Source organism: Salmo trutta, chromosome 21 (assembly GCF_901001165.1).
Source record: "Salmo trutta chromosome 21, fSalTru1.1, whole genome shotgun sequence".
In the NCBI taxonomy this organism is placed as follows: domain Eukaryota; kingdom Metazoa; phylum Chordata; class Actinopteri; order Salmoniformes; family Salmonidae; genus Salmo; species Salmo trutta.
The window spans coordinates 8,280,834-8,397,764 of NC_042977.1; the positions used below are offsets into that span (position 1 = coordinate 8,280,834).

At 42.2% G+C, this 116,931-nt stretch overlaps 1 protein-coding gene across 2 annotated transcripts; it reads left to right on the forward strand.

Annotated features, from left to right (window-relative positions):
- Nucleotides 1-24,336: 24,336 nt before the first annotated feature.
- On the forward strand, nucleotides 24,337-107,882 carry LOC115156600 (probable G-protein coupled receptor 158). 2 transcript variants are annotated; one of them, XM_029704093.1, is made up of 11 exons: nucleotides 24,337-25,797; nucleotides 30,390-30,495; nucleotides 65,547-65,649; nucleotides 68,512-68,729; nucleotides 74,557-74,625; nucleotides 82,540-82,649; nucleotides 83,945-84,183; nucleotides 88,117-88,255; nucleotides 98,564-98,669; nucleotides 98,989-99,135; nucleotides 104,209-107,882. In XM_029704093.1, exons 1-11 carry the CDS (start codon nucleotides 24,926-24,928, stop codon nucleotides 106,036-106,038), a joined length of 3,939 nt encoding a protein of 1,312 aa, XP_029559953.1. In that variant the 5' UTR covers nucleotides 24,337-24,925; the 3' UTR covers nucleotides 106,039-107,882. The 2 variants fall into 2 exon arrangements, with proteins under 2 accessions (XP_029559953.1, XP_029559954.1); XM_029704094.1 differs by lacking the exon at nucleotides 74,557-74,625.
- The last annotated feature ends 9,049 nt before the right edge of the window (nucleotides 107,883-116,931 follow it).

A 116,931-nucleotide genomic window follows, 5' to 3' on the forward strand; every position in this document is an offset into this window, starting at 1 on the left:
GGAAGTCCTATTAGTTGGGTGTGTTTGTCTGTGTGTTTGTGGGGAATTGTTGTGAGCACTGCTTGTTTGGTTTAGCCTGCCACACGTCACATTGTGAGTATTGTTTGTTGTTTTGTTTTTTCTCAAGTGGATACTTTACATGTTTTATCAGTAATAAACATGAGTGTCCACAATCCCGCTGCGCCTTGGTCCTCCTTCAACGACAATCGTGACAGCTACGAATAATGTAGATGAGAACTCTCTTGGTAGATAGTGTGGGCTACAGCTTATCATAAAGTTCTCTACCTCAGGCAGGCGAGCAATACCTCAAAACTTCTTTCATATTAGACATCGCCCCTCGTTCACCAGATGTAGTTCTCTGTTCTGCCAGTGAGTGCATGGAAAATCCCACCAGCTCTATATCCTTGTCGTCGCGTTCGCCACAAACTCTGTGAAACATAAGATATTACAGTTTTTAATGTCCCATTGGTAGGATAATCTTAATCGTAGGTCATCAATTTTATTTTCCAATGATTGCACGTTAGCCAATAGAACGGATGGCAGTGAGAGTTTACTCGCTCGCCTACAGATTCTCAGAAGGTAGCCTGACTGCATCCCTTTTTCTCTGTCTTTCTTCACGCAAATGATGGGATTGGGCCTGTTCCTGGGAAAGCAGTATATCCTTCTTGTCAGACTCGTTAAAGGAAAAAGCTTCTTCCAATTCGAAGTCAGTAATCGCTGTTCTGATGTCCAAGAAGTAATTTTCGGTCATAAGAGACAGTAGCAGCAACATTATGTACATAATAAGTAAAAAAAATTTGTTACAAACAATGCAAATAAACTAACAAAATAGCACAGTTGGTCAGGAGAAGGCGTCAGCCATCCTCTTCGTCAGTAAATTAATTCAGTGGTTTGTTCAAGCTATGCTAGGCGCTCAGTATCGCATCGCCCTGTCTGGTCAATCCATGTTCATATGTGTGGGATTTATTTATTTATATGAATTGCAAATCTAAAAAACATGTATTATTTGGAAAATGTTTTGCGTCCTGGGGAGTTATATAGAACCTGGTGTCTGATAGGCTGACCACACCGCTCGCGTCGTGTGCGCTCGCGATGCAAAATAAATTATTGAAATCTATGTTATTCAATTATTGCCCCCCACACTGCTCGCAATCATCAACGAGCGTCTGCATTACCAAGGGCTAAAATAGAACTCCTTTTCTATTTCTGACGCAGATCGCACTGCACGTCCTGCCCTCTCCCATCTCCCTCATTGGTTTATAGAAGCAGGTACCATGTGCCATCTCCTCATTGATTATACCCACGTGGGTGATTGAAAGACGAACTGTGTTGCCGGTCGCTGTAGTAATACTATGAAAGTTTAGATGCCAATCACCATATAAGTTCAAAGATGAAAAAGCCTGGAAGGAGAGAGATGACTAGAAACGATTCGGTTGACCGTTTTATGTGTGGATTAATTGTCAGAGTAGAGGAGCTTGTGCATTTCAGGTAAAATAACAACTCAATGTTTATATCCCAGGACAAATTAGCTAGCAACAGCAAGCTAGCTAAATAGGACAAATTAGCTAGCAAGTGCAAACTAACTAGCTAACTTGCCATAAATGTTTAATGCTTTTCGACCTGTTCCCAAATTAATGTAATTGGTTCAGAGTTTGTTTTGATATTTTACGCGTTTGGTGTAGGTGAACAAAGTACATTTATACACGATGGCACACGATTGCTCAGGCGCGCAGCCGGTTTGGGTTCCCGTGTTAGGCAGAGAGGAAGTTTGATACCATACTTACCATAACTTACCTGCGTTAGTCAGTCATTTCCTCTCTGGTAACATGAGCAGAAACCCCCTCCATTGAGCATAGGATTCCTCACATTGCTAAGTACACTGATGTAACCATGCATAGCTATTGCAATTATTATTCTAAAAAACCAGTTGTCAGTTTTTTTTGGGGGGAAGGAAATCTAAAGAATCCTGTGGGAACATAGATTCTACGTCCCAAATGGCACCCTATTCCCTATATAATGAACCACTTTTAACTAGAGCCCTATGGGGCCTGGTCAAAGTAGTGCACTATATAGGGGAATAGGGTGCCATTTGGAAGCCATCCAGAGAGTGAGGGTGAATGCTTTACTAGGTAGTGCTGCTACTTCTACTGTCAGAAAGGCCCCAGTTGTAAGGCATGTAGATGAAGCACCCGATGGCCATGAAATATTCATAAGGCCATAAGAGGTTGTGGTGATTACAAGAGAGGAAGATGACCATGGAGGGAGCCATGAGGAGTCTGCTGTCCCAAGGCCTGTATGCACTGGACATACTGTGAGTATAGAAATGAAATAGGTAGATCTGATACCACTAGGGTACAGTATTATTACAGTAATCGTGATTATAGGGGGGGTCGGATAATGATGTAAGACTAGGTGGTGAGAAAAGACTGGGAAGGAGAAAAAGAGGATGCCCGACTTGTAGTCTGTACTGCAGTCAGCATAAGAAATGGAATGAATAGAACATAGAAACAAAACATACCTGCCAATTTGGTTGGCTATTTTTAACACTAATCTGAAATGATTTAATTGATTCCTTGCAGTGTGCTTATCACAACCAATACAGGGAGAGCCTTTATCAATTCTCAGTGCCAGATGCAACACCAATGCATCCTTAATGGTAAATATGAAGTGTTCCATGCATACATTACATTCTCCCGTTTTACACCTACCTACCTACCTACCTACCTACCTACCTACCTACCTACCTACCTACCTACCTACCTACCTACCTCTTCCGGTGTCGGTGGAGCTGACCTGGAACTAGTGGACTGTGCCCAGATGCACTGAACCTGTGAGGCGTGTTCTGCTCCCAATGACTTGAAAGAGCTTGCAGGGGGCCTCGGTCACCATGGTATGGCCCATCCGTCACCCCAGGCGGCATGCCGCTCTCCTGGAACTGGCTTTAGATGAGCCCTAAAGACTACAAACGCAACAGGACATGTCTGTGTTTAGAAAACATACACAGATACGCAGCGCAAACACGCATACACACAACACATGTACCCAAATGCGCACACACAGACCACACATCAGGTTTCACCTATATTAATTTAGCAGTGGCGGGTTCATAATATTGTATTTCTTAATTTGTTGTGTCCATCATCCATTTCGTATGATATGTTATGAATTACAATTCGTATGATGTTACGAATTACAATTTGTACAATATGTTACGAATTGCAATTCGTACAATAAGTTACAAATTTGCTAAATGTATACGTTACAAATTCCAATTTGTAGCTAATGTTAGCTAGGTGGCTAATGCTAACATAAACTAGGTGCTAACATTAGCTAGGCAAGGGGTTAAGGTTAGGGGAAGGGTTAGCTAGCATGCTAAGTAGTTGAAAAGTAGCTAAAAAGTAGTAAGAGTTGTAAAGTGCTAAAATGCTAATGTTGTCTGTGATGAGATTCGAACACAAAACCTTTGTGGGTTGCTAGATATTCACATTATATGCCTACCCATCCACCCTGACCAACCACCCTACTTTTTTTGCCTTAAAGCGCCTTCTGTCTTATGTAATCATATCAAACGTAAAATCTTATACAAGTGAGTGTCCCGGATTTACATTTTATTTATTATGTCTAGTCTATGAGACCTGGCTGAATCCAGAGAGGTATCCTACTAATCAGGTTTGAGAGTTAGTGAGGTAACTTCGGTCAACTCTGAGTTCAACTCAGGATAATCAGTTATAAGAATATGGCATCAACGAATCCTTCAGAACTAACCTGCTCCGGGACAGGCTAACTCAGGGCTAACTCCACTTATCCTGAAAAAGTATCTGAGCCGTGAATTGAGGACCAATGAAATCAGATTCCCTCCCTCTCTCAAAGATAGTCATCATCATTTGAGGAAGAAGACTGATAAAATATTTTGTTAATTCCATTTTTTGTATGTAAAGAAATAGTAAAATGTTTAAAATTCCTTTCACATTATTTAGTAAGGACAGAATGCATTTGAAACTTCACGCGCTGTAAAACTTTTGTATGACAAATAAAATTGGAATTATTATGATAAATTGATTTTATTGAAGGAGTGGGGGAAAAAGGCAGCATTAACGACTGTCATGATGTGGCCCTCTTTGGGTATAGCGAGTGCCTTCCCCCTCTCTCCCTCTTACACCCAGGTTCTGTTATCTCAGGTCGTAAATTCCTGGAAGAGACTCTCTCCCTCATGCAGTATAGAGAGAGAAAGCTTCACAGTAGAACAAAGGAATTTCTTCTACATCACAGTACTTGAGAACTGAATAATATCCATGTTTTGGAGAATGTGTAAACGGTCGGTGGAGAAACCAGCTACGACTGGTCTGTTTTGTTTTATGATTGTGACCTCACGAAAGACAATACAGCCACATTACCATAACTCTGTTTATACAGGAGCCTCCGTTATGCGGCTTGCATCTAATTATTGTATAAAATGAATGAGTAAAGATGAAACTATTTGTGAAATTGTGTAATGTGATTTTAAACCGTTAATGTGAGAGAATTGTATTCCCTTTAAAGTATAACTAAGTCATTGGCCCGCCCCATGAGCACAGACATTGATCTGGCGTCATGGGACAGCCCTTTTCTACTGTTACGAATATAACCCCCACCTGAAGGAATTAACTTCAGATCATACCTCGATCACAGAGGGGGCGAAGGTTTGAGTATAGACCACAAAAACCTATAAGCTAAGGTTGTAATGGTTGTTGAAACTCTGAGACTATCGATTCCGACAGAATAAGAGCAAATCTTCGATACTAATTACTAGTCTGCAGCTAAAAGTTATGTCGACCTGAAATGCGAAGACTGACAACCGCCGAACATCTATTCTATAAGAACATTTCTGAATGGGACTCTTAAGTATCCATTCTAACCACAAAAGACTTCATGGGAGAGAGAGAGGCTTTGAACTTTCCAACAGAAAGACGGACGATTCCAACAGAGATCACGACGACACACTGAGCGTAAATATATATATTGATTGCAATTATTCCCGAATGAGTGAGCGTTCATGTGCAAAGGATTGGCATTTCAACTATAATACACTGCTCCAAAAAATAAAGGGAACACTAAATAACACATCCTAGATCTGAATGAATGAAATAATCTTATTAAATACTTTTTTTCTTTACATAGTTGAATGTGCTGACAACAAAATAACAAAAAAGAATCAATGGAAATCCAATTTATCAACCCATGGAGGTCTGGGATTTGGAGTCACACTCAAAATTAAAGTGAAAACCACACTACAGGCTGATCCAACTTTGATGTGTAATGTCCTTAAAACAAGTCAAAATGAGGGCTCAGTAGGTTGTTGGCCTCCACGTGCCTGTATGACCTCCCTACAACACCTGGGCATGCTCCTGATGAGTGGCGGATGGTCTCCTGAGGGATCTCTCCCAGACAGGACTAAAGCATTCGCCAACTCCTGGACAGTCCGTGGTGCAACGTGGCGTTGGTGGATGGAGCGAGACATGATGTCCCAGATGTGCTCAATTGGATTCAGTCTGGGAGAACGGGCGGGCCAGTCCATAGCATCAATGCCTTCCTCTTGCAGGAACTGCTGACACACTCCAGCCACATGAGGTTAGCATTGTCTTGCATTAGGAGGAACCAGGGCCAACCGCACCAGCATATGGTGCTCACAAGGGGTCGAGGATCTCATCTCGGTACCTAATGGCAGTCAGGCTACATCTGGCGAGCACCATGGAGGGCTGTGTGGCCCCCCCAAAGAAATGCCACCCCACAACATGACTGACCCACCACCAAACTGGTCATTAGGAGATGTGTGCAGGCAGCAGAACGTTCTCCACGGCGTCTCCAGACTCTGTCACGTCTGTCACATTGGCTCAGTGTGAACCTTGCTTCATCTGTGAAAGAGCACAGGGCGCCAGTGGCGAATTGTGCCAATCTTGGTGTTCTCTGGCAAATGCCAAAACGCCTGCACGGTGTTGGGCTGTAAGCACAACCCCCACCTGTGGACGTCCGGGCCCTCATACCACCCTCATGGAGTCTGTTTCTGACCGTGAGGCAGACACAGCACATTTGTGGCCTGCTGGAGGTCATTTTGCAGGGCTGGCTCGTGGCAGTGCTCCTCCTGCTCCTCCTTCACAAAGCGGATGGTAACGGGCCTGCTGCTGGGTTTGGTGCCCTCCTACGGACCTCCTCCACGTCTCCTGAGTACTGGCCTGTCCACTGGGTAGGCCTCCATGCTCTGGACACTACGCTGACAGACACAGCAAACCTTCTTGCCCACAGCTCGCATTGATGTGCCATCCTTGGATGAGCTGCACTACCTGAGGCCACTGTTGGGTCGTGAGACTCCATCCTCATGGCTACCACTAGTGTGAAAGCACCGCCAGCATTCAAAAGTGACCAAAACATCAGCCAGGAAGCATAGGAACTGAGAAGTGGTTCTGTGGTCACCACCTGCAGAACCAGTCCTTTATTGGGGGTGTCTTGCTAATTGCCTATAATTTCCACCTGTTGTTATTCCATTTGCAACAACAGCATGTGAAATTTATTGTCAATCAGTGTTGCTTCCTAAGTGGACAGTTTGATTTCACAGAAGTGTGATTGACTTGGAGTTACATTGTGTTGTTTAAGTGTTCCCTTTATTTTTTGAGCAATGTATTTATCAACTGTGTAGTGACTTTTGTCTTTCTCGCCCTTCTCAGTACACAACCACTTCCTTTTGTCCACCAAGCCGCCATATCGGCTTAACCCACTAGGGCACATCCCCTATCATTTCCTTGTAACCATATCTAGTGTTTGTTTGTTTGTTTATGCATTTCTGTGATTATTTAGTTAGTTAGTAAATAAATGATTAAGACAATTGATGTATGGATGATTCATAGTGAAGGCTGGTTCGTGCAGATAACCAACCATTTACAACGCTTGGAATGAGACTAAAGAGGTAAGAGTAATTCATTAATTAGAAGACTAATTGATCAGATATTAAAATATCTGAAAAGTATATTAGGAAAATTATAACTTCGTAATCTGAAGATTTTCCTTGGTGCCCCGACTTCCTAGTTAATTACATTTGCATGATTAGTTTAATCATGTAATAATAATTACAGAGAATTGATTGATAAAATAAGTCTTCACTTAATGATGCTAAAGACCACGACAACGATAAGTAATAAAATAAAGATGGCACTTCTAAAACCCTTTTCACACCATAGCCTGCTGAATTTGCCAAATAACTTTTCCTTCATTTATATTTTGCCGCAAATTAAAATGTGGCACTGACTTGCCCACGGATTGAAGTTTCAGCATTGTCTCAATGAAGAGTTTGGCATTTTACTACCGTAAATTCTCGGACTATAAGCCGCAACTTTTTTCCCAGGCTTTGAACCTCGCAGCTTAAACAATGACATGGCTAATATATGGATTTTTCCCGCTTTCAATTTTTTTTCTCCAAAAAAACACATTCTGTGACGTGCTCAGTTTTTTGCCGGCATGAAGCTTTCATTAGACCAATGAAATTGCCGAACGGGTTAAGGTCAAACAACTTTTTTGTTTACTGTTTAGATTAAATCGAGCGCTCTCAAACTTCCCATCATTCTGATTACGGTAGTCATTTTGTCACCCTTATCATGGCAAAGACACGGAGAAATGCATATGATGCAGCTTTCAAGTTGAAGGCGATTGATCTGGCTTTTGGAAAAGGATGAGTCGATGATAAGACGTTGGAAACAGCAGCGTGAGGAATTGACTAAAGCTTACTGCTAATTTTTAATTTTTTGTTACAAGCCATGTTTCGTTAAAGCCTATTTATTTTTGTTACAAGCCGTGTTTCGTTAAAGCCTGTGTAAAGTTAATTTGTTTCAATGTACCGGTAGGCACCTGCGGCTTATAGACATGTGCGGCTTATTTATGTTCAAAATACAAATTTTTTAAAATTCAGTGGGTGCGGCTTATATTCAGGTGCGCTCAATAGTCCGGAAATGACGGTAGTCCAGTTACAAGCCTGCTAGAGTTAACGGCAGGCGGAGAAGTATTATCCACCGTCGTAGTACGGCTGAAGCCTGAGCTGGAATGTGAAGCCAACTGAAGCTAGTTAGCTTTAGAAAACTCTGAGTAGGCCTCCCAAGTGGTGCAACGGTCTAAGGCACTGCATCGCAGTGCTAGAGGCTTCACTACATACCCGGGTTCTATTCTGGGCTGTATCACAACCGGCTGTGATCGGGAGTCCCATAGGAGGGCGCACAATTGGCCCAGCGCTGTCCGGGTTAGGGGAGGGTTTGGCCGGGGTGGAAACACATTAATGCACAAATATTGATATAATAACCATCTCCATCTTATCGAAGTAAACTTGAGTCATGCGATGATAAGTGTGGTCCTACCACTACGACTTAGGAAGAATGCAGTTTATCAGACTACAGTATTCAGACCACTTTGACTTTTTCCACATTGTGTTATGTTACAGCCTTATTCTAAATTGATAAAACTAGGGGCGTTTTCCTGATCAATTTATACACAATACCCCCACAATGACAAAGCAAAAACGTTTTTTTTGCGCACATTTATTAAAAAAACTAAAATGTCACAATTACATAAGTATTCAGACCCTTTACTCAGCACTTTGTTGAAAAGCCTTGGCAGCGATTACAGCCTCGAGTCTTCTTGGGGTATGATGCTACAAGCTGGGCACACCTGTATTTGGGGAGTTTCTCCCATTCTTCTCTGCAGATCCTCTCAAGTTCTGTCAGATTGGATGGGAAGTGTCGCTGCACAGCTATTTCATGTCTCTCCAGAGATGTTCGATCGGGTTCAAGTCCGGACATTCAGAGACTTGTCCCGAAGCACTCCTGCGGTCTTGGCTCTGTGCTTAGGGTCGTTGTCCTGTTGGAAGGTGAAACTTCACCCCAGTCTGAGGTACTGAACGCTCAGTAGCAGGTTTTCATCAAGGATCTCTTTGTACTTTGCTTAGTTCATTTTTCCCTCGACCCTGACTAGTCTCCCAGTCCCTGCCTCCAAAAAACATCCCCACAGCATGATGCTGCCAACATCATGCCTCACCGTAGGGATGGTGCCATTCGTGACGCTTGGCATTCAGGCCAAAGAGTTCAATCTTGGTTTCATCAGACCAGAGCATCTTGTTTTTCATTGTCTGAGAGTCCTTTAGGTGCCTTTTGGCAAACACCAAGCGGGTTGTCAATTCCTGAGGAGTGGCTTCAGTCTGGCCACTGAAAGGCCTGATTGGTATAGTGCTGCAGAGATAGTTGTCCTTCTGGAAGGTTCTCCCATCTCCACAGAGGAACTCTAGAGCTCTGTCAGAGTGACCATCGAGGTCTCCAGATCTCTGCCTATAATTGTTTTTATTTTTAATACATTTGCAAACATTTCTAAAAAACTGTTTTTAGATTGTGTGTAGATTGATGAGGGAAATGATTTATTTAATCCATTTTAGAATAAGGCTGTAATGTAACAAAATGCGGAAAAGGGGAAGGGGTCTGAATAGTTTCCGAATTCACTCTAAATTATGATGAACTTTACAGGGTGGTGAAAGTGCATGGTGATGAGCTTGATGCTCCTTTCTAATAAATATTTAGGGTCTTATTCTGGTGACATGATGATCGAAGCTTGGCTGCCATTTGACAAATAAAATCATCTTGCTCTTTTGTCCATTCAAATCTCATCATGTAGGTAGGCTATACCCTAACCTAACGATGCAGGCTTGGCTATACCCGATCTGAGCTGTTGGCTAGCGCTATATAATGCAACATTTTATCGACAAAATCCATCTTTAGAGTTGAAAATGTGATGTAAACCAATTTAACTGGGGATAGGCCCCTTTTATCTCAATTTCCGCCTGAATGACGTACCCAAAGTAAACTGCCTGTTGCTCAGGCCCTGAAGCCAAGATATGCATATAATTGGTACCATTGGAAAGAAAAAACGTTCAAGTTTGTAGAAATGTTAAATAATGTAGGAAAATATACACATAGATATGGTACGAGAAAATCCAAAGAAAAACCAACAGGATTTTTGGGGGGAAAGAGACCATCCTCTTAGAATGGCAAGTATAAGGTCATATTGAAAATTAGCTCCCTGGATGCAATTCCTATGGCTTACACAGGGTGTCAGCAGTCTATGTTCAAGGTTTCAGGCTTGTAACTTCAAAAACAAATACGAAATATCAGTTTCAGTACAGGGACACAGTCTTGGAAATTAGTGTTTGCGCGTGCCATGAAGACAGGACGCACCTGCTAAAATCGGTTTCCAATTGAACATACTTTTCCATAAGAAACTATTATAGTTGATTCCATTTTAGGGTATCTGAGGAGTGAATAGAAATGTATTTTGACTTGTTGAAGACAAATTTTATGGGTAGATTTCGGATTCCTTTCTCTGCATGTGAACGAGTGGATTACTCAAATCGATGGCGCCAACTAAACTGACTTTTTGGATATAAAGAAGGATTATTTTAACAAAACGACACTACATGTTATAGCTGGGACACTTGGATGACAAATCAGAGAAAATTTTCAAAAGTGAACATTTAATCGCTATTTGTGAATTTATGAAACCTGTGCCGGTGGAAAAATATTTTGATGTGGAGCGCCGACCTCAAAACAATCGCATGGCATGGTTTCCACCTAATAGCTACTGTAAATCAGACAATGCAGTAGATTAACAAGATTAAGCTTTCAACCGATGTAAGCCACTTATAGTACCTATAATATCCATAATTTGTATGATTATTATTTGAATTGCGCACCCTCCAGTTTCACCGGAAGTTGTCCCGCTAGCGGACGCCTACGAAGCTTGGCTGCCATTTGACAAATAAAATAATCTTGCTCTTTTGTCTATAAAAATCACATCGCGTAGGTAGGCTATACCCTAGCCTAACGATGCAGGCTTGGCTATACCCGCTCTGTATCTGCGAGCTGTTGGCTAGCGCTATATAATATATAATAACATTTTTATATCAACAAATCCATCTGTAGAGATGAAAATGTGATGAAAACAAAGGTAACTTTTATTTTTATTCGGTGCTTAGGAATTTAACTTCAAAAAGTATTTTTTTATGTACACTACTTCATTAAGCACAGCCTTTTATCTGCAACTAGACAGTTTGGTGGAAACACTAATCTGGTGGGAAAATGTGCATATTGTTTTTATGCAGATTTTAGAATATTCGCAAGAGAAATCTGTTGCCAGCAGGTCGTTTTCAATAAAACGTCACCATAAGGTGTAGAGCGTTCGATTTGCATGTTGGGGGGCAAGGAGACTCGGAGACCTTTTGATCGTTGTAGAAATCCTTCCCGCATCTTCATTCGCTTGAGGACTTCACGCACAACACATCAGCAGTCTGTGACCAGGCAAAAAACCTTTCCAAGCCAAACCTTCATAACATAACTGCTAACCGCTACACACAGCCAACATCATTGTCACCATATTAACGTCATAGTCAACATAGCTACTAGAACTATGCTACAATCATGCCAGTACAGTGTACAGTCCAGCAGCAAACAGTTTAGCAGTTACACAATACATAGCAATAAATGAATAACCAAAAGCTTACCTGACTTGGAAGAGCTCAGTTTTGGATAACCATCGCCAGCTAGCTAAATTAGCATCCCTCTCTGTTTGAGACTGTGTTTGATAGGCTAAACTAGCTAGCTCCATTCGCTTGCTAAGTAAGTTGAAAGTGAAAAATTATCTGATCCTTTGATGGGTGGACAACATGTCAGTCATGCTGCAAGAGCTCTGGTTATCCGACTCAGGGATATGAACCAGATGCAGGACACAGGCGGTAGATGGGTCGGTATCAGAATATTTATTATAACCAAGGGGCAGGCAAAAGGGTAGGTCAAGGCAGGCAGAGGTTCGTAGTCCAAGGTAAAGTCCCAAGGGACAGAACGGCAGGCAGGCCTCAGGGTAAGGGCATGCAGAAAGGTGGATTTAATCTGGTTACTACTCCTGCCCAGTAACTAGAATATGGATATAATTTGATTTGATTTGATTTGGATAGAAAACACCCTAAAGTTTCTAAAACTGTTTGAATGGTGTCTGTGAGTATAACAGAACTCATTTGGCAGGCCAAAACCTGAGAGATTCCAAACAGGAAGCGCTCTCTCGGACCTTTCATGGCCTTATTGATCATCTCTAACAAAAACAGGGATCTCTGGCATGACGTGACATTTTCTAACGCTCCCATAGGCTCTCAGAAGGCGCCAGAAAGCTGAATCGTGGCTTTGCAGCCCATGGCTGAAAAACAGTAGAGCATTTTGATAGTGGTCGATCTGAGGACAATGGGAGTCGACTCCATGTTTACTTTCTCTCTCTTTGAACGAAAACCACCACTCCCGGTCGGAATATTATCGCTTTTTTACGAAAATAATGGCATAAAAATTGATTTTAAACAGCGGTTGACATGCTTCGAAGTACGGTAATGGAATATTTAGAATTTTTTTGTCACGAAACGCGTCGGGCGCATGACCCTTATTTACCCTTCGGATAGTGTCTTGAACGCACGAACAAATGCCGCTATTTGGATATAACTATGGATTATTTGGGACCAAACCAACATTTTATTGAAGTAGAAGTCCTGGGAGTGCATTCTGACGAAGAACAGCAAAGGTAATAACATTTTTCTTATAGTAAATCTGACTTTGGTGAGGGCTAAACTTGGTGGGTGTCTAAATGGCTAGCCCTGTGATGCCGGGCTATCTACTTAGATATTGCAAAATGTGCTTTCACCGAAAGCTATTTTAAAATCGGACATAGCGAGTGCATATAGGAGTTCTGATCTATAATTCTTAAAATAATTTTATGTTTTTTGTGAACGTTATCGTGAGTAATTTAGTAAATTCACCGGAAGTGTTCGGTGGGGAATGCTAGTCACATGCTAGTCACATGCTAATGTAAAAAGCTGGTTTTGTATAAATATGAACTGGATTGACAAAACATGCATGTATTGTATACATAATGTCCTAGGTGTGTCATCTGATGAAGATCATCAAAGGTTAGTGCTGCATTTAGCTGTGGTTTGGGTTTATGTGACATTATATTCTAGCTTGAAAAATGGGTGTCTGATTATTTCTGGCTGGGTACTCTGCTGACATAATCTAATGTTTTGCTTTCGTTGTAAAGCCTTTTTGAAATCGGACAGTGTGGTTAGATTAACGAGAGTCTTGTCTTTAAAATGGTGTAAAATAGTCATATGTTTGAGAAATTGAAGTAATAGCATTTCTAAGGTATTTGAATATCGCGCCACAGGATTACACCGGCTGTTGAGTAGGTGGGACGCAAGCGTCCCACCTAGCCCATAGATGTTAACAAACAACTGGTTTTCCAGGAGGCGCTGGAAGACTTGTCGGACAAGGATGTCGTCGAGATAGACAAACACAAACCTGTTCAACATGTCACGGAGCACATTGTTGACCAGGGCCTGGAACACTGTGTTGGTCAGACCAAACGGCATAACCAGGTACTCGTATTGTCCACTAGCCGCGTTGAAGGCTGTCTTCCACTCATCTCCTTCCCGTATCTGAACCAGGTGGTAGGCGTTCCGAAGGTCCAACTTTGAAAAGATAGTCGCCCCCTAGAGAAGCTCGAAAGCCGAGGAGTGGTAGCGGGTACTGATTTTTTACAGTGATGTCATTGAGGCCCTGGTAGTCGATACATGGGCGCAGGATTTTGTCCTTCTTCTCCACAAAGAAAAACCCTACGCTGGCAGGGGAGGCAGAAGGACGCATGATCCCGGCATCTAGAGAGTCCTCAATGTATACCATGGTCTTGGTCTCCGGGCCAGTGAGGGAATTTTTTTACATTTTTTATTTCACCTTTATTTAACCAGGTAGGCAAGTTGAGAACAAGTTCTCATTTACAATTGCGACCTGGCCAAGATAAAGCAAAGTAGTTCGACAACATACAACAACACAGAGTTACACATGGAGTAAAACAACATACAATCAATGATGCAGTAGAAAAAAATAAGACTATATACAATGTGAGCAAATGATGTGAGATAAGGGAGGTAAAGGCAAAAAAATGCCATGGTGGCAAAGTAAATAAAGTATAGCAAGAAAAACACTGGAATGGTAGATTTGTAGTATGAAGAAAGTTCAAAGTTAAAATATAAATAATATGGTGCAAAGGAGCAAAATAAATAAAATAAATAAATACAGCAGGGGAAGAGGTAGTAGTTTGGGCTAAATTATAGATGGGCTATGTACAGGTGCAGTGATCTGTGAGCTGCTCTGACAGCTGGTGCTTAAAGCTAGTGAGGGAGATAAGTGTTTCCAGTTTCAGAGATTTTTGTAGTTCGTTCCAGTCATTGGCAGCAGAGAACTGGAAGGAGAGACGACCAAAGGAGGAGTTGGCTTTAGGGGTGACCAGAGAGATATACCTGCTGGAGCGCGTGCTACAGGTGGGTGCTGCTATGGTGACCAGTGAGCGGAGATAAGGGGGGACTTTACCTAGCAGGGTCTTGTAGATGACCTGGAGCCAATGTGTTTGGCGACGATTATGAAGCGAAGGCCAGCCAACGAGAGCGTACAGGTCGCAGTGGTGGGTAGTATATGGGGCTTTGGTGACAAAACGGATGGCACTGTGATAGACTGCATCCAGCTTGTTGAGTAGGGTATTGGAGGCTATTTTGTAAATGACATCGCCGAAGTCGAGGATTGGTAGGATGGTCAGTTTTACGAGGGTATGTTTGGCAGCATGAGTGAAGGATGCTTTGTTGCGAAATAGGAAGCCAATTCTTGATTTCACTTTGGATGGAGATGATTGATGTGAGTTTGGAAGGAGAGTTTACAGTCTAACCAGACACCTAGGTATTTGTAGTTGTCCACAAATTCTAAGTTAGAACCGTCCAGAGAAGTTATGCTGGACGGGCGGGCAGGTGCAGGCAGCGATCGGTTGAAGAGCATGCATTTAGTTTTACTTGTGTTTAGGAGCAGTTGGAGACCACGGAAGGAGAGTTGAATGGCATTGAAGCTAGTCTGGAGGGTTGTTAACACAGTGTCCAAAGAAGGGCCAGAAGTATACAGAATGGTGTCGTCTGCGTAGAGGTATAAAGCCGCCCCTGAAGTGGTGTGGTCCTGCATTCCCACAGGCGTCCATTGATCCTTATAGTCGATGCTATGAGGGAGTTGGGGTCCCTGGGTAACTCCCGGGCTGCGAGCTCGTCTTTGATTTCCTCCAATAATCCATGAAGGAAGGTGTCGAACAGGGACTCCGGGTTCCAGGCACTCTCGGCAGCCAGCGTGTGAAAGTCTACCACGTAGTCTGCCATACTGTGGGAGTCTTGATGCAGAAGAAGTAGCTTCCGAGGCGCCTCTCTCCCGGACACCAGGGAATTGAACATCTTCCTTACCTCCGCCACAAAATCCTCCAGACTAAGGCAAAGAGCGGATTTCTGATCCTACACCGCAGTATCCCAAGTGAGCGCCCTTCCAGACATCAGCGTTATAAGATACGCTATCTTTGATCGATCTGAAGGAAACAAAGAGGGCTGTAACTCAACGATGAGGGAGCACTGGGAGAGAAACAGCCGGCAGGTTCCAGAATCTCCAGCATAGCGCTCCAGAGGAGGAAAGCAAGGTTCTCGGGAAGCCGGGGTTGGCTGGGGAGAAGCATCGCTAGTAGTGAGGTTACTGAGCACCCGGGAGGCTTCCGTTGTGGCTTGCTCCAGTAATGAGTTGAACATATGGTCATGGCGTTCCTCCAAGGTATGGAGTCCCTCCATAAGGTTCTGAAGTAGCTCATCGTGTCTTCCAATGGTGGCTCCTTGTAGGGAGACAGCGTTGTGGAGCTGGTCTGAGTCTGCTGGGTCAGTCATGGCCTGTTTGTACTATCACGACTCAGGATATGACCCAGATGCAGACACAGTAGGCGGATGGTTCGGTTCTCAGAATATTTATTAAAACCAGGGGGCAAGCAAAAGGGTAGGTCGAGGGCAGGCAGAGGTTCGTAGTCCAAGGCAGAGTCAAAAAGGGACAGAACGGCAGACAGGCTCAGGGTTAGGGCAGGCAGAAAGGTCGGAACCAGGAAGACTAAAGACTAGAAAACAAGATCTAGAGAACTGGAGAACATGGGAAACACGATGGTAAGACGTGACAAAACTAAAGAAAACTGGCAACAGACAAACAGAAAACGCATGTATAAATACACAGGGGATAATGGAGAAAAATAGGTGACACCTTGGGGGGGTGGAGACAAGCACAAGACAGGTGAAACAGATCAGGGTGTGACACTAGTAGGTTGGAGGAAGTCCTCTGGAAGTTGTCATAATTACTGTGTAATTATATGGAAGGGGGTGAGAACCATGAGCCTCCTAGGTTTAGTATTGAAGACAATGTACTCAGAGGAGGACTGAAACTAGCTGTCCTCCGGCTACACCATGGTGCTGCTCTACAGAATGCTGTTGAGGCTACTGTAGACTTTCATTGCAAAACAGTGTGTTTTAATAAATGATTTGGTGACATGAATATATTTAGCATAGATTTATAAAATGTTAACTATTTTTATTTTTATGAGGATGAGGATGGTCCTCCCCTTCTTCTGAGGAGGAGCCTCCACTACACAATACAACTCCTCATCCACTACAATAGGAAAGGAAAACCTTGTCTAAGCAACCCAGTCACTCACAATGCTTGAAAAGTATTTCTGCGTGGTATACAATACACCGTTATGGCCGACTGGGTTGTAGTCAGGCCTACAAATTTCTGATTATTCCATGCAAAACAATTGCCCACATTTAGCTCTATCGTCAAAGTTATACCGCAAGTAACTGTATGCTTTTCATGATCAGTAAACATCAATTGATCATGTAATTTCAGATATGTAGGGTAGCATCATGATACCTCTCAATATTGGCCACCATTAATTGAATATTTCAGTGATATAAAATAAAAGTAAACTATACCTGACATGTATGAGTGGTTTAGGTTAACTTCTTATCTTTTTTGGGCTCTGCCTGTCAAACAGCAGAAGGGCGCATTTGCTGTGGTACTGTTAGCTGATAATGTTTACTTTGTAAGCTACCGGTAGAAACTTTGTACAGATGGCTAAACATATGGTGAGTGGTAAGTAGACCTAATGTACTTTTTCTAAAACCCACGGAGGCCTACCTAGCGAAGTTAGGTAACATGATCCCCTTTTCAACATTGTTTTTAATTATGATTGCTGCTGACAGACATGATTTAGGCTATATTGATTGATGGGCCATGTCAAATTGGCTAGCTAGCTACAGTAATAACAGTTATCAATATGGCTAGTTAACAAGCAAACTTTCAGGGGATAAACTAGATGACAATATCTAAATATTGTTTAATTTGCGTGCCATCTACAGTGGTGATGACAGTAGTACGACTGACAACTTCACCAGGAAGAGGACTAGCCGATGTCAAGCTCTTTCCAAAAGACTAACCTCTGATGAAGCAAGCTAAATTATGTTGCTTGCTGAGCTAAATGTGCGCAACTGTTTTGCATGGAATAATTGAACATCTGTAGTTCTGACTATGCTCAGTAGGTGAGGATATGAAAACCAAATAGTTATAACATTTATTTAGGGCTGACCCCAATTTGTCGACTGGTCGATTGTTTGGACGTTAGGCTGTTGGTCGACCGAGATCTCAGTGAACTAATCCCTTGCGGAGACCTACACTAAAAGCCAATTTATGCTTGAGTCACAAAATGTGGTCGGAGGGTGTAATGCAATTGCGGAGCCTCCAGAGGCATGCAGAGGCCAAATCGAGCTCTGTACCGCATCGCCATTCGCCTCCCAAATTTTGTAACAATGCAGAGGGCTCTGTATAGCTCCGCATTGACATGTTTGGTTGACGATAGGTGGGGGCGGTACATCCTTTATAAACACAAACTCACTTCCTTGACAACAGCTCTGCACTGCTCCTCAAAGCGCAAAAAGTATGAATGTCCTTATTTCTGCTGAGGCCATTCTTTCCCTGACTTCTGCTGAGGCCATATTACCTTAAATGCTGCACGGTCAATGAAGACGTTGGATTGACCATGCGCCCAGATGCACAATGCACTTCTCTCTAGAATGCACTCTCTACCACCAATTTGTGCACATTCATTGTGTGAATTGTTTGCATTTTATATTTAGTGTATATCAATTCCCCATTACATATATCACCAGTAGCACATGTACTGTTAATTCCTATAATTTCTAATCTACAATGTTTGTTACTTTGGTTACAGTAATTTATTTTAATGCATTCACTGTTATTATTCCTGCTTCCTTGTTCTCATTGTCGGAGTGGACACATTGTTTGCAGAGTGCACAACCTATTCTACACTTGTGAGAAACAAGTTTAGGTTTATTTAATTCCATTTACGAGTTCTGTCAATTTAGTCATTGTCTTGTTTGGAGCGCTCCTGTAAATGTTGAGTAAGGATGCGCACGCAATGAAGTAAGCCTATAGGCTACCTGGCCTGTGCCCAAATGTACGCATATAAATGTACCCATTTCGGGATCTGATAGTATTTCTGATTGGCTTAACGCACGACCACTAATGACATGGAGCTTCTCAAAGTAATGGTTTCTTCATCTCAAACAGCAAGCAAACAAAGTCTGTTTTACATTCATTGAGAATTACAATAATTCCTCAGTGTATTTGAAAAATCTTTCCAGCTCTCTCCCTTTCAATAACCTCTCAGAGTGAAAGGGAAAAATGTCATGCTCTGATCCAGTGGAAATGCCATAAAATAAGCTTCTTATCAGTGCTTGACTTGGAATGAAATAGGTTATGGTACTTATTTTGGGTGCTGGTACTGTTTATATTTAGGTGCACGAGTTCCACAATACTTTTGAGCTAATATTCTATAAGAGGAACATGAGCTCAAGCAGTAGAAAATCTGAGGTGCCGGCTGCCCAAGTCAAGCACTGCTTCTTATCCCTTGTGCAAATAGATGTTTCAAGTTCGTTGCAGACAGGCAGGGGCGCAACTTTGGTTTTAGAAGTGGGGGGGACATAATTATTATTATTTTGTATTTTTTATCCAGTCTGATAAACACTCCAAACAGCCTACCTGACCGCTCAGTGGTCGTCCACATGGTCCTAAACCACACCGTTCCCTCCTGTTGTATCCAATTCCAATGATAAACTGGGAGGAGGCCAAAATGCAATTTCATAATGTCCTCCCCATCCCCAGTGAAAGTTGCACCCCTGCAGACAGGCCATGTGTAGCCAATGTGATTTATAGAATAATTATTTTTATCAGGATATTTTCTACCTGCAGGTTGCAATAGTAGCCTAGTGGTTAGAGCATTGGGCCAGTAACCGAAAGGTTGATGAATCAAATCCCCAAGCTGACAAAGTAAAAATCTGTGGTTCTGCCCCTGAGAAACACAGTTAACCCACTGTTCCCAGTGCGCCGAAGACGTGGATGTCGATTATGGCAGCCCCACGCACCTCTCTGATTCAGAGGGGTTGGGTTAAATGCGGAAATACATTTCAGTTGAATGCATTCAGTTGTACAACTGACTAGGTATCCCCCTTTCCCAATGTTTTTATTTGTTGGCTTTATGTAGGCTATTTTTACAAAGTTGGCAATGGAAGTTACTTTTTAGGTTTTCATTTAGATTTGGATCGAATTTTGATTTACCACATGACAGTGATTTTGAGATGTTATTAAAAATAAAATTAAACTGTTTCACGAAAATGTGCAAATGAAAACCATAACTGGCACGCAGATTGGTAAAAATGGTAAGATAAAATGGCATTTCACATGAGAAAGGTTGCTGACTCCTAGTGTAGCCTATTACCAGCAACTTCAGGAGAGTAATGGCAGAATCTGCAAAAGCCAGCAGGAGCAAGAGGAGAATAGTTGGGTCAGGTTAAGGTTTTTTTCTTCTGGCTATCTAGATCTCTGGCACCCTCTTGAGGCATCAAACTGTAAGCTTAAAGCATCAGACAAGATGCGGCCAGCTCTAGGAAGTGCCTTGGGAAAGTATTCAGACCCCTTGACTTTTTCTGCATATTGTTAGGTTACAACCTCCTTCTAAAATTGATTAAATTGTTTTTTCCCTCATCAATCTACACACAATATCCCATAATGACAAAGCAAAAACAGTTTTTTTGAAATGTTTGCTAATTTATTAAAAATAAAAACAGAAATAATACATATGCATAAGTATTCAGACCCTTTACTTAGTACTTTGTTGAAGCACCTTTGGCAGCGATTACAGCCTTGAGTCTTCTTGGGTATGATTCTACAAGCTTGACACACCTGTATTTGAGGGGTTTCTCCCATTTTTCTCTGCAGATCCTCTCAAGCTCTGTCAAGTTAGATGGAGAGCGTTGCTATTTTCAGCTATTTTCAGGTCTCTCCAGAGATTTTCGATCAGGTTTAAGTCCGGGCTCAAGCTGGGCCACTCAAGGACATGCAGAGACTTGTCCAGAAGCCAGTCCTGCGTTGTCTTGGCTGTGTGCTTAGGGTTGTTGTCCTGTTGGAAGGTGAACCTTCGCCCCAGTCTGAGGTCCTGAGAGCTCTGGAGCAGGTTTTCATCAAGGATCTCTCTGTACTTTGATCCGTTCATCTTTGCCTCAATCCTGAGTAGTCTCCCAGTCCCTGCCGCTGAAAACATCCCCAAAGCATGATGCTGCCACGACCATGCTTCACTGTAGGGATGGTGCCAGGTTTCTTCCAGACGTGAAGCTTGGCATTCAAGCCAAAGAGTTCAATCTTGGTTTTATGAGACCAGAGAATCTTGTTTCTCATGGTCTGAGAGTCTTTCGGTGCATCTACCATAAAGTCCTGATTGGTGGAGTGCTGCAGAGATGGCTGTCCTTCTGGAAGGTTCTCCCTTCTCCACAGAGGAACTCTAGAGCTCTGTCATATTGACCATCGGGTTCTTGATCACCTCCCTGACCAAGGCCCTCCTCCCCTGATTGCTCAGTTTGGCCGGGGGGTCAACTCTATGAAAAGTCTTGGTGGTTACAAACTTCTTCCATTTAAGACACAATCCTGTCTGAACACTCTACGGACAATTATTTCGACCTCCTGGTTTTGCTCTTACATGCACTGTCAACTGCGGGACCTTATATAGACAGGCGTGTGCCTTTCCATATCATGTTAAATCAATTGAATTTACCACAGATGGACACCAATCAAGTTGTAGAAACATCTGAAGGATGATCAATGGAAACAGGATGCACCTGAGCTCAATTTCAAGTCTCAGCAAAGGTTCTGAATAATTATGCAAATAAGGTATTTCTGTTTTTAATATTTTATACATTTGCAAAAAAAAAAAAAAAAGGGTTGTCAGTATGGGGTATCGTGTGTAGATTGCTGAGGATTCTTTAAAAAAAAAAACAATTTTAGAATAAGGCTGTTATGTAACAAAATGTGGAAAAAGTCAAAGGGTCTGAATACTTTCCGAAGGCACTGTAGTTTATTTTATTAAAACACATAGGGTGTGTCTATATATGGAAAAGTACACGTTTAAAAATGTTGAGCAATCGATTGGTCGAAAGAACAGACGACTTTCAGTCAGCCAAGATCATTTTTGGGGGGGGACAGCCCTACATGAACAATCCCTTGAAAATAGCACGTAGTTGTCTTTGGTTTTAGCAGACCTGGGGGTCTTCTTGCCTCCCAGCAGCTAAATCTAACGTATTATGACATTTTATTGAAACATTCAATAAAATCTACTTCATGAAAAGGGGCATATTATTTACAATTAAAATGTTGAAAGTAGTTGATTTAATGATTGAAGACATGGATTTTGTGAGCGCCAGGGAACTAACCTCTGGTGGGCCAGATGGAGACCAGGACAACAACACAAGGTTAGTGGTTTTATGATGACTTACACATGAAAAAAAACATTGTAACAAAGTCTACTGTGTATAGTGTTAAATTTAACCCTGCCTCGTTTCAAATTCTACTGCCTTAAATAAAACTTACAATATGAATAATTGCAGAAGAGCACTGTAATCAGATTATTAAATAATAGGTTTAATGACAGCAAATTAAAATACTTTTCTACATTGAAACCTATCTGTCTGTGTTTTTATTTTATTTTCTATCCACTGCTTAAAATTGTGTGTGTGTGTGTGTACAGTGGGGGAAAAAAGTATTTGATCCCCTGCTGATTTTGTATGTTTGCCCACTTACAAAGAAAAGATCAGTCTATAATTTTAATGGTAGGTTTATATGAACAGTGAGAAACAGAATAACAACAAAAAAATCCAGAAAAACGCATGTCAAAAACGTTATAAAATGATTTCCATTTTAATGAGGGAAATAAGTATTTGACCCCTCTGCAAAACATGACTTAGTACTTGGTGGCAAAATCCTTGTTGGCAATCACAGAGGTCAGACGTTTCTTATAGTTGGCCACCAGGTTTGCACACATCTCAGGAGGGATTTTGTCCCACTCCTCTTTGCAGATCTTCTCCAAGTCATTAAGGTTTCGAGGCTGACGTTTGGCAACTCGAACCTTCAGCTCCCTCCACATATTTTCTATGGGATTAAGGTCTGGAAACTGGCTAGGCCACTCCAGGACCTTAATGTGCTTCTTCTTGAGCTACTCCTTTGTTGCCTTGGCCGTGTGTTTTGGGTCATTGTCATGCTGGAATACCCATCCATGACCCTTTTTCAATGCCCTGGCTGAGGGAAGGAGGTTCTCACCCAAGATTTGACAGTACATGGCCTGTCAAATGATGCAGTGAAGTTGTCCTGTCCCCTTAGCAGAAAAACACCCCCAAAGCATAATGTTTCCACCTCCATGGTTGACGGTGGAGATGGTGTTCTTGGGGTCATAGGCAGCATTCCTCCTCCTCCAAACACGGCGAGTTGAGTTGATGCCAAAGAGTTCCATTTTGGTCTCATCTGACCACAACACTTTCATCCAGTTGTCCTCTGAATCATTCAGATGTTCATTGGCAAACTTCAGACGGGCATGTATATGTATTCTTGAGCAGGGGGACATTGCGGGCGCTGCAGGATTTCAGTCCTTCACGGCGTAGTGTTACCAATTGTTTTCTTGGTGACAATGGTCCCAGCTGCATTGAGATCATTGACAAGATCCTCCCGTGTCGTTCTGGGCTGATTCCTCACCATTCTCATGATCATTGCAACCCTACGAGGTGAGATCTTGCATGGAGCCCCAGGCCAAGGGATATTGACAGTTCTTTTGTGTTTCTTCCATTTGCGAATAATCGCACCAAATGTTGTCACCTTCTCACCAAGCTGCTTGGCGATGGTCTTGTAGCCCATTCCAGGCTTGTGTAGGTCTATAATCTTGTCCCTGACATCCTTGGAGAGCTCTTTGGTCTTGGCCATGGTGGAGAGTTTGGAATCTGATTGATTGATTGCTTCTGTGGACAGGTGTCTTTTTTTACAGGTAACAAGCAGCGGTTAGGAGCACTCCCTTTAAGAGTGTGCTCCTAATCTCAGCTCGTTACCTGTATAAAAGACACCTGGGAGCCAGAAATCTTTCTGATTGAGAGGGGGTCAAATACTTATTTCCCTCATTAAAATGCAAATCAATTTATAAAATTTTTGACATGCGTTTTTCTGGATATTTTTGTTGTTATTCTGTCTCTCACTGTTCAAATAAACCTACCATTAAAATTATAGACTGATCCTTTCTTTATCAGTGGGCAAACATACAAAATCAGCAGGGGATCAAAAAAAAAATTCCCCTACTGTATAGAGTGAAATAGATATTTAAAGACATTGGTAACTAGTCTTTATATAATGCTCAATCCTGCTATATAGTAGTTCACTAAACTACACAGTACAGTATGTTGTCCATTGAAGTTGTTGTCTCTGGCTCTTTTGATATCAAATCCAGAATGAATAATAACAAGGTTTGTGGTAGTTTGAAAGGGTTTTATCCACCTTAGGCCAGGAGTGTTTCCAATTCACATGACCGGAGAAGAAAAACACAGATGAAAATTGAAGCTATCTATAATGATAATATTTTGTAATTGCCTACAAATAAGAGCCAGAGTTTTACCTGACTAGGTCATAAGATCAGGAAAATCCAGGCCCCAGAAAAGACACGTACAAATTTTGCCACACCACTTTTGAACCTGTGGTGCCACTTTTGTCATTCACCTGACATGCATTTTAGTAATGATAATATAAAGATATCACTGTGGGAGATGACTGGACAGTTATCGAGGAAAATACAAAAATAATAGTCACTATTCAATCACCTACAAAATCCCAATTAAAACCCTGCACGTCTCACTTTACTTGTCATGCATAAATCGGTCAACGTCCTTTCCCATACTGACAGGCTACATTCAGCACCGAACAGCTCCTGCAGCTCCACCCATATTATAACACTTCACAAAGAGGATTGGCAGCAATAGCAGCCACACGCGTGTGTCTACGACACTTCAGGTGCCCTATGCGATATTGGAAGGGATGGGACTATGAAAGCAATTTGCTCGAGCGTCCAGTAATTTCCTCTGTTTTCACTCTAATTCTCCTGCCTGCTCTAGGAGGATTGAAATAGGCGGCTTGTGTTTTACCTCGCCCATGGCTCTGTGTAAAAGCGACTACCGGAGCTCACCGCTGCAATAACATAGCTGTTTATAATTTATAATTAACTGCTTGGAATTGGGAAGGCGTAACTTCCAACGAAAAGTGTCTGGGCAGTAAGAGGATTGATTGACTGTGAAAACATCTGCCTGACACTCGATTGCAAAGCGTGAACGGCGGTTGGTGGAAGCAAGTAAAGTCGAGCATCTCTTTATCATGGACAAGTAGCAAGTAGCCTAGAGGTTTTGGTAGAAGGCTATCTTTAAATGGCACCTTATGTTATAAAATAGGGATGATACGAAGTAATCGCATAGTAGTTTAACATTAGCGTTCACATTTAGTCGTTGCTCGACAGGGGTTAGATTCGGTTTTCAACAGAGAGCAAACGGATTCTTCACTGTGTCGGTAAAAGAAGTCAAAGTATGTGTTTTTTACTTATTCAAATGCTTTTGCAAATGGGATTTGTTTTCGGATCCAATTATGGGTATGTAGAATGGTCGGATAACGACAAAGACGCAGAAATACGAGGAAAGAACCCTTCTATTTACAGCACTCAAAATATCAACAAGGAATCGCTGCACCATCCAACGTATTACCCAGGATCCGCAACGGAGCGCACGGTGGTGGCGCACAAAATCGAAGAGGACCTGCCTAGAGTGGTGACAGCATTCCTGCACACTGGAGACTCTTCGGCTCTTGAACAAGTCAACTGTTCTCGGAGGTATGAGTTGAGTAGCCTCCGCGGTGGAACCAATGTGGCCTCTCATTATTCTCTCCATAGCGTGCTGGACACTATAGCGCACGCGACCAACTTCCTGAACATGATTTTACAAGCCAACAGGTCACGAGAGTACAGCCTTCGGAGGGATATTCACTGGTACCACGCGCTGGTTCGGAGTATTCTTGAAGGGGACCCCAAAATTCACAAGGCAGTGGTTACATTCCATAATGACGCTCCAACACCGGGTCCTCACGTTTTCCTTCAAGCGACAAGAACAGACAGGGAAGTGGTCCTCCAGGACCTTTCCAACTCTGCTCACCACCGTCTCAAGAGCAGGAGCCCGGATTCTGAGTGGTTTAACGAGTTCAGGGACCGAAAGAAAATGCCCAGTCAGAGAAGGGCGTCAGGCAGAGACGCCACAGCCACTCGAAACAGCTACATTCTGGACAAAGGTCAAATCAAGTGGTCTGCGCCTTACCTGGAATGCGAGCATGGGAATTTCGTACCACACTGGTTACTCACCTTGTCTGCGGGGTTCTATGGGTTGAAGACAAATTCCGCACCCGAGTTCAGGTGAGGCTAAGGCTGTCACCCATGACTGTTTATTTAAAAGTAACACATTCGGTTAAAATGTGCTGCGTCTATTGTTTATTGATTGAAAAAAATGTTAGGTAGGCCTAAATATAGTTTTCTGGTCCTGAGTAGACAGCGTTGCTGAACTGACCGGGCTTTGAAGCAGGTGCATGGAAAAGGGCCCAAATAAATCCTTTCAACACAAACAGTAGGATAAAGCTGCTTCCCCACAACAACGTTTTAAAGTTTACCTAGAGCATCTTCTTATGATAGTAACTTTAGACCTATCCTCTATTCTGATGCTTGTGGATAGTTTGCACAGAGCTAGCCATTATTGAAAACAGCATTTGGTCCTGCTGTGGTAGTCGAATCTTCAGTAGCTTATAATTGAGAAAGCCAACCCAAACATAACCCATCTATATTCCCTCCACTTTATAAAGAATAGGTCCAGTGAATATGAAATAAATCTTACTCAGTGAATAACTATGAACAAATTATTTGTCCCATCCAGTGATATGCACAGCAAGAGGGCAATACGTTAAATTGAGGATATGATAGATATTGTGGGACGTTTGAGTAGCCTATAGTTGTTTTCCTGCTTGGCGGATACTTGTGCAATCCAGAAATCAGCCCTAGTGGAAGGAACAGATGGCTTGATAGAATCTCAAAGACATGTAACGCTATACTGTCTATGAACACGGCTGTCTGTCAAAAACAGCTCATGTTTTTTTTGTAATCACACTGGAAGACCACTTCCTTTTTGTGTTTGCTGTAAAAACGTAAAACTAAAACAGTAGGCCTAATTAGTTTTACTTTGCTATCATAGCTTGCATGGTTCGAAAGACCTGGCTTTGTTGTATGTTTTTGTGCGATAGGTGTTTGAAATTGTAGGTTAGTTAATTAGGAAACACAAAGTATGTCATATTTCAAGGCTCCAGTCCAAGTGTGTCCAAAAAATAAATGTTGTCATGAATAAATTATAAAAGACATGCAGTACAATGGCAATCTGAAACCACTTTGAATTTCAAGTCCACTTTACTCCCACTTAAATTTCAGTGCTGCTGTGTCCACATAATAATTCCTGCATGTCAGTTTATCACTGAGCTTGATTTGTTTAGGCAGGACTACAGATCTTAATTTGAACCATTTCTCACAGCAGGAAAACAATCTTTCAGCAACAGGAAATGTGAATTATTATGTGTATTATAACTAATGAACATTTTTGTAGGGGTGATATATTTTTAGTTAGTCTGATATTTTCAAGTGGAAATTACACACTTTAGAAGTCTTTTTAAACCTTGAATACACTACAAGTTTGCATATCCAGTCGTGAAGGAAAATTATCTGGGACAACAGAGTGATCAAATTAAGATAGAACATGTGTATGTAAGTTAGTCAGTTTTGTGCATTTCTTTAGCATAAATGCAAGATGATCTCAAAGCGGTTGCCTGAGCCGATCCCAAACAATTACCAAAGCCCATATCATTAAGCAAGGGGCTCTGGTATGGAGTGCTGCAGGTACAGCAAAAGTTTAGCCTAGTTCTAACCAAGCACCACAACTGACTCTACTCATTTACAACACCAACTAAGCTGATTTATTAATATCAGTGATTGGCAAAATTTCACCTACCTGGCCTCCCAGGGATTCCATGACCACGGTTGCCCACCCTTGCTCTAGTCCCTTGTTGAGACCTCTTCACAGATTTAAAAAGGTTTTGATAGGTCTCTGCAATAGGGTAAGACCTGTCATGATGCTTGCTCACACCGATCCAGACAATTCAGATCTGGAAGGGGATAAACAAATGCCTATGTGTAGAAAGGTATTATTTGGCATTGGACCATTGTTGACGTGTCTCCACTACAAATTTGATACATTAGCAGCCAGAAAAAGAACCCTGCTGTTGCTGCTTAGCAAAAAAATCATTGCTATCAACCTTATCGACCTTGGAGCTGCTTTTAAGACTTTTCGGATTTCAAGTCCAATGTACTTGAATTCTAAAGTTCAGTCCTCTCTTTTTATGGCCACGAACACAACATGACAGGCATTTTATGAGGACATTGGTATTAAGCCATCGGCGAGATGACCTTTAATTAGCTGCGAAAGTAACTGCTTCTACTGGTTTTTAAAGAGCTGGTTACTGTTCAAAATTTCAGAATGTCCTGAGGGCACATTAAAACTCAATTGACATTCCCACAAATGGATGTGGCATAGTCGTCTAGTGATTAGCAGCAGCAGCATGACTTTAAGAACAGGCCTGTGGATTCGGTTTTACAACCCCAACACGTGGAGATCAAAGAGAATCCCACTGCACTGTCTCGTCTCTCTTTCTTTTTCTGAGAGTTTGTGGGCCAACTCTTTAGATGTACATCCAAAGCAATCTATTCACCGGAAGGATAAAAGAAGCCAAGACAGATCGTGTTTTTTTGTTGTTGTAAACCTAATCAAAATGTAAATAATTCCAGTGTGCTTTTTTGGAGGATATGCAGAACGAGAACATTGGCTTTGAGCTTGAGGTATTGGTCCATGTCCTCTGAGGCGTCTCCTCTCTTTCCTCAAAGCTGGATACAGGTTCATTTAGATCTCATTTATTTTATCCATTTAGTAAGCCTATAACATATTGGTAGAGAGATTATTTCATATAACGCTGTTTGGTAATTGTTTGTTTGGATTAGACTGGCTATACGGTCATTGTTAGGCTTGCTAAGTGTTACCAAATATGGTTAAGTACTACTTAATTCATTTTTGGGGGTATCTTTACTATTTATATTTTGACAGCTTTGACTTTTACTCCACTACATTCCTATAGAAAATAATATACTTTCTACTCCATCCAATTTCCTTGACACCCAAAAATACTTACATTTTGAATGCTTAGCAGGACAGGAACATTTTCCAGTTCATGTACTTATCAAGAGAAAATCCCTGGTCATCCCTACTGCAACTGATCTGGCAGACTCATTAAACACAAATGCTATGTTTGTAAATGTCTGAATGTGCCCCTCCCTGGCTATCCATACATTTCAAAAACAAGAAAATCATGCCGCCTGGTTTGCTTAATATAAGGAATTTGAAATGATTAACACTTTAACTTTTACGTTGGACACTTAAGTACATTTTAGCAATTACATTTACTTTTGATACTTAAGTATATTTAAAACCAAATACTTTAAGACTTTTACTCAAGTGGTCTTTACTGGGTGACTTTCACTTTTATCTGGTCATTTTCTATTATGGTACAGTATCTGTGATTTTACTCAAGTATGACAATTGGGTACTTTTTCCACCACTGGTTATGTATGGCTGTATGGTTTTGTTTCTAGCAGTGTGACTTAAAAATAAAATCCCTCCTGCTTGGTGATTACCCCATGAATCCTCACATTCTCGCACATCTTTTCTCTCACCTTCCTTCTCTCCCTCCCACACGCACACAGATTATTCCACTCATCAACACTTCCTCTATCACAGTTACATGTTCTTTCTTTCCCGTCTTATTCTTGCGCCTGGGGAAAGATGGCATGAGCCTCAGCCTTTTTTTCTTCATGGGTGTTTGTTCCAATTCCCACCAGACAGATGGAGCTAATGGTTGTCAGGCTCCTCTTGAGAACAACCCCTGAGGCCTGGGCATTATAAGAGAGGGAGAAAGAGAGATGGAGATAGAGGGGCAGACAGACAGACTGGGTGAATTGGGAGATAATGTTTGATTTTGTAATAAAGAGTGGCAAGATTGCCAGACACAGAAATACAGAGATCAGGGGGATTAGTGGCAGACTGAAAAAAAACTAAAGTTAAGAAAGAGAGGGAAAAGGAAAGCAAAATAAACTAACAGACAGAGACTGAATAAAGAGAGCGACCCACCAGGGGCCCATTTGATCATCTTAAACTACATGAAAGAGAACACCTGATGGCAGGCTGGGAGCTAGCCCCGCCCCTCCCCGTCCATATAATCATATTTATTGTAGTCTAGAAGTCTAAACTGATCCTAGATCAGCACTCCTACTCTCAGACTTTTTATGTATACGGGCCCTGAACAATAGCTAGCCTGATTTAACTATAGCTGACTCAATATGCATCCAGCAGTCCATCTATCCAGTTGTCCAAATGCAAACTGTGGATATGTGAAGGTGCTTTGGATGCAAGCCAATGCAGTAGCCTAATTAATCATGTGCCAGTAGATAGAGTGTGTGTGCAATATTGTCTCCCAGAGGTAAACAACATCAAGCGCACCATCAGTCTATTGATTTACTGTAAGCCTAAAATACATTTATGTTTTGGTTACAGTAAACATGATGCTCAGAGCTGGAGTCGACATAATTCAACTGGGCTATTTAAGCTTGGCTACTTCTCTCATTAGGGAACATTTAAATAAAGATTTTTATTTGACATAACATATAAACCAGATACACAGGATATAGTTTTTGTTGTTGCAGTTGATGTTAAATTGGACAAAATACTCTGGCATTCAGTGCTCATACCAGTTTTTGCCTTGAATAGTTTATTTCCCTCAATAGTTCACCTGTAGACATTGGACCAAAGTAGAGACCCTGTTATAGATGATGTCACAATGGATTGCAACATTCGCCTTTTCTTACAGGGGTGTGGTTCGAGTGGATGTCAACCTACAGGATGTGGACATTGACCAGTGCTCCAGCAGTGGCTGGTTTGCTGGAACTCACCGATGTAACGTGACCAGCATGGAAGTGAGTCTACTTCCATTCATCCGTTCAACTTTCCATCCGTTCATCCATCCATCCATCCATCCATCCATCCATCCATCCATCCATCCATCCATCCATCCATCCATCCATCCATCCATCCATCCATCCATCCATCCATAGTTCATACATTGGTGGTGTGTGCTTCCTACACTTTACATGCAAACACAAACACCCCCTCTTGGTAAAAACATGGTTGTAATTGTTAATCCCAGTACTACATCTAGTGGCGCTTCCACAAATGTTTTGCTAACAAAAAAAATCATACAGTACATAAAGACCTTAGTAAGAATGCAGTACATTGCTTCTTTGCAAACAATGTACTGTATGTCCCTCTGAATATAATTGGTAATGCATATACAAATTCTGGGTACTTGTCAAGATAACAAATACACATCCTATATCTCTACTGCTACTGGGGAAATCAATGAAGGCAATGAGAACAAAAACAATCGTGCCCTCGGTATTGTTTCTCTTGGTGTGAAGTTTATTGTTGAAATGTTCTTTGTCTCCATGTAGACAGCACATTCACTCTTGTGAGCAGCAGTGCAGATTTATTTTTGTGTAGGTTTATCTTTGTTGTTATGTAAAGAAGAGCAAGATTAACAGACCTCTGTAGCAATATTTGCATTGAATATGCAGGAAGGATGCTGCATATAAGCCTTTGCTTGTGGGCGTCTATTGTTCACGGCTTAATACAGTGTAAAACACTCTGGAAGTGAAATGAGGTTTTTACTAGTGTTTTCATGACTGGCGCTGGAGAGACATCATGTTTTATCACACTCAGAGTGCAGGCTATATCGACAGAACCATCCGTCTTCCAAGTTGTTGATGTTGTGTGTGTGAAGAAGGGGTGTGTGTGTGGGGTTTGGTTTGGTTTTACTATCCTTGTGGCGACCAGAAGTCCTCACAAGGATAGTAAAACAAGGAATATTTGGACGTGTGGACATTTCGGCGGTCCCCACAAGGAAAATTGCTTTTTCAGGCTTAGGGGTTAGGTTTAGGTTTAGGGTTACAATTAGCGCTAGGGTAAGAATTACGGTTACAGGGGGAAAATGGCGGCACACTGAGAGGACGCATTGTGCATAGCACTCAGAGAAATTCATATATAATTTAGTTTTGACAACATTTATGCTGTTAACCTACTAAAAAAGCAAGTAGACATAACGCTATCGCTTACCAGCTCCAAAACAAGATGCCTCCTAAAAAGACAGACCTTCCTAAACCCTCAATTACCTCCCCATCAAAGACGGACAATGAGGCAGCACCTGCCTGGTTCAAGATGGAGATGGATAATGCCATCGTTCGAATACAATATCTGCCCGACTCAACAAAATTGATTAAATCATGCATCAACTACACCAAGACCAACTGGCCACAAGTGAGCGGTTAACCCAGTTGGAAATCAGGCACTCTAACCATGAGATCGCAATTGTTGATGTACGCAAAGATGTGGAGGAAACGGACAAGAAGCTAGCTGACTCCATCTTGAAGCTAGAGGAAAAGGTTGATGTCCTCAAATGTTCAGTGGCGCAGCAACCTAAGGATCAAAGACTTCCCTGAGGGAGTTGAAGGACACATTGTCATTGCATTCTTACAGGAATGGCTACCCAAGCTACTGGACCTACCCTAGGCTCACCCACTTGAAATGGAAAGGGCTCAACGTACACAACAGAGAAGATCACCTGGTCAGGTAGGGCCTCCCAGAGATTTCGTTATCAAGCTGCTCCGCTACCAGGACACCATCAGCATACTCAAGGCCTTCAGAGCAAAGGGGGACATACAGTTTGGGGAATCCCACATCATGATCTTTCCTGATCTCTCACCAGCACTTCACAAGAGGGGGATGGCATTCACTCCAATCAAGAGGCTGCTGAGATCGTTGGGACTGACATACAGCCTGTGCCACTTGGCTATCCTGTGGACTCAACTTGCAAGCCTCCCCCTTTTTCCTCCAAACATAACGAGGGTCATTATGGCCAAACAGTTCTATTTTTGCTTCATCAGACCAGAGGACATTTCTCCAAAAAGTACGATCGTTGTCCCCGTGTGCAGTTGCAAACCGTAGTCTGGCTTTTTTATGGCGGTTTTGGATCAGTGGCTTCTTCCTTGCTGAGTGGCCTTTCAGGTTATGCCGATATAGGACTCGTTTTACTGTGAATATAGATACTTTTGTACCGGTTTACTCCAGCGTCTTCACAAGGTCCTTTGCTGTTGTTCTTGGATTGATTTGCACTTTTCGCACCAAAGTATGTTCATCTCTAGGAGACAGAACGCGTCTCCTTCCTGAGTGGTGTGACGGCTGAGTGGTCCCATGGTGTTTATACTTGCGTACTATTGTTGTACAGATGAACGTGGTACCTTCAGGCGTATGGAAATTGCTCCCAAGGATGAACCAGACTTGTGGAGGTCTCCAATTTATTTTCTGAGGTCTTGGCTTATTTCTTTTGATTTCCCCATGATGTCAAGCAAAGAGGCACTGAGTTTGAAGGTAGGCCTTGAAATGCATCCACAGGGACACCTCCAATTGACTCAAATTATATCAATTAGCCTATCACGCTTCTAAAGCTTCTAAACGCTTCTAAAGCCACGACATCATTTTATGGAATTGTTCAAGCTGTTTAAAGGCACAGTCAACTTAGTGTATGTAAACGTCTGACCCTCTGGAATTGTGATACAGTGAATTATAAGTGAAATAATCTGTCTGTAAACAATTGTTGGAAAAATTACTTGTGTCATGCACACAGTAGATGTCCTAACTGACTTGCCAAAACTATAGTTTGTTAACAAGAAATTTGTGGAGTCGTTGAAAAACGAGTTTTAATGACTCCAACCTAAGTTTGTGTTATCTTCTGACTTCAACTATATATATATATATATATATATTAGTCGACAGAGGTGATGGCAATACACAATGAATTTTTTAAAATAATTTAATTTATCTTGGGGACACCATGCATAGCAGGGTTAGGTAAGTGGGAATGTGTTAACATTTAACTGTAATAGCCTCAATAGGGTTGGGTTGTTTCACTATCTCTGTTGGGGAGAGAGTAGACGGGGGTTGGGGAGGGGAATTTATTCTAGCTCACACAGGTTGGAGAGATTTAGGCTTATATACCAGTTATTGTACCTTTTCATTTGTTTTACATTTTTCTCCTAACCCTAACCCTAACCCTCAATATATTTACATCTCTCATTCTAATTTGCTTCAATCTAACATCTAAACGTCTGCCCCTAATACTCATAATCTCATAATTTGGAATGTGAAGGGTATAAACAGACCTGTGAAATGTATCTTAAGCTACCTGAAGCAGCATAAGGTGGATATAGCTCTTCTACAGGAGACTCATTTAACAGACGCTGAGCACAGCAAGCTTAGAATAGAATGGGTTGGCCAGGTGTATTTCCTTTTACTTCTCACTCTAGCCATACTAAGCCACAGTGCTTGTTGGCTTCAATTACAATCACAGATTGAGGATTGGGGGGTAGGTTTGTGATCATACAAGGCTGTATTGATTCTGTGCCCTTGTGCATTGTGAATGTTTATGGGACAAACTCTGATGACCCTACATTTTATCAAGATCTATTTCTTAAATTAAGTTGCCCTTCGTCACAGATTATCATTGGAGGAGACTTCATTTGGTTTTGGACTCAGCCAATGATAGATCCTCCTCTAAGGTGACTAACCTCGCACAGGCAGCTAGAATGTTGAAAAGGGAAATGAAAACATTTGGACTCATAGATATATGTAGACTTCTCAATCAGTCGGCCAAGGAATACTCATTTTCCTCTCCTGGCCATAATTGCTATTCGAGAATTGACCTATTACCTATTATTTTGACCTATTATTTCCTATTACCAGTGGGTAAGGCCTCTTGATTCCCATTTGTGAATATCTAGCCAGAATCCCTATCGGACCATTCACCGCTGGAGGTTAGGGTCATATCTCCTCTATGACACTAACTTTGTAACATTTATAAATGCACAAATGTATATATTTTTAAGTATTAATACTAATTCTGCATCCCCTGCAATTGTATGGGGGACCCTAAAAGCATATTTAAGGGGACAGATAATCTCGTATAGAGCCAGTGAGGGGAAGACATATACAGCCAAAGTAGAATTCTTGAAAAGAGAAATTAAAGACCTTGAGAACAAACATAGCACAACATTTGACGATGCAACGAAACAAAAACTGACCTCAAAACAGCTAGAATAGAACACCTTAATGACGTGTAAAGCAGAACATGCGCTCACTAGACTTAAACAGAACTATTACGAACATGGAGATAAAGCAGGAAGGTTACTTGCCTGGCAAATAACAAGGGAAGAAGCTAAGAGAGCCATAGGTTCAATTACATTGCCTAGTAACGTTGTAGTCCAGAGTACTGATTATATTAACTTGGCATTCAAGAGCTTTTATGAGAACCTATACATGTCAGAGTTAGAGAGAGAGAGAGAGAGAGTGAATAGACACAGAGAGCATGGGCTCCTGAGTTCTTCTGCAAAAATATAGAATTAGAGTTGGATAAATGTAGATAAACTATCATTTTTTTGCAAGGACTTCTATAGGATACCAACCTCAGCATCAAAACCTTCATTCCAATTAACAATTACATACAAAATAATATATAAGCTTAATATATAAGGGTACCAAGCTGCTAGGAAAGAATCTGACTGAAATTAGCACTGAAGTGTGAAGTGAAAGGTGTAAAAACTCTTGAGCCTAACAATGGAAGGAGAGTTTCACAGCCTCCTCCCCACCCAAATGCTGAGGCCTTTGAAGCCCCCTTCATCTGTGCAGAGAAGATATCATCCTCAGAATCCCCAAAATACAACAGCCACAGGACAACTTTGTTTGGATGTCATAAAGGACCATTTGCTGATACTGATATAGCTAGCTAACGACCTCCTTTTCCACGTGGAAAAGACCGATAGAGACTTGCTAGCTACATTAGCTAGCTAGCTGGGATTTTCTACAAGGAATCTGCCTTCCGAAAAAGCTTCTCCCAAGTGGGTGGGACACCTACTCCCGTTGCCTGCTGCGCTGCTGCTTGGATTCCACCTGGCAATCTGTTCACTGTCTGCCCTGGCCTGTCTCCCCTGTCAGGTATTTGTACCCCCGGCACACTCCCCCCTCTCTCCCAAGCTTTCACTTGCCTCCAGCACACATGCACTGTTGAGGCGAGTGATTCTGAACTTCCAATGTCTAGCCCCAAGTTGCTATATTTTTTGCTTGTGCTTTATGCTATTTGCCTCATGACTCCTGCATGCTTTGTTGAATATGAAATTGCTTGTTTACCCAACCGTGGGACAGTCTATGTTTTTTCCCACACACCCACACACGGGACTCTGACTCTCTATTGGTTACACAGACTCTTGGCCTCCCATCCTATTCTAACCATTTCTCACCAGCTTTGTATTCATGTTACCTGATGAAATTGCTGAACAATATGATCTTGTTGCCATCTAATGCACATTCAAATGTTATAAATAAACACTGCAGAGCTCTCCCTGCCCTCTGCCGTGCCTTGATTGTATTACTGCTGATTATATCTGGAAATGTGCATGTACACCCTGGCCCATCTACTGTTGCTAGCCCCAATTCTGACTTGTGCTCTGATACCTGCTTCACTGATTTCTGCTCTTGTAAAAGCCTGGGTTTTCTGCATGTTAACACTAGAAGCTTATTACCTAAAATTGATCCATTGAAAGTGTGGGTTTACTGCTCCAATACAGATGTGTTGGTCATTACTGAGATGTGGTTAAGAAAGAGTGTTTTGAACACTGATGTTAACCTTTCTGGTTATAACCTTTTTCGGCTGGACAGATCTTCCAAAGACGGTGGAGTGGCAGTCTTTACCAAGGAACACTTTCAGTGCTCGTTTGTCTCCACCAAGTCTGTACCCTAACCATTTGATTTGTTGGTTTTACGCATTAAACTTTAAAATAACTCTTTGTTGACTGTTGCTGGCCGTTATCGGCCACCATTAGCTCCGGCCTTTACCCTAAATGCCCTAAGCTCTCTCCTGACCCCTTACATTAAGTCTGAATTTGTCCTGCTAGGTGACATAAACTGGGACATGCTTAAACCACCTGACCAGGTCCTAAAACAATGGGACTCCCTAAATCTTTCTCAGATTATTACCAATCCCACAAGGTATGACTCAAAACACCCAGAAAAGGTTACTCTCCTTTGATGTTATCCTTACAAATAATCCTGATAGGTATCAGTCTGGTGTTTTCTGTAATGACCTTAGTGATCACTGTTTTACAGCCTGTGTTCGCAATGGCTGCTCAATGAAATGACTTGTCCTGACTTGTCATAGACGCTTGCTAAAAACTTTTATGAGCAACCCTTCCTTCATGATCTGGCCTCTGTAAATTGGTATAGAATCAGCTTGATCCCCTCTGTCGAAGATGCTTGGACCTTCTTTTTTATATTTTCAGTGGTATCGTTTACAAATACGTGCCCATAAAGAAAATGAGAATTCTATGGTTGATCGTGATCTGGCTGCAATTTTTATTGACTTAGCCAAAGCTTTTGATACGGTAGACCATTCCATTCTTGTGGGCCGGCTAAGGAGTATTGGTTTCTCTGATGGGTCTTTGGCCTGGTTTGCTAATTACCTCTCTCAAAGAGTGCAGTGTATAAAGTCAGAACATCTGCTGTCTCAGCCACTGCCTGGCACCAAGGGTGTACCCCAAGGCTCAATGCTAGGCCCCATGTTTTTCTCAATTTACATCAACAACATAGTTCAAGCAGCTGGAAGCTCTCTCATCCATGTATATGCAGATGATACAGTCTTATACTCAGCTGGCCCATCCCTGAATTTTGTGTTAAACACTCTACAACAAAGCTTTCTTAGTGTCCAACAAACTTCCTCTGCCCTTAACCTTGTTCTGAACACCTCCAAAACAAAGGTGATGTGGTTTGGTAAGAAGAATGCCCCTCTCCCCACCGGTGTGATTACTACCTCTGAGGGTTTAGAGCTTGAGGTAGTCACCTCATACAAGTACTTGGGGGTATGGCTAGATGACCTATCCTCTATTGTAATCTCTCCTCTTTCACCACAGCTGCCAAACTAACCCTGATTCAGATGACCATCCTACCCATGCTAGATTACGGAGAAGTAATTTATAGATCGGCGGGTAAGGGTGCTGTCAAGCGGCTAAATGTACTTTACCATTCGGCCATCAGATTTGCCACCAATGCTCCTTATAGGACACATCACTGCACTCTCTACACATCACTGCACTCTACTCTGTAAACTGGTAATCTCTGTATACACGTCGCAAGACCCACTGGTTCATGCTTATTTATAAAACCCTCTTAGGCCTCACTCCCCCCTAATCTGAGATACCTGCTGCAGCCCTCATCCTCCACATACAACACCCGTTCTGCCAGTCACATTTTGTTAAAGGTCCCCAAAGCACACACATCCCTGGGTCGCTCCTCTTTTCACTTCGCTGCAGCTAGTGACTGGAACGAGCTGCAAAAAACATTCAAACTGGATCGTTTTATCTCCATCTCTTCATTCAAAGACTTAATCATGGACACTTACTGACACTTGTGGCTGCTTCGCGTGAGGAATATATATATATGTGTATGTGTATATATAGTTTTTAATCCCAGCCCTCGTCCCCGCATGAGGCCTTTTGCCTTCTTAACTGACTTGTCTAGTTAAATAAATACATGTCTAAAGGAGGTTCATCAGAAATGATGCAGGGGTCTCTGCATAGAGTAAAATTAAAGTCCTTGCCTAATGAGGATAGAGATAATCTTGAAGAGGTAATTATATCTGATGAAATTCAGGAGGCCATTTTTTGCATTACAGGCGAGAAGCAACCTGGGCTGGATGGATGTTCCGTTTAATTTTACAAGTCTTTCCTTCCCAAGTTAATTGACCCACTGTGTAATATGATCAAGCCCTCATAACTATATTCCCCGCCCAGTGCAACTCCTATAGGCCCATATCCCTACTTAATACACGCTATAAAATTCTTGCTAAACTCATAACCCATAGACTCGATGGGGTCTTACCAGGCCTGGTTAATGTAGATCAGACAGGCTTTGTACGAAACTGATCATCGTCAGATAATATTAGGAGATTATTCAATATTATGTATTGTGTGGAGGGTATACAGGAGCCTGATGGCTGCCTTGGATGTGGAAAAATCATTTGATCTGGAGATTTCTTCTAGACGTTTTAAAGTGTATGAATATAGGTCCGAAATATGTATCAGACTACAATATAACCGTCCTGTTGCCCAGATTCTGACTAACAACAATATTTCCTCTCAGTTTAAGCTTTCTTGTGGGATCAGGCAGAAATGCCCCCTTTCACCACTCCTTTTTGCCCTGGCTATTGAACCCTTAGTGGAAGCTATTAGGTCTCAGGCAGCTATCCATGTTATCCATGGTAGGTGAACGGGAACACACTATTTCTCTCTACGCGGGCAACATCTACTTATCCAAACCAGAGCAATCATTCCAAGCACTAGTAGAAACTTTGAATTAATTCAGTTCCTTTTCAGGCTACAAGATCAATCTGACGAAAAGCATAACCCTTTTCCTGGAGGTCTCAGATAATTACTTATTTAGGACAGCAAATTCCCACAGAAATGACTAACACCTGTAAAGTAAATTATGTGCCATTACTTAAAAAGGCTGGGGAAGAACTAGACAGGTGGCATGATGTCACAAATGTTACTAATTGGACGTGTTAATTGTATCAACATTAATATTAACAATATCAGTCATGCATGTTGTTTTTGTCCGGCCACAGATCTTTATCAACATCACAGGCGATATTCTCCTTGGCCAGACAGCAGGAGAAATATCTTCTGGCATGACGCATCCACCCCTGACAGGACTCTGCTGAAATGTCACCACAGGCCTTCTCCATTTCCTGGAGAAGGGCATTACGTTCATGGGGTTTGCGATCATACACCTTTCACCACCATGCTGAAAACAACTTTTCAATGGGGTTGAGAAATGAAGAATTGTAAACCTGGGATGGTGATGGAACCAGTTGCGGACCTGAGCAAGCCCGATGGAAACTCACGTTGTCCCAAATTAGAACATACAGTACATTTGCTGCTCAGGATCACCTGGACCTCTCTGCGCTGGCTTAAAAAGACTGTCATGTAAGGTGTTCAGGACATTAAGGAGATGGGCAGTGTTGTATGGTCCAAGGGTGGCATGGAGGTGGAGGACCCAATTGTGGCTCATAGCTGCGGATATGGTGACATTTCCCCTGCATTGGCCAGGTACCTCAATGATGGCGCGTTGACAAATGATGTTCCTTCCTCTCCTCCTCGTCTTCGCTAAATTGAATCCAGCCTCATCTATGAATATGAGGTACCTGGCCAGCGCAGAGGGAACTCCATGATTATCTGAAATTACAGTAAATGCTGTATAGTAAAGTTCACTGGCAACATCAATGAGTCTGTAATGTTTAAAGAGTGTAGTACTACTTACTTGCACATATTCGTACCGTTTGTGCTTCACTCTTTGGGAATTCCTTTCAAATGGGACTGTAGATTTGGGTCCGGAGATGGTGTTTCTTAAGGATGCGGGCTATGGTTGATAAACTCACTCTGATGTTATGGAAGATGGCATGGTTTTCAATAATCTGTTGTTGGATTTCCCACAGTCTTAATGGCATTATTTTCAACTAACATGTTTTAATACCACGTGGTGGTCATCTTTCAGTTGTACAAAAACAAAATAGCATACAGTACAGTAAACACTATGGTAATATAGTATATAAGATAAACATGTTACAAAGTAGTACAACTCCCAATTTCGTACAGTAATGCATGAAACATTTACTTTGTTTCCCCTTTACTGTGCTTTATGTTGTACTACGTTGTACTACTTAATAGTAGTAGATAGGTCCAATGTATGCAGTACATACCTATTCTCATTTTGGAATGGATGCTATGGTGAAGCGGCTCAGATTGGCCTGCACTCTCTGCCCACCCTCTCTCAAGGTCAAACCATGGTTGGCCACATGGTCCACCACAGTTGCCCGAATTTCATCAGAGATTACTCTCCTTGTTCATGGTCTTCCTCCACCTCCACCTCTACCCCCACCTCCACTTCTACCTCTCAGCCAAGTTTGCTTCCGTTGTTCTCCAAACACAGGAGTACTCACCTGTGGCGTTTTTATCCATACCAAAGGTCTGATTGCAAAGTAAACATTTATGCAATTAGTGTTTGTACATGTGAAGAGTGAAAGTGATCAATTGGTAATTGAGCTTAGCTTGTTGAACAGTGTTGCTTTTCATATGTGTCACGTCCTGACCAGTAAAAGGGGTTATTTGTCATTGTAGTTTGGTCAGGGCGTGGCAGGGGGTGTTTTGTTTTGTGTGATTCGGTGTTTTTGGTTTATGTTCTATATTTTCTATGTGTATATATAATTTTCTATTTCTATGTTGGGTTTTTGGCAATGACCTCCAATTAGAGGAAGCTGGTTGTCGTTGTCTCTAATTGGAGGCCATATTTAGTTGGGTTTGTTTTCACTTGTGTTTTGTGGGTGGTTATTTTCTGTATAGCCTGGGAGCCTTATGGAACTGTTATCGTCATTTGTTTATTTTGTTTTGAGTGTTCTTTAATAAATTAAGAAGATGAGCACTTTACCGCTGCACCTTGGTCCAATCCTTACGACGCCCATGACAATATGCACACAATAGATTTGTGGTTGTGCCAAAGGTAGAGAATTGTGTGTTGTGTTTTGCCAAATGTTTGTTATAGAATTGCAATCTGAGTGTAAAGCAAAACGTGTGCCAGTATTATTGCAGATTTGGTGTATGGTTCTGCTAAATGAGTTACAGGTTTGGGTTAATGTGCCTCATGGACCTGTTTTAGTGTGTAAACAATTGGGAAAAACTGTAACACTCTGATTTTTTAATTCTTATGGAAAAAGCAAGCCCCACAGAGTTAAACACAATACTTTGTGCAGACCATATTAAAAGGGTGGTCTTTCTTTGCCCGATTTGAGGATTTATTACTGGGCGTCGCAACTGAAGGCAATATATGGGTATGGTAGGACATCAGTTCTGATCCACTAGCTTGGAGGCAAATAGAAGAAAACTCTCTTCATTCCATGTCACCTGGCAACCGTGCCTTACATATCACCACCCAAAGCATTTAGTAGCTCCATAAATAATCCCTTTATAAAAGATTACCTTAACATATTGACAGAAGTTTGCAAGCTGACTGGAGGAAATAAATCAGTATATTACCGAACTCCATTTCATGAAAATCCTATTTTACCAAAAGCCTTAAGAGATGGTATCAATCTTTTCTGGTTCAAGAAAGGTATAAGGTAATTTGGTCAATTATGTGAGGTTGGGGTGATGCTCTCTTTTCAAATATTGGCCTCAAGGTTCCAACTTCTCACTCTCACTTTTCAAGTATTTACAGGTCAGACACTACATAGCTTCTCAACTGGGAAGTAGATCACAACCTTTGGCCTCAACTGCAGCTGACAAGCTGTGGCAGGATAGAATGGAGGTGAAAGGCTTTATATCATGCATTTACTCTGGTCTACAGACCTTGATAGAAAATGAAGCCCTGAATGTATGTTCTAAATGGCAAGACGACCTTGGCCTCATTATTGAAGAAGAGACGTGGGAGACACTTTTCTTAGATGCCCAACAGTTGTCTTTTAGCACTAGGCATAGAATTATGCAGTTTAATTTGCTGCGTAGGGTATACACCCTAGAGAGGCTTCATAAAATTAACGCAAAATACTGAAAATACTGCCCTCTGTGAGACAGAGGTGGGAACCCTCGTAAATATGTTTTTGGCATGTCCAAAACTTGATGTATATTGGGAGGTCATATCTCAAGTGACCTCTTTTGAATATTTCAATAATTCCCTCCCTAGTACTTTTAGGCGATGAGTCTCTATTGCCAACTAGAAGTCAATATCAAGATAAATTAGTTAAATTAGCAATTATAGCAGCTAATAAATGTATTGCTCTTAACCTCTCTGGTATCATTGGGACGCTAGCGTCCCACCTCGACAACAGCCAGTGAAATTGCAGGGCGCCAAATTCAAACAGAAATCCCATAATTACAATTCCTCAAACATACAAGTATTATACACCATTTTAAAGATAAACTTCTCGTTAATTCAACCACACTGTTCGATTTTCAAAAAGGCTTTACGGCGAAAGCACTCCATGCGATTATGTTAGGACAGCGCCTAGCCACAAGAAACCATACAGACATTTTCCAGCTAACGAGAGGACTCACAAAAGTCAGAAATAGCAATTAAATGAATCACTAACCTTTGATCTTCATCTGGTGGCACTCCCAGGACTCCATGTTATACAATAAATGTTCGTTATGTTCAATTAAGTCCCTCTTTATGTCCAAAAACCTCAGTTTAAATTGGTGCGTTATGTTCAGTAATGCATTGTCTCAAATAACACCCGGTGAAATTGCAGAGAGCCAAATCAAATTACAGAAATACTCATAAACATTGATGGAAGATACAAGTGTTATACATAGGATTAAAGATAAACTTCTTGTTAATCCAGCCGCTGTGTCAGATTTCGAAAAGACTTTACGGCGAAAGCACACCATGCGATTTTGTTAGGACAGCGCCTAGCCACAAAACACCATACAGACTTTTTCCAGCCAAGGAGAGGACTCACAAAAGTCAGAAATAGCAATTAAATGAATCACTTACCTTTGATGATCTTCATCTGATGGCACTCCCAGGACTCCATGTTACACAATAAATGTTTGTTTTGTTCGATAATGTCCCTCTTTATGTCCAAAAACCTCAGTTTTGTTGGTGTGTTTAGTTCAGTAATCCAAAGGCACAAAGTGCGCTCTCAACATCCAGACGAAAAGTAAAAAAAGTCCAATAAAAGTTCGTAGAAACATGTCAAACGATGTTTAAAATCAATCCTTAGGTTCTTTTTGTCATAAATAATCAATAATATTTCAACCGGACAAAAACTTTGTCAATAGAAAAGGAGAAACAAGAAAGGCGCGCTCCCGATCACACGCTGGACTCATGTCTGGAAATTTCCACTGTCCACTCATTGAAAGTGCTGTATCTCCCTCATTTTTCAGAGTAAAAACCTGAAACAATGCCTAAAGACGGGCCACATGTAGAAGAAGCCATAGAGATCGTTAACTGGGTCCTAAGTCTTTGTATGGTGGATAGGCTTTCAATGGAAAAACAGCCTTTCAAAATAATAGTACTTCCTGGATGGATTTTCCTCAGGTTTTCGCCTGCCATATCAGTTCTGTTATACTCACAGACATTATTCTAACAGTTTTGGAAACGTTAGAGTGTTTTCTATCCAAATCTACTAATTATATGCATATCCTAGCTTCTGGGCCTGAGTAGCAGGCAGTTTAATTTGGGCACGCATTTCATCCAATATTTCGATTGCTGCCCCCTACCCTAGTGAAGTTAATTAGAACACTAATTCCCATGTCAAAGGATAACATACAATACACTGAAGAAACCTTCTGTATTTATGGTGGTTTGGGGAGACTTCATAGACTTACTAGATTATGCTGCATAGGGTGTGTGGAATGTGTGAAATTAGGGTTGACTTTGGATGTGGGGCTTTAAAACTGATCCTTTTTTATTGAAAAATATCAATTTTTTAATCTTTAAGTTAGCTAGGTTGATATGTGTTAAGTAATAAGTGATGTATCTAAAACCTTATTCATGTGTAAATACGATCTGATCACTGTGTTTATATAAATCTATTTTGTTTGTTTCTACATTTTTTCTCACTGCAAGTTTTGTATGTTTGACTATCTGTCGAGCAAGTACTGGGGGAATAGGGAATAGGGAAGGGAGGGAACTAGGGAAGGGATGGGAGGGAGGGAGGGAGGGAGCCCTACGTGCAGTTAGGATACTAGGGACTTGGGGAGGGGTATATAGTAACTAGTTGTTCTTGTTGTATGTCTATGGATGTTTATATTGGAACATTTTCAATAAACAGAATGTAAAGAAACAAGACAAAAATATAAGAATTAGGGTTACAAGTTCGGATTAGTTTTAGGGGTTAGGGTGTTCCGGGGTTAAGGTTAGTGTTAGTGTTAAGGTTAGGTTAAGCGTCAGGTTTAGGATTAGGGTTTAGGGAAAATAGGATTTTGAATCGGAATTAATTGTTTGGTCCCCAACGTGTGTGTGTGTGTGTGTGTGTGTGTGTGTGTGTGTGTGTGTGTGTGTGTGTGTGTGTGTGTGTGTGTGTGTGTGTGTGTGTGTGTGTGTGTGTGTGTGATGTGTTGCAGCTCAATTCAGTAGTGGGGTCAGACTTGCTGTTCAGGCTTGCGTGTCATTGCCCTGGCTATATGATGTATTATAAATGCAGTGTAATGGATTGCAGCAAGAACACTGAATTATTGACCATGCTCTTTGTCTGTGTGCTCCCCCTTCTAGGCTTCTCCCCTCTTATGGGAGTTCCACTGAAGGAACATTCCAAGATTCCATGTATACCACTAACCTGTCAGGATGTGTTCTATTGTTCCACTTTTAACTTTCTAGAGTTTAACGGGGGGAGGGGTGTCTGTCTCATATCTAAGAGGTATAAGAAAGATCAGGAATTGCTGTTGTTTTATACACATATTTTTACACCTATTTATTTTAGGCACTAAAATATAGTACTTCCATATATACTTCCATGTATTTTTAAAACTTGTACCGGGGTACCTTCAGACGAGTCCTGTGAGGCTTGTGTTCATCCTAGACAACAATCAAAACAACCTTTCCATAGAGGGGTCATATTAGTGTGTAGCCCAAACCGTTTGGACGCTACAGACAGAAGTTGGCAAATCTGCAGTATCGACTTCAGACGAGTCCTGTGACGCTTGTTGGGGCCGTAGAGGTTAAACCATTCGGACGCTACAGACGTGTTTGTGAGAAGATAGATTTTCGGGATGTCTCATGGTATGAACAACACCGCTGTATCTCTGCCACCTTTCACTGCAGATGCAGAAGTGTGACATCGGTGGATGCGATGGATGCGTGCTCAGCCCCCTCACCCATGACTTTGCAGACTACACAATAGTAGTAGGCTTGATTACTAACAATGACGAGACAGCCTCCAGGGAGGAGGTGAGGGCTCTGGGAGTGTGGTACCTGGAAAGCAACCTCTCACACAGCGTCAACAAAACAAAGGAGATGATCGTGGGCTTCAGGAAACAACTGAGGGTGCACCCCCTATCTACATCGACGGGACGGCAGTGGAGAAGGTGGAAAGCTTCAAGTTCCTTGGCGTACACATCACTGACAAGCTGAAATGGACCACCCACACAGACAGTGTGGTGAAGAAGGCGCAACAGAACCTCTTAAACCTCAGTAGGCTGAAGAACTTTGGCTTGTCACCTAAAACACTCACAAACTTTTACAGGTGCACAATTGAAAGCATGTTGTCGGGCTGTATCACTGCCTGGTACGGCAATTGCACCGCCCGCAACCACAAGGCTCCAGAGGGTGGTGCGGTCTGCCCAACTCATTACCGGGAGCAAACTACACGCCCTCCAAGACACCTACAGCACCCAATGTTACTGGAAGGCCAAAAAGATCATCAAGGACATCAACCAACCGAGCCACTGTCTGTTCACCCCGCTATCATCCTTAAGGCGAGGTCAGTACTGGTGCATCAAAGCTGGGACCAAGACTGAAAAATAGATTCTATCTCTAGGCCATCAGACCTACACATCACTGACAAGCTGAAATGGACCACCCACCCACACAGACAGTGTGGTGAAGAAGGCGCAACAGAACCTCTTAAACCTCAGTAGGCTGAAGAACTTTGGCTTGTCACCTAAAACACTCAAACATTTACAGATGAACAATTGAAAGCATCCTGTCGGGCTGTATCACCGCCTGGTACGGCAATTGCACCGCCCGCTATTGCACCGCCCGATGTCTAGCAATCACTAGCACATTAGAGGCTGATGCCTGTAGGCATAGACTATAAATCACTGGCCACTTTAAGGAATGGAACACTATTAATAATGTTTGCATATCTGGCATTACTCATCTCATATATACTGTATTCTATACTATTCTACGGTATCTTGGTCACTTAATGTTTACATTTCTTGCATTACTCATCTCCTATGTGTATATACTGTATTCTATACTATTCTACTGTATCTGATTCCGCTCTGACATCGCTCGTCCATATATGTATATACAGTGAGGGGGAAAAGTATTTGATCCCCTGCTGATTTTGTACGTTTGCCCACTGACAAAGAAATGATCAGTCTATAATTTTAATGGTAGGTTTATTTGAACAGTGAGAGACAGAATAACAACAAAAAAATCCAGAAAAACGCATGTCAAAAATGTTATAAATTGATTTGCATTTTAATGAGGGAAATAAGTATTTGACCCCTCTGCAAAACATGACTTAGTACTTGGTGGCAAAACCCTTGTTGGCAATCACAGAGGTCAGACGTTTCTTGTAGCTGGCCACCAGGTTTGCACATATCTCAGGAGGGATTTTGTCCCACTCCTCTTTGCAGATCTTCTCCAAGTCATTAAGGTTTCGAGGCTGACGTTTGGCAACTCGAACCTTCAGCTCCCTCCACAGATTTTTTGGGGGGTCATTGTCATGCTGGAATACCCATCCACGACCCATTTTCAATGCCCTGGCTGAGGGAAGGAGGTTCTCACCCAAGATTTGACGGTACATGGCCCCGTCCATCGTCCCTTTGATGCGGTGAAGTTGTCCTGTCCCCTTAGCAGAAAAACACCCCCAAAGCATAATGTTTCCACCTCCATGTTTGACGGTGGGGAGGGTGTTCTTGGGGTTATAGGCTGCATTCTTCCTCCTCCAAACATGGCGAGTTGAGTTGATGCCAAATAGCTCCATTTTGGTCTCATCTGACCACAACACTTTCACCCAGTTGTCCTCTGAATCATTCAGATGTTCATTGGCAAACTTCAGACGGGCATATTTCTTGAGCAGGGGGACCTTGCGGGCGCTGCAGGATTTCAGTCCATCACGGCGTAGTGTGTTACCAATTGTTTTCTTAGTGACTATGGTCCCAGCTGCCTTGAGATCATTGACAAGATCCTCCAGTGTAGTTCTGGGCTGATTCCTCACCGTTCTCATGATCATTGCAACTCCACGAGGTGAGATCTTGCATGGCAGAGGGAGATTGACAGTTCTTTTGTGTTTCTTCCATTTGCGAATAATCGCACCAACTGTTGTCACCTTCTCACCAAGCTGCTTGGCGATGGTCTTGTAGCCCATTCCAGCCTTGTGTAGGTAGGTCTACAATCTTGTCCCTGACATCCTTGGAGAGCTCTTTGGTCTTGGCCATGGTGGAGAGTTTGGAATCTGATTGATTGATTGCTTCTGTGGACAGGTGTCGTTTATACAGGTAACAAGCTGAGATTAGGCGCACTCCCTTTAAGAGTGTGCTCCTAATCTCAGCTCGTTACCTGTACAAAAGACACCTGGGAGCCAGAAATCTTTCTGATTGAGAGGGGGTCAAATACTTATTTCCCTCATTGAAATGCAAATCAATTTATAACATTTTTGACATGTGTTTTTCTTGATTATTTTGTTGTTATTCTGTCTCTCACTGTTCAAATAAACCTACCATTAAAATTATAGACGATAATTTCTTTGTCAGTGGGCGAATGTACAAAATCAGCAGGGGATCAAATACTTTTTTCCCTCACTCTAGTTTTAATTCATTCCTACCATAAGTAGAGATGATGAAGTCCTCCATCGGGGTCCTGAGAGGCAGTAGGGCAGATTTGAATAGGTTTATTTTATAACTTGAGATGTAGCTGAATTTATCTATGATCTTCAAAGCTTTTGGGAGGGATTGAGATACATCGTCAAGATAAAGAAAGACATTGTCAGCTTATAATGAGCTGACGTGATCCGTAGAATTGAGAGATATTGTCGAATTGCCCCGGCCAGGGGCTCTTTTGACAAAAAATAGCAGAGGTGAGATGGGATCACCTTGCCTGCTACTTCTAATTATCCTGAACGGAACAGAATAACTAGAAGTTATTACTATGGCTGAGGGATTGGCATGTAGTATCTTAATCATATTAATGAAATTGGAGCCAAGTCCCATATGTTCCAAAACCAATATAACCATTCTAGTCTATCAAAAGCTCTTTCTGCGTCGAGAGATAGAACTGGTATTTTATAAGGATCCCCATTAGCTGTTGCAAATGCAGAAGCTACTCTTCCTGGGATCCACACAAAACGTGAAACATGACATAATACAGTATGTTAATAGACAAGAACAGCTCAAGGACAGAACTGCATACATTTCTGATGAAGCATATAAGATATGTAAAAGACGGCATAGGATATCTGAGGATAAGCATTTTTTAACAAACACGCTTTGGTCTAGATGTACCAATTTGGGTAAGTAAGTTTCGAGACGGGATGACAGAATTTAAGAAATAGTTTAATATCTGTGTTTATCAAGATAGAGGGCGATAGTGAGTGTACTGAGTGGCGGCCTTCCCTTTTTTAATAAAAGCGAAATTAGTACTGTATTTACATACCTTCCAAATGTACCTTTGTGAATGTCTGTGTTAATTATTTCAAGTAAAAGTACACCTAATTGGTTCCAAAATCATAAATAGACCTCAGGCGGAATACCGTCACATGGAGAGAGATTTGGGCGTCCTCAGTTGAGAGAAGAGGACTTCTTATATCTTTTAAAAAGGGCTTAATCTGTCTTGGTGTGAATTTACAATCTGAGGTGTACAATTCTTTATAGAAACAGGAGAATCTTTGGTTGATGTGCTTCAACAAAGTACTGAGTAAAGGGTCTGAATACTTATTTAAATGTGATATTTCAGTCTTTATTTATTTTTTGCAAAAATGTCTAAAAACATGTTTTTGCTTTGTCATTATGGGGTATTGTGTGTAGATAGATTAGGGGGAAAAAGCAATTTAATCAATTTTAGAATATGACTGTAACGTAACAAAATGTGGAAAAAGTCAAGGGGTCTGAATACTTTCCGAATGCACTGTAAATGTATTACAAAGCATCAATAACTTTGTTTCAGGCTTTATAAATCACCAATGTCAATTGTGTCAAATATGATATAACATGTGCTTAATGAAGGGTGACGTGCTGAAGGATGGCACATGCTCTAAAGTGAAGTGAAGTTATTCTCTTTACACCTAATCTCATTCGGATAGTGCTATCCCATATTCCTTGGGATGTCCCTCCAATGTCCCTCAAACTTGAGTAAAAGTAAAGGTAACTTAATAGAAAATGACTCAAGTAACAGTGAAAGTCACCCGGTAAAATACTACTTGAGTAAAAGTCTAAAACTATTTGGTTTTGCATATACTTAAGTATGAAAAGTAAATGTAATTGCTAAAATATACTTAAATATCAAAAGTAAAAGTTTAAATCATTTCAAATTCCTTATTAAGCAAACCAGATGGCCTGATTTTTTTCTATTTTTAAATTATTTACTGATAGCCAGGGAGACAGTCCAACACAGACATAATTTACAAACTTAGCATTTGTGTTTAGTGAGTCCACCAGATCAGAGGCAGTAGGATGACCAGGTATGTTCCCTTGATAAGTGTGTGAATTGGACCATTTTCCTCTCCTGCTTTCAAAATGTAACGAGTACTTTTGGGTGTCTGGGAAAATGTATGGAGTAAAAAGTACGTAATTTTCTTTCGGAATGTAGTGAAGTAAAACTAGTCAAAAATTTAAATATTGAAGTAAAGTACAGATATCCAAAAAAACTACTTAGGTAGTACTTTAAAGTATTTTTGCTTGAGTACTTTACACCATTGCGTCCCACCACTAAATCCTAACCTTAACTCCTACCCTAACCTTAACCATAACTCTTACCTAATCCTAACCTTAACCGTAACCATTTATAATGTCCACTTCAATGGGGCAGGGACCTCCCAAATACGCGGAAGATCTGGTGCACCAACACAACAAACATGGCCTTCGTTAGCCAATACAGAGTGCCGGGAGAATCTCCTGGCGCCTTACTCATTGGTTTAATCTACCAACCAATCATCTCCCACAAGGACCTTCCCCATAGGTCCGACGTCTTGGTAATAAAGAGATTGTGTTTGTAACTCTTATTGGGATAGTTTTCCCCACAAGCGCGACACATATCAACCACAGATTTTAAGGGTGTAGTCTTTCTTCTTCTTCTCTGTGAGGCCATTAGCTAGCTAGCTATGTCTTTGCTAATTAGCTAGTTTTCTTCTCCCTTGAGGCCAGGGGGGATGTTTTCCAATAGATAGCACAGCCATAAAGTCAAGTGGCTACATCATAAATATTAATTTGATTTTTTACATAAAGGCTAAGGGAATTATTACTAACAGCAAAAAAAGTTAAATATTAAAGACACGTTTAAACCATACATTTTCTTTTAGGTTTACATTTTTAAAACAATTTAAATATATAAAGTTTCAAAAAGTCCTGCAATGCAATAACATTGAACATTACACAGGGCTGTGAATAGTGTAGCTTGTTCCTGAGGTGGTGGACAAATGGTTCTTGCCTCTCTGCCTGATGGAGGTATTGAATGTTGATTTCAACCTTTAAAAGTAACAACAAAGAAAGCTAGCAGGTCTGTTAGGAAATGCATTTGTCACACCATCTGGATAAGGGCATTTCTGTTCTGCACCAGAAATACTCTAATAAATGGGGAGATGGGGAAACTCCATTTTATTCATACTATTATATTCCTCTTTAGTTTACCAATCTCATGACTTGACCTATGACACGTGGCTGTATCTAGCTAGCTAGCTAACAATTGCTGTGAAGTCACCAAAATGATTTGCAACAACGATTGAGGTAGCTATGTAATCTAACTCAACACTTCACTGCTACAGACTAATTTAAATGTACAATAAATAAAGGTTAACTTACTCAGTTTTCTCTGTCCAGTGGCACCACAAGTCAGCATTTGATTTGCAAACTCCATCACCCGTGCGCTTACTGCACTACAGAAACACATGCATGTGCACTGAATTAAAGGGTAACTACACTTAGATTTTTCCCAGACCTCAAAAGTCCATTGGTGTGGTTTAAGCATTGCTGTGAACACACCCCAAAAAATATTTTTGTTGTTGTTCTGTTAAAGTGTGGGGGAAATGGGGGGGGGGTAAATAAGGAAAATCTGAAACCTGGAAAAACAAAACCGAGAAAGCTGAGAAAAAAATGGAATTAGGCCAATTTTTTTTAAACTGATTTTAAAAGGCCCTAACAACGTTTTTTTTGCTGTACATGAGCGGGTGTCATCCTGCAGCACAGCATTTTGGGGAAAGTTGAGGTCAGGTCCAATATGCACCCAAGAGGGAAAGAGGTTGGGTCATCCTAGAAATGTTAAAGAGTAGTAAAATATAAAATAAAAATAATATATGCCATTTAGCAGACGATTTTATCCAAAGCGACTTACAGTTACGCGTGCATACATCAGAGTAAATTGGCACCCGCAAACCATTTCTCAAGCACAGACTTTCACTTTGTGGAGCACTGAAAAATACCCATAGCTATTCTGAATGCTCTGTGTCCTTCTCTTTGAAGTAAATTGATTAGTCGCCACAGCGCTTGGCTCCAGTAGACTGGAATCCATGGTTACGGAGCTCCAGATGATTGTAATCTCACAGCGAGTCAAGTCTTAATCATGCCTGGCGATCTCTTATGAGCTCATTTGAAAGAGGGAAACAGTTATTACAGTAGGGATCAATATGGAACCGTATACATCTGTCAGTCAGGTACTTGTAAGTGATTTTAAATCACATTAGTGTTTCACTTAGCATTGTTTAGGCGGTGCACCCTACGAAAGGGTTAGCTGTTGATTTTGGTGTTTTGTGCTCTAGCTGGATAATAATTAAGGAGAAACACGATCACGTAGGTGATATTAGTAAGCCTATGTCAAGGCCAAAACCTGAGCTGGTTTAATTGTATCTGTCAAGCAGTTTTGTCCCTGTCCTCTTCTCTTCTCTTGTTGTATCATCTTCTCTACTTACCCCCATTCAGTATCTCAAAGTGCTTCTACCTATTCATGACTCATTGGCCCAATTCCCCCCTATTATCTCTATTATCCAACATTTGCAACATGGTTATCTGGTTGCAAACTGCCTTTTTGGTTGAGAAGACATAATAGAACCAGATTACAGCCAATTGGTCTCTGTATCAACCAGGTAAAGACATATTTGTCATGGCAAGATCAAGACATCATGGGAAAGATGTCATAAAAAATGTTAACAAAACTTCCCTTTACAGCCTGACAATGTTGCAACCAGTTTTGCCCAATGGGGTATTATTATCAGATCAACATGTTCGTTGAATAGCTATAGAAATCGTATGCAGGGCTCATCAAGTCCCCAAAGACTACAAAGCCCTTCTCAGGCGCTACCCAAGATACCTCCCTTAAAAGAGCGATTTTCTGCTCTATCCTGACGCAGGGGAGCTGTCATGGACCGACAAATAACCAAAATAATCCCTGCACACAACGTACAACTTTGTGGCAACTATTTTACGGGGTTATCTGGTTGTAACAGAGAGCAGTTGGTTATTCTGGTTGTATGACGCCTTCTCAACCAGACAACCAGTTTACAACCAGAAAACGATGTCATTACATTACATGGTATGCCAAAGGTTCCACATGGGGTCAGTATCTATGTGTGCCACAACCTGACTCGCTATCATCTGGACATGTTGTGTATGAACTTTTACTTGTGGTTCCATCCACACATCTACTACTTCATGCAAAGGAGCTGCTGTTGCCCTTTTCTCATTTGCCCCGAATCAGGGAGCATGCATAGGAAGTGCCTGTGTTAAAAAAAAAAACACAAGCCCTCATGCATTATGGATCCTCTGTTGTAGGGAAGTATGTTACAAAAGGACTGTAGCATATGTAATTAGTGGGAGTTAAGAATGTTTTGAGTCTGTATTAGGTGTGTGTGCGTTTTCCCTGCAAATCCTCTGAAACCTGGCGATAGAGATAAACAGCTTCAAAGGGGTCGCTTTGCTTATGAGCATGAGCTGCTGTGACAGCTAAGGAGGGTAGTCCGCCTTCGACTCTCCTCCGTTCCTCCCTTCCTCTATTCATCTGCAGTTCCGTCTCTCTCTCTCTCTCTCTCTCTCTCTCTCTCTCTCTCTCTCTCTCTCTCTCTCTCTCGCTCCATCTTCATGGAGGAACTTAACACTTCAGAGAAGCCCAGAGATGGAATCTTCAAGTCATTTCCTTACCCGTTAATACCTCATTCTCTTTGTTTCTCTCTCCCTTCATTTTGCATCATCATGGTGATGTGGCAAATGACACTTTTTGTCTTGAAAGTCCAATATCTTGAAAACTTGACTGCTGGCATGAAAAATGTTTTCGGACTGTATCAACAGTGGACTAATGATTAAAAAAAACAAAAGATAGTTTTTGAGTGGATTTTTCTTTGGGCATCTTCCAGTTAACACTCCAAACACACACTATCTCTGTAAGTACATGTATATGCATACAGTACTTTATAATCAGCAATATACAGAGCAAATGGAATGGGCAAAACGTACAGAACAATACTCGCACAATGTAGAGGGCTATGCCTATATACTGAAATGTGTTATGTGGGCTGGCATCAGTTAATTTAGGCTTAAACCCAATAGTGTGGCAGTGACACATACACTTTAATGTTCAGGCTTTTGCCTCACATCTGAAAAATGTATCACTAAGACACGTTTGCATCTGCCCTGCAAAAAAAAAATGGTTTGCTTTGCAGCCTCAACCTTGTCTCAGCGCAACAACAGGAGAAGGCGCGACGTAAATATTTATGTTTCTACCTCACTGCCTCTTTCACTTCCCTTATTATTCCTCGCTCAGGATGAGAGGAGAGTAGTGGATATTGACAAAAAATATTGTGGCAAAGAAATAAACAAAACCTTTCTCGCTGTGATGTGCGTGCCTGCAATGTACCATCACTAAAATACTCATGTTTTGTCATGTCATTGACATGAGAACAGCTTTGGTTCCCCCACAATCAAAAGAAGTGCATCACTGACCCTGTCTGTGTTTTTTTTTTTTTTTGTACTTTTCACTTTGGTGACTCATCATCTTGACTTCTTTCAAATTGAAATGTCAGATTCTACGAGTCATCCTATTATGTGCTGGAGAATAAAATAAGAATCGGCTGCCTTGCTGTGAATATTCACAAACCATAGGCTCAATGTTGCATTATTCTATCAAAGTTGTCATAAGGATTACTTCAAATCTTTCTGTCAAAATCATCTTAATGCACAATGTCGTCACTCAGAATTCAAGTTGAGGTCATTTTCGATTACATAAAGCACAAAGGTTGTACTCTATACCGTTGGGGCCTTTGAGTCTGAGGACCACATGGGTTGTGTTTTATTTATCACCACAGCAGAACGGTCCAGTGAATGCAGTTCTAAAGCTGAACAGTCTTTGGATGTGTGTGCTGGCTCCAACAGAGTAGCATAGTTCCAGGCAGGCACGCACATCCATCCCCATTTTATCTCCAACAGATAAAAAAAAAAAACTGGCAAGTGGAGGAAAAAGCAAAGGGACAAAAATAGAGTTCTGTCAGAGTCCCCTCGTATCTCATCTTTCCAGAGGGAGTTTCAAACCATTATTTGGGAATGAGGGAATTTGTATTTTTCCCTGTTAAAGTAAACCAACAAAAAGACCTCCATAGCCTATTCTGGCTGAAGCCACTGAAGTCTCAAGCTGCCTGTTCATCAACCGTAATGAAGATGGTACATTCACAGATGCTCATTATGAAATGCCAAATTGCATTTCCGGTTGACTGTGACAGAATTGAACAGCTCGATGATAGGAAGCCCCAGCTATAGCCGTGGCTATAAGAACCCTTATGAACACATGGAGCTACCCTAACAGACTGGGAGAGTGAATTGAGTGAATTAACAGACCTGCTTCATCAAAGCTTCATAGCTTTGTTGTTTATTAGTTCCACTCATCCTCACACTACACATTCTCAGACGTCTTGAACACACCTTAAGGGACCCGAGCAGGATGTGACAAGATGGCTGCTGACAGGATGGAATGTCTCAATTAGCGAATAAGGCAAGACTGCTCAAGGAGATGGCGGGAATTAATAGGCTCAAGACTTGAGTTTCAAATGACTTTCGGCTATTGGACCTAGGCTACTTGCTTACATGCTGACTAGACCGGGCACGCGCATGCATCTGCAAGCGCCGTCACTCGCATGTTGATTTTGTCCATCCACACCAGATGTGATCAGGACACGCAGGTTGAAATATCAAAACGAACTCTGAACCACTTCTATTAATTTAGGGACAGGTCGAAACGCATGAAACATTCATGGCCATTTAGCTAGCTAGCTTGCTGTTGCTAGCTAATTTGTCCTGGGATATAAACATTGGGTTGTTATTTTACCTAAAATGCACAAGCTCCACTACTCCGACAATTAATCCACAGATAAAAGAGTAAACCTAGTTAGTTTCTAGTCATCTCTCCTCCTTCAACCAACTGGACTGGAGTGTGGACCTCAGCTCATCTTTCAATCACCCACGCGGGTATATGCTCCTAAAAACCAATGAGGAGATGGGAGAGGCGGGACTTGCAGCACATCAAGTGTCAAAAATAGAACCATGTGTTATTTTAGCGTTTGGCTACGTAGATGCTAGTTGCATCTGCCCAAGCAGTTTGGATGAAATTATGGAATAACATGTATGTGTACATTTATTTTGCAACACGCAGTGCAGTGTGGTCAGCATGTTAGAAGCTACAAACGAGTAAAAACTAAAGGGAGCGTAAACGACTTTGAGTGACTTTGTGTTACTGATGTTTTACGGTGTTAAACAGAATGAAACTGGTGGATTAAGAACTGCTTTCTGGCAGGACTGGGATAATGGTGTTATAATTGGTCCTTTGACATTTAGCCGGTGTGCTCCTCTGACAATGGGCTTTTGGGTGATGATAAATTGGCAGAGAAATTCGTGCAACTTCCAGTTACTTACCCTGAGATGAGAAGCCACTATTGATCTGTATGAGTGTTACCACTGTGCAGGCTGAAGAACGATCTGTTGCCAGCAGGAACAACTGAACACATTTTAGAGTGTATAAAAGACTTGACATTACCTACAAAGGTCCACGCTTATTACAGTTTAATTAATGGCAAAACATTTTTTACAACAGCAGTCTTCACTCACATTTCATTATAGCCTATTTTGTCAATTCACTTTGCAATTGGAAATTTCAACTTCCGGCAAATTGCATTCAATTCTTCTACAATCCTATTATGCCATATTGTAAAAGCAAATGTGTTCTCAATTACCTACTTGGATGAATACTTAGTAAGAATAAAAAATACCTGATGCCTGAATTTTAGGGGAAGGTCTGTAATTGTTGAGCCTTAGATACACATTGCCTCTCTCCACTTTCCTATTCTTTGGCTGGTACTCCCCTGACAACAGACATGCTGGCAGGATAAGAGGGATTCAGCCTCAAGGAAACATAATTTACTCCTAATCTAGTGTCTGCAGCTCTGCGGCTGCCACAGCAATATTAAAGAGGCTGTCAACAGAACACCAGCTTATCCTAATTGTCTTGGGCCTCCTGGACCTGACTGTGTGGGGCTCAGTGACCACCCACCGGTGCCAATGGTGGATAACAGAGGCTCGTCTTCCTTATAAAACACAAATGTCAACTTCTGTTTTCCTCTCTGTGTCCGCTTTATAACCTCTTCCATTGCCATTCTATTATGTCCTCTTCCGTTTGAAGTGATTTGCATGTGATGGGAAAGGACTCTTTTCCAGATGTACAGTTCTCTCAGTGGTTGGAGGAGTTTATCATTGCGTGTATAATCAAACCAAATCAAATGTATTTGTCGCATACACATGGTTAGCAGATGTTAATGCGAGTGTAGCGAAATGCTTGTGCATTATATAAGAATATAAGAATGAGCGATGGCCGAACGGCATAGGCAAGATGCAGTAGATGGTATAGAGTACAGTATATACATATGAGATGAGTAATGTAGGTTATGTAAACATTATATAAAGTGGCATTGTTTAAAGTGGCTAGTGATACATTACATCAAGATGGCAAGATGCAGTAGATGGTATAGAGTACAGGACATACATATGAGATGACTAATGTAGGGTATGTAAGCATTATATAAAGTGGCTAGTGATAAATTGATTACATACATTTTTCCATTGTTTAGTGGCTAGAGTTGTGTCAGTATGTTGGCAGCAGCCACTCAATGTTAGTGATGGCTGTTTAACAGTCTGATGGCCTTGAGATAGAAGCTGTTTTTCAGGGTTAGGCTTAGGTTTATGATGCAGTGAAGTGAAGTGATGTGCTGCTTTGATGCACCTGTACTGGCCTTCTGGATGATAGCGGGGTGAACAGGAAGTGGCTCGGTTGGTTGTTGTCCTTGATGATCTTTTTGGCCTTCCTGTGACATCGTGTGGTGTAGGTGTCCTGGAGGGCAGGTAGTTTGCACCCGGTGATGCATTGTGCAGACCGCACTACCCTCTGGAGAGCCTTACGGTTATGGGCGGAGCAGCTGCCGTACCAGGCGGTGATACAGCCCGACAGGATGCTCTCGATTGTGCATCTGTAAAAGTTTGGGAGTGATATATATAGCTAAAACACCACCAAATGAGACCCTTAATCAGCCATTTAATTAAGCACAGGTTATGAGGAAGAATGGCTATGTACTCCCTTCAGGAAGTTTTCAGTTCACCACCTTCTTATCTGCTCCCAGAAAATCCAACATCGAGTCCTATTTACCGCACACTGTGTGGTTTGCAGTAGGCGACCATCTAATAGTGGCTAAATTCTCTCTGTCTCATACATTGATAGAGAGTTTCCAGACAGTCTAGAGACCAAAGCCTTTCTTCTCAGACATTTCAGTGTGAGGCTGCAGTCTGCAGACCCCTGGGGAAAGAGTGATTGTAATGCTTTCACGGTTTAATGATCAGATTTTGGAGGAACAGCGTGTTCTCTCTCCCCTAACGTCCTGTTTTCCGCTTTCTTGCCCAAAGTTGCATTCAGAGAAGACTAACATTGGACAGAGAGACTAGCGATTCTTTCCCAGGAAGCCCACAAACCACACTGAACAACCTATTAAATTTGATCTCAAGAAACACAAAACCTTTCAGAGAAACTCCATCTGCGAGGTGGGGATTTTATTTTCATTATCTTGGAGCTTGACCTCCAAAAAATGTCTTACTTGGTCCTCCTCATCTCGCATTGGGGTAACTAAAGACACCACGAGGTTGTCCATTTCAAACTGTCATTTTAGTCTTGTACTGAACCTCAGGTTATGTACATCACTACCACATCATTACCACACTTTTGTTTGTCCAATTAGGATTCAATACAAAGATAATGTGGAGGTATGGTTCCGATGCATTCTGAGGGCATGTCCCAGCCAACATGATCTCTTGACGAAAGATATGAATATTGAATCCTCCACTCTAAAATGTTCTAAACCTATAGCTCAGCGCTTCCCAAACTCGGTCCTTGAGACCCCAAGCGGTACATGTTTTGGTTTTCACCCTAACACTACAGTACACAGCTGATTCAAATGATCATAGCTTGATGATTATTTGAATCAGCTGTGTAATGCTAGGGAAAAAAACGAAATGTGGGTGTCTGAGTTTGGAAACCCTGCTATAGCTGAAGCTGAAATGATTGCAACATGCGACTTTCACCCTATTAATGTCTATGTTACATGCTGCAACTCTGACTCACTTCTCACCCTGCCTTCCCTTTCCCCCAGGGAGTGTTAGCACAATCTATTTCAGTGCAATGATACTCATTTTTGAAGACACAAGCTCAAGTACATAGTACAAATATTATGAAAATACGAAGTAGTGGGGCAATAGGTCTTGAAATTACTGAAATGCTTTCTAAATATATTAACAATCAAATTATAAATGACTTACTATAAGATTTCATATTTCTTATAACTGTAAAATAACTATGAGCATACTTAGTGACAGTACAATATTGGCACTATTTTAAAACTGTCAACAGAGGTACCATTCAAATGTGTGCAGACTCATTACACTGTACTTCAGCTTTAAGCACACAGTGATTTCATCCATCTGTGTCCAAGATAAAGTGGTCTTCTTTCAATTCTAGGAAATGTAGTATTTTTTTCATGTTGAGACCTCTAAATCGGGATGAGAATATCACAGTGAGATGAATGGCTGGACTCACTAGACTGCCATCGTTCATTTGCTGTCTCGCAAGCTGGGCTCACTCACTTAGAGGAAGAGAATCTATTTTTGCTAGGATAGGCTAGAAAATGTGACACATCACTTCCTATGCAAATATGGGGTCTGAAACCTGACACTTCAAGTCAGCTCCTTAGAGAGTGGAAACGGAGAGCAGACAGATGGGTCTTTTTGGCATTATAAGGCATGAGAATGTACACCAAAATGTTAGACGGAACCGGTCCAGAACCGCTCAAAGTCCCCGATATGGAGGACTTTAATGTGCATGTCTGAAATGTAGACTTTCTTGCTGCACTTTGCAAGACCTTGCCCATTAACGAGCCACCACCAGTCTATTAAAGACCAGGGTTAAATATAAGAAAGTGCCTAAGAAGATGAGGGGCATAATGCAGATTCCGAAATCTATTTTGAGCCAAGGTTAGACAGTTTTGGAGTAAAGGTCAGAGTAAATACCTGGCTACACATTATTCAAAGGGAAATTCCAATCTGCCTAACACAAAAGGGAATCCCCCTCTAATTTGCATATTGCCTGATTAGAGCATTTGGTAGACAGCACGCCGCAGGAACATAGACTCAAGTTCTTTAAAGTCATTTTAAGATCCTAGTCTGATTCCAACCATTTTGACCACGAGGTGCATACACCAAGATGAATGTTAACCTTTCTGTTCTCCCTTGAAGTATTCTCCATGGTTGAATTAAGATTTAATGACTCACGCTTTTCTTGACTGTTTCACAATAGCGTCTGCTAGCCCTGTCACATGTACGTGGTAATATGTGAAGTAACATGTTACCAAAATAGCATGGGCACAATCACATATTATTACACTCTCCCTTTACAAGATGAAGGTGATATAATAAACTGTGACATATCGAAAGACTAATTCGCACATTTTCGTAACTCCAGAAGAACAAGGAGAGACCCTGGCACCATTTAATTCCAGCCTGGGGCCAAGTCAGTATAAAAGACTGATTAGTGATGTATGAAGAGGTACTGTTACTCACTGTTAAAGGAAAACTCTACTCAAAAACTATACGTTGGTCTTTTTTTAATTAGTCCACTGTCAGCAGTCAAGTTTTCAAGAAAGCAAAGTGTCACTTGGCACATTATCATGATGACGCAAAAAACTTGACAGCTGACAGACAAAACATTTTGGGGCTGTATCAACAGTGGACTAATGAAAAAAATACCAAATTCTAGTTTTTGAGTCGTTTTTTTTCTTTATGAGCCTCGAGGCGCACTTTCAAACTCCCATGTCAGTCTACTGTATGACACACATGGCACAACCAAGAACCACACCAACCCGTTGTCACGTCTGTATCGTTTAAATACACTGCAGGTGGCTAAAGAGATGAATTTGTGCTCTAGATGCACCCTGAACTTGAGATACAGCGACAGATGTCATGTCACTGAGCACTTATCAACACAAGCTGTTATTTCAAGTTGATATAAATGCAAGTTGATATAAATTCTTCCATTGACTTCGATAATCCCACACAATAAGCATACTTCCATGCGCTCCATGGCCCTTGGTGGGTGTTATCTTAATGAGTTTCTCCTTCAGAGCTAACGTAAGCACAAAATAAATCCATAATAAAGCTGGAGGGTTTATTTACCCACACTCCCCTGCTGGGTGGTAGATGATATTAACATGCTTGTGCGCTCTCTGCAGATGTTGGAAGTTTGTGCAGTCTGACTCTCGGAACCTCTTGGGAGACCAGTTCTTTGCCGCCTGCTCCAATTGTAGTAGCAGCTTGCCCATTAACTAGTTTCGCTTAGTTTTCAATACACCTGGAAGATGATCAATAAATTCAGGCCCAGTTGTTCAAATCAGTGCCCTTTTCAAATCAACCGTTCCTCATTTTCTGGATCCCATTATCTGACACGAATATGCAACGAATACAGTTGTAAACTATTATCCCAGTAAATGTACAGTATTTTTCAGAGAATGTAACAATGGCGTGTTCAGGGGGTGGCCCAGGCCTTGCAAAATAAATATCAGCCCCTGCAGAGAAGCATAAGATTGAACTTCACTCAACTTTCTGGAGTTTTCCCCGTCAGTTGACAGTCTCAACGTTTCCCTTTACTGTGGCAATTGTGATCGAATCAATACAATATTAGACACTTTCAATGCAACATACCGAACAAATCAAACTATGCAAGACTTGGTATGCAAAACTAACTATGCAAGAGATTTTATTGTAGGCAGAACGCATCGGAGTAGGATTCTAGGCACGACTCGGGCCTGTACTCGACACAGACCGGTGCGCAATAACCAATCAGAGCTGCAGTAGGCCTATATGCAAATAGACCATTGCCATATATGGATCTGTGCCATTCACTTTGAACTGGAATGTTTTTACAGTCTGAGCGGTAGTGAGTAGATGCGCTTGTTTTGAGATCAAAGTGAGAGCTACATGTAGCGACGTGTGCACATTTGTATATTTGTTCATATTCTTTGCTAGTTAGTGAGTTATTAGCCTAGTTATAGATAATTTGTAGTCAGCAATGGGGGAGTGATTGCTTCTTATAAGAGCACAAAACATTTGCATTTCACAGGTAAAGAGCTTTTTTTTGTTTTTTCTTAAAGCGGCAGTGTTGCATTTTGAGACAGTCTTGAATAAGCTAAGTAGCCAATAGGCAGAGGGTAGCATAATTTGTCTAATTCCATGTAATAATGGTGTGGGAATAAGGATGCATTTTATTTTGTAAAGTGGTTTCTTGCATCAAACAACACAACATTTTCAGTCACCTCCTTGTCTGAAGGACAAGCGGATAAACAGGTTAATGTCAAACCCTGCATGTTTTTTTCAAGTCTCATGCAATGTAGGCCTAGAGTACATTGAACACCACACATTGGCTGTTACTGTAGGCTGAACGATAGAACAGCTATTTCCCTGTTAAAATGTTATGGGACGCATTTTCCATTGTTTTGATGTTAGGTCCTACATTGTGATCAAATAGCCACAGTAGCCTACTTGACCACTGTTAAAACGAATTTAAAGATGTTACAGCGTCAGTGTTCACAGTAAACGCGTGCCAGAAGTTTCAAAAAGCTTAAACAAATTTGACGGAACATTGGCAATGACCCCCCCCTGAAATCTGATTGGCCACCACAGTTGCCCCCCCCCAGAAAGAACATGTCATATTATTTCGGACAGGCAGGATCAGATACATGGGCTACATATACTAAGACAGAGGGGAGCTGTTTTGCATGCTCGGATGCTTTCTCCGGTGAGATTTATGAGTCTTGCTATCAGTATGCATCTTGGTCAAAATTATCAATATATTCAGCAACGACCTATCAGATCTCAGACTTTCTGGGAGGGCCTCGCTCGGACTCTTTCTTTGGTTAAATAGATTTAGCCTCTTCCGAATTCAAGTAAAATGATGAAACATGGATAGACACGAATGAGAAATAATTGTATACGTTGGTTTATTTTTGTATTGTTCAAATTTTGGGGGAAGCCTCGTTTTCCTTGGCATCAATCAATACACACCACTTTGTAGGCTGAATGACATTACACATGGTGTTTGTAATGTCCCTTTCCATTCAAATGGCCGGTACACATTGCGCTGTTCGGATGTAGATGAATGTTGGAGTAGACGAACGTGCGCAGGTAACCTATTTAACCTTGTTTTTTAAGTGATTTTGTTTGACAATCAGATGAAAACGTCATGACTGGTTGTGTTCATGACACATTAAAAGGTAATAAATTTTTACAGTTAAATTATGTCTTTACTATAAAGCCCATTGTCACGTCCTGACCATTGTGTGCTCTTATTTTCTATGGTAGAGTAGGTCAGGGCGTGACTGGGGGGTTTATTCTAGTTACATTTTTCTATGTTGTTTGGGTCTAGTTTCTGTTTTTCGATGTTGGGTTTTTTAGATGATCCCCAATTAGAGGCAGCTGGTCATCGTTGTCTCTAATTGGGGATCATATTTAAGTAGTTGTTTTTCCCACCTTTGTTTTGTGGGAGATTATTTTGAGTTAGTGCCTGTAGCACCTCTTCATCACGGTTTGTTGCTTTGTTTATGGTTTATTGTATGTTTTGCATAGTTTCACATTATAATAAAATATGTGGAACTATATTCACGCTGCGCCTTGGTCCATTCCTACACACAAACGTGACACCCATAAATTAGGAGGTCCCCTTAAAACATTTTAGACCCCCCACATTTCACAGGATCATTCTCACTCTGGGTGGCACTTTCAAATGTTATGTGCCCCAACATGGCCACCCCATTCATAATGTTCTGGATACGCCACTGGAATGTAAGAAACAAAGTGTTGATCAACTTGCCAAGGGATATCTCACACTGCTTCCTCAAAATATTGGTGATAAAACATTCATTATATTTTCCCCTAAACACAGAGCTTAACAGCAAGGTTTTATCTGTTTGTTTTTGCCAGGCTTTCACACTTCAAATCAGACATTACAAAACCTTCTCCTCCCAGTAGAATATGATTAGTGGTGAAGGGGAGCTAGTTTTCTAGGCTCAAAGACAATTGATCTAAACCACTACAGTTTATGCTTCAAAGCAACAAGTAGGTTTGACTGCCCTTCCTTCAAGGCATACCCCAGTTTCTCTACATCACCACTGAAATACAATGTCTCAACCCCTACATAATGCCATCACACACACACAGTATAAACCACTATTCATGAGCATTCATGTCATTGCAAATCTATTTCGGACGGAGCTCAAAACTGCACATTTTTAAGGAAATTGTTTCCTCCCAGTCGATCCAGATGGTCCAGGAGCTCATAGCCAGCCATCACTCAAGCTGGAATTATGCAGCGAATTTAAATTCTGCAAACAGGTTTTAATTCTTAATTTAGGTATTAATTATATTCCTGCAACTTGGCATGGGTGTGTTATTTCCCCTGACGCTGTTCTCAGGATCATTATTGGGGCGTTTGCTCGGGATCTGCTCATCAGAAGAAAATATGCTTAATTTAATAACAGGGTTGAGACGAGTTCATTTAGACAAATCGCTCCCAGTGTCTGATTAATGATGTTATGTGCAATGCAGAAATCAAGTGCTAAAATTTGCATGGGAAAATGGCACCCTGTAATATGGTTTACATTGTTTTTGGTAGTGGGCCCCTCTGATGATAAATACATCTGACAGAATGTGGCTTTAACAATTTTCTAATAAAAACATTAACGTTTGCCAGTTGTCTTTATGGAAAGTTGATCGAACTGTATGGAATTCTACATCAGTGTTATGTGACAGTGTTGTAGAGGCATTTTGTCAGGAAGCTTTAAGTTTGACCTAATTCCCGGTCTGTGTTGTCATGATTAATGTCTACATCCGCTGTAGTATTTGTCTGTGATTATATGACTAAACAATGTAAACGTTAACATATAGCTGAGAAAGGTAAACTAGGTTCTGTTTAAATAACTGAATTCCAAGGCTGTTAGTAAAGGCCTGTCAGTGAGTTTAATTTGAATTGAGTTGAGAATTGAATAGGAAATGAGAGTGCCTTTTCAAAGAGCACAGACCAGAATAGGAAAAAAAAGGAAGAGCTAGGGACTGTTCTGTCATAGAGACATTTTCCAACCTTATATAACCAACCCAAATATTTCAGTTTTTGACAGAATTTCCCGTAACAGCGCCACAGGGTATTTCATATCATTTTAGAAATACACAAAACATGTTTTTTTGTGAGTTTCAAGAAACACAAACAGAAGGCTGAGTCACATTCCCTTCATTCTTCCCTCCATCCTGTTTACCTGGCTTTCATGTAAACACTCTTTCTTTCTTTCTCTCTCTCTCGCTCTCTTTTTCTCTCTTTTATCTCTCCCTAGTGCACTCCCATTGTCGGCCATGGATTCGTGCTGGACAAGTACAAGTGCCAATGCCGGAGAGGCTTCTACCACCCTAGCAGAGTGGCACTCAACGGTTTCACAAGTAGGTTTGCGGTTTCCCTACCCAGCAACATGTGGCATCTGTTCCCTTTCAATCACTTTATTTTAGCATTAGCAGCAGATGTGAGTGACGGACCAACATGGAAATCAAGGGGCACCTGGATATTGGCTTTCATTGATATTGGTTTGGCATCATGATCATTTTTTTTCATGTAGGTTTAATAATAATTTAATAAGTGATTATAATATCCATGTATTTTTTGTTGTTGATATTGTTCATTTGTAGTTTTTAGGATACTAGTCTGCTAGGTTGGTTGCAGGGATGAAAGAATGGATGGAATGGTGATGGATGGAACGACGGAAGAAATATTTTATTTTTGATTCCTCTGTACAAATACCTTGGATGACTTTGCAAGCACAGACTTAGGTTAGCACCAGGGCATATGGAGTAAAGTATTAGTATGTATACAGTCCTTTTCATAAAATCTCCTAGACAGCACCCCTGAGGATGTGACAGCCTTATTGGAATGCAATGGGAGACTTGAAAGTAGCATCGAGGGGTAAAAGTCATCTTCAAAAGCCCACAAACACGTCATTAAAAGAATATTTCAAATGCGCCTCTCCGGCTTAGATTGGATTGTAGGAGAGATACTCATTTCCACTTCTGAATTGACCTGCCACTGTTATTCTTCACAACCCGATTTCATGTATTGTTGTTTCCCAGCAACTATCAAGACAATAAAGAAATAAAGCTTTAATTAAAAACTGGCGGGGAGAGGGTCTCATCTTCCAAGGCATGGCAAACCCCATGAATTTAGATGCTGACAAAAAGTGAAAAGATTTCCTTAATATTTCTTTGATTAGTCAATGTTTTTTCTTAATTTTACACAATTAAGAGAGTTCATATAAGAGGTTGTCTATGCATAAATATGTTCAGCAACTCTCCGACAGAACTCTAAGATTCCAAAAGGGTTCTTTGGCTGTCCCTCTAGGGTTCTACCTGGAACCAAAAGTGTTCTACCTTCTACCTGTGGAAGGCGACCCGAAACGTTTGACCCAAGTTAAACAATTTAAAGGCAATGCTACCAAATACTAATTGAGTGTATTGTGTGTAGAGTGTATTGACTTCTGACCCACTGGGGATGTGATGAAAGAAATAAAAGCTGAAATAAATCATTCTCTCTGCTATTATTCTGACATTTCACATTCTTAAAATAAAGTGGTGATCCTAACTGTCCTAAGAGGGAATTTTTACTCTGATTAAATATCAGGAATTGTGAAAAACTGAGTGTAATCATAGCTAACCAGCTTGCCCATGTGTAATCATAGCTAACCAGCTGGCTCATGTAGCCATCAGCTCACGAGTGTAGCTGCGTCTAGCTAGAAAGCTAGCTATCGTCATCTCGAACTAGCACTTCACATAGGCTAACTGAGCTGTTTTATTAGAAAACAGTTGAGATTATTCAAATCCTGTAGCTAGCTAGCAAGTCCACCTCGGCGACAATGTTGTTGGGTGCGGGAATGTTAGATTAGTCTTCATTTTAATATAACCTTCATTGAAATTTGTGATTACTACTGGTGATGGATATGAGGCAAGAGAAATTGTCCCCCATGTTTTTTGTTTTGGACAGGGCTCGGAGTTTGGCGTATTGATATTTTGAAAACTAGCACTCATTCAGTGAGTCATTAGTCTACTTCAAACAGTTTGGATAACAGGGCATTGTCAATGGCTTGGAACCCCATTTCACCCAATCAGATTGCAGGTTTTTTCCGAACCTGTTTTATAGCGAGCTTTAAAGATGATATACAGTATGACTGATGGGGCTCTTTTGTTGTCTCTGTTAGCAATTAGGCTCTTTTTAGTGAGGGATTATTTCAGCTGAATTCTCTATCAGTTCTTTTTCTCGTTTTAGTTTTTTATTGTCGATCCAAAGTGTGCATATCTTTAATTGGGGACTACATTGTCATCTCAGCCTGCGCTTGTTAACTGTGTTCTTAAGTGTCTTAACAGACAGTATGCCTTGGGGGATGTATTATGTGTCTATGTCTGTGTCTGTGTCTGTGTGTGTGTGTGTGTGTGTGTGTGTGTGTGTGTGTGTGTGTGTGTGTGTGTGTGTGTGTGTGTGTGTGTGTGTGTGTGTGTGTGTTGGCTATAATGCATTATTATGCCGTTATAATGCATTGTAAGACTTATCATGTATGACCCCCTTATAATGTCTTGTAATCATTACTAAAGACATATCATACAGTATTTTAAGCTTTATTATAAGAATTTACATACATGCTTATAACATGTTATAACTAATAATACCTGCAGGGTAGGCTTTAAGTAAAGTGTTACCCAACAGGTTTTTCTTCAGTGTCCCCCACTCAACACAACCCTGGTCTTTCTTCACACATGAATCACAACAACAAATTGTGAGAAGATACACAACCCACTGCCCCTGTTCTCTTTAGTGATATAACCATAACCAGAGAACACACACACACACACACACACACACACACACACACACACACACACACACACACACACACACACACACACACACACACACACACACACACACACACACACACACACACACACACACACACACACACACACACTGTTGTTCTAAATGACTTGAATGTTTCACTGTAGATCAAATGGAAGGCTTGTTATTGCCAGCTATTTTCCATCTGTAGTACTTTTGTACTCATTGGCAGTTTGTTTATTTCGATCCCAAACAGCTACTCTTACTGGGGTCAGTATAAAATAATACACAGAAAGAACGACATTGAGAACGCACGTTCTTTTTTTTTACGTAACTCAAATACACAATGTTATTGCCTCCACAATGCTTCCACAACACATCATCCTCTACTGTATCTCTTCGATGTTCTGTCTATCTGCCCTTTCCAGGGAAAGAGAGCAGTGGTGACGCTCACAGCGAGGACCTCTCGGAGGTGTCCAGTAAGTGCCTGCCGTGCCGTGAGGGCTGCCCCTACTGCCGGGACGACACGCCCTGCCTGGCTCAGGAAGACGGGGCCCTCCGGCTTTCTGTAGCCTCCTTCCAGGGCCTTTGCATGCTGCTGGACTTAGTGGCCATGGTGCTGGTCTACCACTTCCGCAGGAACAAGGTAAGGGCTCATTGGGAGGAAGCATGGGTTAGGGGTCAAGCAGGTAATTATAGGGGAACTCCATCCAGAAAACATAAGACTGGTATTATGTTTTTCACCAAAGGCATTACTGGTATAGGTTGGTGTTTCTATTTCATACACTTGTAATTTCTATAATAACTTTATTTAAATGTTTTATTATTTGTTATAAGAATGTATGAGCCCTTATAATGTTTTTCTATGCTACAACGTACTGAAAATGGCTTTTATTGAATTAGTCAAGATCATTATGAGATGATTTCAAGACACTTTAAGTGAAAGGATACATACAATTTGTAGTAGCATCCACCTGGGAAATGCATGGTAGCCATTTTGTGCCAGAATGTTCATCACACGGAATCCTGTTGGATTTCAGTAAACTGTTACTGGATTGACATTTTTGAATGGTAAGAAAGAGAGACCAAAATATTTACTGATTCATACCCTCCAGGACCTGCATTGAGGAACACAGCTGCGGGGAGGTTGTTACCCAAATGGCACCCTTTTCCATATATAGTGTACTACTTTCGACCAAGGCCCATATGGCTGTGGTCAAAAGTAGTGCACTATGTAGGGAATTAGGAAGCAACTCAAGTGTCGTGCCAGAACTCCTTTGTTTGTTTGACTACCAAATGACTACCACAGTCGTGTCGTCAGCAAACTTGATGATGGAGTTGGAGTCGTGCGTGGCCACACAGTCGTTGGTAAACAGGGAGTACAGGAGGGGGCTAAGCACACACCCCTGGGGGCCCCTGTGTTGAGGGTCAGCGTGGGCGGAGGTCAAATCAAATTTTATTTGTCACATGCGCCAAATACAACAAGTGAAATGTGTACTTACAAGCCCTGAACAAATAATGCAGTTTTAAGAAAAATATGTACAAAAAATACAAATAAAAGTAACAAATAATTAAAGAGCAGCAATAAAATAACAATAGCGAGGCTATATACAGAGGGTACCGGTACAGAGCCAACGTGCGGCGGCACCAATTAGTCAAGGTAATTTAGGTAATATGTACATGTAGGTAGAGTTATTAAAGTGACTATGCATAGATAATAACAGAGAGTAGCAGCAGCGTAAAGGGAGGGGGGGGGGCAATGCAAATAGTCTGGGTAGCCATTTAATTACCTGTTCAGGAGTCTTATGGCTTGGGGGTAGAAGCTGTTTAGAAGCCTCTTGGACCTAGACTTGGCGATCCGGTACAGCTTGCCGTGCGGTAGCAGAGAGAACATGCTATGACTAGAGTGGCTGGAGTCTTTGACACTGCCTGGTATAGAGGTCCAGGATGGCAGGAGGCTTGGCCCCAGTGATGTACTGCTAGTATGTTAGTATGTTGGTGATGTGGACACCAAGGAACTTGAAGCTCTCAACCTGCTCCACTACAGCCCCGTTGATGAGAATAGGGGCGTGCTTGGTCCTCCTTTTACTGTAGTCCACAATCATCTCGTTTGTATTGATCATATTGAGGGAGAGGTTGTTATTCTGGCACCACACGGCCAGGTCTCTGACCTCCTCCCTATAGGCTGTCTCGTCGTTGTCGGTGATCAAGCCTACCACTGTTGTTTTCGGCAAACTTAATGATGGTGTTGGAGTCCTGCCTGGCCGTGCAGTCAGGAGTGAACAGGGAGTACAGGACGGCACTGAGCACGCACCTCTGAGGGGCCCTCGTGTTGAGGATCAGCGTGGCTTATGTGTTATTACTTACCCTTACCATCTGGGAGCTGCCCGTTAGGAAGTCCAGGATCCAGTTGCAGAGGGAGGTGTTTAGTCCCAGGGTCTATGGTGTTGAACGCTGAGCTGTAGTCAATTAATAGCATTCTCACATACGTGTTCCTTTTGTCCAGGTGTGAAAGGGCAGTGTGGAGTGCAATAGAGATTGCATCATCTGTGGATTTGTTGGGGCGGTATGCACATTGGAGTGGGTCTAGGGTGTCTGGGATAATGGTGTTGATGTGAGCCATGACCAGCCTTTCAAAGCACTTCTTGGCTACAGACGTGAGTGCTATGGGTCGGTAGTCATGTAGGCAGTTTACCTTAGTGTTCTTGGGAACAGGGACTATGGTGGTCTGCTTGAAACATGTTGGTATTGAAAATGTCAGTGAAGATACTTGCCAGTTGGTCAGCGCATGCTCGGAGTACACATCCTGGTAATCCGTCTGCGGCCTTGTGAATGTTAACCTGTTTAAAGGTCTTACTCACATCGGCTGCGGAGAGTGTGATCACACAGTCGTCCAGAACAGCTGATGCTCTCATGCATGTTTCAGTGTCACTTGCCTCGAAGCGAGCATAGAAGTAATTTAGCTCATGTCACTGGGAAGCTCTCGGCTTTGTTTCCCTTTGTGGTCTGTAATTGTTTCCAAGACCTGCCACATTAGACGAGCGTTGGAGCCGGTGTAGTATGATTCGATCTTAGTCCTGTATTGGTGCTTTGCCTGTTTGATGGTTCTTCGGAGGGCATAGCAGGATTTCTTATAAGCTTCCGGGTTAGAGTCCTGCTCCTTGAAAGTGGCAACTCTACCCTTAGCTCAGTGCGGAAGTTACATGTAATCCATGGCTTCTGATTGGGGTATGTACGTACAGTCACTGTGGGGACGACGTCATCGATGCACTTATTGATGAGGCCAGTGACTGATGTGGTGTACTCCTCAATGCCATCGGAAGAATCTCAGAACATATTCCAGTCTGTGTTAGCAAAACAGTCCTGTAGCTTAGCATCTGTGTCATCTGACCACTTTTTTATTGACCGAGTAGTGGTACGTCCTGCTTTAATTTTTGCTTGTAAGCAGGAATCAGGAGGATAGAATTATGGTCAGATTTACCAAATGGTGGGCGAGGGAGAGCTTTGTGTGCGTCTCTGTGTGTGGAGTAAAGGTGGTCTAGAGTTTTTTTCCCTCCGGTTGCACATTTAACATGCTGGTAGAAATGAGGTAAAACGGATTCAAGTTTCCCTGCATTAAAGTCCCCGGCCACTAGGAGCGCCGCCTCTGATTGAGCGTTTTCCTGTTTGCTTATGACTGTATGCAGCTCATTGAGTGCGGTCTCAATGCCAGCATCGGTTTGTGGTGATAAATAGACAGCTACAAAGAATAAAGATGAAAACTCTCTAGGTAGATAGTGTGGTCTACAGCTTATCTTGAGATACTCTACTTCAGGCGAGCCAAACCTCCAGACTTCCTTAGATATCGTGCACCTGCTGTTGTTTACAAATATACATAGACTGCCACCCCTTGTCTTATCAGAGGCTGCTGTTCTATCCTGCCGATACAGTGTATAACCCGCCAGCGGTATGTTATTCATGTCGTCGTTCAGCCACGACTCAGTGAAACATAAGATATTACAGTTTTTAATGTCCCGTTGGTCAGTTATACGTGCTTGTAGTTTGTCCACTTTATTATCCAGTGATTGTATGTTGGCCAATAGTACTGATTGCAAAGGCAGATTAACCACTCGTCTCACCGGATCCTCACAAGGCACCCTGATCTCCTTCCGCGATACCTCTGTCACTTTCTCCTGCGAATGACGCGGATGAGGGCCTGTTCGGGTGTCTGGAGTAAACCCCTCTCGTCTGACTCATTTAAAGAAAAATTCTTTGTCCAGTTCAAGGTGAGTAATCGCTGTTCTAATGTCCAGAAGTCGTTTTTGGTCATAAGAGACTGTAGCAGCAACATTATGTACAACATAAGTTACAAACAATGCGAAAAAATAAATAAATAGCACGTTTGGTTAAGAACCAATAAAACGGCAGCCTTCCCTTTCTGCGCCATTCCGGCGTCATCTTCAAACTAGTGTTGTTACCTACTCTCACCACCTGGGGTCAGCCCGTCACTAAATCCAGGATCCAGTTACAGAGGGAGGTGTTCAGTCACTAAGCTTGGTGACGAGCTTGGAGGGCACTATGGTGTTGAACGCTGAGCTGTAGTTGATGAACAGCATTCTTACATAGGTATTCCTCTCATCCAGGTGGGAGAGGGCAATGTGGAGTGCAGTTGAGATTGCATCATCTGTAAATCTGTTGGGGCGGTATTCAAATTGGATTGTGTCTAGGGTGTCTGGGATGATGGAGTTGTGTGCCATGACCAGCCTTTCAAAGCCCTTCATGATTCCAGATGTGAGTGCTACAGGGTGGTAGTCATTGTGACAGCCTTAGAGTTCTTGGGAACATTTGACGGTCTTCTGTTGTAGTAATGGATTCCATTGACATAGTGCTTTTCATCTGCTCTCAAAGCACTTTACCTTGATCTGGAGTAACTCATTATTCCATCCAACACCAATTTGTAGTAGCATCCACCCGGGTGATGCATGGTAGCCATTTTGTGCCAGAATGTTCATCACACAGAATCCATTTTCCCTATGGAGAGGTGATGAGTGATTGGGCCAATTTGAAACTGGGGAGGGCCCAGGGTGAGTATAGCCAGAACTCTGGGGTTAACAGCCATAATCAAGCATTAAGTGTCATCGGATTTTTAGCGACCACAGAGTCAAGAACTCTATTTCATGTCTCATCCTAAGAAGGGCGCCTTTTGCAGTACGTATTCCACAGCAGTGATGGTTATTGACACACTATAGGACAGGGTTAAACAAACCTGTATATGATATTCCAATATGGTTGTCTCTTAGAGAGACATTACACAGATGTTTTCCGATCTCATAAGCAGTCTAATGTCAAGATGAGTCCACACATCCCAGGCCGTTTGTTTTGTATATCCAGCAATATGCCACGATCCGAAGCTTCCATATAAGAATCTTTCAGAAATGCAGTTCAGATGAGATGTCCCTTGAGGTGTGTGAATTTACATATTTACATAGAATACATTGCCTTCTAGGATATAATGAGTAATTAAATTAAGCCCATAGTTGTCCCATGGCCCTCGCTCATTTTCACTAACATGATTGGTAGCAGAGCAGTTCAACAAAGGGACTATCTTGATAATTCATATCCATTGTGTTGTGCCATTGAGTCAAATTCTTTATTTATTTTCAGCCGAGTAGAATCAGAATGAGTGAATGGATGACAATTTCTCTCATAATATGATTGTGTAGATCATCCTAGCAACTCTATGGTTGATGGATGTTACACTACATGGCCAAATGTATGTTGGCACCTGCTCATCAAACATCTCATTCGAAAAATAATGGGCATTAATATGGAGTTGGTCACCCCCTGCTGCTATAACAGCCTCCACTCTTCTGGGAAGGCTTTCCTCTAGATGTTGGAACATTGCTACGGGGACTTGCTTCCATTGAGCCACACAAGCATTAGATAGGTTGGGCAGTGATGTTGGGCGATTAGGCCTGGCTCACTCTCGTCCGTTCCAATTCATCCCAAAGGTGTTAGATGGGGTTGAGCTCAAGGCTCTGTGTAGGCCAGTAAAGTACTTCCACACCGATCTTGACAAACCATTTCTGTATGGACCTCGCTTTGTGCATGGGGGCATTGTCATGCTGAAACATTAAAGGGCCTTCTCCAAACTGTTGCCACAAAGTTGGAAGTACAGAATCGTCTAGAATGTCTATGCGCTCCAGCGGTCCCGTTCTCTGAGCTTGTGTGGCCTACCACTTCGTGGTTGAGCAGTTGATGTTCCTAGATGTTTCCAATTCACAGTAACAGCACTTATAGTTGACCGGGGCAGCTTTAGCAAGGCAGAAATTTGGCAGAAAGGTGGCATCCTATGACGGTTCCACATTGAAAGTCACTGAGCTCTTCAGTACGGGCCATTCTATTGCCAATGTTTCACTATGGAGATTGCATGGCTGAGTGCTCTCTATTGTTCTCTACTGTTGAGTCTCTCTCTCTCTCTCTCTTTTTTGTAGAGGATCCGAGCATCTGGTCTTATTCTCCTGGAAGCCATCTTGTTTGGAGCCTTGCTTCTCTACTCTACCGTAAGTCTCCAGTTTAGACGTGTGTTTGTGTTTGTGTTCGTGACTTTGTGTTTGTGTGTTTGTGTGTGCATTTGTGTGTCTTTGTCCGTCTGCATGCCTGTCCATTGTCCACAGTCCCTCTAAATTGATATATCACAGCTATATTTTGAAATGGCACAAAAAAACAAGCCACAGACATCCTGGACGACAACACAGCCGGTGTGTGTGAGTAATGCTTTAAAGTGTGTCGTACAGTCCAACCTGGAGCGCCACACAGAGTTTTAACAGACGGGGGAGCTTACAGCCAACGTTGCATGGCGTTTTTATGGAGCTACAGGGACTTCAAATTCTCTCACTTCAAATACCTTCAATGGCTGCCAACAGCAAAACACAGCTGTCTAGAGAACACATTTGGAAAATTATAAAAGAAAAAGGGAAAACCAAAGCCAGAGAAGTAAACCACACAGGAGGGACTATTAAAAGTCTGTTGACAAGAATGAGGTTCGGTGTTGTTGGCTAAAGTCAGCGTTAGAGACTGGGCTTTTCCTCTCAGGCTAGAGTTGGAGCAATGTCACTGTGGCAATGTAGTATTTACATAACTTAGTAATAACGTAACTTAGTAATAACGTAACCTAGTAATAATGCAACTTAGTAATAACGCAACTTTATAATAACGTGATGTAGTAACAACGTAACGTAGGAACAATGTAACATAGTGACAACATGGTAACAACGTTATATTGTAACAATGTTACGTAGTAACCACGTTAAGCACTGGGAGACCTCACCTCACCATATTTTTTTCCCCCTGAACATTATTTTGGTGCATTCCACACAAATGGGGAGATAAATCTAAGCTTATCAACATTACTACTATGGTTTGGTTGTCATCATTATCGTTGTGATATACTTTTAAACCAGGGGTGCACCATTCCAGTCCTCAAATTGTCTGCACCTCAGGCTATTCCTGAACCAAAGTGGAGTGATTCCATCCCCCCCAAAATATACTTTCCCCTTTTCATCCCTTCTGTCACAGGACCCAGGAACTCCTCACTCCAATGTGCTCATGCAACCCTGGTTATCGCTCTCTATTCTTTCTCTCGCTCTCTCTCGCCCCGTCTCTCTCTTCCACAGTGATGTGATCTCCTCCTGCTGCTGCTGTTGCCACAGCCGCAGCTTTAGTGCAGCTGCTCTGCCGTGGCGCTCAATTTTTAAAGAGTCCGTCAAGTTCTAGCGCAACTTATATTAAAAATACATCTGCTGGTTAATTTATTGGGAGGAGTTGGGGGTATGGAGAGGGGAAAGAGGAGGAAGCCACCTTAGCAGCTTGATGCTGGGAAACAAACATGTAGCTCCCTTCTCTTTCGCTCGTTTGAGGGTCCCATGCGAGTTATACTCTGCTGGGTATTGCGTGTGTGTGCTATTGCACGTGTGTGCTTGCGTATATTTGGCCTAGTTGTACGTCTTGTTTGGGACGTGATGTATTTTGACTTGTCATGGAGGAATGTGGGACTTGCTGTTCTACATGGACAGGGCTTGGTTACTACAGAAGCCTGGATACAACTAATACTAGCCGGAGGTTATCAGTACAGTGAGTTTATGAAGAACATGATCAAATGCAGTTAATGAGTATGTAACTGGTGACTATGTTTGGGAGGGGTATACAATATGAATCCCATTGTTGTCATTGGAGTGTTGTTATGATGTTGCTGTTGGGTGTGCTGTGTGTGTGTGTGTGTGTGTGTGTGTGTGTGTGTGTGTGTGTGTGTGTGTGTGTGTGTGTGTGTGTGTGTGCGTGCGTGCGTGCGTGCGTGCGTGTGTGTGTGTGTGTGTTTGTGTCCGTGTGTGTATGTGTCCGTGTGTGTGTGTGTGCATGCTCTGTACACTGTTACATTTCGCTCCTCAATCAAACTCATAACATTCCCGTTTCTAGCCTCAGATACTACTGTACATTAAGAAAATATAAGTAACTTTGAAGGAAACCAACTTGGCAATACATGTATGAAATACAGCAGTCTGTCTCCTGCCTATGTACCAACCAGTTAATGTGTCTCATAAGTGACTGCAGTCATTTACTTTACCAATAGCGTCACCACTATAAGCCCTCCACCGGGTAATATGGACGTGGCTTTATATACATTTTTCATGACTCACATGCAAATGGAAAGCTTTGGAACTTTAAAAGCCAGCTTACAGCCAGGGATGCATGTCAGCTGACTGCAGCAATTCCTTGATGCCCTCGAATCACATTTACAGTCATGATGCATGAAAAAATATTGATAGTATTTCTTCTTAATGTATAGGATATAAATGCATCTTGGACAATTAGGGTATACTCACTTACTTGCTTTTTTTATTCCTGGAGGAACATAAACTTACGAAAGATCTCCAGTGCTGCCAGTCTTGTGTTGCTTTCATTGCTTCTGGCCATGACAAGTGGATGCAATTAGGGTATACTAGTAGTAATTATGGACCTTTCCTACATTACGCACATGTATTTAAATCCATAGACTGTAGGTGTACCTGTTCCGCTAACACCGAGATGAGAGATGCGTGCGTAAATCAAAGCTGTACAAATGTTCTGTTGACAGTGCTTGATATAGGCATAACTTTGGGTAAAGGATTAATAATGCAGGCAACTTGTTGACATAAGCATCTATGAAGTGCCTAGATGTACTGCTTGTGAATGGCCTATGGATGGTTAATAATGTGTTATGAAGTCCTTATGCAGGTACCCTTCAAGAAAAGTGCAGCTAAAGCTTCTCATATCGTTATGAACGTGTCCTTATGTTTTGCTTATGAATGTGGTATGTGTTATGTGTTATGAAGTCCTTACCTAGGTACCTTTCAGGTAAAGTTTTACCAACATTTTCTTCCAGTGAATTCTGCAGCTAAATGAGGCCTCCTCTCATATCATGGAAGTGTGATATGTGCTTCACGAGTTGTGTGTGGCACTGTGCCATTGTTTCATCCCATATCCACGAGAACATTTCCCCTGTTTGCGAGTTAAGCAAGCTGGTTGCCGATGTTCTGCCATCTCGCCGCAGGGGACAGGTGCTGTCGCTCTGCTTAATTATAGAGGATACCTGCCATCTCTCAAACAGCCACACTGCATACCTCGAATTGTGGAATATACCATAGAGACGAGATAAAACTGTATCTCTGGGAGTTATATTGAATAGCTGTGGAAATGTGAAGGATGTACTAAACCTGGATTAGAAATGGTATTTGTTGCCTCTCAAATGCTTTGAGTGTTTTGATTTAGCCGACCTGTAGGGCCAGATGGCTGGGGCTTTCACTTTTTGGGACTATTCCATTGGTTCCATTGTGTCATGCAAGTTCAATCAAGCGCACCTTTAGAATTTAAATGAAAAAATAATACTATTTGAACACAGGTCTGATTTGTATGGATCATCACTGGAGGCTTCGTGCCATGGATCATCACTACAGGCTCCGGGCCATGGATCATCACTGGAGGCTTCGTGCCATGGATCATCACTGGAGGCTTCGGACAATGGATCATAACTGGAGGCTTCGTACGTGGAGCCGGAACGGGTCTCACCGGACTGAGGAGACGTACTGACAGCCTGGTACGTGGAGCTGCCACAGGGCGTACCAGGCTGGAGAGACACACTGGAGGCCGGGTGCGTGGAGTAGGCACAGGGCGTACCAGGCTGGAGAGACGCACTGGAGACTGGGTGCGTGGAGCAGGCACAGGGCGTACCAGGCTGGAGAGACTCGCTGGAGGCCGGGTGCGTGGGGCAGGTACAGGATATACTGGGCCGGGGAGGCGCACCGGAGGTCTCGAGCGTAGAGCTGGCACAACCCGTCCTGGCTGGATGCTTACTTTCGCACGGCAAATGCGGGGCGCTGGCACAGGACGCACTGGGCTGTGAATGCGCACTGGCGACACAGTGCGCGGAGCCAGCGCAGGATATCCTGGACCGAGGAGGTGTACTGGAGACCAGGAGCGCTGAGCTGGCACCACCCTTCCTGGCTTAATGCTCACTCTAGCCCGGCAAATGCGGGGGGCCGGTAACGAGCGCACCGGGCTGTGAATGCGCACTGGAGATACATCGCGCATCACACCATAACACGGTGCCTGACCAGTCACATGCTCCCCACAGTAAGCATGGGGAGTTGGCTCAGGTCTCAACCCTGATTCCCCCTCCCCCCCAAAAAAATATTTTGGGGCTGCCTCTCAGGCTTCCGTCGTTGCCGTTACTCCTGATCTCGTCGCTGTTCCTCCCTTGCTGCTTCCACCTGTTTCCATGGGAGGCAATCCATTCTGGCCTGGATCTCCTCCCACATCCAGGATCCTTTGCCGTCCAGGATGTCCTCCCATGTCCACCTCGTCTTCCCCGTAGGCACACGCTGCTTGGTCTTCTTGTGGTGGGTAATTCTGTCACGTTCGCTATCTTCAAACTCCCTGTCGTAAATCAACCAAGGAGCAGCGTGCTTGTAATTCCACATCTTTTATTGAGGTGAAACCGAACAAAACAATAAACAGGTAAACAGAAAAGAACGGGAGGCAACTGAGGCGCACACAAAACACACAGAAATAATAATTACCCACAAACACAGGTGGGGGAAAAGGCTGCCTAAGTATGATTCCCAATCAGAGACAACAATAGACAGCTGCCTCTGATTAGGAACCATACTCAGCCAAAACAAAGAAATACACAACATAGAATGCCCACCCCACATCACATCCTGACCTAACCAAAATAGAGGAAATAAAACGTCTCTCTAAGGTCAGGGCGTGACAGAGAATGATTTATTTCAGCTTTTATTTCTTTCATCACATTCCCAGTGGGTTAAAAGTTTACATACACTCAATTAGTATTTGGTAGCATTGCCTTTAAATTGTTTAACTTGGGTCAAATGTTTCGGGTAGTCTTCCACAAGCTTCCCACAATAAGTTTGGTGAATTTTGGCCCATTCGTCCTGACAGAGCTGGTGTAACTGAGTCAGGTTTGTAGCCATCCTTGCTCGCACATGCTTTTTCAGTTCTGACCACAAATTTTCTATAGGATTGAGATCAGGGTTTTGTGATGGCCACTCCAATTCCTTGACTTTGTTATCCTTAAGCCATTTTGCCACAACTTTGGAAGTATGCTTGGGGTCATTGTCCATTTGGAAGACCCATTTGCGACCAAGCTTTAACTTCCTGACTAATATCTTGAGAGGTTGCTTCAATATATCCACATCATTTTCTTTCCTCATGATGCCATCTATTTTGTGAAGTGCACCAGTACCTCCTGCAGCAAAGCACCCCCACAACATGATGCTGCCACCCCCGTGCTTCACGGTTGGGATGGTGTTCTTCGGCTTGCAAGCCAAACAGTTCGATTTTTGTCTCAGACCAGAGGACATTTCTCCAAAAATGTCAATCTTTGTCCCCATGTGCAGTTGCAAACTGTAGTCTGGCTTTTTTATGGCGGTTTTGGAGCAGTGGCTTCTTCCTTGCTGAGCGGCCTTTCAGCTTATGTCGATATAGGACTTGTTTTACTGTGGATATAGATACTTTTGTACCTGTTTCCTCCAGCATCTTCACAAGGTCCATTGCTGTTGTTCTGGGATTGATTTGCACTTTTCGCACCAAAGTGCGTTCATCTCTAGGAGACAGAACGCGTCTCCTTCCTGAGCGGTATGATGGCTGCGTGGTCCCATGGTGTTTATACTTGCGTACTATTGTTTGTACAGATGAACGTGGTAACTTCAGGCATTTTAAAATTCCTCCCAAGGATGAACCAGACTTGTGGAGGTCTGCAATTTTTCTTCTGAGGTCTTGGCTGATTTCTTTTGAATTTTCCCATGATGTCAAGCAAAGAGGCACTGAGTTTGAAGGCAGGCCTTGAAATACATCCACAGGTACACCTCCAATTGACTCAAAAGATGTCTATTAACCTATCAGAAGCTTCTAAAGCCATGACATAATTTTCTGGAATTTCCCAAGCTGTTTAAAGGCACAGTCAACTTAGTGTATGTAAACTTCTGACCTGCTGGAATTGTGATAAGGTGAATTATAAGTGAAATAATCTGTCTGTAAACAATTGTTGGAAAAATGACTTGTGTCATGCATAAAGTAGATGTTCTAACCGACTTCCTAAAACTATAGTTTGTTAACAAGAAATTTGTGGAGTGGTTGAAAAAAGAGTTTTAATGACTCCAACCTAAGTATATGTAAACTTCCGACTTGAACTGTATATTGTGTATTCAGTATAGGTTTGATAACTCAACTCCATTTTAGTCGCTTGAGATGTGACATTTGCGATTCTGCATCTGCTGGAATATATAATGAAATAAGTGAGTTAGCATACAGAAACCTTGCAAAAAAGCATTGCCCTTTGTTCAGTTTACAATGCATGACCTCGTGTCTCCATCCCCTGTTGGCCCCTTGCCTCTTTCAATAATGAGCTAGAATGAACTTCACAAGGAGCTAACGGCAGGACAATATTTTCCAAACAGATGCCTGTGACTCACCTTTTAGACGTCATCCAGAAAATGAGACAACAACGTGAAGGTTGAGAGGCAGCCAGCCTGGCCCCACGGTCAGACATGTGTCCAATGTTCTCCTGCTACTGGGTTTGACTATTAACAAAAGGTGAAGTTGTGTCAGCAATGCAGAAAGAGAAATGTAGAAGCTCAATGTGTAGCCTATGTTAATGTGGATCTTCATCCCTTTAGGTTATAATGCTGTACATAGATCAGATATTTTCACAATGTTTTCCGGCAACTGCGTGTTTGACTATGAACAAAAGCTGAAGTTGTCAGCAATGTAGAAAGACAAATGGGAGTGCCTGATTCCTCATTGATGTGTAGTCGTTTTACCTGTCTAGGGACTAAAGTTGAAAATTAGCTATCTGGCTCAAAATCTGTCATCTTTACAAAAAAGCTGATTAATGTGCATTTCCCTGTCAAATTAACCTACAGTTATAAATTAAATTTGAGTTGTTGCCTGGGGTGGTCCAGCATGTCTATGCCGCTGCTACAGTTGAAGTCAGAAGTTTACATACACCTTAGCCAAATACATTTAAACTCAGTTTTCACAATTCCTGACATTTAATCCTGGTAAAAAATCCCTGTGTTAGGTCAGTTAGGATCACCACTTTATTTTAAGAATGTGAAATGTCAGAATAATAGTAGAGAGAATTATTTATTTCAGCTTTTATTTCTTTCATCACATTCCCAGTGGGTCAAAAGTTTACATACACTCAATTAGTATTTGGTAGCATTGCCTTTAAATTGTTTAACTTGGGTCAAATGTTTCGGGTAGCCTTCCACAAGCTTCCCACAATAAGTTTGGTGAATTTTGGCCCATTCCTCCTGACAGAGCTGGTGTAACTGAGTCAGGTTTGTAGGCCTCCTTGCTCGCACACACTTTTTCAGTTCTGCAACACAAATCTTCTATAGGATTGAGGTCAGGGGGCTTTGTGATGGCAACTCCAATACCTTGACTTTTTCCACAACTTTGGAAGTATGCTTGGGGTCATTGTCCATTTGGAAGACCCATTTGCGACCAAGCTTTAACTTCCTGACTGATGTCTTTATATGTTGCTTCAATATATCGACATAATTTTCTTCCCTCATGATACCATCTATTTTGTGAAGTGCACCAGTCCCTCCTGCAGCAAAGCACCCCCCAAAATGATGCTGCCACCCCGTGCTTCACGGTTGGGATGGTGTTCTTCGGCTTGCAAGGCTTCCCCTTTTCCTCCAAACATAACAATGGTTATTATGGCCAAACAGTTATACCACTGTAGGCATGGGTTTGAATCCAATCCGCTCTAACACACTCTCCTTGCTTTTTCACTACCCTGTTTTTTAAACAGGGAAAATACTAAAGGAGTGGGACTGCCCCACTCTTTTTTAAATAAAAAATAGATAATGTAAAATATAGTCAAAGTAATGTGCATCTCCACTTGTCTTTAGGTGATGATACTGTACTTCAACCCCAGCATGTTCCGCTGTATCCTCCTGAGATGGGTGCGTCTCCTGGGCTTTGCCACAGCCTACGGAACAGTGATCCTAAAGATTTATAGGTATGTGTTAATTCATTCAATTTTTTTATTAGAAGTCTTTCACAGGGTTGTATTCATAAGTACACACAGTAAAAAAATGTTTTGCACCATTGCAAATGTTTTGCAACTGCATAATCAGGTAGGTCCCTCTCCGTTCCTCTCCGTTCCTACGCCCGTTCCTAGTGAATACACCCCAGATGTATCACGCAGAGAAACCAATGCCATATGGCCAAATTGGATAACTTCTGCAGTATTCAGCCCAGAACTTTGAGTCCTTTCTCCCCCCAATTTTCCCAATGATGCTCCTTGATGAGTTTGCCCTGTGGAGCGCTCTCTCATATCCAGGTTTCTCTCAGAATTGGTCCTGGTTTGCAGTCGTTCTATTTTGCTTCTTAGTAGTCGAAGCGAGAGGCATAGGTAGCACTTTACATTCTCAATCACACAGAACTACTTACCGTAGCATAGAGTTTTCTCCACTCTCCTCTTCTGGAAATGAGTTGCCCTCATGTTGGCCTTTTTACATTTCACTATACTGAGACAGTAGAGAAGCAACTCAATCTGGCCGTGTGTGTGTGTGTGTGTGTGTGTGTGTGTGTGTGTGTGTGTGTGTGTGTGTGTGTGTGTGTGTGTGTGTGTGTGTATTTGCGCCTGTGTGTGTGTTTGGAGGGGTACACCCCCACTTCAGTCAGTATAGTTTTGAGAGCAGTGCAGAAAAGAGGGGCCAAAGGGCAGACTGCTACTTCACCTGACAAAATTACCAATTAAATTCCTCCTGGTGTAGAAAGCTCGAACCATGACCTCAGTGTCAGTACCCTCTAGGGGAATCCCACACACAGATGTCACATCTGAGACAGGATCAATCATGGTTGTTCCCTCAGAGAACCCAAAGGTCAAAATATCTCCTTGTTATATATCTATGCTAATCTAGCCCACACGTCTCAGTGAGACACTAGTGCTTGCAAGGGCTTGCAGCAGTACAGGTAGTATAGAACAAGTAATAACCAAAATGATAGAATTTGCAGTGGTGGAAGGAGTAATGTTGGGATGGTAGTGGTGGTAGTACAGTAGTTGCAGTGAAAGGAGTGTTAGTTGTGTCAGTTACATAATTTGTAAAATACATAATGATGATAGTGATGAAAAGCAATAATGAAAAGGATATCTTTACCTGTTTATTACAGAGACCTGTTGGTTATAATCTAGTTATGTGTTTTTCTCAACAAGAATTATAAAACCATAAAATTATGCCATTAGATGCCAAATTTTGCCTGTTGGGATTTGGGAACAACAACAACCCTTCTCTCTCTTCTCTCCTCCAGGGTGCTGAAAGTGTTCCTGTCCCGTACGGCCCAAAGGACCCCATACATGACCAGCTGGCGGGTGCTGCGTCTGCTGGGGGTCATTCTGCTGGTGGTGCTGTGGTTCCTGGTGGCCTGGACCTCGGCCGTGTGTCAGACACCTGACCGGACGTTGGCCCTTATCAACATAGGCCTCACCCCCAATGGGCTGCAGTTCAGCATGTGCCTGCTGGACCGCTGGGACTACATGATGGCAGTCGGTGAGTCGTGACGGAAGTGTGGACCTCTAGTCAATACCCAGTGGGAAACTAGTTGAAATGACATCATTAAAGCTAAAAACTGGTTGGAATTATGTCATTGTGACGTTCCGTTTTATGTTTGTAGCGGGTTACGCCAATTGTCTTTTTCATTATCTTGGTTTTATAACATTACCCAGTACCCTGCCCTGAACATTAGTCACTGTTACTAGCCGGCTACCACCCCATACTTTACCCTTCACCTTCTCCCCAGTCTGAGGTCCTGAGTGCTCTGGAGAATTTTTTTATCAAGGATCTTTCTGTGCTTTGCGCCGTTCATCTTTGCCTCGATCCTAACTAGTCTCCCAGTCCCTGAAAACATCCCCACAGCATGATGCTGCCACCATGCTTCACCATAGGGATGGTGCCAGGTTTCCTCCAGACGTGACGCTTCTCATTCAGGCCAAATAGTTCAATCTTGGTTTCATCAGACCAGAGAATCTTGTTTCTCATGGTCTGAGAGTCTTTAGGTTCCTTTTGTGGGTTGTCATGTGCCTTTTACTGAGGAGTGGCTTCCGTCTGGCCACTCTACCATAAAGGCCTGATTGGTACAGAGCTGCAGAGCTGCAGAGATGATTGACCTTCTGGAAGGTTCTCCCATCTCCACAGAGGAACTCTAGAGCTTTGTCAGAGTGACCATCGGGTTCTTGGTCACCTCCCTGACCAAGGCCCTTCTCCCATGAATGCTCAGTTTGGCCAGGCGACCAGCTCTAGGAAGAGTTTTGGTGGTTCCAAACTTCTTCCATTTAAGAATGGCACTGTACATACACTGAACAAAATTATAAACGCAACATGTAAAGTGTTGGTCCCATGTTTCATGACCTGAAATATAAAATCTACGAAATTTTCAATACGCACAAAAAGCTAATTTCTCTCAAATTATGCCAACAAGTTTGTTTATATCCCTTTTATTGAGCATTTCTCCTTTGACCAGATATTCCATCCACCTGACAGGTGTGGCATATCAATAATCTGATTAAACAGCATGATAATAACACAGGTGCACCTTGTGCTGGGGACAATTAAAGGCCATTTTAAAATGTGCAGTTTTGTCACACAACACAATGCTACAGATGTCTCAAGTTTGCTGACTGCAGTAATCTTCACCAGAGCTGTTGCCAGAGAATTGAATGTTAATTTCTCCATCATAAACTGCCTCTAACATCGTTTTAGAGAATTTGGCAGTACGTCCAACCGGCCTCACAACCGCAGACCATGAATAACCACGCCAGCCCAGGACCTCCACATCCAACTTCTTCACCTGTGGGATCGTCTGAAGGGGGGGTGTTTGCTGAGGAGTATTTCTGTCTGTAATAAAGCCCTTTTGTGGGGAAAAACTCATTCTTATTGGCTGGGCCTGACTCCCCAGTGGGTGGACCTGGCTGCCAAGTTGGTGGGCCTATGGTTGCACCCCTGCCCAGTCATGTGAAATTCATAAATTAGGGCCTAATTAGGGCCTGACTGATTTCCTTATATGAACTATAACACTGTAAAATCTTCGAAATTGTTGCATGTTGCCTTTATATTTTTGTTCAGTATACATTTATATTCCGGACTCTGGTATTGCTCGTTCTAATATTTCTATATTTATAAATATTTATTTATTATTTTGGGGGGGAGGGGGATTTGTGTGTATTGTTTTGTATTGTTAGGTATTACTACACTGTTGGAGCTAGGAACATAAGCATTTCGCTACACCCGCAATAACATCTTCAAATATGTGTACCTGACCAGTAAAATTGTATTTTATTTGATACTAGGCCCTACTCCTATTATCATCGCCACTGGGGCTGATGCTGTTGTTGTTGTTTGTTTCATCATTCCTAAAGCCAAACTGTAGGTGGGAACACAAATGGACTCCTCCAGTCTCCGAATAACAAGTTCAAATAGGAGAATTGCCAAGCCCCCTTCTAGAGGGGAATGTGACAGGCAGCTGAGACACAGGACCTGTCATCCAATCCTTTTTAAAGAGGATGGATCCCTGAGAAGCGGTGTGCTCTGCTCTGTCGGAGGACCTTGAGAGAGATATGGACAGCGATGCGGAGAGTGTTTTCACCAACGGGTTTGAAATAAGGCATGTGAACATTGTGCAGCTTCGCAGGGGAGGCAGAGACAGCTAGAGTGCCTGTAAATAGAAATGGTGAAGAGGAGAGACTGGTCTGCGGTCAGGGGTAGGGGGTCAGCCGCCCCGCTGATTGTTCTGACAGCTTGCGGAAACGCGTGGGCGATATCCACCCGTCTAGGTGCTATCAGGTTTAAGGCGTTGTACAGGAAAATCATTTCAAAAGAGAACATACAATTATTATTTGTATTGTTTTGTGGTTCTACAATAATGCTAAAAATGATTTATCAGTTAATGAAAAAAAAGTGTTTATCTAATAAGAAATTACTTATTCCTCCCACCAGCATTTACAAACAGCTCACCATGCATACTGATTACATATTAAATAGCTTATAATTAGTCATCATGATTCACAAAATATGAATAATAATACACTCTAATCACTATTTACAGATGACAATCCGCAATCCGACATGATCCCTGTTGTCTTTGGTGTTAATTATTGAATGAATGTAAATTAGGGCTGTTTTTATGGGCAGACAATAGAGAGCAGTTCTGAGAATGTAGAACAAAGGAAAGATGAGAGACTCGGACTGCTTTACAGTTCTGATAACAGTTCTTGGAAATGGAATATAAATTAGCATCACCGTTATGGGCTCCCGAATAACAGTGAATCAGTCCTGAAAAAGTTCTGAGAAGTGGGTCGTATTCATTTGGGCATGCAACGGAAAATGTTTTAAACCGTTTTGAGCAGTTCTGAGAACAGTTCTAAAAACATAGAATAAAGGAGAGACGAGAGACTTGGACTGTCTTACAGTTCTGAGACCAGTTCAGAGAACTTAGGATAATGCCAGTTCTGAGTACAGTTCTTAGAATGTAGAATAAACCAAGATGAGAGACTCAGACTTCCTTTCAGTTTGCTAACCACCAGCGACCTTTGGACAATAGAGAGGATCTCTATCCAGCAGGAGCTCTGTCAGCAAGGCAGTGGGCTGGCTGTCAAGCAGTGGGAAATCACTGTTGGCAGAAAGGGGAACTCTCACGGGCACAGCAAAATTAGTAACTGTCAGTGGCTAGTGACTACATGATGTGCAGCCATCAACACTTGACAGGCTGAGGTCCTTGAATTTTGCCAATTCTTTCCTGCTGAATTGTGGCCTTTTCAAAACGGACTAGGATCTTTTTTTGTATTCTTTGAACGGGACATGAGAATAGGGCTGTGACGATTATGGAATTTTGGATAACGATTGATTGTCATGCAAATGACCACGGTTATGGTCATAATTGTCATTTTTGTATAACTTTTTTTTTCAGCTTGTAATGTATCATAATGCATCTTTCAACATTTGTTTAGACATACCTAATGAATACAACACAGCTTTCAGCAAGGGTTTCTCCTTGTGACCGTGCCGTTTGGCTCATAAAAGTATTACAAATTTTACCCACTTCATGTCAAAATGAAAAACTGCTATTGAGTAAACTATATCTACTTCAATATAAAGTTGAATCCCTCCATCTCCTAAAATGTATGTATTATGACAATTCTTTTTTTTTTTGTTCATGGTTATTGTCCATAATTGTCAGTTACACAATCATATGTTAATTGTGCCAACCCTACATGAGGACACCCTTGAATTGTATTGCTAAATAACAAGTTACATGTATGCCATTTTGTGCAAACCAAAGCAAACAATGGTTGTCGTAAACAACGCGGAACTTCCAGAATATCATTTTAATTTGCAGTCATTGTATGTTGTGTGTATCTCTGCTAGTTGTGTGTCAGAGTTAAGGACAATGGTCTAACCCACCTGTATTGTTGACCTCTCCTTATCTAGCTGAGTTCCTGTTTCTTCTGTGGGGAGTGTACCTCTGCTATGCTGTCCGGACCGTACCGTCAGCCTTCCATGAGCCACGCTACATGACTGTTGCCATATACAATGAACTCCTTATATCGGCAATATTCCACACCCTTAAGTAAGTAATAAGAGAGAGAAAGAGAGAGATAGAGTCTATACTGTGTATGCCCTTACAAATGTGTGGCCCTATAGTTTCTAATCATAATCAAGAAGAGATATAGGCCTCTAAGCAGGAGAATAACAGGAGCAGAACATTCCCAGTTAAAAGGCAGAATGGAGCGCTCCCTCCCATCAAGCAAATGAATAGTCAGCAGGACAGCTTGGATAAGCCACTTGAACAGAGGTGAATAAAATATGCCTGCGCCAGGCAGACAGTGCATAAATCTGCCAAGGCTTAAAATAAACTCCTTATTCCCTGTAACTGTTCCTCTTCTTGAATCTGCTGGAGGAGCTGACACTGGTTGGTGGCACTGGCTTGATGAGCCACCTCCTCATTTGACCCCCAGGAGAACTACAAGTGTGTGTGTGTGTGTGTGTGTGTGTGTGTGTGTGTGTGTGTGTGTGTGTGTGTGTGTGTGTGTGCGCTGACAATTGTGCTTGTTCGTAGTAGCCATTGCCTCAACGTACAAGTTATCACTCGACATACAATATATCTAAAGTGGCACCTAAAACATTCATCACAAAGCTGCATGTAGAACTTGTCTGTAATATTTAAGATCATCACGAACAGCTGGGTCCAATGAATACCTTTTACAAATCCCATTAAAAGTAAGTGAGGTTGGCGTACGTACAGTATGAGGATAAACACGTCTATTGTTATGCTTATCTCTGCCGGAACAAACCAGCAAGGTTATGGCATACCCATCAATCTAACTCCGGGGTTGTATCTGAAAAGGTTTATTACAACATGTTGGCATGCCTCACCCAATAACAAACCAGCTGTGATTGAATATGCCTACATTGAATATTACAACAGTGACGGGAGGGGGAAAAAAATGGAATACTTTAAATCTGTCCCCTAGATGTAAAATTCTAAACAGCACCCTCATGAATGTCTCAGATGAACCGAACCACAAAAAGAAACTCGTCGCCGTCTCTGAGGGATCGGAGTGAGCAGCCAGGTTGCTGGAGCCCAGAGATAAGGGCTGGCAGACTAAGGGAGGAGGGGCTGGAGGGAGGAGAGGAGGAGGGGTGGAGGGAGGAGGGGTGGAGGGGTGGAGGGAGGAGAGGAGGAGGGCTGGAGGGAGGAGAGGAGGAGGGGCTGGAGGGAGGAGAGGAGGAGGGGTGGAGGGAGGAGGGGTGGAGGGGTGGAGGGAGGAGAGGAGGAGGGCTGGAGGGAGGAGAGGAGGAGGGGTGGAGGGAGGAGAGGAGGAGGGGTGGAGGGCTGGAGGGAGGAGAGGAGGAGGGGTGGAGGGCTGGAGGGAGGAGAGGAGGAGGGGTGGAGGGAGGAGAGGAGGAGGGGTGGAGGGAGGAGAGGAGGAGGGGTGGAGGGCTGGAGGGAGGAGAGGAGGAGGGGTGGAGGGAGGAGAGGAGGAGGGAGGAGAGGAGGGGTGGAGGGAGGAGAGGAGGAGGGGTGGAGGGCTGGAGGGAGGAGAGGAGGAGGGGTGGAGGGCTGGAGGGAGGAGAGGAGGAGGGGTGGAGGGCTGGAGGGAGGAGAGGAGGAGGGGTGGAGGGAGGAGAGGAGGAGGGGTGGAGGGCTGGAGGGAGGAGAGGAGGAGGGGTGGAGGGAGGAGAGGAGGAGGGAGGAGAGGAGGAGGGGTGGAGGGAGGAGAGGAGGAGGGGTGGAGGGGTGTAGAGGAGGAGGGGTGGAGGGAGGAGAGGAGGAGGGGTGGAGGGAGGAGAGGAGGAGAGGAGCAGGGGTGGAGGGAGGAGGGCTGGAGGGAGTCGTGATGTTGCTTTTCAACCCATGCCAAAAACACCCTTTGGGATGACTAAGACTGCTGAACTCTATTTCTTGAACTGCATTGTTGGTTAAGGGCTTGTAAGTAAGCATTTCACGGGAAGGTCTACACCTGTTGTATTCGGCGCACATGACAAATACGATTTGATTTGACTAACGTGATTAATGAGGTTGAATCTTATTATCGGAGGAGCAGTTGATAGAGGAATGGAGGGACGGCGGGACAGAGACTTTTGTGGCACCTTGACCGCCGTCCCTCGGCGCCATGATCCCCATTGAATTAGTCAAGGATATGAAAGAGCCCAACTCTTGTAAATTCACTTGCCTCGTTTAAAGTTTGACGCTTAGCCCTTATCCTAACCTTAAACTTAATCCTTACCTTAGCCCTAACTCTAACCTTAATCCACAGAATCGTCTAGAATGTAATTTTATGCTGTAGTGTTAAGATTTCCCTTCAATGGAACTAAGGGGCCTAGCCCGAACCATGAAAGGAAAGCCGCAGACCATTATTCCTTTTCCACCAAACTTTACAGTTGGCACTACGCATTGGGGCAGGTAGCGTTCTCCTGGCATCCACCAAACCCAGATTCGTCCATCGGACTGCCAGATGGTGAAGCGTGATTCGTCACTCCAGAAAAAGCGTTTCCAATGCTCCAGAGTCCAATGGCGGTGAGCTTTACACCACTGCAGCTGAAGCTTGGCATTGCGCATGATGTACTTAGGCTTGTGTGCGGCTGCTCGGCCATGGAAACGCATTTCATGAAGCTCCCGATGAACAGTTATTGTGCTGACGTTGCTTCCAGAGTCAGTTTAGAACTCGGTAGTGAGTGTTGCAACCGAGGACAGACGACTGCTATGCGCTTCAGCACTCAGCGGTCCCGTTCTGTGAGCTTGTGTGGCTTACCACTCCGCAGCTGAGCAGTTGTTGCTCCTAGACGTTTCCACTTCAGAATAACAGCACTTACAGTTGACCGAGGCAGTCCTAGCAGGGCAGAAATTTGATGAACTGAAAGGTGGGCATCCTATGACGGTGCCACGTTGAAAGCCACTGAGCTCTTCAGTACGGGTCATTCTAATGCCCATGTTTGTCTATGAAGATTGCATGGCTGTGTGCTCGATTTTATACACCTGCCAGCAACGGGTGTGGCTGAAATAACCGAATCCACTAATTTGAAGGGGTGTCCAGATACTTTTGTATATATAGTGTATATGCAGAGTACGATAGAATGGAATATGGGATGAAACAACAAGGGCTGTACCTAATAATGACCTAATAACCATGTATTCCATAGTAACACCAGATTAATGACTAACATGGCAATAGCACAGTAAGAATGATGGCAAGGACTGTATATTATACAAATAGTAGGCTATTGCACAGCAGCACACAAGGGCAAGGACTGTATTTACATTTTATTTTATTTATTTTATTTTATTTCACCATTATTTAACCAGGTAGGCTAGTTGAGAACAAGTTCTCATTTGCAACTGCGACCTGGCCAAGACAAAGCGTAGCAGTTCGACACATACAACAACACAGAGTTACACATGGAATAAACAAAACATACAGTCAATAATACAGTAGAACAAAAGAAAACAAAAAGTCTATATACATTGAGTGCAAATGAGGTAAGTTAAGGCAATAAATAGGCCATGGTGGTGAAGTAATTACAATATAGCAATTAAACACTGGAATGGTAGATGTGCAGAAGATGAATGTGCAAGTAGAGATACTGGGGTGCAAAGGAGCAAGATAAATAAATAAATACAGTATGGGGATGAGGTAGGTAGATAGATGGGCTGTTTATAGATGGGCTATGTACAGGTGCAGTGATCTGTGAGCTGCTCTGACAGCTGGTGCTTAAAGCTAGTGAGGGAGATATGAGTCTCCAGCTTCAGAGATTTTTGCAGTTTGTTCCAGTCATTGGCAGCAGAGAACTGGAATGTGCAGTATAGGAAATAGGAAGTAGTAAACAATATCAGTAGTAACATAATAATAACAGGAATGAGAACTACATAGAATACTGCAACTGTAGCATATACTACAAGGGTAACAACAGCAACAACAGCGATAACTTTGTTTATGCATCCCATGCACACATGTCCACCCACGTTCTGAGACTGGTAAAACACAGTACAGGCCTGGCTAATACTTATACACTTGAGGGAGCATGCAACAGACCCGATTTTCCAGTGCTGGGCTGGCTAGGAGCATCTGACCAATCAATCACAGGATGCATGATCAGTGCATGGGCAGAGTGTGGGGTGCATTGGGACAGTCTGATTGGCTGGAGGTAATCGATATCTCGTGTGAAGCTAGACTATGCAGTGCCAGCCAGACATAAACAACAACACACACGCTGTAAATTAGTCCCACAGTGCCCTCGGCAGGGGGATTCTGTAACACTTTTCTCTTTTCTGATTTTTTTGTTCAGGACTAGGCTTAATCTGTGTCTGGGAATGCCACCGTGCTAAAGCTGGGTCCAGATTCTACTATTGTCAGAGGTGCTGCAGATAAAGTTGAGCTCCTGGGTCTCAGGCAGACTAACCCACTGGTGACATCCATCTCTTTTTACTGCCCTGGTTCTCCCCGCTCCAGTTCTCCCACAGTCCTCCATGGCAGTCCCATTTCCTGGAGCCCAGTTGTTGTAGCCGGTGGGCTCTTCACTGACCCTGAACCACTGCAGCCAGAGTGCAGCGCCCAGTGAGCATTTAGTTAAGTTCCTTGCTCAAGGGAATATTGACATTAGGTGGCACCTGAAATATACAGGACCAGTCAAAAGTCTGGACACACCTACTCATTCAAGGGTTTTTATTTATTTTAACTATTTTCTACTTTGTAGAATAATAATGAAGACATCAAAACTATGAAATAACACATATGGAATCATGTAGTAACCAAAAGGTGTGAAACAAATCAAAATATATTTTAGATTTTAGATTCTTCAAAGTAGTCACCCTTTGCCTTGATGACAGCTTTGCACACTCTTGGCATTCTCTCTGGAATGCATCTCTCTGGAATGCATCTCTGGAATGCATTTCAATTAACAGGTGTGCCTTATTAAAAGTTCATTTGTGGAATTTCTTTCCTTCTTAATGCAATGGAACCAATCAGTTGTGTTGTGACAAGGTAGGGTTGGTACACAGAAGACAGCCCTATTTGGTAAAAGTCCATATTATGGCAAGAACAGCTCAAATAAGCTAAGAGAAATGACAGTCCATCATTACTTTAACATATGAAGGTCAGTCCATCCAGAACATTTCAAGAACCTAGAAAGTTTCTTCAAGTGCAGTCGCAAAAACCATCAAGCGCTATGATGAAACTGGCTCTCATGAGGACCGCCACAGGAAAGGAAGACCCAGAGTTACCTCTGCTACAGAGGAAAAGTTCATTAGAGTTACCAGCCTCAGAAATTGCAGCCCAAATAAATGCTTCACAGAGTTCAAGTAACAGACACTTCTCAACATCAACTATTCAGAAGAGACTGCGTGAATCAAGCCTTCATGGTCGAATTTCTGCAAAGGAACCACTATTAATGGACACAAATAAGAAGAAGAGACTTGCTTGGGCCAAGACACAAGAGAAATGGACATTAGACCGGTAGAAATCTGTCCTTTGGTCTGATGAGTCCAAATTTGCGATTTTTGGTTCCAACCGCCATGTCTTTGTGAGACGCAGAGTAGGTGAACGGATGATCTCTGCATGTGTGGTTCCCACCGTGAAGCATGGAGGAGGAGGTGTGATGGTGTGGGGGTGCTTTGCTGGTGACACTGTCAGTGATTTATTAAGAATTTAAGGCACACTTAACCAGCACGGCTACCACGGCATTCAGCAGTGATACCCCATCCCATCTGGTTTGTGTTTAAATGGACTACCATTTGTTTTTCAACAGGACAATGACCCAAACTCACCTCCAGGCTGTGTAAGGGCTATTTGACCAAGAAGGATGGAGGGCTGCATCAGATGACCTGGCCTCCACAATCACCCGACCTCAACCCAATTGTGATGGTTTAGGATGAGTTGGACCACAGAGTGAAGGAAAAGTAGCCAACAGGTGCTGAGCATATGTGGGAACTCCTTCAAGAGTTGGGAGAATGCCAAGAATGTGCAAAGCTGTCATCAAGGCAAAGGGTGGCTACTTTGAAGAATCTCAAATATAAAATGTTTTGATTTGTTTCACACTTTTTTGGTTGTGTTATTTCATAGTTTTAATGTCTTCACTATTAATCTACAATGTAGAAAATAGTACAAATAAAGGAAAACCCTTGAATGAGCAGGTGTGTCCAAACTTTTGACTGGTAACTGTAGGTGCCAGCAACCCTCTAGTTGCCAGCTCACTCCCTCCTGATTTTTCATCCTGTCAGTACTTTGATTTTGAACCGGCCACAAGGCTATGACATATACTACTACAGTATCATATCAACAGAGATTTGTAGAATATTTTATGATGGATTGTGTGATTGGGATTGCTTACCGTTGTAGCAGATAAACCAAATATGTGGACCGTTGCATCAGTGATCATTCCAACAAATACTGTTTCTCATAAAGACACATTCCTCCTTCCCTATTTGAAATATCCTTCACTGCAAGTGTTATCTGACCCCTACCACTTTCTTAACACTGTGCCCTTCTCCAGCCTGCTTCAGTATAGCCCCATCCACAGTTTTAGTCAGTCTGTCCATGTCCTCCGTGTTGTCTATGGTGGCCCAGTCAGTGTACTTATCTCTGCAGTAACGCTGTGCTTCAGTCCACGGCTTGTTTTCGTTCAGAAAGTGATACTCTTCATGTTGGGAAATGGAAGGGAAAGACTTGTTGTTGGGGGTTAACTGCCTTGTTCAAGGGCAGAACGGGCAGATTTTCCCACTTTTCCGGCTCAGGGATTCAAACCAGCAACCAAAAGTTACTGACCCAACGTTCTTAACCACTAGGCTAAGCGTACATCTGAGCCAGGGGTTCCATAGCGCTCAAACAGAGAATCCAACAGCCTTTTGCACTGTCTATCAGATTTGAAAGAACACATCAAATGTCAAGAAATGTTTAATGCAAAGGGTATGTTGAAGAAGAGTGGTAAAGAAACGAGAAAGTAACTCTTGACACTGGAAGGTGTGGGTCTCTCCTGCTGAGGTGTGGAAGATGACAGCACATCTGGGGTTGTTGCCGTTGTTCCAGTGAGTTACCGATGAGGATCTCAGCACCGTCGAGCTTCTCAGGATTATGGTATCCTCTGTTGGTGACGAAAACAGCAGTCCCTCTGTACACATCCAGCAGGTCATCTCTCCACCAGGGGTTGGTGTCCTTCTTAGTGAAGCTGCATATCCCGTAATACTCTGGGTTTCCATTCCGATTAATGGCATAAGAAGCTTCATATTCACCAAACTGTGATGACTGAGTGGCCACTCATTTCAACGTCACGTTTACTATTGGGGTACTTCCTAACAACACAACTCCCATTAAAGAGCAGAGAGACTCCACTGCATAGCTAGTGGTGGAGGATTTGTTTGCATAGGTAGTGGTGGAGCAAAGTTTTGAGTTTGCGTGCATCCTGGTACTTTTGTTTTCCCACACTTTTTTTTTCTCCATGCAAATCATGCTTATTTTTGTTTTTTCTGTTATTTGGTATTAATTAGGATCCCCACTCTTCCTGGGGTCCACATGAAATATGACATTCTGTAATAGATAGTACAGAACATTATTAGTCAAGGACTGAACTACATGGCATGTTGTGGTGCAGGAGGTTCCCTAGTCAAAAAATCTTATAGGATTCCAATAAATAAAAAATCATGTTAGAATCCAAAATAAAATTGTATCAGATTTTGGAACCTATCCAATAGGGTTTGTTTTATTCTTTTAGATTCTAGTAGGATTTTTTTATTGGAATGCTGTAGGATTTTTTTTTTAAATGTGTTCTTTTTTTAGGAGATCGGATATATTATTATTTAAAAAAAATTAGAGACAGATGTAAGTACAGATAGAGAGACAGATATAGAGAGGGGTACAGAAAGTGGTTTAGGGAAGACAGTCGGCCGAGCCGGGGCTCGAACCCTCGTTGAAGAGGGAGCATGGAAACACGTTGTTTCCATGTGGTTGATACCACTCCATTGACTCCATTCCAGCCATCATTATGAGCCGCCGTCCCCTCAGCAGCCTCCACTGCACCCTTGCCACTTGAGATGGTGACCCTATAGTGGGAAACCACTGACACCACATGTCCCCTCTACCCAGTACCTACCTTATATAAACAAAAGTTTGTGGACACCCCTTCAATTGAGTGGATATGGCTATTTTAGCCACACCCGTTGCTGACAGGTGCATAAAATCGAGCACACAGCCATGCAATCTCCATAGACAAACATTGGCAGTAGAATGGCCTTACCGAAGAGCTCAGTGACTTTCAAGGTGGCACTGTCATAGGATGCCACCTTTCCAGCCGCGAAGTGGTAGAAAACAAGCAGAACGGGACCGCCGAGTTCTGAAGCGTGTCAGCACAAGAACGTCAGCACAATAACTGTTTGTCGGGAGCTTCATGAAATGGGTTTCCCTGGTCGAGCAGCAGCACACAAGCCTAAGATTACCATGCGCAATGCCAAGCGTTGGCTGGAGTGGTGTAAAGCCTGCCACCATTGGACTCTGGAGCAGTGGAAACGCGTTTTCTGGAGTGATGAATTACGCTTCACCATCTGGCAGTTCGATGGACAGATCTGGGTTTGGCAGATGCCAGGAGAACGCTTCCTGTCCCAATGCATAGAGCCAACTGTAAAGTTTGGTGGAGGAGAAATAATGGTTTTCATGGATAGGGCTAGGCCCGTTAGTTCCAGTGAAGGGAAATCTTAACGCTACAGCATACAATGACATTCTAGACGATTCTGTGCTTCCAACTTTGTGGCAACAGTTTGGGGAAGGTCCTTTCCTGTTTCAGCATAACAATGCCCTTTAGCACAAAGCCTGGTCCTTACAGAAATGGTTTGTCGAGATTGGTCTGGAAGAACTTGACTGGCCTGCACAGAGCCCTGCACAGAGCACAGAGCCCTGGCCTCAACCCCATCAAACACCTTTGGTATGAATTGGAATGCCGACTGCGAGCCAGGCCTAATTGCCCAACATCAGTGCCCGACCTGACTAATGCTCTTGTGGCTGAATGGAAGCAAGTCCCCGCAGCAACATCTAGTGGAAAGCCTTCTCAGAAGAGTGTTATAGCAGCAAAGGGGGGACCAACTCTATATTAAGGCCCATGATTTTGGAATGGGATGTTCGACGTGGAGGTGCCCACATACTTTGGTCATGTAGTGTATCTCATGCAGCCCCATCCCCCAAGGTCCAAGGGACACACCTTGAGTAAATATTTGCATCTGGTGCATCTGCGTCACATATTAAAGTTATGGTGCCAAGTGCGACAACAATTGCTGTGAAACCTTCTGCGATTGTCCGCAAGGATGTTTACATTTGTGTCAAAAAGGTGTGCTATTTGGCATTACATCCATAAAGCATAGAGCTACAGTAGATTAACAATTTGATGTAATCTTAATCATGTTTTTTGTTTTTACAACACCTGGATCAGGTGTGGCAAGAGGTCACTAGGTAGTAACATAGTAACATCCAGGAGGGAGATAGGGGAGATGGGGAGGGAGCACCTTCTGGGGAGGTGGGGAGGGTCAGCTCCGGGGGGAGGGGGGCAGGCAGGTTCGGAGGGAGAGGGGGTGGCAGAACCCTAGGAGTAAGGGAGTGGGGGGGGGTCTCATTATCTTTAGAGTTTTCTTTTCCTCTCCTTATCCCAACATAAAGAGAATAAAGGGGACATTCTCTTTTTTGTATGCATAGCTGACTATTATACAGTATATGAAATGAAAGAAATGCTCATATCTTTGTTACTGTACCTAAATATGAATTTTCGTTCAACTTTTTATTTGTATTTATGATGTGCATTCTAAGGGGAAACCCCAAACAACCTTGTGTTATTGTAGCATTGAATATAATATTGTATTTCATATTGTATTGTCTTCTAACTCAAAGACAAGAAGTTGCATGAATAAGACTCAAATCAAATAACTCAAGTGAGAGTTGTGTTTAAAAAGGTGTACTGGACTGGTGGTCATACTGCAAATAAACTTGCAGCCATGAATAAAAACGAAATAATATAGAATAGTATAGAAAAATGTTGTAATTAATGTTGTTGTATTGTACTGGAAAAAATGACAACAAACTATAAATGAATGAGTTCAATTAAGATAACAAGTTATAGGATTCAGATTGGGGTGGCAAAATCCTACATGATTTATCAAAAACCTATAGGATTGATTTCCAATAGGGGAAAAAACATTCCAATAGGATTCCAATAGATTTCTGATAGTGACATAACATTTTATAGGATTGTGAGAATCCTATAGGATTCTATTGGGAAAAAAAATCACAAATCATATAGGTTCTTTGACTAGGGTTGTGTTCCAACCCTGCTCAGGGCAGAATAGAATGCACTCTGTTACACTTAAATAAAAGTGTCCTCAAAAAAATCTGTGGCTATCTATTTGCAGGTTCACTCTGGCCCCTCTGTGGCACCCTGACTGGATGCTCATGCTGGTCTTCGCTCACACACACCTCACCGTGACTGTGACTTTGGGGCTTCTGCTTGTTCCAAAGGTAACCCTGCTCTCTCTCATCTCCCTTTCCCCTGAATACATTTAACAGCTTCTTACTGCAATAATAATTATCATATTGTAATTTAAGTGCACATCTGGGTATTTTTAAGTCTTCTGGAGAACATTTAAACACTCGATGTGTGGGGAATAAACCGTTCATTTCTCAAGATTTAATTAGATGACAATTAGGAACAATGGGATGATGTCAATCTTGTCTGTTGGTGACATTTTCCTCCTGAAAATACAAGTATGCCATGAACAAATGCACTATAACATTTTAAATAATGTCACCCCAAGAAGGTTTTTTCCCCTCTCGTTAGTTTCTCTCCACAGGGACTCAGGCAAGGGATGACATTGCCACTGAAGCCTATGAGGAGGAGCTGGACATGGGCCGGTCTGGGTCCTACCTCAACAGCAGCATCACCTCAGCCTGGAGTGAGCACAGCCTGGACCCTGAGGACATACGTGTGAGCAGGGTCCCTCTCTGTCTTTTTTTGTTCTGTAAACAAATCAAATCAAATGTTATTTGTCACATGCACTGTAAGGTCTACGCAACAGGTGTACAGTGAAATGCTTACTTACAAGCCCTTAATCAACAATGCAGTTTTATGACAAAAAAAGTGTTAGGAACATATTTACTAAAATAAACTGAAGTGAACAATAAGAAAATAGAAAAATAAATAATTAAAGAGCAACAATAAAATAACAGTAGGGAGGCTATATACAAGGGGTACGGTACAGAGTCAATGTGCGAGGGCACAGGTTAGCCGAGGTAATTGAGGTAATATGTACATGTAGGTAGAGGTAAAGTGACTATGCATAGATAATGAACAGAGAGTAGCAGCAGCGTAAATGAATGTAGTCCTGGTAGCCGTTTGATTATCTGTTCAGGAGTCTTACGGCTAAGGGATAGAAGCTGTTAAGAAGCCTTTTGGACCTAGACTTGGCGCTCTGTTACAGCTTGCCAATCGGTAGCAGAGAGAACAGTCTATTACTAGGGTGGCTGGAGTCTTTGGCAATTTTTAGGGCCTTCCTCTGACACCACCTGGTTTAACCTCTCTGGGACATGTGGGACACTAGCCAGTGAAATAGCAGGGCGGCAAATTCAAAACAACAGAAATCTCATAATTCAAATTTCTCAAACATACAACTATTATATCCCATTTTAAAGATACACTTCTCGTTAATCCAACCACATCGTCCGATTTCAAAAAGGCTTTACGGCGAAAGCATAACATTAGATTATGTTAGGACAGCGCCTAAACAAGAAAAACCACACAGCCATTTTCCAAGCAAGGAGAGGCGTCACAAAAACCAGAAATACAGCTAAAATGAATCACTAACCTTTGATGATCTTCATCAGATGACACTCCCAGGACTCAATGTTACACAATACATGTATGTTTTGTTCGATAAAGTTCATATTTATATCCAAAAACTCAATTTTACATTGGCACGTGATGTTCAGGAAATATAATGCCTCCAAAACTTCTGGTGAATAAGCACATCAATTTACAAAAATACTCATCATAAACGTTGATAAATTTACAACAGTTATTGAAAGAACTATAGATACACTTCTCCTTAATGCAACCGCTGTGTCAGATTTCAAAATAGCTTTACGGCGAAAGCACATTGTTCAATATTCTGAGTACAGAGCTCAGCCATCAAAGCAAGCAATACAGTTACCTGCCAAGTTCTGGAGTCAACTAAACTCAGAAATAGTATTATAAATCTTCACTTACCTTTGCTGATCTTCGTCGGAATGCACTCCCACAAGAAATGTTTGTTTTGTTCGATAAACTCTATATTTATGTCCAAATACCTCCATTTTGTTCGCGCGTTCAGATCACTAATCCAAAGGCATAATGCACGAGCGCAAAACCCGAGACGAAAAGTCAAATAGTTCCATTACCGTTCGTAGAAACATGTCAAACGATGTTTACAATCAATCCTTAGGGTCTTTTTAAGATAAATTTTCGATAATATTCCAACCGGACAATAGCATATTCATTACAGAGGAAAAAGAAGGAACGGCGCGCCTGCGTGCCTGCGCAGTAAACAACTCGTTGGTCCCAGACTTGAGACAGCTCTTATTCTCTCCCCAGTAACAGTAGAAGCACGAAACAAGGTTCTAAAGACTGTTGACATCTAGTGGAAGCCTTAGGAAGTGCAATACGACCCAGTGACACTGTAGTTTGGAAAGGCAATCAATTGAAAAACTACAAACCACTTCCTGGTTGGATTTTTTAATCAGGTTTTTGCCTGCCATATGAGTTATGTTATACTCACACACATCATTCAAACAGTTTTAGAAACGTCAGACTGTTTCCGATCCAAATCGACTAATAATATGCATATCCTACCTTCTGGGCCCGAGTAGCAGGCAGTTTAATTTGGGCACGTTATTCATCTGAATTTCCGAATACTGCCCCCTGTCACCAAGAAGATAAAAGTCCTGGATGGCAGGAAGCTTGGCCCCAGTGATATACTGGGCCGTACGCACTATCCTCTGTAGTGCCTGAGCACGCACCCCTGAGGAGCCCCCGTGTTGAGGATCACCGTGGCAGATGTGTTGTTACCTACACTTACCACCTGGGAGCGGCCCGTGTGGAAGTCCAGGATCCCGTTGCAGAGGGAGGTGTTTAGTCCCAGGGTCCTTAGCTTAGTGATGAGCTTTGAAGGAATTATGGTGTTGGATGCTGAGCTGTAGTCAATGAATAGCATTCTCACATAGGTGTTGCTTTTGTCCAGGTTGGAAAGGCCAGTGTGGATTGCAATAGAGATTGCGTCATCTGTGGATCTGTTGGGGCGGTATGCAAATTGGAGTGGGTCTAGGGTTTCTGGGATAATGGTGTTGATGTGAGCCATGACCAGCCTTTCAAAGCACTTCATGGCTACAGACGTGAGTGCTACGGGTCGGTAGTCATTTAGTCAGGTTACCTTGGTGTTCTTGGGCATAGGGACTATGGTGGTCTGCTTGAAACATGTTGGTGTTACAGACTCGGTCAGGGACAGGTTGAAAATGTCAGTGAAGACACTTGCTAGTTGGTCCGCGCATAATCGGAGTACATGTCCTGGTAATCCGTCTGGCCCTGCGGCCTTGTGAATGTTGACCTGTTTAAAGGTCTTACTCACATTGGCTACGAAGAGCGTGTTCACACAGTTGTCCAGAACAGCTGGTATTCCAATGCATGCTTCGGTGTTGCTTGCCTCGAAGCGAGCATAGAAGTAATTTAGCTCATCTGGTAAGCTTGTGTCACTGGGCAGCTCGCGGCTGTGATTCCCTTTGTAGTCCGTAACAGTTTGCAAGCCCTGCCACATCCAACGTGTGTCAGAGCCGGTCTAGTACGATTAAATCTTAGTCCTGTATTGATGCTTTGCCTGTTTGATGGTTCGTCGGAGGGCATAGCGGGATTTCTTATAAGCGTCTGGGTTAGAGTCCCGCACCTTGAAAGCGGTAGCTCTATACATTTGCTCAGTGCGGATGTTGCCTGTAATCCATGGCTTCTGGTTGGGGTATGTACGTACGATCACAGTGGGGATGACATCATCGATGCACTTATTGATGAAACCAGTGACGGATGTGGTGTACTCCTCAATGCCATCGGAAGAATCCCTGGAACATATTCCAGTCTGTGCTAGCAAAACGGTCCTATAGCTTAGCATCTGTGTCATCTGACCACTTCCGTATTGAGCAAGTCACTGGTACTACCTGCTTTAGTTGTTGCTTGTCAGCAGGAATCAGGAGGATAAAGTTATGGCCAGAATTGCCAAATGGAGGCTCGAGGGAGAGCTTTGTACGCGTCTCTGTGTGTGGAGTAAAGGTGGTCTAGAGTTTTTTCCCTCTTGTTGCACATGTAACATGCTGGTAGAAATTAGGTAAAATGGATTTAAGTTTCCCTGAAGTCCCCGGCCACTAGGAGCGTCGCCTCTGGATGAGAATTTTCTTGTTAGCTTATGGCCTTATTCAGCTTGTCACGTCCTGACCAGCAGAGGGAGTATTGTATTAGTATTTTGGTCAGGATGTGGCAGAGGGGTTTGTGTTGTATGGTTTATCTAGTTGTTCTGTTTCTTTGTTAGTCTGTGTGGCTCCCGATCAGGAACAGCTGTATGTCGTTGTTCCTGATTGGGAGTCATATATTAGGAGTGTGTTTTTCACCTGGGGTTTGTGGGTTGTTGTTTTAGCACTGCTTTAAGTTAGCCTGCTAAACTGTTCCTGTCGGTCTATTGTTTCTTGTTTTTTCTTGGTGTTCACATTAAAATAAAATATGATGAGCACGCAACCCGCTGCACCTTGGTCCTCTCTCTCCTACGACAGCCGTGACACAGCTTGTTGAGTGTGGTCTTAGTGCCAGCATCAGTTTGTGGTGGTAAATAGACAGCTACAAAAAATATAGATGAAAAGTCTCTTGGTAAATTGTGTGTTCTACAACTTATCATGAGATACTTTACCTCAGCCGCGCATAACTAGAGACTTCCTTTATATTAGATTTTCTACACCAGCTGTTATTTATAAATAGACATAGACCGCCACCCCTTGTCTTACCGGAGTCAGCTGTTCTATCTTGCCGATGCATGGAAAACCCAGCCAGCTGTATGCTATCCATGTCATTGTTCAGCCACGACACTGTAAAACATAAGATATTACAGTTTTTAATGTCTCTTGGTAGGATACTCTTGATCGGAGCTCATCCATTTTATTATCCAATGATTGCACTTTGGCTAATAGGACTGATGGTAGAGGCGGATTACCCACTCGCCGTCGGAATCTTACAAGGAACCTCAACCTACGTCCCCGATAGCTCTGCCTCTTCTTCATATGAATGACAAGGATTTGGGTCTGAAGTAAATCCTTCACGTCCGACTCGTTAAAGAAAAAAACATTGTCCAGTACGATGTGCATATTTGCTGTCCTGATATCCAGAAGCTCTTTTCCGTCATAAGAGACGGTGGCAGAAACATTAGGTACAAAATAAGTTACAAATAACGCAAAAAAACACACACAATAGCACAATTGGGTAGGAGCCTGTGAAACGGCAGCCATCTCCTCTGGTGCCATTCAGCTTATTTTACAGAGAAGAGACTGGTTAGATTAAGCACCCATTTGCTGTGTCTTAACAAAGGAAAATACATTTTGTTTGGGAACATGCCCAATCATTGAAGGCGTATCACTGACAGCACCACATTTTTGTAATTAATGATCAAGTTTAATTTGTATAGCGCTTTTCATTAGAGCAGATGCCAAATTTTGATAAGGTAGAGATGTTGTGTCCCTTTTGTTTTCATGTATACTTAGGTATTTGGTTTAGAAAGAGCATGTAGATATAAAAACAGGATTGGCCCCAACACTGACCCCTGTGGGAAGTCACTACCTTGTGGCAAAATTCTGGTCTGTCAAGGAAATGGACCATGGTTAGTTTGTGTCTGTGATGTCAGAAAATGTCTGTAGTACAAACACTTATAGAGATCATTTTCCTCTTATGATTTCTCATCCACTTTTCTCTCTCTCAACACCTCTCTCTGTGTTGCTATTTTAGGATGAGCTAAAGAAGCTCTACGTCCAACTGGAGGTCTACAAGCGCAAGAAGATGTTGGCCAACAACCCCCATCTCCAGAAGAAGCGCAGCTCCAAGAAGGGCCTGGGCCGCTCCCTCATGAGGCGCATCACTGAGATCCCAGAGACTATGCACCGGCACGGCAGCCATGGCAGTCGTGAGGATCGTGACTGTAGTGAGCATGGGAGCAACCGGAGCACCCTTCGACAGAACCCCTTTGACCCATCCCACTCTGGTCACAAGTCCAGGGAAGACTCTCTGAAAAACAAGGTCCTGGGCCTGAAGAAATCGCACAGCTACGACCACGTACGTGACCAAGGGGAGGAAACTGCTGGCGGAGAGAGCTCGTGTGGGGATAAAATGGCTGCCGGTGAGGGTTCCTTGCTTGGATCCCTCATGAGGAGACAGGTGAAGAAGTCACCAGAGCATGCCCCAAGAGTTGAACCTTCCGAGTCCACGGAGTCAGTGCCCTTGGTCTGCAAGTCGGCCAGCGCGCACAACTTTACAGTGGATAAAAAGCCCATCCACCTGAGGACGTCCATCATGCAGAAGTCACTGAGTGTCATAACCAGTGCCAAAGAGAAGATGCCTGGGCTCACCAGCAAGACACATTGCGTGGAGGACGCAAGCAAGAAGGGACTCAAGGGCTGCGATGGGAGGATGCTGTCTGAGGTGGACGAGGCGGAAGAGAAGGAGTGTTATCCCAAGATGATCATCAGCCAGTCGGTGGAGTACTCCAAGACGCCCATGGGCAAGATGGGCATCATGAAGCAGCAGGTGAGTGGCAGCCAGCCGTCCATCAATACAGAGCCAGGGAGAAACCTGTATGACCTCTCCGAGGTGTGCCCTTGGGATGTGGAGGACCCCCCAACCCCCTCAGAAGGAAGGTCACAGAAGCATGTGTCCATTGCTCTGGGAGAGACCACCACAGTCCACAGGGGGGGTGGTGGTGGTGGCGTGGTTAGCACCAAGGGCAGTCGCTCCCAACAGAAGCAACAGGGAGCCGCAGGGCAATCACCTGCAGGCCGACGTCGCTCCAAAGGTAAGGGGAGTGAACCAGACGAGGCCAGAGAAACAAGGAAGCCCAGGTCTCCCAGATCTCCACTCCCCCTCAAACTAGAGGTGTGCCCCTGGGCCTTTGAGGAGCAGCCGGTGTTGGGAGGTGATTCAGACTCCATCTCCCCAGAGAGGATCAGAAGTAAGAAGAGTGCTACACCCACCGATGGGAAGCCCAAGATCCTCCACTCAGACTACTCCAAATCCACTGGGAGTCTGCTGCAGCCGCCCACCCTGATGGTGGACATCTGTCCCTGGGACTACAATGAAGACCCAGCCCCGCCTTCCCCCAGCCATGAGAAGAACTGCTCCAGCCCCACGCCTCACTCCAAGCGGAAACGAAAAGGCTCATGCTCCTACAAAGAGAGGGGAGAGCGGGGTGAGAGAGAGAAAGGAGGGAGGGACAGGGAGGAAGAGAAGCAGCACAGGTCAAAGAGCAAGGAGAGGAGGAGCTCCTCCAGCAAGCCCTCGGAAAGACGACGTGTCAGCCAATCCTCGGAGGGCGGTTCGGTCGCCGTGCCCGCGTCTGGGAGACGGAAAAGCTCGACAAGAGACCCGGAGGCGTTGGAGAACAAGAGAGCGGAGGCATGCTCGTGGGAGGTAGAGAATGCGCCAACCAACATGGCACAGACAAAAACTTCTCCAGCGAAAGAAAACTCTTTGAGTTCTAATTATAAACAACCAATGAGCACTGCCAAAAAGGTTGACGTTTGTCCGTGGGATTTTGAAGACAATGGGTCAGAGAAAAGTGCATGATATTTGCAATAATAGACTTTATATGTTTTGTATTCACAGCACAAAAGCCCTGCAAACTGGGTTTTAAAGATAGGGGAAGTGTGGGGACAAAAACAATGCACAATTTGCCTTGTGGTTATGTCAAAATCATATTGTGAAGAAAAACATGACACTACCGTCTCTTAAAGCATTCCAAACAAAGTATTTGTTGTTTTGTTAGTTGTGCAATTATGCAACTTAAAGTCACTTTTCTGAAATGTAGAGGAATGTGTTGTCGGTACAATTTGCTTGTGGATTTTCTCAGTTTGCATTTGTGCACCTTTTTTCACATTCTTCAATACATTAAATTGTGTCCTAGGATTTCTCTTTGGCCTGTATCCTGCATCTGTGCCATTTTTGTCAAGTAATGGTTGGAGTATGAGTTCAGAATGTTGGTCATTGGGAAGTACATCATGTAATTTCCATATTAAGCACAGTGCACAGATAATTATGCCTTAATTTTGGGCCTTGTAGATTATACAAAGGATATGCATTTTGAGTGTTGAGCAGGAGAAATAGGTACATAGATAAACCGTACATAGTTAACATTTAGTACATAGGTAGCAACATGATGATACATGCCCTGAAGGAAAAGTATCTCACCTGGTCTCCATTTAGTCAAACATGCTTTATGTCTGTAAAAAAAAACGGAAGTTTATCTTTGATGTATTCATTTCTCAAAAAAACTGCTGTAGCATGTGGCAAAGCACTTTCAAAAGTGTCTTTATGTCCATTCGTCAACATCCAAAACATTTGGTAATGAAGATGTAATACTTGATGTTGCCTATTATAATTCAATGTTCAAAGTTAAAATACAACTTAAAACATAAAGCTTTCAAGAATGTTTCTATGTGCATTAATCTGAAAATATGATATGGAAAAAATATTGAAGCAGTATTGTAATCCCAATTTCCCCCCCTCTTATACAATGTTGACATTAATTTACATATGTTAATTTTAGGTGAATCATTAACCAGTTTTGTCCTGTACTTTTCCCAAACATCAATATATCAAACTTTTTATTTTAAGGATCATGTATTATCACTTCAGTGCTCTCTTATGGACCAAAAGCAAAGAAAAGTCAGATGGATTATACAGCATATTTCACTTTTGCTTGCTTTCCAAATCCATGTAATTGCTTGATAGCACCTTATAGTTGTTCACCTAAAATCAAATGCTATGACATTGATTGTCAAAATAGTGTCACCATAGATTCCACACAGGTAGGTGTGTGTGTGTGTGTGCATTATTGCATGTGTGCGTGGGTGTGTACAGTGTGTGTGCATTATTGCGTGGGTGTGTACAGTGTGTGTGCCTTATTGCATGTGTGTGTGGGTGTGTACAGCGTGTGTGTGTCTGCATCATTGCATTGCATGAAAAAACGTTTGCCACTTTAGCATTATTACCGATTCCCTCTTCCTTTATATGGCCTTTGTAAAATTTTAGTGGTGGTGATTTGATCTACTGCACCAGTAACTAGTAACTCTTGTTGTTGAATGTTGTCAAAGACATAAGGATCATATTCATTATTGCAATGGAAAACTTTCGCAATGGAAAGAAACATTTCTTATTAGACAAGTTCGGTTTATTCCCTCCCTGTTTGCCTGTTTTCCTCCATTTCGTATCCTGGTGAATAAGATCTAGGTAATCAGGAACACGATTATGCTGTATGAATGCTACAGTGGCTTCTGCATGACACTAAACATATTGACCCAACATCTCACTGCTCTTCGCAAACCCTGCTCCATCAGACTGTTATGACTTGTTTGTTAAGTAAACTTGTACCACTATTGTATGCTTGCAATAAATATTCATATAAAACTCAATCTTATTTAGTGTTGTTATTTGACGGGTATTGTCGAACAGTGCTTACAAACCATGGTCTGGAGAGAATACCTACTACTTCATCACATAGAACAACACTAACCCCTGGTGGAGATAAGCATACATAACCGTAGACATAATATTTTCTGCCAGGCCTGTATTTCATGCCCAAATCATTTCAGTCTCTGGAAGGGATTGTGTAGCTACTTAATTTGTTTGAATTTTGGAAAACATTGATTTTAGTTAGAAAATACAAATATTATTGGCAGTGACATGGTAAGCAAAACCAAAGGGTAGATTGCAGTTTTCTCCTTGTCCAGAGACTGCTTTCAATAAGCAAGAAAATATGTACATTTGCAATTTGGCTGGTCTATCCATTAAAGGGGCTCATACATGCTTATGACAAGTCTTAAAATGTTACTTCCTCATCCTTGAATTGTTTTTACAGACTAGAATTTCACCAGGAGCCTAATGTCAGACTAATGAAGTCCCAACAATATAATTTATAGTTGAACCAAACCGATTGCTCATTTGTAATGACCCTTAAGTTTTTAGACACTTAACCAAAGCATTGAATAAAATAAGTGATTGAATATTGAATATACTGAAAATATACTAAATATGTATTGATATTGCATATCAGAGAAGGAGAAGCTTCTGGTCAGTGCTGGGTCAAGCTGAATACACAGAGGGACTGTGGGCTGTAGTTATTTTGTGTTCTGACAATGAACAAGAGAGGCTTTGTCTTCAGAGAAAAGTGTGTATGGAGTCCCTTGGGAAACCGAACCATCCGATGATGGTATTTAGAAATAGATTATCTAGGCTCCCGAAAGAAGTGATCTCTATAGATGGGTTTGTCGTTTAGCAACAAAACCAACTCGTGCACAACTATGGGGCAAAACTGACAGGTTGGCTTAGATTGGTAACAACATGTAAACTATGTTTCGTCTCCAATGTTTATTGAAAACATACAGTGCATTCTGAAAGTATTCAGACCCCTTCACTTTTTCCACATTGCGTTACGTTATAGCCTTATTATATAATGGATTAAAATGATTTTTCCCCCCCTCATCAATATACACACAATACCCCATAATGACAAAGCAAAAACTGGGTTTTTAGACATTTTTGCTCATTTATTAAAAGTAGCTCTTAGCCGTGGTATATTGGCCATATACCACAACCCCTCGTTGCCTTATTGCTTAATTATGAACCGGATAGTTTGGGTCCTGGATCCTGATTGGTGGAAACATTTCAGCGTGCGTATATCAGACAATATACCACAGGTGTGATGGAAAAACACTTGTTTACTGTTCTATTTATGTTGGTAACCAGTTTATAATAGCAATAAGGCACCTCTGTGGTTTCTGGTGTATGGCCAAAATACCACGGCTAAGGGCTGTACCCAGGAACATTGTTGCTTAAATATATAACAAACTTTCAACCACAATTAAAATATGTAGCCTACAGCCTCGTTAAAGCAGAGTTTAATGGCCTTGATCAGCATGAGGTTTGGTGTCATAATGTTTACAAAGCATGTATTACGGCAGTAAAGACTGGCACTTTGGCTGGTGGCATAATTGCTATTCTTAGAACTTTAATTAGTGGTTATAGTAAGCCTACTATCTACTGGACTTAGCCCCACATGTCTCTAAATGTCATGCTAAATGTGTGCTAATGCGAAGAGACACTACAGCAGCAGCATTGCACATCTGGTATTACAAATTCATTTTATTGGAATCACTGTAAAAAACAAATATACATTTTATTACAGCTCATTTGGGGTAAACAATATGTTTATATTACTTACATACTGTGTCCATGTTAAAATAATATGATTGTTTGTGGATGTCTAACACATGTGGATCGCCACACAACAGTGTACAACCCTATTCTGGTAGCCTAGGGTCTCCTGAAAAGTGTCATTATATATACAGTATACATTTTTTTATTTATTTAACCTTTATTTAACTAGGCTAGTCAGTTAAGAACAAATTATTATTTGCAATTACGGCCTACCAGAAGGCAAAAGGCCTCCTGCGGGGACTGGGGCTGGGATTAAAAATAAAATAAAAATATATGACAAAAACACACATCACGACAAGAGACACCATAACACTGCATAAAGAGAGACCTAAGACAACAACACAGCATGGCAGCAACACATGAAAACACAGCATGATAGCAACACAACATGACAACAACATGGTAGTAACACAACATGGCAGCAGCACAAAATGGTAGCAGCACAAAACATGGTACAAACATTATTGGGCACAGAAAACAGCACAAAGGGCAAGGAGGTAGGGACAAAATACATCACACAAAGCAGACATTATATAAGGCATGCAGAGGATACTCACATTAGAATATGGTGGCTAACACGAAACATACAGTGCCTTCAGAAAGTGCCTTCACACCCCTTTACTTTTCCCACATTTTGTTGTGTTACAGCCTGAATTTAAAACAAACCCCTTTGTTATGGCAAACCTAAATAAGTTTAGAAGTTACAAATGTGCTTAACAAATCTCATAAGTTGCATGGACTCATTCCGTGTTCAATAATAGTCGTTGACATGATTTTTGAATGACTACACCATCTCTGTACCCTACGCACACCTGTAAGGGACCTGTAAGGTCCCTCAAGTACATATTCAGCCACAAAGACCAGGGAGGTTTTTTGATGCCTCGCAAAGAAGGGCACCGATTGGTGAAAATAAAAAAAGCATATGCTGAATATTCCTTTGAGCATGCTGAAATTATTATTTAAAATTTGGATGGTGTATCAATACACCCAGTGACTACAAAGATACAGGCATCCTTCCTAACTAAGTTGCCGGAGAGGTAGGAAACTGCTCAGGGGTTTCACCATGAGGCTAATTGTGATTAAAAAATGTTTTACCTTTATTTAACTAGGCAATTCAGTTAAGAACACATTTTTATTTACAATGACGGCCTACCGGGGAACAGTGGGTTAACTGCCTTGTTCAGGGGCAGAATAACAGATTTTTACCCTTTGGTTACTGGCCCAACGCCCTAACCACTAGGCTACCTGCTGCCCCATAGACAGTTTAAAACAGTTACATAGTTTAATGGTTGTGATATGAGAACTTAGGATGGCAAAACAACATTGTAGTTACTCCACAATACTAACCTAAATGATAGGGTGAAAAGAAGGAAGCCTGTACAGAATTCCAAAACATGCATCCTGTTTACACAAAAATGTGGCAAAGAAATTAACTTTATGTCCTGAACTTTTTGTCCCGAATACAAAGCGTCATGTTTGGGGCAAAACCAACACATCACTGTGTACCACTCTTCATATTTTCAAGCCTGGTGGAGGCTGCATCATGTTATGGGTATGCTTGTCATCAGCAAGGACTTGGAAGTTTTCTGGGATAAAAATAAATGGAATGGAGCTAAGCATAGGCAAAATCTTAGAGGAAAACCTGGTTCAGTCTGCTTCCAACAGACACTGGGAGACAAATTCACCTTTCTGCAGGACAATAACCTAAAACACAAGGTCAAATCTACACTGTAATTGCTTACCAAGATGAGTTTTGACTTAAATCGGCTTGGAAATCAATGGAAAGACTTGAAAATGGCTGTCTAGCAATGATCAACAACCAACTTGACAGAGCTTAAAGCTTCAATATGTAACTTTTTGGGCGAGTTATAGATCTTTCATTCCCTTTGAAAGAAAGTCCAAGAGGCAGTAGATCTGTTCAATGTGGGCTGATTCTATGCTTCCTGTTCTGAAGTTTAGTTTTTGCGTCTTTTGCATTTGGTTTTGTACACCAGCTTCAAACAGCTGAATATCCAACACGTTGGTTATAGAAAACATATTTCACTGTGGTTTACATGGTACAATGATTCTCCACACAAGAGACTGCTTGTTTTGTCATATAAACTGAAATTAGTAGAACTATGTGAATTTTAGCTACCAGGAAATGTCAGAGTGATTTCTGCATAGTGCAACTTTAACTTCTTTAAATAATAACAAAAAATAATTATGTGCAAATATTGTACAATCCAGATGTGCAAAGCTCTTAGAGACTTACCCAGAAACACTCACAATTCATTTACTTACGTAAATGAGATATTTCTGTATTTCATTTTCATAAAATGTGCAATAATGTCTAAAAACATATTTTCCATTTGTCATTATGGAGTATTGTTTGTAGATGGGTGAGAAAAAATATATTTAATCCATTTTGAATTCAGACTGTAACACAGCAAAATATGGATTAAGTCAAAGGGTATGAATAATTTCTGAACACTGCATGCTCTTAACACACAAATCCTCCTTGATGAATGCAGATAATTTAAATGTCACAAGTATATTCTATAAAACTCTGGCATCAATATAGTAACTCAATTGTATAAATACAACAATGACAAAAAATATGCGCACAACGGATTTCTACATGGACAAAGGTTCTTACCAAGAATTGTTGAATATCAATGCTAATTTTAGCATCAATGTAGTATCAAAATACAGTATGAAATATGGATAGAAGATGATAAAACTTAAATATGCAATTTTTTTGTTTGTTTATTTAAACTAAAAATGTAAACTTATTTTGTACATAATGTTGCCACTACCGTCTCGTATGACTGAAAATAACTTATGGACATCAGGACTGCGATTACTCACCACGGACTGACAGAATCCTTTTTTTCCTTTAACAAGTATGATGAGCCCGACGCGAATGATATACTGCTTTCTCTGGAACAGGCCCAGATCTCTGTGATTTACGTGAAGAAAAGGTGGAGAAAAAAGGGGCCAGAGGGCGGGCTGCCTTCTGAGAATTCGTAGGCGATTGAATAAACCTCCACTTCCTTCTATTCTGCTAGCAAACGTGCAATCTTTGGAGAATAAAATATATGACCCGCGCGGAAGATTAAACTACCAACGGGACATTCAAAACTGTAATATCTTATGCTTCATAGAGTCGTGGCTGAACGAAGATGCTGTACCGGCAGGATAGAAGAGCGGCGTGTGGTAAGAAATTTTTGTAAATAACAGCTGGTGTATGATATCTAAAAAAGTCTCGAGCTATTGCTCGCCTGAGGTAGAGTATCTCATGATAAGCTATAGACCACACTATCTACCTAGAGAGTTTTCATATGTATTTTTCGTAGCTGTTTACATACCACCACAGACTGAGGCTGGCACTAAGACAGCATTGAATGAGCTGTATTCCGCCATAAGCAAACAAGAAAACGCTCACCCAGAGGCGGCGCTCCTAGTAGCCGGGGACTTTAATGCAGACTTTAATGGATGTCAAATGTGCAACCAGAGGGGAAAAAAAACTTTGGACCACCTTTACTCCACACACAGAGATGCATAAAGCTCTCCCTCGAGCCTCCATTTGGCAAATCTGACCATCATTCTATCCTCCTGATTCCTGCTTACAAGCAAAAATGAAAGCAGGAAGCACCAGTGACTAGATCAATAAAAAAGTGGTCAGCTGAAGCAGATGCTAAGCTACAGGACCGTTTTGCTAGCACAGACTGGAATATGTTCCAGAGATTCCTCCGATGGCATTGAGGAGTACACCACATCAGTAATTGGCTTCATCAATATGTGCATCGATGACGTTGTCCCCACAGTGATCGTACGTACATACCCCAACCAGAAGCCATGGATTACAGGCAAAATCTGCGCTGGGCTAAAGGCTAGAGCTGCCGCTTTCAAGGAGTGGGACTCTAACCCTGAAGCCTATAAGCAATCCCGCTATTCCCTCCGACGAACCATCAAACAGGCAAAGCGTCAATACAGGACTAAGATTGAATCATACAACACCAGCTCTGATGCTCGTCGGATGTGGCAGGGCTTGCAAACCATTACAGACTACAAAGGGAAGCACAGCCACGAGCTGCCTAGTGACACGAACCTACCAGATGAGCTAAATTCCTTCTATGCTCACTTCGAGGCAAGTAACACTGAAACATGCATGAGAGCACCAGCTGTTCCGGACAACTGTGTGATCACGTTCTCCGTAGCCAATGTGAGTAAGACCTTTAAACAGGTCAACATTCACAAGGCCGCAGGGCCAGACAGATGACCAGGACGTGTACTACGAGCAGGCGCTGACCAACTAGCAAGTGTCTTCACTGACATTTTCAACCTGTCCCTGACTGAGTCTGTAATACCAACATGTTTCAAGCAGACCAGCATAGTCCCTGTGCCCAAGAACACTAAGGTAACCTGCCTAAATGACTACCGATCCATAGCACTCACGTCTGTAGCCATGAAGTGCTTTGAAAAGCTGGTCATGGCTCACTTCAACACCATTATCCCAGAAAAGCCTTGACCCATTCCAATTTGCATACCGCCCAAACAGATCCACTGCAATCTCTACTGCACTCAACACTGCCCTTTCCCACCTGGACAAAAGGAACACCTATGTGAGAATGTGGTTCATTGACTACAGCTCAGCGTTCAACACCATAGTGCCTTCCAAGCTCATCACTAAGCTAAGGACCCTGGGATTAAACACCTCCCTGGATTTCCTATTGAGAAAGGGAAACCTAGTCAGTTGCACAACTAACCACTAGGCTATCTACGGCCTCCAGGTGGTGAGGGTAGGCAACAACACATCCACCACGCTGACCCTCAACACAGGGGACCTTCAGGGGTGTGTGCTTAGTCCCCTCCTGTACTCACTTTTCATCCACAGCTGCGTGGCCACGCACAACTCCAACACCACCACGACGGTGGTAGGCCTGATCACCGACGACAATGAGACAGCCTACAGGGATGTATGCCTGCCATCCAGGACCTCTATACAAGGCCCTAAAAATGTCAAAGACTCCAGCCACCCAAGTCATAGACTGTTCTCTCTGCTACCGCATGGCAAGCAGTACTGGAGTGCCAAGTCTGGGACCGAAAGTCTCTGAACAGCTTCTACCCCCAAGCCATAAGTCTGCTGAACAGTTAATCAAATGGCCACCGGACTATTTGCATGACCCCCTTTTTTTTGCACTGACATTCTTGCACTGGCTCTATGCACAATCACTGGACTCTACCCACACACTCACACACACAAAACACACATACATCTATATGCATATTAACGCCACACACACACACACTCACACAGACACACTTTTCACATACGCTGCTGCTACTCTGTTTATTATCTACCCTGATTGCCTAGTCATTTTTACCCCTGCCTAGATTTACATGTTACCTCAATTACCTCAACTACCTCGTACACCTGCACATTGATTCGGAACCGGTACTCCTTGTATAGCCTCGTTATTGTTTTTGTGCGCTATTTTTATTTGATTTTATACTCCAGCATTTTAGATATGAAATCAAATATTTCATATGTGTCCAGATTTCTCTACTGAGGCTTATATCAAATGTAAGTTACTTGCTAATTTTACATTTTATGAAAGTACAGACTTTCATACACTGTAACTGGAGGAAACATGGGAAAGTAGGAGAAAATGCCCTTTGAAAGATTTTGATGAGATTTTCACACTTCCTAAAGAGGTCTTTGTTTACGCCCATTCAACATCGTTCACACCTTCTTAAGCCTTAGCCCCACCCCACCCACAGATGTAAACACATGCAGTGCCTTCAGAAAGTCTTCATACCCATTGACTTATTCTACATTTTCTTGTGTTACAGCCTGAATTAAAAATGTATTAAATATATTTTTGTCTCTCACCTATCTACACACAATACCCCATAATGACAAAGTAAAAACATATTTTTTTACATTTTTGCAAATGTATAAAAGATTAAATACATAAATAACTCATTTATTTAAGTATTCACACCCCTGTTAGTATCACCTTTGGCAGCAATTATAGCAGTGAGTATTTCTGGGTAAGTGTCTAAGCGCTTCGCACACCTGGATTGTACAATATTTGCACATTATTCTTTTAAAAATTCTTTAAGCTCTGTCAAGTTGGTTGTTGATCATTGCTAGAAAGCCATTTTCAAGTCTTTCCATAGATTTCCAAGCAGATTTAAGTCAAAACTGTAACTAGGAAACTCCAGTGTATATTTGACCTTGTGCTTTAGGTTACTGTTCTGCTGAAAGGTGAATTTGTCTCCCAGTGTCTGTTGGAAAGCAGACTGAACCAGGTTTTCCGCTAGGATTTTGCCTGTGCTTAGCTCCATTCCGTTTCTTTTTATCATAAAAAACTCCCTTGCCTTGCCGATGACAAGCATACCCATAACATGATGAATCCACCACCATGCTTGAAAATGCTCATCTATCTATTTTACCCATCAACCAATAGGTTCCCTTCATTGTGAGACATTGGAAACCTCCCTGGTCTTTGTGGTTGAATCTGTGTTCGAAATTCACTGCTCGACTAAGGGGCCTTACAGATAATTGTATGTGTGGGGTACAGGAATGAGGTAGACATTATAAAATCATGTTAAACACTATTATTGCACACAGAGTGAGTCCATGCAACTTATTATGTTACTTGTTAAGCACATTTTTACTTGTACTTATTTAGGCTTGCCATAACAAAGGGGTTGAATACTTATTGACTCAAGACATTTCAGCATTATATATTTAATTAATTTGCAACAAGATATAAAACCATAATTCTGCTTTGACATTATGGGGTATTGTGTGTTAGCTGGTGACCAAAAAATCAAAATTGAATATTTTTTTTAATTCAGGCTGTAACACAACAAAATGTGGAACAAGTCAAGCAAGGGGTGTGAATACTTTCTGAATGCACTGTATGTAAATTATATTTGTGTATTTCATTTCAATAAATTTGCTAATATTAAAAAAAAAACATGTTTTCACTTTGTTATTATGGAGTATATAGATGGTTGAGAAAACAAATCAATTTAAACAATTTTGAATTCAGGCTGTAACATAACAAAATGTGGAATAAGTCAAGGGGTAGGAATAACTTCTGAGTACCTCACTAGATCAAATGTTTTACTTCAATTAATGATATGTACCCATTGATTCTTGAAGAATGTAAGTAAAAAATACCTCATGAGCTTAATTCAACCTTCCTACCCCATCAGAACCCCAAATATAACATTGTTTTAAACCAT

Bases quoted from the DNA above. Each gene is read 5' to 3' on its own strand.
- LOC115156600 (XM_029704093.1), top strand. From the start codon at position 24,926: ATGTGTTTTTTACTTATTCAAATGCTTTTGCAAATGGGATTTGTTTTC. The intron at 74,626-82,539 runs GTAAGTCTCCAG...ACTTGTCTTTAG, and splicing joins CCTTGCTTCTCTACTCTACC to GTGATGATACTGTACTTCAA. The intron at 98,670-98,988 runs GTAACCCTGCTC...CCCTCTCGTTAG, and splicing joins GGCTTCTGCTTGTTCCAAAG to TTTCTCTCCACAGGGACTCA.